Source organism: Coregonus lavaretus, assembly GCF_964263955.1.
Source record: "Coregonus lavaretus genome assembly, chromosome: 7".
Lineage (NCBI taxonomy): Eukaryota > Metazoa > Chordata > Actinopteri > Salmoniformes > Salmonidae > Coregonus > Coregonus lavaretus.
This window is the reverse complement of record NC_139994.1, coordinates 46,612,297-46,756,475: the sequence shown is the minus strand read 5'-3', so window position 1 is coordinate 46,756,475 and position 144,179 is coordinate 46,612,297. Positions and strand designations below refer to the sequence as shown.

The window sequence follows — 144,179 nt, the reverse complement described above, 5'->3', positions numbered from 1 at the left end:
GGAGACTTTAAACGGCCATCTTTACGTGGCAGGAGGAGTCACTGTTGATGAAAACGTCATGTCTATCGACCAGCTGGCCTGTGAGGTTTATGACTCGGTTAGTGACTCTTGGAGCGCCCTCACACCCCTGGCCGTCCCCCATGTCGGAGCAGCCTCTGTGGTTCTAGAGGGGATGCTCTATGTGCTAGGAGGATACTGCCAAGAGGACTACAGGGATACCAGATTGGTTCATCGTTATGATCCCACCAACCAACTTTGGGAGAATATGGGCGAGATGCCAGGACCCAACACTGACATACGAGCCTGTTTGCTCCACCTGCCCAACCACTTAAGACAATGAAACATCACTATATATCCCATAAGACTACACTACATTTTTCAGGGAACAGAAACGGAACCGGGAATGAAAGTGATCCATACTGTTCTGGAACATAACTGTTATTTTAAAAGCATGGGACCGGTTAATAACATTTGTTTATTTTCCAGGCATTTTTTTGTAGTCCCACAAAAATACGCAACAAAGTGTGTTTTTAATTCTGGTGCCGCTGTGCACACACAAGCTTGTTAGCTAGTTAGCTCAAAGGACATTCAAAGTTCCTTCATAGAAGCCGCTCCTCCTAGGTATAATTATGTGGACCTAATTAAGATAATGTATGTCATAACAAGATTTCCAGCACTTCAAGCCTCCTCCTCAACCATCTCTCGCTCCACCCGCAAAATTTCAGTCGCATCTTGCACCATAGGTTCCACTTGTCTGTCCATCACGCATGTAAACAACTAGCTTGCCTGCTCTATCATCGCTGATTGCTGAAGTAATTTAATGAGCTAAAACTGTTGATTTCACTGGTTGAAAAAGGAACAGAAAGGAAATATATCAACCGTTACTTTTTTTGGGTTCGAACCAGTTCAGAACTTTCTTTTGCTGGTCGGAACAGTGGAAACGAACAAACAAAAATGGTGGTTCTGTTCAAAACGATATGATAGGAAAATAATTTCAGTTCCAACCCCATTTGTAAGTATAATACCCATCTAGCTAACACCAAGCTATATTTACATAGATTAAGTTTATATTTTCAGTTTTGCAAACCATTTATGTTGTATATATTTTGCTCACACCATTTCAAAATGAATAAAAAGTATATATATATGTTCTCTACTGGCTTACAGCTCACTGAACTAGCTGTCGGAATTGATAATTTTCAAAAGGGAATTTCAATGTAGATGTAGTGTACAGTTAGCCACAGTGAGTTTGCTGTTTCCTAGTTGTGATGTCGGAAATACGACTTTGTTTCATTCATGTGCTTTATGGTCGGAATAATTCTTCAACCAACAAGATTTTAGCTAACTAGCTTAAAGGCCCCCACCAGAGGGAAATGCCGCCCCTATTTCAACATAATTCTGATCCTTGAGTGGAAATGCTCGTTTAGGTTCCACCTCCAAGTGTGTGCATTGTGGGAGGTTCTATTGTCAACAAATCTTTTTTTTTTTTTTTTTACCCATGCAAACGTTATCAAAGACATGACCGAAACAGGAAAAAACTTGTATACAGTGGGGCCCAATCCCAAATGGACCCCTAAGCCCTACACACTTGTGGAGAATGGAGAGGATTTGACAGGTGTAAGCAATATGGTAATAGCTCCATCTTGCCCTCTGAAAGACTATGTGGAATTTTCATCGTGTTGCTTATACCATTCAAATCATCTCAGATCTCCATGTGCATAGGGAGTCCATTTGGGATTGGGCCTGATATATACAAATAAATGTGATATTTGAGCCTCTCTCTCTCAGTAATTCAATGTACACACATATTATTTCAAATCAAATCAAATCAAATTTTATTGGTCACATGCGCCGAATACAACAGGTGCAGACATTACAGTGAAATGCTTACTTACAGCCCTTAACCAACAGTGCATTTATTTTTAACAAAAAATGTAAAAATAAAACAACAACAAAAAAAGTGTTGAGAAAAAAAAGAGCAGAAGTAAAATAAAGTGACAGTAGGGAGGCTATATATACAGGGGGGTACCGTTGCAGAGTCAATGTGCGGGGGCACCGGCTAGTTGAGGTAGTTGAGGTAATATGTACATGTGGGTAGAGTTAAAGTGACTATGCATAAATAATTAACAGAGTAGCAGCAGCGTAAAAAGGATGGGGTGGGGGGGCAGTGCAAATAGTTCGGGTAGCCATGATTAGCTGTTCAGGAGTCTTATGGCTTGGGGGTAGAAGCTGTTGAGAAGTCTTTTGGACCTAGACTTGGCACTCCGGTACCGCTTGCCGTGCGGTAGCAGAGAGAACAGTCTATGACTAGGGTGGCTGGAGTCTTTGACAATTTTGAGGGCCTTCCTCTGACACCGCCTGGTATAGAGGTCCTGGATGGCAGGAAGCTTGGCCCCAGTGATGTACTGGGCCGTACGCACTACCCTCTGTAGTGCCTTGCGGTCAGAGGCCAAGCAGTTGCCATACCAGGCGGTGATGCAACCAGTTAGGATGCTCTCGATGGTGCAGCTGTAGAATTTTTTGAGGATCTGAGGACCCATGCCAAATCTTTTCAGTCTCCTGAGGGGGAATAGGCTTTGTCGTGCCCTCTTCACGACTGTCTTGGTGTGTTTGGACCATGATAGTTCGTTGGTGATGTGGACACCAAGGAACTTGAAGCTCTCAACCTGTTCCACTACAGCCCCGTCGATGAGAATGGGGGCGTGCTCAGTCCTCTTTTTTTTCCTGTAGTCCACAATAATCTCCTTTGTCTTGGTCACGTTGAGGGAGAGGTTGTTGTCCTGGCACCACACGGCCAGGTCTCTGACCTCCTCCCTATAGGCTGTCTCATCGTTGTCGGTGATCAGGCCTACCACTGTTGTGTCGTCGGCAAACTTAATGATTGTGTTGGAGTCGTGCCTGGCCATGCAGTCATGGGTGAACAGAGAGTACAGGAGGGGACTGAGCACGCACCCCTGAGGTGCCCCTGTGTTGAGGATCAGTGTGGCAGATGTGTTGTTACCTACCCTTACCACCTGGGGGCGGCCCGTCAGGAAGTCCAGGATCCAGTTGCAGAGGGAGGTGTTTAGTCCCAGGATCCTTAGCTTAGTGATGAGCTTAGAGGGCACTATGGTGTTGAATGCTGAGCTGTAGTCAATGAATAGCATTCTCACGTAGGTGTTCCTCTTGTCCAGGTGGGAAAGGGCAGTGTGGAGTGCAATAGAGATTGCATCATCTGTGGATCTGTTGGGGCGGTATGCAAATTGGAGTGGGTCTAGGGTTTCTGGGATAATGCTGTTGATGTGAGCCATGACCAGCCTTTCAAAGCACATCATGGCTACAGACGTCAGTGCTACGGGTCGGTAGTCATTTAGGCAGGTTATCTTAGAGTCCTTGGGCACGGGGACTATGGTGGTCTGCTTGAAACATGTTGGTATTACAGACTCAGTCAGGGACATTTTGAAAATGTCAGTGAAGACACTTACCAGTTGGTCAGCACATGCTCGGAGTACACGTCCTGGTAATCCGTCTGGCCCTGCGGCCTTGTGAATGTTGACCTGCTTAAAAGTCTTACTCACATCGGCTACGGAGAGCGTGATCACATAGTCATCCGGAACAGCTGGTGCTCTCATGCATGCTTCAGTGTTGCTTGCCTCGAAGCAAGCATAGAAGTGGTTTAGCTCATCTGGTAGGCTTGTGTCACTGGGCAGCTCGCGGCTGTGCTTCCCTTTGTAGTCTGTAATAGTTTTCAAGCCCTGCCACATCCGACGAGCGTCAGAGCCAGTGTAGTACGATTCAATCTTAGTCCTGTATTGACTCTTTGCCTGTTTGATGGTTCGTCGGAGGTCATAGCGGGATTTCTTATAAGCGTCCGGGTTAGAGTCCCGTTCCTTGAAAGCGGCAGCTCTACCCTTTAGCTCAGTGCGGATGTTTCCTGTAATCCATGGCTTCTGGTTGGGGTATGTACGTACGGTCACTGTGGGGACGACATCATCGATGCACTTATTGATGAAGCCAGTGACTGATGTGGTGTACTCCTCAATATTTCAGTTTGAGAGTGGGATATGGGGGTTGCAGACATAGAAAGAAAACTTTGATAAACAATGGCAATATTGCCATGTTGAGTTGAACCTTGCTGCTGGAAAACTACATTAGCGTACCGACTTTTGGCTGTCACAGTTGCACCTCCCCCGACTTCATTCCTCGAATTTTGTCTACAGTTGGTTGCTTGAGCCTTTACCACTCAAACGCACCCAGTCTGACCCGCCAAACCTCACTAGAGAAAAAAGCTTGAAAACCCCATTCTATTTTTGCCCAAAATTAAGAGAAAAATAACTCAAACTGAACATAATTCATGATGGCTTTTATTTTATTTTATTTCGATTTTTTTGAGTCAAAGATAATAGTTTCAGTATAGTTTTAGTTTTTCAAACAGGTTTGTTAATACTTTTATTTCAGTTTACTAAAATGTTTTTTCATGATTAGTTTTAGTTTTCTATAATAACCTTAGTGTGAACGTTGTGGTGAATAATACGAAATAAAAGTAACAAATAATTAAAGAGCAGCAGTAAAATTAACAATAGCGAGGCTAAATACAGGGGGTACTGGTACCGAGTCAATGTGCGGGGGCACCGGTTTGTCGAGGTAATTGAGGTAATATGTACATGTAGGTAGAGTTATTAAAGAGACTATGCATAGATAATAAATAGAGAGTAGCAGCAGCGTAAAAAAATAGGGGGGGGGGGGGGGGGGGCAAATGGACTGGGTAGCCATTTGATTAGATGTCTTATGGTTTGGGGGTAGAAGCTGTTTAGAAGCCTCTTGGACCTAGACTTGGGCATTCCGCCTCGGAGGCGGATCCGGCTCCGGGCGTGACCACCACCTATTTTCCGCCTCCCTGTTGCGCCCTTGGTCTGGTCTGGACCTTCCTCCCACGAAGTACCAAGCCCTGTCTGGACCCTGGTGTGGGAGACCCTGAACCTGGAGAGGGGCTGACGTCTGGGTCTGGACTGGAACCGCTGACTGGAGCTGGACCCGACGACGGTGGAGCGAACTGCTCTGACTCCAGAGTGGAGCCGCTGACCGGAGCTGGATCAGGCACCGGTGGAGCGGACTGCTCTGGCTCCGGAGTGGAGCCGCTGACCGGAGCTGGACTGGACCCCGGTGGAGCGGATTGCTCTGGCTCCGGAGTGAAGCAGCTGACCGGAGCTGAACTAGGCACCGGTGGAGCGGACTGCTCTGGCTCCGGAGTGGATCCGCTGACCGGATCTGGACTGGACCCCGGTGGAGCGGACTGCTCTGGCTCCGGAGTGGAGCAGGCATGGGCCGTGACGGACTGGACACCCGCACCACTGGTCTGGTGCGAGGAGCAGGCACGGGCCGGACCGGACTAGGAACACGCACCACTGGCTTGGTGCGAGGGAGCAGGAACAGGCCAGGCCGGGCTGGCAACGCGCACCACTGGCTTGGTGCGAGAGACAGGAACAGGCCGGACCGGGCTGGCGACGCGCACCACTGGCTTGGTGCGAGGGGCAGGAACAGGCCGATGCCGGGCTGGCGACGCGCACCACTGGCTTGATGCGAGGAGCAGGAATGGGCCGGACCGTACTGGGAACACGCACCACTGGCTTAGTGCGGGGAGCAGGAACGGGTCGGGCCGTACTGGGAACACGCACCACTGGCTTAGTGCGGGGAGCATGAACGGGCCGGGCCGGTGCTGGGAACACGCACCGCTGGTTTGGTGCGAGGAGCAGGAACGGGCCGGACCAGATTGCGAAGGCGGACTGGAGGTCTGGAGCGGAGAGCTGGCACAACCCGTCCTGGCTGGCTGCCCACTTTCGCATTACACATGCGGAGCGCTGGCACAGGACGCACTGGGCTGTGCACGCGCACTGGCGATGCAGCTCGTAGAACAGGCACAGGATATGCGGGACCAAGGAGGCGTACTGGAGACCAGGAGCGTTGAGCCGGCACACCCCGTCCTGGCTGAATGCCCATCTTCGCACGAGACGTGCGTGGTGCTAGCACAGGACGTACAGGACTGTGCCGACACACTGGCGACACAGTACGTATCTCCGCATAACACGGAGCCTGCCCAGTCACACGCTTCCTCGCGTGAGTACGGGGAGTTGGCTCTGCTCTAACACTAGGCTCCGCCAACCACCCTTTTAGCCCCCCCCAACATTTTTCTTGGGGCTGTCTCTCGGGCTTCTTCCTCGGCCGGCACCTTCTGCGTTGCCGCTGCTCCTCTCTATACCGCGCCTCCACTGTCTCCTCCCAAGGACGGCGATCCATCCCGGCCTGAATCTCCTCCCAAGTCCAGGATCCCTTACCGTCCAGGATCTCCTCCCAGGTCCAGGCTGTCTGCTCCTGGACACGCTGCTTGGTCCTCGTTTGGTGAGATCTTCTGTCACGGTCGTTTAAAGACGGGACAGACCAAGGCGCAGCGTGATATGCATACATGTTTATTTAACGAATAAACAACCGACAAAACAACAAACGAAACGAAACGTGAAGTCCTAGGTAGACAAACAACATACCTCACACGGAACAAGATCCCACAACCCACTAGTGCCAATAGGCTGCCTAAGTATGGTCCCCAATCAGAGACAACGAGCGACAGCTGTCTCTGATTGGGAACCACACCGGCCAACATAGATCTAGACATCCTAGATCTAAACATAGAAAATACAACATAGAACATCACAACAATGAATATATACACCCTGACTCAACATATAAGCGTCCTCTGAGTCAGGGCTTGACAGGAATGCATTTCAATTAACAGGTGTGCCTTCTTAAAAGTTAATTTGTGGAATTTCTTTCCTTCTTAATGCGTATGTTGGGATCTATTTTCTTATGGCTGGATGTGATGCCTAGCTTAGAAGGAATGCATTAATGATTAAACATAATGGGTTTGTACTGTACTGATATAAATTGTTTCACATAACAAGCTGTGATTCATGTGAGGAACGTTATGGAGTAGGGGGAGATAAGAATTTGTGTCTCACATACACGAACACTGCCTCTTTGTTAGAACGCTCAAGGACATGTGTATTGCAAAAGTGCCGACTCTCTGGACAGATTGTGATGATAACAAACTTATGCCTGGCAACAGTGTGCAACAGTGGAGCGCCAAGGGACTGGGACCAGCCTGTGCGCCAACGGATAGGCTGAGTAAGTCTAAACCATGCTCAGTCTCTACTCTGATTGGCCAGCAGGGAGCGGGAACTATCTCTGTCAGAGTATTTGAAGAAGAACTTAGAACAATGGATCAGTTCTCTGAGTGCCCTGCGTGGTATTTCAGTGGACCCGTATATACGAACATCATATTTACCATTGAAGTGGTTTGCATTAATTAAAATACTAGTCTATTTTAGAAGACGTGTATTGACCTCTTTTGTTCCTAATACCAGATTTGAATTGACGCAACTTAACACGTACAGTGGGGGAAAAAAGCATTTAGTCAGCCACCAATTGTGCAAGTTCTCCCACTTAAAAAGATGAGAGAGGCCTGTAATTTCCATCATAGGTACACGTCAACTATGACAGACAAATTGAGAAGATTTTTCTCCAGAAAATCACATTGTAGGATTTTTTATGAATTTATTTGCAAATTATGGTGGAAAATAAGTATTTGGTCACCTACAAACAAGCAAGATTTCTGGCTCTCACAGACCTGTAACTTCTTATTTAAGAGGCTCCTCTGTCCTCCACTCGTTACCTTTATTAATGGCACCTGTTTGAACTTGTTATCAGTATAAAAGACACCTGTCCACAACCTCAAACAGTCACACTCCAAACTCCACTATGGCCAAGACCAAAGAGCTGTCAAAGGACACCAGAAACAAAATTGTAGACCTGCACCAGGCTGGGAAGACTGAATCTGCAATAGGTAAGCAGCTTGGTTTGAGGAAATCAACTGTGGGAGCAATTATTAGGAAATGGAAGACATACAAGACCACTGATAATCTCCCTCGATCTGGGGCTCCACGCAAGATCTCACCCCGTGGGGTCAAAATGATCACAAGAACGGTGAGCAAAAATCCCAGAACCACATGGTGGGGACCTAGTGAATGACCTGCAGAGAGCTGGGACCAAAGTAACAAAGCCTACCATCAGAAACACACTACGCTGCCAGGGACTCAAATCCTGCAGTGCCAGACGTGTCCTCCTGCTTAAGCCAGTACATGTCCAGTGTCAATGGGGCTGATGTGGATGCGGAGTCGGAGTCAGGCGCAGGACACAGAAGCTCAGTCAAACAGACTTTACTAGTCAAATATACAATACAAAAATAAACGGGCCTCAAACACTGGAGGCGAGAGATTACGCAAGCAGTGCGTAAAACACTAACTAAATGAGCACACAACTCTGACATCAACGGACAGGCGGACAACAACACACAAACTCACATACACAAAGCAGAAAACTAGACATAAACGGACACAGGTGCAACAGACAGACCAAACCAAACAAACATCGAATCATCCAACGGTGGTAGCTAGTACTCCGGGGACGACGAACGCCGAAGCCTGCCCGAGCAAGGAGGAGGAGCTGCCTCGGCAGAATCCGTGACAGTACCCCCCCCTTGACGCGCGGCTCCAGCCGTGCGCCGACCCCGGCCTCGGGGACGACCAGGAGGACGCGGAGCAGGGCGCGTGGGATGACCACGGTGGAACTCAGTCAGGAGGGATGGATCTAGAATATCCCTCCTAGGCACCCAGCACCATTCCTCCTGGCCGTACCCCTCCCACTCCACGAGATACTGGAGACCCCCCATCCGACGTCTCGAATCCAAGATGGTCCGGACCGTGTACGCCGGAGCTCCCTCGATGTCCAGTGGGGGCAGGGGGGGGTCTCTCCTATCTCACCTTCCTGGAGTGGACCAGCTACCACCGGCCTGAGAAGAGACACATGGAACGAGGGGTTAATATTCTTATAATCAATAGGCAGTTGTAACCTGTAACACACCTCGTTCAATCTCCTCAGGACTTTAAAAGGCCCCACAAACCGCCGACCCAGCTTCCGGCAGGGCAGGCGGAGGGGCAGGTTTCGAGTCGAGAGCCAGACTCGATCTCCCGGTGCGTACACCGGGCCCTCACTGCGGTGGAGATCAGCGCTCGCCTTCTGTCGACGGATGGCCCGCTGCAGGTGGACGTGTGCAGCGTTCCACGTCTCCTCCGAGCGCCGAACCCACTCATCCACCGCAGGAGCCTCGATCTGGCTCTGGTGCCATGGTGCCAGAACCAGCTGATACCCTAACACACACTGGAAAGGGGTTAGATTGGTGGAGGAGTGGAGAAGAGAGTTCTGTGCCATCTCTGCCCAGGGGATATACCTTGACCACTCCTCCGGCCGGCCCTGGCAATAGGACCTCAGAAACCTACCCACATCCTGGTTAACTCGTTCTACCTGCCCATTGCTCTCTGGGTGGTAACCCGAGGTAAGGCTCACCGAGACCCCCAAGCGTTCCATGAACGCCCTCCAGACTCTGGAGGTGAACTGGGGACCTCGGTCAGACACTATATCCTCGGGAACCCCGTAGTGCCGGAAGACGTGGGTAAATAGTGCCTCAGCGGTCTGTAGGGCAGTAGGAAGACCCGGCATTGGGAGGAGACGACAGGCCTTAGAAAACCGATCCACAACGACCAAAATGGTGGTATTCCCCTGGGAGGGAGGAAGGTCGGTCACAAAGTCCACCGAGAGGTGAGACCATGGTTGTTGTGGAACGGGCAGGGGATGTAACTTCCCCCTGGCCAGGTGTCTAGGTGCCTTACACTGGGCGCACACCGAGCAGGAGGAGACATAAACCCTCACATCCCTAGCTAACGTTGGCCACCAGTATTTCACGCTAAGGCAGTGCACTGTCCGGCCAATACCTGGATGTCCAGAGGAGGGTGACATATGAGCCCAATAAATAAGCCGATCACGAACCTCGAGCGGAACGTACGTCCGCCCCACAGGACACTCTGGGGGAGTAGGGTTGGTACGTAATGCCCGCTCGATCTCCGCATCGACCTCCCACACCACCGGAGCCACCAGACAAGACTCCGGCAGTATGGGAGTGGGCTCAATGGACCTCTCCTCTGTGTCATACCGCCGGGACAGGGCGTCTGCCTTACCGTTCTGGGACCCTGGGATGTACGTTATTTTAAAAATGAACCGGGTTAGAAACATATTCCACCTAGCCTGACGAGGGTTTAATCTCCTAGCTGCCCGGATGTACTCCAGGTTACGGTGGTCAGTCAGAATGAGGAAAGGGTGTTGAGCCCCCTCAAGTCAATGCCTCCACACCTTTAGGGCCTGAACCACGGCTAACAGCTCCCTGTCCCCTACGTCATAATTTCGCTCCGCCGGGCTGAGCTTCTTAGAATAGAACGCACAGGGGCGGAGTTTAGGTGGCGTGCCGGACCGTTGCGACAGTACTGCCCCAATACCGGCCTCTGACGCGTCCACCTCTACTTGGAATGGTAAAGTGGGGTCCGGATGCGCCAGCACCGGAGCCGAAGTGAACAGGTTCTTCAGTTTAACAAATGCCCTGTCCGCTTCAGCTGACCACTGCAAACGCACCGGACCCCCCTTCAGCAGGGACGTAATGGGAGCTGCCACCTGTCCAAAGCCCCGGATAAACCTCCGGTAGTAATTAGCAAAACCCAAAAACTGCTGCACCTCTTTAACAGTGGTTGGAGTTTGCCAATTACGCACGGCAGACACACGGTCAACCTCAATCTTCACCCCTGACGCGGAAAACAGATAACCCAAAAAGGAGATGGACTCCTGGAAAAACAAACATTTCTCTGCCTTGACATACAAGTCATGCTCCAACAGCCTCCCCAACACTCGGCGCACCAGGGCTACATGCTCGGCTCGTGTAGAAGAGTACACTAGAATGTCGTCGATGTACACCACAACACCCTGCCCATGCATGTCCCGGAAGATCTCGTCCACAAAGGATTGGAAGACTGAAGGAGCATTCATTAACCCGTATGGCATGACGAGATACTCGTAATGACCCGAGGTGGTGCTAAATGCTGTTTTCCATTCATCTCCCTCCCTAATGCGCACCAGGTTGTACGCGCTCCTGAGATCCAACTTTGTGAAGAACCGCGCTCCGCGTAATGATTCAGTCATACTCGCAATCAGAGGAAGAGGATAACTGTATTTAACCGTGATCTGATTGAGACTACGGTAATCAATACACGGGCGCAAACCCCCATCCTTCTTCTTCACAAAGAAGAAACTCGAGGACACCGGGGAAGTGGAGGTCCGTATGTATCCCTGTCTCAAGGACTCGGCTATGTAAGTCTCCATAGCCGCTGTCTCCTCTTGAGACAGAGGATACACATGGCTCCGCGGGAGTGCTGCTCCTGTTTGGAGGTCTATCGCACAATCCCCCTGTCTATGAGGTGGCAACCGTGTCGCCCTTGTTTTGCTGAACACGAGTGCTAAATCCTCATACTCAGGGGGAATGTGCATTGCAGGCACTTGGTTCGGACTCTCCACCGAGGTCGCCCCCACGGAAACACCTAGACATCTCCCTACACACTGGGCAGACCACTCCATGAGAGCCCTCTGTTGCCACGAAATGGTAGGATCATGGGCGATTAACCAGGGAAGCCCCAGCACCACGGGATACGCAGGAGAGTCGATCAGATATAACTGAATGGTCTCCTCATGACCCCCCTGCGTATTCATCTTAAGTGGTGCTGTGACTTCTCTAAGCAACCCCGATCCCAGCGGCTGGCTATCTAGGGCATGGACAGGGAAGGGAGCATCAACAGGCAGGAGGGGAATCCCTAACCTTAAACAAAATGTACGATCAACAAAATTCCCAGCTGCGCCTGAATCGACTAGCGCCTTATGCTGGGAATGAGGTGCCACCTGTGGAAATCTTACAGGTATACACATGTGAACAACAGAGAGCTCTGGGTAAGTGGGGCGCCTACTCACCTGAAATGACTCCCCAGTGCGTGACCTGTTGTTCCCTCTCCCTGGAGACCCTCCCCAGCACCTAGCCGCAGTGTGCCCTCCACGGCCACAGTTGGTGCAGGGGACGGCCCCCCTCGGGTTCTCTCTCCTCCTCTCTCTAGCGCCAGCACCCCCGAGCTCCATAGGGATCGGTTCGGAGGTGCTGGAGGATGGAATGGACGACCCCCATTCGGGACGTCCGCGGGTAGCCAGCAGGGTATCGAGACGGATGGACATGTCCACCAACTGGTCGAAAGATAGGTTGGTGTCCCTGCAGGCCAGCTCACGACCTCACTAAGACTGCATCGATAGTGGTCGATGAGGGCCCTCTCATTCCACCCTGCATCCGCCGCTAGAGTCCGGAACTCCAGGGCGAACTCCTGTGCGCTCCTCTTCCCCTGTCGGAGGTGGAACAGACGCTCCCCCGCCGCTTTCCCCTCAGGTGGATGGTCAAAAACTGCCCTGAAGCGGCGGGAGAACTCCGCGTAGGTGATGGTGGCGGTGTCTATTCCCCTCCATTCGGCGTTGGCCCACTCCAACGCCTTGCCGGAGAGACAGGAGATGAGGGCGGAGACGCTCTCGTATCCCGAGGGCGCCGGGTGTATGGTGGCCAGGTAGAGTTCCACCTGCAGGAGGAACCCCTGACACCCGGCTGCGGTGCCATCATACGCCCTCGGGAGCGAGAGCCTAATTCCACTGGGTTCCGGTGCTGGGATGGGAGGACTGGCCGATGGTGATGGTAAGGTGGGCGGAGGTGTGGGCACCTCTCTAGTTACCAATCGGCGCAGAGTGTTCGTCACCTCATTCATGGCGGACCCGAGTTGCCGGATCATGGCGTCTTGCTCGCTGATCCGATCCTCCGGCGACTTGGGTGCAGCCGCTGCTCCTGCTGACTCCATGAATGGTGTGTTGTTCTGTCAATGGGGCTGATGTGGATGTGGAGTCGGAGTCAGGCGCAGGACACAGAAGCTCAGTCAAACAGACTTTACTAGTCAAATATACAATACAAAAATAAACGGGCCTCAAACACTGGAGGCGAGAGATTACGCAAGCAGTGCGTAAAACACTAACTAAATGAGCACACAACACTGACATCAACGGACAGGCGGACAACAACACACAAACTCACATACACAAAGCAGAAAAGTTATAGGACACATAATTAGACACAAACGGACACATGTGCAACAGACAGACCAAACCAAACAAACATCGAAACATCCAACGGTGGTAGCTAGTACTCCGGGGACGACAAACGCCGAAGCCTGCCCGAGCAAGGAGGAGGAGCAGCCTCGGCAAAATCCGTGACATGAATGAGTAGGTGTGTCCAAACTTTTGACTGGTACTGTAGGTTATTGCCAACAAAGGAGGAAGTGGTGGATTGTTAGAGCACAGACATGGTTCTAATTACAGTGGTGTTCATGAGGACTCCCATAACGGGTCCACTTTGAAAGCAAGCTAGTGTGTGACCTTTATTGTGATAATATAATGTGAGGGACTCTTATTTTTAAAGGGTATTCTGGCTCTGGGGAGAAAAACAGAGGGTCATGGGTAATATACCTCAGTCTAGCGCAGGACTGCCCAACCCTGTTCCTTGAGAGCCACCCCTGTTCCTGGTTTTTGCTTGGATCGAAAACCTACAGCAGGGTAGCTCTCCAGGAACAGGGTTGAGCAACCCTGGTCTAGAGTTTGGAGTAGCACAAGCAGCCACGCTCTTGGCTGACGTTATTATTTTGTCCCTGTTAAGTTGTTTACCACTCTGACATTAAAGGGACAGTGCAGTTAAAAACGTGCTTTCCCAGTTTCTTTGATGATACATCCACGTTATGAGGTCGAAATAACACCCTGAAATTGTGAAAATTATGATAATGCCCTTTTTGTGTAAGAGTTGCTTGAAGAAAATGTCTGGAATTTCAGCCTGTTCTGGTAGGATGGAGTTTTTGGCCCAGATTATGACATCACAATCTGTTATGATTATTCTGACCAATGACCAGTCATCTTTTATTTGCCTCCTACTTTGAAGAGGTAAGTGGGGTAGGCTCCAGGGTCTACGATCCTATCCGCCAATTAGGGCTGTGTATGTAAATATATACAAATGTGTATCGCCACACCCACACGATCAGACTGAGCATTTCAATGGCAAAAGGATACTCAGGGAAAGAAATGTTTAAAAAATATATATTTTTTCATTTATTTTAATGAAATAAACACACACAGTGATTTATTAGACATATAGTGATGATTTTAAAAAAATACAATTAAAAAGAGTGTATGGGGGCTTTAAACATTGAGTCTGAAATCACAGAGTCCTTTTTCATCGGCCTTACACTAGCTTATTATAACATAACCCTCAAAAAGATTCTAACATTGGGATATTCATTGTAATAATTTATTTTCCATTTCATTGTTTGCTCAGATTGTAATTGAAGTTGGTTGTGTAAACATTATCAGAACAGGCATCGAATGATAAACAGAACAAAACATGAACCCATTTTGGGATCATTTTTTTACAATGTCATCCACATCGCACTTTATGTCAATATAACAATATCGCTGCTGGCTCAGCCTGTCCATGGTCTGCATCACTCAGCCTGGGGAATCCTCGGTCCTGTAAGACACATGAAACACATAGGTAGGTTGTTGAATTTATCATTATGTCTGTCACGCATTCAGTCCATTCATTACAATGTTATTGTTCTAAGTTTAGCCCAGAGAATATCAAATCAAATTGTATTTGCCACATGCGCCGAATACAACAGGTGTAGACCTTACAGTGAAATGCTTACTTACAAGCCCTTAACCAACAATGCAGTTTTAAGAAAAATAAGTGTTAAGTAAAAAATAAAAATAATTAAAGAGCAGCAGTAAAATAAAATAACACTAGGGAGGCTATATACAGGGGGTACCGGTACAGAGTCAATGTGAGGGGGCACAGGTTAGTCGAGGTAATTGAGGTAATATGTACATGTGGGTAGAGTTAAAGTGACTATGCATAAATAATAAAGAGAGAGTTGCAGCAGCGTAAAAGAGGGGGTGGGGTGGGGGACAATGCAAATAGTCCAGGTAGCCATGATTAGCTGTTCAGGAGTCTTATGGCTTGGGGGTAGAAGCTGTTAAGAAGCCTTTTGGACCTAGACTTGGCGCTCCGGTACCGCTTGCCGTGCGGTCCAGCCTTGTAGTCCTGACATCCTTTACTCTACTTCACCTAGGTGGGGGAGGGATTTTAGGCGGATGGACAAACAATCATGGATGGATGAAACTGGGGTCCATTTCGGATCTGACTAGCAGTTTTTTGAGAGAGAAAAAAAAACATATCTGTTTCTCGGCTTGTGTGAGTTATGTGATTTACAGTGACATACCTTTACAGGCTACTCAAATGAATGTGTACTATGCATTTTTCTGGACAAACTTCAGTCAGGCTGAATTGCTGTTGTCTGTTGACTCCTGAAACACATAGGGTGTTTCTCAAAATGCATTCTACCGTGCTCCGAGCACGCAAATTGGAGCACGGGAGGGTCGGAGTATGAGTCCAAATCAAAGTAACGAAACGGAGCAGGGAGGGAACTTCTCGAATGCGTACTCCGTTTGTACATAATCCTGAGACCCAGCCCATTGACTTATGTCCACTGTAGTGGACATTTGAGTTTCATCCCTCTTCTTGGAATCTTTTGTGCAAGTCTCTTAATTCCTGATGTACTGTACAGAGGACATCCTGGGCTTTTCAGTGATATGTCATTTGATTGGCTGGGAGGCCGGGAACCGCCTCTATCTTTCCTTTCAAAATGGACGGCATAGGAACAAGCACATTTTATGGAAAGATGAGAGGTAAGTCAAATATTGTTTGTCTATGGTTTTGTTACTATGATAATCATATATTTTCTTGTTCATGAAGGTGTTAGGAATCATATATTTAGTTCTGATAGCAACTAAATTATGTATCTTTTGAAAGATTTGCCATTTTATGAATGTCAATTATAGTGGACATCAGGACTATCTTCATGTAAATAATGACTCCACATTGTCGTAGGAAACAGAACTGAAGCAGACCGAATAGTTGAGGGAGATTCAGATTTGGAGTTGTCAGATGATGAGAGAGATGAGGATAAGTTTCAACCAGTGATACAAAACGGTGATGAAGAAGAGGAAGACAATGCAGAAGGCTCAGTTGAAGGGACAGATGCAGACACAGACACAGATACAGACAGGGATGAACAGGAAACTCGTCGCCCTCTGTGGGCCAGGAGTAACATGTATGTTTGATGCAGTTCCACAATTTTAAATTCAGCTGCATTGAGTATTTAAACTGTTATTACTTATCATTTATTATTCTTTTTTCCTTCATATCAGATTTGCACCTGTGTTACCTGGGCTTCCTGTGTGTCAAGATGACCCTACAACACGTGCAGACTGGAGTCCAATTGAATACTTTTCACAGTACATTGACAACAAGGTCTTTGAAGATTTGGCAACATACACAAATCAAAGAGAGCTGCAAATCAAAGGAGTGTGCATGAACACCACGCCACAAGAAATAAACATCTTCTTGGGCATTTCAGTCCACATGGCCTGCCTTGGCTATCCCAGAATTAAAATGTTTTGGGCCAACAAAACTAAAGTGCCAGTCATAAGTAGCAAAATGACTAGGGATAGATTCTTCAGGATAAGAAATTCCCTCAAGATTGTCAATGACCTGGCTGTAACAGAGGAAACAAAGAAGGCAGATATTCTTTGGAAAGTCAGGCCAATACTCGATCGTGTGCGCCAAGGCTGTCTCAGCCTTGCAAAGCCAGAAAGGGTCTGCATTGATGAGCAAATCATCCCATTCACAGGCCGTTGTCCAGTCAGGCAATATGTTCCCGGCAAGCCAAGCCCTACTGGCCTAAAGGTCTTTGTCCTTGCATCCCCAAATGGTCTGATGCTTGATTTTGAAGTCTACCAAGGGAAGAATACCTTTACAGTCCAAAGGTTAGGAGTTGGAGCTGCAGCAGTTCTACGCATGGTTGAATCTGTTCCAACAGGAAGCCACATATTCTTTGACAGGTACTTCACAACCATAGATCTATTGGATGCATTGCTGGCAAAGGGCCTTCCTGCAACTGGAACTATAATGAAGAACCGTGTCCCAAAGCTGTGCCAGCTGCCAGTAGACAAACAGTTGAAAAAAGAGGGGAGAGGAACATCAGTGTCAGTGGCCAGAAAGAGTCCTGAGCTGGCCATCACAAAATGGTTCGACAACAAACCAGTGCTCATGGCATCCACTGTACATGGGAAAGACCCAGAAGACATCTGTACCAGATGGTCCCAGAAAGAAAAGCACCTGGTCCAGGTTAAAAGACCAGCAGTAATTAAGCAGTATAATGATAACATGGGTGGCGTAGATCTTTGTGATCGCATGCTTAGCTTCTATCGTATGTCAAGCAGGACCAAGAAGTGGACATCGCGCGTGATCAGTCACTTCTTTGATGTTGCCATCACCAACTCCTGGATACAATACCAGTCTGACAGCAAAGCTCTGCACAGACCATCAAAGAACACACATCAGTACCTGGACTTCAAACTACTCCTAGCTGAGGAGCTGTTGGAGAGTCCGGAACTGGAAAACAGCTGTGAAGAGAGTGAGGATGAGTATGAGCCACCATCTAAAATGAGGATCCCACAACCAGAGCCATCTGTGCGCAGACTAGGAGCCATGCACATGCCTGAGATGATGGATACCAAGCATGCAGAAAGATGCAGAAATAAGGGCTGCAAGAGCAAGACGTACATGAGATGTACCAAATGCAAGATGTTCCTCTGCATTACCAAAAAGAGAAATTGCTTCCAGGACTTTCACCACTAACAAAGAAAATACTAAGAACAAAATGAAGAGTGAAGGAAAAAGCTAGATTGGATTCAGTTTGACAGAAGGAAAAAATCCAAAATAAATCTGTTACACATTAGTTATATGTTCATTGTTCAAATAACACTGAAAGGATTCAAGGGGACCAATCAAAGGATATGGACATAACAAAGTGTTAAGCTTTAATAGTAAAGCTATCCTTGCGAAATGTAAGGAAAAGGATTCAAGAATGATTCATGTGTATTGTATAATCAAAATGTCTGTATTCTTGGATAATAATCAATCTACAGCCCAAAATGTATGTATTCTTAGTTCATAAAAACTCTGTAATCTGTAAGAACTCTGTAAGAATTTGTATCTACCAAATGTGTCTCTTTTCGTACTCAAATGATCCTGTTGTCCACTACAGTGGACATGCTGTAAAATAAAAAATTAAAATTAAAATTAAAATGTGGAAATTGTAGGATGCTTTTTTTTAACCCTAAACAGTTATTGAATCACAAAAAATATGATTAGGAAAAACAATATTTTCCTTGGTTCTCAGGAGGATATTTTGAAACATGCATCGATGCAAGCTTCAATGGAAAGTATGCACAGAAATTTGACGCAACCACGTAAAAAATTACGCTAAATGTATTTGAGCTGAAGCTACTACTGTTAGCTAGCTAGCTACCCACAAAGCATATACATCTACCTTGCATAACATTACTTTTAGTTCATTTTTGCCTGTTAAACTATCTGGTTAGCTACATTATTACGATTCACATATAGTTAGCTGATAATTATGAAGTAAAACGTTGGCTTTGTGTATATCTTGTTTCGTCTCTATCGTTGCCGTTGTCCTGGCTGGAAGAAGGTTCAGTGAATGGGGAGGTGCAGCGTGAGGTAATACAGTAGGGGGGAGTGCTTCTCAATTGTAATGTTTTATGCGTTCTCCACACTCTCGTCCTCACAAGAACGTACTCAAGAGAACGTCCTCGGAGATTGCACTTGGAGCATGAGAGCGTGGAGCACTTTAGCATGCATATTGAGAAAACACCCATAGACACAGAGTTGGTGTTAGTGAATAGTCAGTCACCTTGGATCAATGTATAGCTTAATTTCTATGAACTTGACAATGACATACAATGACATACCCAAGCATTCTCCATGGAGAGGAAAGCATCTGACTGAACATGGTTTTACTTCTGTGGTCAGAGCAGAGGTGGGCTGGGATTGGTAGCCTAAGAAAAAAGGCAACTACAATATTACTTCTCACATTTGATGCCTGTTGGATAGGACAAATGTTACTCTGCTAAACACAGAAGTGCTAAATTGAGGGATTAACTAATTTCACTAGCTATTGTACATACATTACAAACTGACACCCTTCTCTCAATTTTGAAAGCAAGCAAGCTAGCTAATTATAACATAATTATGTCCTTACAACTTTACCTGAACTGTAGATTGCACGTTTTGATATTACTTTTGCAGCATTTTGTGTCACATTGGCCAGCAAGCGCATTCCCTTTGACAGCTCAGCCTGGTATCGGCAGAAAAGCATCAATCTGGTAAGTTTTTGCAAAAAGATTTGATCAAGAAACATGATGCCTAATGTAATACATTGGATTCAATGGGGGGAAGATTAGTGTCACAGTATTGATGTCTAGAGATAAGCGTCAGAGTCTTGATGCCTAAGTGAATACATTGCATTCAATGAGATTGATCCATATCCTTATTTCGACGCCAAACCCACCACTGGGTGTGTGTGGCCAAAGCTCTCTATTTCATTCATGTCATCTGACCATAGCACCGGTTCCAATCCAAGTGACAATGCCATTTAATAAACTCCAGGGGGCCAGTCCTATCAAACATTAGATTTTTTAGGTTAAGTTTAAGCATCAGCCAATTAAAATTATTGACGTAGTTGCAAGTGATCATTTTAGCGGTTCCCATTACATAAGATTGCACATTTAGCCATATACTAACCTCAGTAGCTGGCCATTAATATTTCCTGTAACAAATTCTGTATCAGCCAAGTAAAATTGTAGAAGTCGTTGTACGTGTTCCAACACTTTTACATGGAAGATTCCTTAACATTAGATTAGATTAGAGAGTTTAATAGTCACATGTACAGTGTTACAGGTGTAATTACAGGGTACAATGAAATGCAGGACAAATTGAAATAAAACCATATAAATAGATAATAAAACAAATTGAAATAATAATATATACATATTAACAACTGTGGCAATGATAAATGTCCATTGGGGTGGGTTCAGGGTAAATGTCCGTGGGGGTGGGGGACTGCAGGAGCAGGTAACTGACTAGTGGTGGCTATTCAGAAGCCTGATGGTCTGGGGGTAGAAGCTATTGGCCAGTCTTACAGTTTTTGTCATGATGCTTCTATACTGCCCACGTCTGAGTGATGGAAACGGGGAGAACAGGCCATGGATCGGGTGGCTGGGATCGCTGATGATCTTCTTCGCTTTCCTGCGACACCTGGTGTTGTAGGTGTCCTGGAGGGCAGGCAGTGTGCACCCAATGGTGCATTCAACTGAGCGTACCACCCTCTGTAGCGCCTTGCAGTCCACAGTGGTGGAGTTGCCGTACCAGGCTGTGGTAAAGCCCGACAGTATGTTCTCGATGGTGCTCACTTTGAGGGCCCTCGGCAACAGGCCAGATTTCTTCAGCATCCTGAGGTTGAAGAGTCGCTGTTGTGCCTTCTTCACCACGGTGTCCGTGTGGTTTGACCATTTCAGCTCCTCAGAGATGTGTACGCCGAGGAACTTGAAGTGTTTGACTTTCTCCACGGAAGCCCCGTTGATGAGGATGGGGAAGCCCAGCCTGGTTCCTCCTGAAGTCCACAATCAGCTCCTTTGTTTTGCCGATATTGAGGAAGAGGTTGTTTACCTGGCACCACGCCGTCAGAGTGCCTACCTTCTCCCTGTAGGCCGTCTCGTTGTTATTGGTAATCAGGCCTACTACTGTCGTGTCATCAGCGAACTTGATGATGGAGTTGGAACTGTGTGAGGCCACGCAGTCGTGGGTATACAGGGAGTACAGGAGGGAACTGAGGACGGACCCTTGTGGGGCCCCCGTGTTGAGAATCAGTGTTGAGGTGGTAATGTTGCCTACTTTCACCACGTTGGGGCGGCCTTTCAGGAAGTCTAGGACCCAGTTGCATAGGGAGTTCAGTCCCAGGGCCGTGAGCTTTGTGGTGAGCTTAGAGGGCACTATGGTATAGAAGGCCGAGCTGTAGTCAATGAACAGCATCCTCACATATGCATTCCTTTTGTCCAGGTGGGTGAGGGCAGTGTGCAGTGTAATGGCGATTGCGTCGTCCGTGGATCTGTCAGGGCGGTAGGTGAATTTTGTGGCCCCCCCTCTTGATGGCAGAGAGAGAAATTGAAGTTCTAAAATTAATTTCCTGAAATTCTACACATTTTTCCATTTGGCGTAGAGAAAATATTACAGTTTTAAAGCAAGTTTTCAGCAATTCTACAAATTTTGCCATGGGTCGGAGATAGAATTTTGTGATTTAAAACATATTTTCTGCAAAATAATAATAGCATTTTTCCAGCTAATTTCCTGCAGTTTTAAAGCAAAAATCCTGCAATTGTACACATTTTGCCTTGACTTATGCCATGTTAATATAATATCTTGAGTGAGAGTGACTAACAAAATCAATGGGGGACCCCTGGAGTTCAGGGCCCCTAGGCACATGCCCCGCGAGCCCAGTCGGTATTCGGCCATGATTATTTGAAGTATAGATTGCTTGCTAGACTAATTTACCTTTGTTAGTTGACATGGCTAATTGAGTGACTGTCAGTGAATGATAACAAGAGAAAAACTGCTGAGTCACAACCAAATAAAAAATTGCACCTTGTGCATTCTACTATTCTAACTCGCAACAACAGTAAATTGAGAGCCAGACTGAGTTCCTAAAACTATTTACACTGAACCAAAATATAAACGCAACGTGTAAAGTGTTGGTCCCATGTTTCATGAGCTGAAATAAAACATCCCAGAAATGTTCCAAAATGTTTTCAAATTTTGTCCACAAATTTGTTTACATCCTTGTTTCTCCTTTGCCAAGATAATCCATCCACCTGACAGGTGTGGCATATGAAGAAGCTGATTAAACAGCATGATCATTACACAGGTGCACCTTGTGCTGGGGACAATAAAAGGCCACTCTAAAATGTGCAGTTTTGTCACACAACACAATGCCACAGATGTCTCAAGTATTGAGGGAGCATGCAATTGGCATGCTGACTGCAGGAATGTCCACCAGAGCTTTTGCCAGAGAATTGAATGGTTCATTTCTCTACTATACTGTAAGCCTCCTCCAACGTCGTTTTAGAGAATTTGGCAGTACGTCCAACCGGCCTCATAACCGCAGACCACGTGTATGGCCCATGGTGGTATTGGGGTTATGGTATGGGCAGGCATAAGCGACGGACAACGAACACAATTGCATTTTATCAATGGCAATTTGGATGCACAGAAATACCGTGACGAGATCCTGAGGCCCATTGTGAGGCCCATTTCTTTTAAGGTATCTGCGACCAACAGATGCATATCTGTATTCCCAGTCATGTGAAATCCATAGATTAGCGCCTAATGAATGTATTTCAATTTACTGATTTCCTCATATGAACTGTAACTCAGTCAAATCTTAGAAATTGTTGCAAGTTGCATTTATATTTTTGTTCAGTATATTTTGTTATAATTTTTTTTACCCTGACATGTCTTGACCCACCATTAACAATACATGGATGTATGTGAAACGGAGAAGCAAAAACGTAATATACGTGAAAACGTAACGTTAGTAAGTATCCTATGCAAAGATAGTCATGCAACATTGGCACTCTACACTTGAGACAGACCAAGTGGAGGGGAACAAAAGTAAACCTTGAATTTGGAGGTTTGAATGTATCCCTCTGGTGGCCAAGTTGACCTATTTTCTGAAATGCTATTGGTTTGTCGAGAAAAAGTTAGGGGGGAGGGGCAATTTGTTACAGGAAATAATCATGGCCACCTGCTGAGGACTAAATGTGCAAGGTTATGTAATGGCAACAGCTATCATGTAGCTTTTGATCACGTGCAACTAAGTCAACTATTTTAATTGGCTGATGCTGAAACTTAACCCTGAACTTTTTCTAATGTTTGCAAGTATGGCCCCCAGGTGCTTATAATTGTTGGATGACATGAAAATAGTTTGTAGCTCAGACTTTACAGAAGTTTTTGTGAGAAGACCTGTTCGGAGATGGGACGTCAGCAGCATCAAATTGAGACGAGTCCTGTGAAGCTTGTAGACGTCGTAGAGCAGAAGAGCTGACATGTCCGTGTGAGAGTCTCGGCTTCCGATAGTGGGGTCCAAATAGCTGTTCAGACTTTACAGACGTTTTTGTGAAAAGTAACTTTCAGCATCCTCTCATGTCTTACAAACACCGTTTTTGGGAAGCGGATGTCTACCACATAGGCGAATGGCCAACACCGGCGGATTCATTGAAATGAGATGCAGCCCATGCAAAAAAATGGACATCTCTAAACACACAGGGTGTTATTTAATAAAATGTGATGGTGTCACCGATAACCATGCGGGTGCGTACATCGACCTCAAGGGGTTTGTGATTTGTTTTTATCTTGTGATGGCAAAGCAGTAGACTAGATACAACTCACTGGCATTAAGATAGAGAGCTGGGGAAATCCTGGAAATGTTTGCATATGCTACTATCCCTTTTCGTGAGAGTTTCCTGTGCTAGCAGAAAAGGGGGGGGGGACAAGGAACACTTTTGGATTGACTCTTAGCGGTTAAGTGCCTTATCATGCCAATATAACAGCATTTGTTGTTTTAAATACAGAGAGGAAAGCACCGCACCGTCGCGTAACAAGTGAGGAGGTAACCAGGAACAAGGAAGCCATTTTTTACATTTTTAACATGCTGTGCTGGTGCCAGTCCTTGCTCATGTTTGCTAGGTAGCTGCCCCTGCCCTTCCCACACTGTGGTAGTATGGAAACTGGATCTAACATTCAAGAGAGCATACTAATAAATAAATATGCAATTCTATAACCTTTTATTAAAACAATACATCCATTAAGAGATTCTTATGTACAGTTTACAAGAATATAATATCAAAAGAGCTTGAAAATCAAGTAAAAACTACTCTCAAACTTCTCCAATAACAGTTAAAGTAAGGTATTAACCCAAATGTTCATAATATCCGTAGACTACTGTATAAAGAGATAAGATACTAAGGGAGATCATAAATGTTCTCTAAAATAGCGGGGAACACTTTATAATACTTTTTTTAACAGTGTTGACAACACTATTGATATGCAGTGTATAATGTGGAGGTTGTTCACACTAATTACATCACATCCTGATTCCAGCATCACTTCCTGTTTATTACAGGGAGAAGTTGCCCCTAGATGCTGATCTTAGGTCAGTTTTCCATTTTCCACACTAATGGTTAAGGGTAGTATTGGGAGAGGGGAAGCTGATCCTGGATCTGTACCTAGGGGAAATTTCACGCTGAAGCATCTATTACAAAGGGAAGAGCAGGAAGCCACTGAAGGTGGTGTGTCCATTCAGGCTATCAAACACTCTGGAGTGTTCCCACAGTTCTACGTGGACCTGTTCCCCAGCGACCAGTTGTAGGACGACAGCGTTGCTGGTGCTGTCACTGTCACTGGAATTAGAACACTCTCCATCCTTAATCAAGATGGCCCCGTAAGGTGGGAGTTGGAGCCGAACGTACTGAAGGTGAAGTAATAGAGCAGTAAAGACAGAATGCCAAAAGTGTGTAAAGCTGTCATCAAGGCAAAGGGTGGCTACTTTGAATAATCTCAAATATAAAATATATTTTGATTTGTTTAACACTTTTTTGGTTACTACATTTTGGTTATTTCATAGTTTTGATGTCTTCACTATTATTCTACAATGTAGAAAATAGCAAAAATAAATAACAACCCTTGAATGAGTAGGTGTGTCCAAACTTTTGACTGGTACTGTATATATTTAAAAGAAAAACAAACAACACAAAAGTAATGCATTGGGCCTTAACTAGTATTAGCAGACCAATATAGACATCTGTAGCGCAGGAATTTTTTCAGCATCTCTGCTTTGGCAAAGAAGGTAGTTATATAATTAAGAACAGTATCTTGCTGGATTCAATAGTTGGAATTGTAAAAGTTGTTGCCCTGTCCCTTTCTCTGCGATTGTCATTCTAATGGAAACCATAAAGAACAAAACCCTGTTCTCAAACATTTACATCAAAAGGTGCAAACTAAATATTTTTCTTGATCAAATAACATGGAAAACAACCACTTTTTGTGCAGTATTAATTTACCATCCTTAAAAACCACTTAATGTAAATGTGCATTACTGTATTGTACATAGGCTGTTCATCTAGGTTTGTGCCTGTAGACTTTCCATCACCATGAAGAAAAACAATGCACAATACAGTAATTGAGTACATTGAGACATCAAGTGTTTTGTGATGATGTAGCTCAGTTGGTAAAAAATGGCGCTTGCAATACTATGGCTGTGGGTTCAATTCCAATGGGGGACCAGTACGAAAAAGTAAATGTATGCAGTCACTACTGTAAATTGCTCTGGATGAAAGTGTCTACTGAAAAGGAATGTTTTCCATAGAAATGAATAGACCATTTCAGTTTTCAGATAGAAATAAGTTGCATTTGCAAGTATTTCAAGAAACTGGAAAACATATACCAAGCAAGTATATTTATATTCCACAAGTATTATCAGATTAACTGTTTTGTACAGATAATTATGGGACTCAAGTTACAAATGCTGGTAAATACTCAAATACATGTAGTAAAAACTAAATCACAAAAGTAGTGCACTGGGCCTTTACTAGTCCTGTATTAGTGGACCAATATAAACATCTTCAAAACAGGCTATTTATTATATATTTTCCTGCATCAGGGTTTTATCTCATGACAGAGGAAAATGTGACATTGTGCTGTATGCTTCACATAGGAAAGAGCAGGAAGCCACTGAAGGAGCAGTAGTCATATCGCTCGTCGATGAAGACCCATGTGTTGATCCAGAGACGCATGTAGACCACTCCTCCCTTCTCCAACTGCAGTGTGACTCCATTGGACGCATGGTCATTCTGTTCTCCACTGGAATGGTATTCATACACAGACATCATTCTTTCGCTATCCTTGAATATGCTCAGACCCATGTCATGGCCTGCAAAGCCGTTTCCAGAAAACCTGAAGTAGTAGACCCCTCTCACTGGCGCTGTGAAGACACCTGAGACATGGAAGGAGTTGATAAATAGTGGTTGCATCTAGCATTTAGCCATTGCTACTAGAGGCTTATATCAGATGGACCAGTCGTATGCACAAAGGAACGCTATTGGTGCAGGCTTTTGTTCTAGCCAAGCAGTATTGCTATTGAAAATAGTTGATTAGTTGAATGGGATGTGTTACTGACTGGCTGGGAAACAATCCTGCACCTCACTGGCCGTTTTCGACCATCCCTGCTATAAATAATGATGTAGATACAGCATGTTCAGTGCGAGACCTGTGATTGGGTTGTATGCACTGCCAATGTTGGTCAGGACTTTTCCGAAAATGAGGTTAGTCTCTGCGTCGATGGGCCCATGGTGTTTACTTTCAGACGACAGCAAGGCTGCTGAGAAGGCTACCTTGGGTTGCTCTGCCAGCAAAGATAGTAGCAACAACAACAACAACAACATCAATCAACAACAACACAGCAATGAGAGCATCATCATCCCTAACAACGGGCGAGTTCGTTTTGCATGGCCTGGTGCGCCAGGTGGGTGGAGATTTCACTTTAGGACCAATGGAATGGTCTAAAATGAGCAAACTCCGCCCACCCGATGCAAAACAAATTTGCCCATTGGTAGAAAAAAAGGACCAAAGGGAGGAGCAAGAAGAGGACTTTCATTTGTGAGCATTATTGACCTGTAAAGCATTGGGTAACACTTTATATACATTTTCATGATAATAAACTGAATACATGTTTATAAATGCTTCATAAATGTCTGCTTATAAATACTAATGAATTTATATTTACTGTACCTTCTCTCTCTTTCTTCAGCTCCTCCACCATAGCTCTCTGCTCTTTCAGGTCTGCTTCTGCTGTATGGAGCTTAGTACTCAGCTCTCCCACCAAAGACCTAAGCTCCTTCAGTTCAGTGTAGACGTTCACCACAGAACCCAAGACCTCCTCTTCCTGAGCCAGACACATGTAGCCCAGCCAGGCCAGCCAGACAGTAGCCGTCCTCTTCATCATCGTCTTGGGAGAGACAGGGTGGAGTAGCTCTCAACGTTCCCTTAGTAATCTTATTCACTATGATCTAAGAGGGAAAAACGACCCTTGTTCAGCACTCCTACTCTGAGAAGCTTTGTAAATACTGAGTGAATAGGGCTACAGTTGATCATTAATGCTAGACACACAGATATTGGTGCTCATTGGCTGGCTGGCTGGCTTGCACGTGCGTTTTTGCTCTCACTGTCTCTCTCTCCTGTTGGAGTTTCATTTGTTTCCAAATTCAGGCTTTTCCCAATTTTGTTCATGATCTCGTCGCTGTAAGAAAGAGTATAAGACCTAATAAATGCATAAGATTAAATAAGCAGAATAATATTACAATGTATTTAATTCTTAAAGCAAATCATGTTCTTTGTAAGGGCATAAGGTATTTAATAATATCAACACATATGCATTCATTTTTCTGTCAAAACATTCTATCAATGACAAAGAATTAGATTATAATTTCTGGCATACAATACATTTTTACTCACCTGTAGATTAATGGCAGCCTAGCTTTTTCTCTTTGTTGTACAGTCATAAAAAGGTTTGGGGTCAATTCCACAAATTTCAATTCCATTCCAATGATGGTTTTCTTCTTCAATTGTCAAGGGCTGATGTGGATGTGGTGTTGGAGTCAGGCGCAGGACACAGAAGCTTAGTCGATCCGACTTTTAATAGTCACAGGAGCAAAGAACAATCCATACAGGCCTCATAAACAGGAGGCGAGCGAATACGCAAAACAGTGCGTAAAGTGCGAACAGCACTAACAATAAGCAAACAAACAACCTACACCAAACGACAGGCGTACAACGACACACAACTACAAACAAAACCAAAGGAAACTTATAGGTGACATAATCAAGACGTGATAAGGAACAGGTGCACTAAACAGACAAAACCAAACAAACATAGATAACATCAAACAGTGGTAGCTAGTACTCCGGGGACGACGAACGCCGAAGCCTGCCCGAACAAGGAGGAGGAGCAGCCTCGGCGGAATTCGTGACATCAATTCCAATTCAATTCCAATTCAGACAGCCTAAATTCCAATTCAATTCCAATTACGTTTTTTTGAAGATTGCTGCAATTCCAATTAAATTCCAAGTAAATTCTCCACTTCCTGCTTGAATTCCAGAATTTAATTTGGAATGATAAATTAAATTGGACCCCAACCTCTTTCTCACACTCTAAAGTTCCCTTTCTCATTGTCTTAAGTGGTTGGGCAGGCGGAGCAGACAGGCTCGTATGTCCATGCTGGGTCCGGGCATCTTGCCCGTATTCTCTCAACATTGGGTAATGGGTTCATAACGGTTAACCAGTCTGGTCTCCCTGTCATCCTCTTGGCAGTATCCTCCCAGCACATAGAGCTTCCCCTCCAGAACCACAGAGGCTGCTCCAACATGGGGGATGGCCAGGGGCGTGAAAGCACTCAAGGATGTCCATAACGGGTTCACAGGCCAACTAATTGGTGTAGACGGTATGTAGGTTACACACCCCTCTTACAAAGCAGAGACTACCACCACCATGCAGGACCTCCATACAGTGTTGGGCCCGATCCTGGCTCATCTCTGCCAGGTAGGTGGTTCCTCTCTCAGGGTGGTACAGGAACAAGGAGGTCAGACACTGGTACCTGCAGTCGAACCCCCCTGAGATGAAGATATTATATCTCCCTCCTACTGTGGCAGCGTCGCCACTCAGGGCCTGGTCCAGAGGCTTGGCAAAGCTGGAGATTGGCAATGGTTGGCAAGAGGTTGGCAATGTTACAGATTAAGAACATACAGTGCCTTGCAAAAGTATCATCCCCCTTGGCATTTTCCTATATTGTTGGATTACAACCTGAAATTTAAATTGATTTTTATTTTGATTTCATGTAATGGACATACACAAAATAGTCCAAATTGGTGAAGTGAAATTTAAAAAATAACTTGTTTCAAAAAATTCTAAAAAATAAATAACGGAAAAGTGGTGCGTGCATATGTATTCACACCCTTTGCTATGAAGCCCCTAAATAAGATCTGGTGCAACCAATTACTTTCAGAAGTCACATAATTAGTTAAATAAAGTCCACCTGTGTGTAATCTAAGTGTCACATGATCTGTCACATGATCTCAGTATATATACACCTGTTCTGAAAGGCCCCAGAGTCTGCAACACCACTAAGCATGGGGAACCACCAAGCAAGCGGCACCATGAAGGCCAAGGAGCTCTCCAAACAGGTCAAGGACAAAGTTGTGGAGAAGTACAGATCAGCCAACAAACCTGCCAAAAGAGGGCCGCCCAACAAAACTCACGGACCAGGCAAGAAGGGCATTAATCAGAGAGGCAACAAAGAGACCAAAGATAACCCTGAAGGAGCTGCAAAGCTCCACAGCAGAGAGAGTATCTGTCCATAGGACCACTTTAAGCTGTACACTCCACAGAGCTGGGCTTTACAGAAGAGTGGCCAGAATGTTTGGTGTTAGCCAAAAGGAATGGGAAAGACTCCAAAAACATATGGAAGAAGGTACTCTGGTCAGATGAGACTAAAATTGAGCTTTTTGGCCATCAAGGAAAACGCTATGTCAGGCACAAACCCAACACCTCTCATCACCCCAAGAACACCATCCCCACAGTGAAGCATGGTGGTGGCAGCATCATGCTGTGGGGATGTTTTTCATCGGCAGGAACTGGGAAACTGGTCAGAATTGAAGGAATGATTGATGGCGCTAAATACAGGGAAATTCTTGAGGGAAACCTGTTTGAGACTTGGACAGAGGTTCACCTTCCAGCAGGACAATGACCCTAAGCATACTGCTAAAGCAACACTCAAGTGGTTTAAGGGGAAACATTTAAATGTCTTGTAATGGCCTAGTCAAAGCCCAGACCTCAATCCAATTGAGAATCTGTGGTATGACTTAAAGATTGTTGTACACCAGCGGAACCCATCCAACTTGAAGGAGCTGGAGCAGTTTTACCTTGAAGAATGGGCAAAAATCCCAGTGGCTAGATGTGCCAAGCTTATAGAGACATACCCCAAGAGAGTTGCAGCTTTAATTGCTGCAAAAGGTGGCTCTACAGAGTATTGATTTGGGGGGGGGGGGGGGGGGCTTATTTGTTGTTTGTTGTTTGTTTCACCCCAAACATATTTTGCATCTTCAAAGTGGCATGTTGTGTAAATCAAATGATACAAACCTCCCAAAAAATCATTTTTAAATTCCAGGTTGTAAGGCAACAAAATAGGAAAAATGCCAAGAGGGGATGAATACTTTCGCAAGCCACTGTATATGAATGGATCAAATTGAGAGTAGTATGGTTGAATTGAGTCAGAATTATATGCTGCGCTTAAATGCTTCTGCATGTGTCCAAAATCTGCTCTCTTGTTCGTTCTTATGTAAACCAACTCAAACATAGCGCTATACTCTTAAATACCACTAGATGTCACCGTGATGATCTTTGTTCAGTTCACCTTGCACTATAGACTAATCTTTCAACTATAGTAAGGGTAAACCAGAGATTCACACTAGATTCTTCTTATAGCTCTGCAGGTGCTTTCTTCACCTCACAAATCACTTCGCCTCAAGTCAAAATAAAAGTCCTGCATGTGCACCATATGAGCATGAGCAAACAATGTCAAATAGCCTTCTATGGGACTTTTATTTTGAAATGAGTTACAATTATTTGTGAGGTGAGGAAAGCACCTTTAGCAGACCCACGTTTTGAAAGTCTGTTTAATAATACTTTCATGGAGTCTCTGTCTTCTACCTTACCGCCAGGTGTCAGAGACAGGGCTTTAGACCTCAACACTGTCCAGGTTGGTGTTGATGTCCATGTCTCCTCTGATGGCGTAGAGACGATCACCTCGTACCACCACCGTGAAGTTACTCCTGTACTCCTGCATGCCAACCTCTCTGCCAGCTGTCGTGTGTGTGTGTGTGTGTGTGTGTGTGTGTGTGTGTGTGTGTGTGTGTGTGTGTGTGTGTGTGTGCGTGCGTGTGTGTGTGTGTGTGTGTGTGTGTGTGTGTGTGTGTGTGTGTGTGTGTGTGCGAGCGAGCGAGTGTGGGGGGGAGAGAGAGTGAGAGAGAGAGAGAGAACATTTTCAGAAAATCGAGCACATAGAACAGATCTACTGCTTCTTAGACTTGCATTCAAGTAGAATGATATATCTATAACTCACATTTCTATGTGAATTTGGTCAGGTCGCCCAAAAAGTTATACAGTGGGGAAAAAAAGTATTTAGTCAGCCACCAATTTTGCAAGTTCTCCCACTTAAAAAGATGAGAGAGGCCTGTGATTTTCATCATAGGTACACGTCAACTATGACAGACAAAATGAGAAAAAATATTCCAGAAAATCACATTGTAGGATTTGTAATGAATTTATTTGCAAATGATGGTGGAAAATAAGTATTTGGTCAACAACAAAAGTTTCTCAATACTTTGTTATATACCCTTTGTTGGCAATGACACAGGTCAAATGTTTTCTGTAAGTCTTCACAAGGTTTTCACACACTGTTGCTGGTATTTTGGCCCATTCCTCCATGCAGATCTCCTCTAGAGCAGTGATGTTTTGGGGCTGTCGCTGGGCAACACGGACTTTCAACTCCCTCCAAAGATTTTCTATGGGGTTGAGATCTGGAGACTGGCTAGGCCACTCCAGGACCTTGAAATGCTTCTTACGAAGCCACTCCTTCGTTGCCCGGGCGGTGTGTTTGGGATGATTGTCATGCTGAAAGACCCAGCCACGTTTCATCTTCAATGCCCTTGCTGATGGAAGGAGGTTTTCACTCAAAATCTCACGATACATGGCCCCATTCATTCTTTCCTTTACACGGATCAGTCGTCCTGGTCCCTTTGCAGAAAAACAGCCCCAAAGCATGATGTTTCCACCCCCATGCTTCACAGTAGGTATGGTGTTCTTTGGATGCAACTCAGCATTCTTTGTCCTCCAAACACGACGAGTTGAGTTTTTACCAAAAAGTCATATTTTGGTTTCATCTGACCATATGACATTCTCCCAATCCTCTTCTGGATCATCCAAATGCACTCTAGCAAACTTCAGACGGGCCTAGACATGTACTGGCTTAAGCAGGGGGACACGTCTCGCACTGCAGGATTTGAGTCCCTGGCGCCGTAGTGTGTTACTGATGGTAGGCTTTGTTACTTTGGTCCCAGCTCTCTGCAGGTCATTCACTAGGTCCCCCCGTGTGGTTCTGGGATTTTTGCTCACCGTTCTTGTGATCATTTTGACCCCACGGGGTGAGATCTTGCATGGAGCCCCAGATCGAGGGAGATTATCAGTGGTCTTGTATGTCTTCCATTTCCTAATAATTGCTCCCACAGTTGATTTCTTCAAACCAAGCTGCTTACCTATTGCAGATTCAGTCTTCCCAGCCTGGTGCAGGTCTACAATTTTGTTTCTGGTGTCCTTTGACAGCTCTTTGGTCTTGGCCATAGTGGAGTTTGGAGTGTGACTGTTTGAGGTTGTGAACAGGTGTATTTTATACTGATAACAAGTTCAAACAGGTGCCATTAATATAGGTAACGAGTGGAGGACAGAGGAGCCTCTTAAAGAAGAAGTTACAGGTCTGTGAGAGCCAGAAATCTTGCTTGTTTGTAGGTGACCAAATACATATTTTCCACCATAATTTGCAAATAAATTCATTAAAAATCCTACAATGTGATTTTCTGGAGAAAAAAAATCTCAATTTGTCTGTCGTAGTTGACGTGTCCCTATGATGAAAATTACAGGCTTCTCTCATCTTTTTAAGTGGGAGAACTTGCACAATTGGTGGCTGACTAAATACTTTTTTCCCCCACTGTATATTGCCACTTTAAAAATGATCAACAAGCAACTTGATAGAGCTTGAATAATTTTTTAAAGAATAACGGGCAAATATTGTTCAATCCAGGTGTGCAAAGCTCTTAGAGATTTATCCAGAAAGACTCAAAGCTGTAATCGCTGCCAAAGGTGATTCTAATATGTATTGACTCAGGGGGTTGAATACTTATCTAATCAAGATATATTTGTGTTTTGTGTAGATCGTTGACAAGAAATGACAATTAAATCCATTTTAATCTCACTTTCTAACACAACAAAATGTGGAAAAAGTCTATATATATATATATATATATATATATATATATATATATATATACAGTGGGGGAAAAAAGTATTTAGTCAGCCACCAATTGTGCAAGTTCTCCCACTTAAAAAGATGAGAGAGGCCTGTCATTTTCATCATAGGTACACGTCAACTATGACAGACAAAATGAGAAAAAAATATCCAGAAAATCACATTGTAGGATTTTTAATGAATTTATTTGCAAATTATGGTGGAAAATAAGTATTTGGTCAATAACAAAAGTTTTTCAATACTTTGTTATATACCTGTTGTTGGCAATGACACAGGTCAAACGTTTTCTGTAAGTCTTCACAAGGTTTTCACACACTGTTGCTGGTATTTTGGCCCATTCCTCCATGCAGATCTCCCCTAGAGCAGTGATGTTTTGGGGCTGTCACTGGGCAACACGGACTTTCAACTCCCTCCAAAGATTTTCTATGGGGTTGAGATCTGGAGACTGGCTAGGCCACTCCAGGACCTTGAAATGCTTCTTACGAAGCCACTCCTTCGTTGCCCAGGCGGTGTGTTTGGGATCATTGTCATGCTGAAAGACCCAGCCACGTTTCATCTTCAATGCCCTTGCTGATGGAAGGAGGTTTTCACTCAAAATCTCACGATACATGGCCCCATTCATTCTTTCCTTTACACGGATCAGTCGTCCTGGTCCCTTTGCAGAAAAACAGCCCCAAAGCATGATGTTTCCACCCCCATGCTTCACAGTAGGTATGGTGTTCTTTGGATGCAACTCAGCATTCTTTGTCCTCCAAACACGACGAGTTGAGTTATATTTTGGTTTCATCTGACCATATGACATTCTCCCAATCCTCTTCTGGATCATCCAAATGCACTCTATCAAACTTCAGACGGGCCTGGACATGTACTGCCTTAAGCAGGGGGACACGTCTGGCACTGCAGGATTTGAGTCCCTGGCGGCGTAGTGTGTTACTGATGGTAGGCTTTGTTACTTTGGTCCCAGCTATCAGCAGGTCATTCACTAGGTCCCCCTGTGTGGTTCTGGGATTTTTGCTCACCGTTCTTGTGATCATTTTGACCCCACGGGGTGAGATCTTGCGTGGAGCCCCAGATCGAGGGAGATTATCAGTGGTCTTGTATGTCTTCCATTTCCTAATAATTGCTCCCACAGTTGATTTCTTCAAACCAAGCTGCTTACCTATTGCAGATTCAGTCTTCCCAGCCTGGTGCAGGTCTACAATTTTGTTTCTGGTGTCCTTTGACAGCTCTTTGGTCTTGGCCATAGTGGAGTTTGGAGTGTGACTGTTTGAGGTTGTGGACAGGTGTATTTTATACTGATAACAAGTTCAAACAGGTGCCATTAATACAGGTAACGAGTGGAGGACAGAGGAGCCTCTTAAAGAAGAAGTTACAGGTCTGTGAGAGCCAGAAATCTTGCTTGTTTGTAGGTGACCAAATACTTATTTTCCACCATAATTTGCAAATAAATTCATTAAAAATCCTACAATGTGATTTTCTGGATTTTCTTTTCTCAATTTGTCTGTCATAGTTGACGTGTATCTATGATGAAAATTACAGGCCTCTCTCATCTTTTTAAGTGGGAGAACTTGCACAATTGGTGGTTGACTAAATACCTTTTTTCCCCATTGTAAGAGAGTCCAAAGAGCAATGTGCAGTTCTGGGATGTATGTGCAGGGTGCATAGTCTGTGGCTACAGAGTGCAAAGTCCATGGATGAGCGGATCATCGTGGATGGTTGGTGAGGGCCACGGGAGGTTTTGGTCGTGATTGACCTGAACCGTTTGCCAGAGGGGAGTCTTTGGAAGAGGGGGCAATGATAATTCCTGCACGCTTCCTTGCACTGGAGTCGTGCAGGACCTCGATGGAGGGCAGGTGGCAGCCAATGATCCTCTCAGTAGACCGGACAATCCGTTGCAGTGATGGAGGAGGTGAGGATGGACTCGATGATGGTAATTTAGAACTGAATCTGTACACAAAGGAGGACTGAGGACAAAACAACACCATGCATTCACCAAACATTCCACATGCATTCACCAAACATTGCACTGAGGAAAACATATATTTTTATAGTCAATGTCTGATTGGGAACTACCATCATCTATCAATTACAGAATCCCAAATTATTTATATTTGACATTGGAAGTTTTATTGAATAGAGTCAGTAATAGAGGTGTCAATTTGCATAGGGAGTCTCTTCAGATCAGATGTTATCAGCAACCCAGAGCCATCTGTGGAAAGAGGAGTCTCATCAGATCAGATGTTATCAGCAAGCCAGAGCCATCTGTGGAAAGACCACAGATAGAACAAAGATATAAGTGCAAACAGAATAAATGATTCAATATAAGACTCCACCTAAAACAATGACATGAGCTCTTTCCCAATGAATCTCTGCTCAACTCCTCACTTCCTCTCTACTCGCATCCTTCTCAAAACCCTGAGGAACCTTGGGTTGTCTCCAATGGGGTTTTAGGAGGCACGATGGTTAGTCCTTGCATCCATAGCTTTGTCTATGAATTTGAGAGTGGTTACATTTCTCCATCCCCATCCCTCAGCTTTTTACGAAACAGGGGCGAGGAGAACGCTTTGTTGTTGTTTCAACTGCTGATTACCGATTGAAGAAATAAATAAATGAGCATACAAGTATGTTTAAGCATACATGACTATTAGGAGTGCGGTGCTATTCCTTTAGCTCCCAGGTGCAGCAGAGCTGACACACTAAAGATGAAGTTGCCGCAGATGTCTTGACCACCCGCTGGGTGTTCTCTAGACTAGTGGTTACCGATCTCTGCTCTCAAATTAATTTACTGCGTGCGGAAATGCAGTTCTGCTCGCTCAAAGTCACACTCGCAACTCTCAAGTTTAATTTGCGCGCACCACGCTAGCCTGCATTTGCTGCACCCGTGCTCTGCTCGCTCGACCACAGTTGTTCTCTCTCAACTCAAGTGTTTGTTTGCGCAATGATTTTTCATCTTGCTCGTGCACCATCTCGCGCCAGTTTGACTTTTGAATCGTAATTGACACCATAGACAGCGTGTATGGCGTTGTGTGGGCGAGCGGTTTGCTGATGTCAACATTGTGAACAGAGTGCCCCATGGCGGTGACGCTACGGACAACAAACACAAATGCATTTTATCGATGGCAATTTGAATGCACAGAGATACCATGACAAGATCCTGAGGCCCATTGTCGTGCAATTAATCCGCCGCCATCACCTCATGTTTCAGCATCCACATGACGCAAGGATCTGTACACAATTCCTGGAAGCTGAAAATGTTCCAGTTCTTCCATCGCCTGCATACTCACCAGACATGTTACCCATTAAGCATGTTTGGGATGCTCTGTACGATAGCGTGTTCCAGTTGCCGCAAATATCCAGGAACTTTGAACAGCCATTGAAGAGAAGTAGGACAACATTCCACAGGCCACAATCAACAGCCGGATCAACTCTATGCTGCATGAGGTAAAAATGGTGGTCACACAAGATACTGACTGATTTTCTGATCCATGCCGGTACCTTTTTTTTAAGGTACCTGTGACCAACAGATGCATATAGTATCTGTATTCCCAGTGGTGAAATCCATAGATTAGGGCCTAATGAATTTATTTCAATTGACTGATACAGTATAGTTTATATTTTTGTTCAGTGTAGTTCACATCAGTAAAATATTATCTTTCATCTCTGTTTCTTTTGGAGAACAAAGACATTTAGGGACCGGGGAGAACATGCAATAACTACAACAACAACAAAAAAGATTTTCTGTGCAAAATTTCCTAATGACATCAGTTTGACCAATTGTAAGGAAATAGAAAACTGTGAAAACGACCCAACATGTTTCTCATAAGATTTCAGTTTGGCTTGGATGTACAGTACACTACCTGTCAAAGTTTTAGAACACCTACTCATTCAAGGGTTTTTCTTTATTTTTACTATTTTGAATAATAGTGAAGCCATCAAAACTATGAAATGACACATATGGAATCATGTAGTAACCAAAAAAGTGTTAAACAAATCAAAATATATTTTATATTTGAGATTCTTCAAATAGCCACCCTTTGCCTTGATGACAGCTTTGCACACTCTTGGCATTCTCTCAACCAGCTTCAACTGGAATGCTTTTGAAGGAGTTCCCACATATGCTGAGCACTTGTTGGCTGCTTTTCCTTCACTCTGCGGTCCGACTCATCCCAAACCATCTCAATTTGGTTGAGGTCGGGGGATTGTGGAGGCCAGGTCATCTGATGCAGCACTCCATAACTCTCCTTCTTGGTAAAATAGCCCTTACACAGCCTGGAGGTGTGTTTTGGGTCATTGTCCTGTTGAAAAACAAATGATAGTCCCACTAAGCCCAAACCAGATGGGATGGCATATCGCTGCAGAATGCTGTGGTAGCCGTGCTGGTTAAGTGTGCCTTGAATTCTAAATAAATCACAGACAGTGTCACCAGCAAAGCACCTCCACACCATCACACCTCCTCCTCCATGCTTTACGGTGGGAAATACACATGTGGAGATCATCCATTCACCCACACCGCATCTCACAAAGACACGGCGGTTGGAACCAAAAATCTCAAATTTGGACTGGATTGTCTCCACCTGATGTCCGGGAGGGCTCTCGCCTGGGCTACGGCAGTGTGGGAACAACAGTCGGCCGTATGCATCAGTCTGGAGGAGTTCATGCAGGAGGTAAAAAAAGGTTTTCAATGCTCCATTGTCCAGGAGAGAGGCTGCCCGGAAGTTACTCCAGCTTCTGCAAGAATCCCGCAGTGTGGCAGACTATGCAGTGGATTTCCACACGTTGGCAGCTGAGTGTGTCTGGAACCCGGAAGCGCTGTTCGACACATTCCTGCACGGAGTATCGGAGGAAGTAAGGGACGAGTTTGCAGCCCGGGAACTACCGACGGATCTCGACACGCTCATCGCCTTGACCATTTGGATCGATGGGCGACTATGGGAACGTAGGAAGGAGAGGAATTCCACCTCGCCTCCGAGGCATGCCGGAAGTCCCAGACGGCTCTGTTGCCGAGAGAACCAGAGGCTACTCGAGTTCCCCAGAGAGTCTCCGAAGTCTGCCGATCCACCTCTTCCCGAGCCGATGCAACTAGGCAGAGCTAGGCTGTCTCCAGCTGAACGGCAATACAGGCTTCAAACAAAGAGTTGCCTGTATTGCGGGACTACTGGTCATTTTGTGTCCACCTGTCCACTAAAAGACCAGGCTCACCGGTAGGAGCGAATACTCTGGGTTATCAGCCCCCGCTCTTCCCGGCGCAAGAGGAAGAGGTCGGCATACACTCGGCCAAGATGTTTGTCCGCCACTGTCGTCGTACTTGGAGGAGAGCCCGGTCGGCTCTTCTCAAGACCACCTCCGGGTATCGACGGCAAGCGGACCGCCACCGAACCTCGGCTCCCCAGAAGGTATGGCTGTCCACCTGAGATCTGCCCCTCCAGGTGGTGTCCCGCAAACTTTCCCCCCGGTTTATCGGCCTTGATCTCCAAGATAATTTGCCTCTCTGCTGTTCGTCTTCTGTTGCCCTGTACCCTCCGTATACATCACACTTTTCATGTGTCTAGGATCAAACCCATGTCACATAGCCCTTTGTCTCCTGTATCCTCACCCTGAGCCTGCCTGCCGTTCTGTAATTTGTCACCCACCCTGGATTATTGACCTCTGCCTGCCCTGACCCTGAGACTGCCTGCCGTTCTGTACCTTTTTGGACTCTGATCTGGATTACTGACCCCTGCCTGCCCTTGACATGTTGTTTGCCTGCCCCCTGTTTTTGTAATTAACTTTTGTTACTTCGACACTGTCTGCATCTGGGTCTTCTCCTGAAACGTGTTAGACTCCAGACCAGAGGACAAATTTCCACCGGTCTAATGTCCATTGTTCGTGTTTCTTGGCCCAAGCAAGTCTCTTCTTATTATTGGTGTCCTTTAGTAGTGGTTCTTTGCAGCATTTCGACCATGAAGGCCTGATTCACACGGTCTCCTCTGAACAGTTGATGTTGAGATGTGTCTGTTACTTGAACTCTGTGAAGCATTTATTTGGGCTGCAATTTCTGAGGCTGGTAACAGAATGTGGCTAATGAACTTATCCTCTGCAGCAGAGGTAACTCTGGGTCTTCCATTCCTGTGGCGGTCCTCATGAGAGCCAGTTTCATCATAGCGCCTGATGGTTTTTGCGACTGCACTTGAAGAAACTTTCAAAGTTCTTGAAATGTTCTGTATTGACTGACCTTCATGTCTTAAAGTAATGATGGACTGTCGTTTCTCTTTGCTTATTTGAGCTTTTCTTGCTATAATATGGACTTGGTCTTTTACCAAATTTTACCAAATAGGGCTATCTTCTACATGAACTTTTAAGAAGGCACACCTGTTAATTGAAATGCATTCCAGGTGGCTACATCATTAAGCTGGTTGAGAGAATGCCAAGCGTGTGCAAAGCTGTCATCAAGGCAAAGGGTGGCTATTTGAAGAATCTCAATATAAAATATATTTTGATTCGTTTAACACTTTTTTGGTTACTACATGATTCAATATGTGTTATTTCATAGTTTTGATGTCTTCACTATTATTCTACAATGTAGAAAATAGTAAAAATAAAGAAAACCCTTGAATGAGTAGGTGTTCTAAAACTTTTGACCGGTAGTGTATACAGTATTTTATGTGGTTGAAATACTATCAGCTTTTATAATGCTGATAAAGATAGCACGTCTACAGAAGGTATCTGACTGCGCATTCACATTCTGTCAACATGCTGAAAGAAAGAACTCATATTTCTCCACTCCTGTTTCCAAGTCAAAATGTAGCGTATTTTTGGTGTATAATTTTACTGCAAGAAATGCTTAATTCTGCAGGGGTTAATATTAAGGCTATTTTAGAGGTTATAGACCTACAGTCAGTGTCCGGGTTTCAGTTTCCATTTAACCCATTTGAACAGTAGGCTACTTTTTTTTTTTTACACGTCATAGGCCTATTTGAAGTCCCCATCTTGTGACTGTCGAATTTGTATAGCTCCTCACAATCATCACACATAACATAGCTATCAACCTCTTTTACCACTTCACCAAATCTTTCCTAAACATTACTTTTCTGGCCCTCCTTTCTCTTTATTTTCAGCTCTCCATTTCGCAGCTTTTCTCTTATTGAATTAAACTCAGACAATGTCATTTTTGCCTCCGTAGATCAACATAAACTTTTTCTGCCCGTTCCCAAAAGCATTTGGTTATTGGTGTGTAGGCTATTTGGCGCATGTACAGTTAGCTCCTAAAGCACTGTATTTCTGAATGTAGGCATACATTTAATATATATAATACCCCACACCCCCATTCCATGAATTAAACTTTGACCTACCAGCACCATCACCCACTTTCCCTTAGGCATCTTAACTTACCCTGTCCCTACGCTCAATTTACCCCGTAAGTTGTGGCAGAGACCACTTTTTTTGGAAAAGGTATGTTTTCAAAACTGGTATGTTGACATGAATTCTGATTATTTCCAAGGATACAAAACATCCTGAAATATATGTAAATATCTTTGTTAGAAATAATACTATATTTCCCTTGATGTAGTGAAGCTGAATGTAAAGACTTGCTCAATTACCCCACTCACCCTTACTATTGACACCTAAAATACCAAGTTATCTAATGCATCCCCTTTTTGTTTGTTACAGTGTGCTATGTTTGGTCAAGTTGGAGTCACTGTATGTGATGTTTTGCATCTGTGTATTGAAAGCATTTGAATAATGTTGCATCAATAGCTGGACACTGTTCCACACTGCTTCGCCTGCGCAGAACATTTTGTAATAATTAACCACAATTATAATAATGAGATCATCATGCAAATGTAAGTTTCCAAATACAGCTCCAGTCATTGAGGTAATTTGGCTAGGGGAGAGTGGGGTAAGTTGAGCCATTTTTTACATTCAGCATCACTCCTTCAAGGTAAATATAATATTCTTTCTAACAAAGATATCACAATATATTTCAGGATGTTGTATATCCCTGGAAATAATCAGAATCCATGTCAATATTATAGTTTTGAAAACATAGCTTGTCCAAAAAAAGTGGTCTCTGGCACAACTTACCCTGGGTATGTATGGGGTAAGTTGAACCGCTGGAAGTGGTAAGTTACAAAATTCTGTACTGAATAAAATAAAACCATGTCTATCTTTATTTCACAAACACATATCAACACAATTACAATCACTTTTTTCTCTTTTAATCATTTAAGCATCTTTTAACACAGGCTAAACGCCTAACAAACACTTTTGTACTTTTTAAAACACTTTTAACATAGGCCAGGCCCTGTTGTTACATCATATGCTAGCGATAATGCCTTGCATTACGCATGAGAAGAAAACACTTTAATTTGCTCAACTTTCCATTGGCTCAACTTACCCCAAGGCAAACATTTGGACTATCTTAGCCCACACAGCAACAAGGATGCACTTTCATGCTAGGTTTAAGACCTTATATTAAAGCTTATAGAGACCATAACTGATGTATAGAACAATCTTAAAATTCTCTACTTTGGTTTAGATACAAGCATCATGAAACCTCTAACACAATAAATTAATTTGACTTGGTGAAAATCTGTGTTTTGGACCTAAATTGCATACCACTTTTTCCATGTGGTTTCTTCCTCTTTCTAAATATTGGGTCAAATTATTAATTTTGTGTATGGTTTCCTAGAAACAAGGGTGGATAAATGTCCCCCTTTCGCTCAACTTACCCCACTCTCCTCTATAGGTTGCATGTAAGTCTCTAGAACAATTCCTTCCCCTTCCTTTAAGAAATCGCTATACTACTCGATTTGTCAACAGGTTAAAACTTTATTAAGGACATTTTATAATATTTTTATTCCGAAATTGCATGGAGGCAACCACAAACACTCGCTATAAACCACAAATTGTAGCAAAGATCTGTGAAATACATTAAATACGGTTAACCTATGACTAGTACACTAGGCCACAAAAAGTAACACTACTCCAACTGATCACTGGAGGTCAAAGTCTTGAGCTCCGGCTTGGACTTGGCCTTGACCTCAACTCCCCGCAGCTCCGTCACACTATTCCCACCCCTCTCCTTCTCCTTCCCCGACCACCCCAGCTTGAGTGACAGTGGGGCTGAGGAACCACTCCGGCTGGACTTTGAACTGCGGGTAAAGGAGGCAGAGGTCCCTCCCTCAGAGTTGGTGCCCTCAAAGAGCTTGGCCATGAAGCTGAGGCCGGCCTGGCGGATGTGGGAGCTGCCGGCGAACACATACAGCACAGGGTTCACACTGCTGCTCAGGAAAGCAAACGCTGTGACGTTGGGACGGACCGCCTTGGCCACTTTCAACAGAGTGTCGTTACCACCCAGCAGACCAATCACCTGAGAGAGAGAGGGAAAGAGAGAGAGAGAGAGAGAGAGAGAGGGAAAGAGGAGAGAGAGAAAAAGGAAGAGGCGAAGAGTTGAGAGGAGACAGATAGATACAAGAGAGACAGATATAGGGCTTATACCTGTTATTAAACCTGTACGACACACAACAAATTAACTGCTAAATAATGTGCAGTACCTTGAAATACATTGGCCAACTCCCATACCTGTAAAATGTTGACCAGGTGGTAGGGCAGCCAGAACAGAGCGAAAGCACCGATGATGAGGAGGATGAGACGGTTTCCCCGTCCCTTGTGCTGGAACATGGCCCTGCGTAGTCCGCAGATGACAAAGGTGTAGCAGACAATGATGAAGATGAAGGGGAGGAAGAAGCCCAGGACGGTCTCAAACAGGTACTGGAACACCTGGTGACCCACACTGCCCCAATGATACGATATGCAGACGGTCACGGAGCTGTTCATGTGCAGCTTCAGGTTACTAAATTATATATATATAGAGAGAGAGAGAGAGAGAGAGAGAGAGAGAGACAGAGAGAGAGAGAGAGAGAGAGAGAGACAGAGACAAAGACAGAGAGACAGAGAGAGAGAGATTGTTTGATTGAGACAATGAGTGTTCCAGGTTCTTTATTGCAGTCATACTTCACAGATTATTAGAGAAGTGTTTAACAGCTTAGGAACTACAAATAGGCGGCCTGTAATGCAAACCAAAATCTTCAGATCAGTATTGAAGAATGATAACCGCCTTTTTGTTAGTGTAAGTGTATTTGAATATGTCCTCTCTCTCATGCCTCTCTCTCTCTCTCTCTCTCTCTCTCTCTCTCTCTCTCTCTCTCTCTCTCTCTCACACACACACACACAAACACATACACACACACAGCCCCACCTGCGGTAGAAGGCCATGGGCAGTGCCAAGACGAACGCCAGCACCCAGATCCCCAGTAGAACAGCCATCAGGGTTTTCTTGGTCCTCATCCTCTGAGCCAGGAAGGGCCTTGCCACGGCCAGCCAGCGATCCATGCTCATCAGGCAGATCAGGTAGATGGACACGTTCATGTTAACACAGCACAGGTAGTGCACCGTCTTACAAGCCGCCGCCCCAAACTCCCAGCCTCGCCTGCCTGCTAGGAAGCGCAGGAAAAGCGGGGCGCTTAGCAACACCAATGCGTCGGCCACAGCGAGGTTTAAGACCAGCAGGCAGGTAACCGACCGATGCCTCACACGGCACAGCACCGACCACACAACAAACAGGTTGCCGGGGAAACCGAAGACGAATGCTAGGACCAGGATAGAGATGCCGATCTGGTGTGATATAGAGAGAGGAGAGGAAGAGGAGGCGAGAGGAGACATGGAGGGGAGCTGGGGGGAGGCAGTGGAGATGGAGAGGTCTGACGCCATTTTGAGAGGGAACTGAAGAATCGGTGGTTTCTGGAACTTTGGGATTAGCAGTCCTCACTACTGTTGGATAGAATGACCAGAGAATTACACTGTAAAAAATTACCCACGGGTTTAGTAAATATTGCAAAAGAAATGTAATGATTTTTACTTACATTTTTGAATATAGTACTTAATTTATATGTGTTGAAAAATACTGACATTTGCAAATAAAAATCCAAAGTAATATGCTGTTAAATCTGAACAACCAACAACTTAAAAATATGATATTCAAATTATCCTTATTATGTTGGACTGACATGCTAGAATAACTAGATCTAGTTCTGAACGTAAATTGTGCTTGGAACAGTTCAACTGACGTAGTCTTGATCTTTCTTCTCTGGAATGGACATGCGGCAGGTAAGGACCAAATTATAACTTGGAATGTAGTTTGGATCTCTCTACTCATATTTTCAATGAAATGTCAAAAAAAATTGTGGAAAACTTTAACTCTTCGGAGTCTGGAGCTTTTTTGGCCGTTTTTGGGTACCTTCAATTTTGCCCTGATATACTACATAAAGAAATGTTTACCAGACCAATGTTGGGTATCTTTTTTTTCAGCACAACCTCACCTATATGATCTGTTAGTAAGTTTTTCACTTTGACATACTATTTCAACACACTGGACCCAAACACACACAGAAAACACAAAGTCCGTTTAGAAAAAAGATGGTTTTTTTATTGTAAAACCCTCAAACATGGTGAACCAAGCATTTAAAAAGCTTCAAATTGAACCACAAGGTGCAAATATGAACATATAAAAGTATTTTGGTGATATATACAAGCAATAAATAACTATTTACAATAAAAAGTAGGTATAACCACTGGCGTTTTTCTTCTATTCTAACCCTAAACCTTTTTGTGCCACTCCTCAAAACAGTTTCTGTCCAAAATGAAAAAAAAAGCTTCAAATTGAACCACAAAGTGCAAATATGAACATATAAAAGTATTCTTGAGATATATACAAGCAATACACAACTATTTACAAAAAAAGTAGGTATAGCCACTGGCCTTTACCCTATTTGTGCCACTCTTCAAAACAGTTCCTGTCCACAATGACACAGAGAGCCACATCACAGGCCTTGCACTTCCATGGTGTGACAAACCTCTTCTTGTCAACTTGTTTACAGCGTTGACAAACCCTGCGGCCTGCTGTGGCTTTGTCTTTGGCCTCTGCAACATTGGCAATGGCCACAGAAACATGGCTGGTGCTTTTTTGAAGTGGAACCCCTGTCTGGGTCACTCCGCACAGCTGGGCCACAAGTTCTGCCACAAAGTTCTTGTGCGTCATGGGTGTGACCTGTTGGGTCGCACTGATGTCACAGTGCAGGATGTATGCATTTGTTGTTCCCATGTCCAAAAAATGCAGGAAGAGGGTACGGTACCAGCGAGCAGTTCTGCGATGGGTTGAGTAATACTGGAGAAGCTGGTCTGACAGGTCAACCCCTCCCATGTACTTATTGTAGGCCATGATGGGGGTAGGGCAGGGAATGTCTTTTGCTACCCAGCGTCCAGGTCCTTCCTTCACCTTCCTCTTGATTGTCTCGCCCGAAAACGCTGGGTGGATTGTGGAGCACACCGACACCTCCCGCGTATCCATCCACTTCACAAAGACCAGGCGATCCTCTCTGATCCATCTCACAGACCCCCTCTTCGATTTGCTGGTGAGGGCATTTTCTCTGCCACTAGGACACCCTTTTCTGTTGCTTCTGTAGGTCCCACAGGCTCCAAACTTCATACTTCCCAAACTCAGGAACAGTTTTGGGCTGGTGTAGAAATTGTCCATATAAATATGGTATCCTGTACCAAGATGTGATGGCTGAATGAGGTCCATAACAGCATCATATGAAAGTCCATGCACGCTGGGTGTGTGTGCTTTCCCAACATACACGTTGAAGTTTAGAGTGTAGCCATTGTTAGACTCTGCCAACACAAAGAGCTTGATCCCCCATTTGTTAGGCTTGTCCTTCATGTACTGGGTCATGCCAGTTTTGGCTTTTGTAGCCACCATCCTCTCGTCGACTGACAGTTCCTTCTTAGGATGGTAATGAGCCTGGCAGGCAGTGCGAATGTCGTCCATCAGAGGTTTGACCCTGAACAGTTTGTCATGCTGGGGTGTACCTTTGCGCTGGTCATTTATGACATCCTCCTCTGGATCACTTAGGTGGATGTTCCATGAGATGGACCGGAATCTGTCTCTTGGCATGACCTTCGCTGGCAATGAAACAGACAATATGTGGCTTTGTTTCCAGTAGTCCTGGATACTAGGCAGAGTCACCAATGAGGTGTAGATGAGGAGACCCAGAAATCTGTGCAGTTCCTCCACATCAACGTCAGTCCACTGATATTTGCTCCCCTTCTGCTGATTTCTTGCTGCCTGTTTGTTGGTGTTTCTGCAGATTGTCCTCATTGTATCTGCGGCGAAGTAGAGCAGGAAGAGGTCCTTTGGTGTGTGCCCTGAATGCAAATCCACCTGGGCTCCTGGTGGTCTGCGGGGCATGAACCTACTGGCTTGTGGGGCAGTGTCAGGATCAGTCTCTGTTTTCCATGGCTCAGAGCTCTGTTCTGGCTGTGCTGCTGACTGGGCTGGAGATCTTGACCTGGTCTTGGCCTGATCCTTCCTTCCACACCCCCTCTGTGATGGCCTCCGTCGGCTTGTTGTGGGGGTGGGGGCTGTTGATGGCCCAGGCTGCTCGTCGTCGTCGTCGTCACTATACAAAACAGGTAAACGGATTCAAGATTATTCAAAGTTCAAGATGTTCATTGGCATTTGCACTACAGTGAAGTAGAATAGAATACTATAGTAAGATAAACGAAAGCAATAAAACAAATTCATTTTAGAAAAATGTTTGTCTTCTTACCTCACGTTTTCAGCAACAAAATCAGGGTCCTCGAAGTCATCCTGGCCACTCTCATTGTCTGACGACGAACTTTCCAAAGTTTCTTCATCGCTCATTTGGAATAACAAGTCGACGGCTTGTTCAACGTGAAGTGTGCGCCTCATATTGCTTCACAAAAACGATACTGCTGACAATAAAACTCTTGAAATACTAACAATTGAAATACTAACTCGTGAAAAACTCTCCAAAACTACTCATGAACTGAACTAATTCCTCTCGTTCGTTCTTTCGCAATGGCTAGTTGTCATGGGAATGAATGTTTATATACTCGTGTGCATCCTGAAGAACCGGGTTAGCACAAGCACACGTTTTTTTCCGTTCCTTTTTATCACAAAAGACGACAAAGTTATTATAATAAATGCAAAGCGCTCATAAAAGAGCGCATATTTTGACGCACTTTTTTCATGGAATTGAAATTATCATAACTTTGGTTTTAGTTGGTGTATTTACATGAAACAAACACTCAAAACGTAGCTTCGGGTCTCCATTTCTGCATGAAATCGACGGCAGCCCTCTGCGTCACTTGGTTTGGATGCTGCGCGGTCCTAAAGCCGGCCCGCGATTTGAACGCGCCGAAGCGTTCGCCGACTCGGAAGAGTTAAATAATATTGTTCAAGTACAGTACCAGTCAAAGGTTTGGACACACCTACTCATTCAAGGGTTTTACTTTATTTTTTACTATTTTCTACATTGTAGAATAATAGTATAGACATCAAAACTATGAAATAACACATATGGAATCATGTAGTAACCAAAAAAGTGTTAGACAAATCGAAATGTATTTTAGATTTTAGATTCTTCAAATAGCCACCCTTTGCCTTGATGACAGCTTTGCACACGCTTGGCATTCTCTCAACCAGCTTCATGATGTAGTCACCTGGAATGCATTTCAATTAACAGGTGTGCCTTCATAAAAGTTAATTTGTGGAATTTCTTTCCTTCTTAATGCGTTTGAGCCTTTCAGTTGTGTTGTGACAAGGTGGGGGGGGGGGGGGGGGGGGCTATACAGAAGATATACCTATTTGGTTAAAGACCAAGTCCATATTATGGCAAGAACAGCTCAAATAAGCAAAGAGAAACGACAGTCCATCATTATTTCAATAACTTTTTAAAGTTTTTTCAAGTGCAGTTGCAAAAACCATCAAGCCCTATGATGAAACTGGCTCTCATGAGGACCGCCACAGGAAGAATCTCAAATATAAAATGTATTTTGATTTGTTTAACACTTTTTTGGTTACTACAGTTGAAGTCGGAAGTTTACATACACCTTAGCCAAATACATTTAAACTCAGTTTTTCACAATTCCTGACATTTAATCCTAGTAAAAATTCCCTGTTTTAGGTCAGTTAGGATCACCACTTTATTTTAAGAATGTAAAATGTCAGAATAATAGTAGAGAGAATGATTTATTTCAGCTTTTATTTCTTTCATCACATTCCCAGTGGGTCAGAAATGTACATACACTCAATTAGTATTTGGTAGCATTGCCTTTAAATTGTTTAACTTGGGTCAAACGTTTTGGGTAGCCTTCCACAAGCTTCCCACAATAAGTTGGGTGAATTTTTGACCATTCCTCCTGACAGAGCTGGTGTAACTGAGTCAGGTTTGTAGGCCTCCTTGCTCGCACACGCTTTTTCAGTTCTGCCCACACATTTTCTATAGGCTTGAGGTCAGGGCTTTGTGATGGCCACTCCAATAACTTGACTTTGTTGTCCTTAAGTCATTTTGCCACAACTTTGGAAGTATGCTTGGGGTCACTGTCCATTTGGAAGACCCATTTGCGACCAAGCTTTAACTTCCTGACTGATGTCTTGAGATATTGCTTCAATATATCCACATAATTTTCCTTCCTCATGATGCCATCTATTTTGTGAAGTACACCAGTCCCTCCTGCAGCAAAGCACCCCCACAGCATGATGCTGCCACCCCCGTGCTTCACGGTTGGGATGGTGTTCTACGGCTTGCAAGCAACACCCTTTTTCCTCCAAACATAACAATGGTCATTATCGCCAAACAGTTCTATTTTTGTTTCATCAGACCAGAGGACATTTCTCCAAAAAGTACGATCTTTGTCCCCATGTGTAGTTGCAAACCGTAGTCTGGCTTTTTTATGGCGGTTTTGGAGCAGTGGCTTCTTCCTTGCTGAGTGGCCTTTCAGGTTATGTCGATATAGGACTTGTTTTACTGTGGATATAGATACTTTTGTACCTGTTTCCTCCAGCATCTTCACAAGGTCCTTTGCTGTTGTTCTAGGAGACAGAACGCGTCTCCTTCCTGAGCGGTATGATGGCTGCGTGGTCCCATGGTGTTTATACTTGCGTACTATTGTTTGTACAGATGAACGTGGTACCTTCAGGCGTTTGGAAATTGCTCCCAAGGATGAACCAGACTTGTGGAGGTCTACACTGTTTTTTCTGAGGTCTTGGCTGATTTCTTTTAATTATCCCATGATGTCAAGCAAAGAGGCACTGAGTTTGAAGGTAGGCCTTGAAATACATCCACAGGTACACCTCCAATTGACTCAAATGATGTCAATTAGCCTATCAGAAGCTTCTAAAGCCATTACATAATTTTCTGGAATTTTCCAAGCTGTTTAAAGGCACAGTCAACTTAGTGTATGTAAACTTCTGACCCACTTGAATTGTGATACAGTGAATTATAAGTGAAATAATCTGTCTGTAAACAATTGTTGGAAAAACTACTTGTGTCATGCACAAAGTAGATGTCCTAACCGACTTGCCAAAACTATAGTTTGTTAACAAGAAATTTGTGGAGTGGTTGAAAAACGAGTTTTAATGACTCCAACCTAAGTGTATGTAAACTTCCGACTTCAACTGTACTATATACATTTTACGGACACAATATATTTTACAATAGTCATCTTTTGTTTGTTTTTAGTCCCATCCTTCAACCCCTCCCATCTATCTCTGAACACCATCCAGTTTTAATTTCTATTTGCCATATATTTTTCAACTGTGCTGTGATATTTATAAAAAGTACTGAACCTTTAAATTCTCATAGATTCTACATATTGTAAATTAAAAATAAACATTTTTGCTAAGAGTATTATTATATTATTGATCGATTGACTATGACTTTTTAAATCATCCAGCAGTGCTATTTGCAGAGGGGGACATAACTTGGCAGGGGGTCTGGGGGTCCTCCCATTTTTTGAGGGCATCTGAAGCACATTTCCTGCATTTCTACACAATCTAATATGACCCATGGCCTTTCTAGCCGTCTCTATTTAGAACAACAGAAAGTAAGCAAAAATGCCCACAGTCATCAAGCTAGATAAGAGATTATTACATATGTTTAAGTGATTGATAAGACTGAACTAGATGATAATTCAATAATCAATATTGTGTTGCACCTTTAACCAATAGCCTAACAAATGAACAACTCTTACAAATAATGTACAAAGACAACTTTTCAGCCAGACCGCCCATCCAACCCGAGCCGCCTACACGCCCGACCACCACCGGTCTAGTCAATAACTCAACTCTCTCCCCAACACAACTTCCTTCCCATTTTTTTTTTATGTCTCAAGGGAAAGGTTTGGAAAACAAAAGTTGCATGAAAACACACATACACATATACATTAACACACATAAACAGTACACCCTCCATATAATTCATATCATAGGCCTAATAGTACTGTAGAGCTCTTTTTACTTGCAAACAACATAGCTGGGTCACCCCGTCCTGCCCCTACGGGTCCACAGCCCTGTAGCGCCCCTACCCAACACACCCCACTCAGCTTTAGGATCTTAGTGAAACATTCATTATTGTGTGTTAGGCCGAGGCCAGCGTGACAACTGTACAGCAGACCCCCAGGGCCAGGACTGAGCGGCCCAGCAACTAGAGATTGCCTAAATCTCCCCTGACGTGGGCATGTTTTCAATACAGACTCCTTTGGTCATACAGCATTCCATATAAGGCATCCAGACCTTATGAAAGTTGCCCAGTATACCCTTAATCTTAAAACAAATCTAGTGATACTGTACATAACTTGAAATGTATTCCATACACTGTGGAAGGATAACCAACCTTACAATTAATGGCAATGCATTTATTAGCCACTATAGATGCTAGGTTACACAGTTTCTTCTGATAACAGTCTCCAGTATCAACATTTCCAAGCGAACAAAAACAGTGGGAAGGGAGAATCTGTAGACATGCTGAGATAAAATAATATACTCTTCGCCAGAATTTAGCCAACCTTCACAAGACCACAACATAAGCAAATATGACCCCTTTTGTGCTTTACACCTCCAGCAGAATAATACAATTTCTGAGTGCATGATATTCAGTTTCACTGGCATATAGTACGTTGTATGGATGGTTTTAAAATGCAGAAATGTATGTCTGAGATTATATGAACATGACTGGGCATTCCAACATATCTGTATCCATTCATCATCATAGCGTCTCCCAGTTCTTCCTCACATTTTTGTTTGACATGTTTTGTGTCATCGGGAAAAGCCTCTATCAACCCTTGATACAGTTTGGAAATCAACTTTGGAGGTTTGTCAGACTGCCTTAAAATAGCATCTGGCTTGTCCAGTGTTTGCTGGACAGAGAGAATAAAGTGTTGTATCTGCAACAATTCACCTCACCTCTGTCACAAACTGGTCTTCCCTGGCTGCCTGACTGCTGAGACTGCTTTCACCATCTGATCCTCCTAAAATGAGGCATGACAAATAATTACCTTGGTGTACATTTATACATTATATTATCCAAGATTCAATAATTGAAATGACCATTATTCCCAGATCCCAGACTGTAGCTTTAAGCTTAAGCTGCTGTCCTGTAGCTACTGTAGGTTTACCCATCAATTCAAGATGGAACTTTGTATCATTCACTGAATATACTGCAAAATTCACCTGCGCTCTGTAGACTGGTCTTCCCTGGCTGTCTGACCCTGATGGGACCCCTGTCACCATCTGATACTGCTAAGACATGATGAGCATAGTGTTGTGTACTGACTGCACTAGAGGGCTACATTCCTGTGGGATGCCTGCGGGTCCCGACAGAGATCATTGCGGCACGGTCTGCATTCTTCATGCTGCAGGCGGGAGCGGGCGGTCAGACAGACGACTTTGGATGAAAATATTGTAGTTGTCCCACAGATTATTTTGAAACGGTCATCTTTCTGCTCTGTATGCGTTAGCCTACCTATTGTATTAAAAACACATATTTTTTGTATTATTCACACACTCAGAATTTGCTGCTTCGACTTCAGTAGCCTACCTCTCCTAGTTGGGCGTGAGAGTTCAAGTGCGCCTAGATTGTGTGGTCTCACTGAAATAGAGTAGGCTGTCTACATGGGCGGAGAATCACGTGGCAGTTAACTTGAATATGAAATTAACTTAAATATGATTAGACTGTAGCTTACTTCAGTGTCTGTAAATAAATATAAAGAAGTGGAGGGTGCTCAACCAACGTGAGTCAAAGTGCAATAAAAAAAATGTAATCATCATTGAAAAGGAAAGACACAACGCGCACATAGGTTAGGCTACTATGGTGAGCGAGCGTTGCGCCTTTTAATTTTCATTAAGTATAGATTACCCATTTATTTGTCTCTACCTTAAATCATCCTCCTTAAAGGTAGGCTATATCCTATAGGACTATGCAAAACATAGCAAGTGTTGCTGTCATCATTCTTGCTACCTCCAGTTCTGAAAATCTTCCCACTCCTAAAAGGTAGGCTATAAAAATAGCTCAAGAGACAGTGCAAGTCTCTCCAACTCTGCAAACTACATTTAGCATATTGGCTGATATAGCCCAGTAATACAATGTAAGGGAATCTCTGTTAATTTAACCTATTTCTTAAGTTATTTTTGCCCATGAGAGATCTTTGCAAATGGGTACCGGAATGAAACAGTCCCAAATTGAGAGGTGCCGGATCCTGTTCCGGCAGGATCCTGCTCAAATTAAGAACTGGACAAAGGCCAGAGTGACTTGTTTACAGCTGGGTCCCTGTGGCTGTATTTCCATTAAGCACTGATAAGCATGCATAGATTTACATTTACATTTTAGTCATTTAGCAGACGCTCTTATCCAGAGCGACTTACAGGAGCAATTAGGGTTAAGTGCCTTGCTCAAGGGCACATCGACAGATTTTTCACCTAGTCGGCTCGGGGATTAGAACCAGCGACCTTTCGGTTACTGGCACAACGCTCTTAACCACTAAGCTACCTGCCGCCCATAGATCATGTACTTATCTTCAACACATCATCACATACAGTCATACATGCACATAGACATCATCACTTACAAGACATCTTGTTTACAAACAAGGGAAAATAAAACACACCTCCCCTCCGAAACTTTTCATTCTGGACACTATACACAATGTTTGTATCAACAAATATCAAAAAATTTATATCGGCTGAAGGAGCTTTACATTTCATAACGCTGACCTTTATGAGCTGGTTCACTTGTGGAGTTATCCTCGTTTTACCATTGATCTTCTCAGAGGCTAATCCACAGGAAGTGCATTTGTTAGCTATTTTGTAAATGTTTTGTCTGTCCGTCGTCTGTCTGTCTGTCTATCTGACCGTCCGTCCATTCATGTCTCCACGTCTGTCTTCCTTCTCTCCTCTTTCCTTCCTCACTCTTGTACTCATGCCAACTGTGATTATTGCTTCATGTTTTTGAACACAAGAGAGGGGAAGCACAGGGGACATGATATCGTCACAAATCAGGAAGGAAGTCTGTGCTAATCGAATTTGACGCTGTTCAAACTGTTTCAACCTGATCATTTATGATGACTCATCCTATTGCATTACGCATTACGCAATAAGTTGTCACATATCCATCATACTGCAACATTTCCATCATACTTTATATGACTGTTTTATCTCAATGAGAAAAACCTGTATAAATAAAGGTTAAATAAAATAAAATAAAATGACTGCATGCACTGTCTTTCTAGTCTGTTTGTCTGCCTTACTCACCTGCTTGCTCTCATTATTTACCATCACCATCCCACCGGGCACACACTGGTGAATCAACGTTTTTTTCCACGTCATTTCAATTAAATTACATTGAACCAACATGAAATAGACGTTGAATTGATGTCTGTGGAGGGAACTTAGAAGAATTTGGGGTTCCCTGTGTGGTGGGAGAGAGGGGGACCTGCTTTCACATTTGTAGATACTGCTATGCAATGATATGTTTTACTTTGTTGGCATTTGGAATTTGGCTATGTATAGTAAATAGCTAAATGGTGACAAAAAAGGTTTTTTAAAATCATATCTCTCCATCATCATGTAATCTTTCTGACAGTCTTCTCCATTTCCCCTTTGAGCTGATTCATGATGAGTCACACACACATTAAAGTTTTAGGGAGGAAATAGCGTGTTGTGTTGTGATCCGGCATCAGATTTTATACAATCACAGTTTATTATTGAAATCTGTGTGCTGTCTATTTGGTTGAACTAGAACTGAAGTAGAGTTAAATATTCACAGGATGTTGATGATATGTGAATTTGTAAATGTAGCCAATATATGACAACTCTGTCTATTTCTCAAATGACGACATATCATCCATAGCACACTACGTTTGAGGCACCTGATCATTTAGGATCAAGACACTGTTTTGTCCCACATCTTCCCCTTTTTCTCTGACCACCATGGATCTGTGACAGCATGCGAAAGAGAGAGAGAGAGAGAGAGAGAGAGAAGAGAGAGAGAGAGAGAGAGAGAGAGAGAGAGAGAGAGAGAGAGAGAGAGAGAGAGAGAGAGAGAGAGAAAAGAGAGAGGCACGAGAGAGAGAAAGAGAAAGAGAGAGCAAGAGAGAGAGAGAGAGAGAGAGAGAGAGAGAGGAAGGAGGGAGGGAGCGAGAGAGAGAGAGAAAAGAGTGTCGAGAGAGAGACACTAGAAGACACAGAGTATTGTGTATATTTATGTTGTGTGTATATACATATATATATATATATATATATATATATATATATATATATATATATATATACACACTGCTCAAAAATATAAAGGGAACACTTAAACAACACAATGTAACTCCAAGTCAATCACACTTCTGTGAAATCAAACTGTCCACTTAGGAAGCAACACTGATTGACAATACATTTCACATGCTGTTGTGCAAATGGAATAGACAACAGGTGGAAATTATAGGCAATTGGCAAGACACCCCCAATAAAGGACTGGTTTTGCAGGTGGTGACCACAGACCACTTCTCAGTTCCTATGCTTCCTGGCTGATGTTTTGGTCACTTTTGAATGCTGGCGGTGCTTTCACTCTAGTGGTAGCATGAGACGGAGTCTACAACCCACACAAGTGGCTCAGGTAGTGCAGCTCATCCAGGATGGCACATCAATGCGAGCTGTGGCAAGAAGGTTTGCTGTGTCTATCAGCGTAGTGTCCAGAGCATGGAGGCGCTACCAGGAGAAAGGCCAGTACATCAGGAGACGTGGAGGAGGCCGTAGGAGGGCAACAACCCAGCAGCAGGACTGCTACCTCTGCCTTTGTGCAAGGAGGAGCAGGAGGAGCACTGCCAGAGCCCTGCAAAATGACCTCCAGCAGGCCACAAATGTGCATGTGTCTGCTCAAACGGTCAGAAACAGACTCCATGAGGGTGGTATGAGGGCCCCACGTCCACAGGTGGGGGTTGTGCTTACAGCCCAACACCGTGCAGGACGTTTGGCATTTGCCAGAGAACACCAAGATTGGCAAATTCGCCACTGGCGCCCTGTGCTCTTCACAGATGAAAGCAGGTTCACACTGAGCACATGTGACAGACGTGACAGAGTCTGGAGACGCCGTGGAGAACGTTCTGCTGCCTGCAACATCCTCCAGCATGACCGGTTTGGCGGTGGGTCAGTCATGGTGTGGGGTGGCATTTCTTTGGCGGGCCGCACAGCCCTCCATGTGCTCGCCAGAGGTAGCCTGACTGCCATTAGGTACCGAGATGAGATCCTCAGACCCCTTGTGAGACCATATGCTGGTGCGGTTGGCCCTGGGTTCCTCCTAATGCAAGACAATGCTAGACCTCATGTGGCTGGAGTGTGTCAGCAGTTCCTGCAAGAGGAAGGCATTGATGCTATGGACTGGCCCGCCCGTTCCCCAGACCTGAATCCAATTGAGCACATCTGGGACATCATGTCTCGCTCCATCCACCAACGCCACGTTGCACCACAGACTGTCCAGGAGTTGGCGGATGCTTTATTCCAGGTCTGGGAGGAGATCCCTCAGGAGACCATCCGCCACCTCATCAGGAGCATGCCCAGGCGTTGTAGGGAGGTCATACAGGCACGTGGAGGCCACACACACTACTGAGCCTCATTTTGACTTGTTTTAAGGACATTACATCAAAGTTGGATCAGCCTGTAGTGTGGTTTTCCACTTTAATTTTGAGGGTGACTCCAAATCCAGCAATCCATGGGTTGATAAATTTGATTTCCATTGATAATTTTTGTGTGATTTTGTTGTCAGCACATTCAACTATGTAAAGAAAAAAGTATTTAATGAGATTATTTCATTCATTCAGATCTAGGATGTGTTATTTTAGTGTTCCCTTTATTTTTTTGAGCAGTGTATATATACACTACCGTTCAAAAGTTTGGGGTCACTTAGACATTTCCTTGTTTTCGAAAGAAAAGCAATCTTTTTGTCCATTAAAATAACATCAAAATGACTGCATGCACTGTCTTTCTAGTCTGTTTGTCTGCCTTACTCACCTGCTTGCTCTCCTTATTTCCCATCACCATCCCACCGGGCACACACTGGTGAATCAAAAAAAAATTCCACGTCATTTCAATTAAATTACATTGAACCAACGTGAAATTGACGTTGAATTGATGTCTGTGCCCAGTAGGATATTTACAGTTGGTGGGAATTTAGAATAATTTGGGGTTTCCTGTGTGGTGGGAGAGAGGGGGACCTGCTTTCACATTTGTAGATACTGCTATGCACTGAGATGTTTTACTTTGTTGGCATTTTGATTTTTTGCTATGTATAGCAAATAGCTAAGTGGTGACAAAGAAGTTTTCTAAAAATCAAATCTCTCCATCATCACGTAATCTTTCTGACAGTCTTCTCCTTTTCCCCTATGAGCTGATTCTTAATGCGTCACACACACATTAAAGGTTTAGGGAGGAAATAGCGTGTTGTGTTGTGATCCGACATCAGATTTTATACAAACACAGTTTATTATTGAAATCTGTGTGCTGTCTATTTGGTTGAACTAGAACTGAAGTAGAGTTAAATCTTTATAGGATGTTGATGCTATGTAAATTTGTAAATGTAGCCAATATATGACAACTCTGTCTATTTCTCAAATGACGACATATCGTCCATAGCACACTACGTTTGAGTCACCTGATCATTTAGGATCAAGACACTGTTTTGTCCCACATCTTCCCCTTTTTCTCTGACCACCATGGATCTGTGACAGCATGCGAAAGAGAGAGAGAGAGAGAGAGAGAGAGAGAGAGAGAGAGAGAGAGAGAAAAAGAGAGAGGAAGGAGAGGCACGCGAGAGAGCGAGAGGGAGAGAGAGAAAGAGAGAAGTCACAAGAGAAAGGCATGAAAGAGAGAGAGAGAGAGAGAGAGAGCAAGAGAGAGAGAGAGAGCGAGGAGAAGGTGGGAGGGAGACAGAGAGAGAGAGAGAGAGAGAGAGAGAGAGCAAGAGAGAGAGAGAGAGCGAGGGGAAGGAGGGAGGGAGGGAGCGAGAGAGAGAGAGAGAGAGAGAGAGAGAGAGAGAGAGAGAGAGAGAGAGAGAGAGACACTAGAAGACACAGAGTATTGTGTATATTTATGTTGTGTATATATACACTACCGTTCAAAAGTTTGGGGTCACTTAGACATTTCCTTGTTTTCGAAAGAAAAGCAATTTTTTTGTCCATTAAAATAACATCAAATTGATCAGAAATACAGTATAGACATTGTTAATGTTGTAAATGGCTATTGTAGCTGGAAACAGCTGATTTTTTATGGAATATCTACATAGGCATACAGAGGCCCATTATCAGCAACCATCAATCCTGTGTTCCAATGGCACGTTGTGTTTGCTAATCCAAGTTTATCATTTTAAAATGCTAATTGATCATTCGAAAACCCTTTTGCAATTATGTTAGCACAGCTGAAAACTGTTGTGCTGATTAAAGAAGCAATACAACTGGCCTTCTTGAGACTAGTTGAGTATCTGGAGCATCAGCAATTGTGGGTTTGATTACAGGCTACAAATGGCCAGAAACAAAGAACTTTCTTCTGAAACTCATCAGTCTATTCTTGTTCTGAGAAATGAAGGCTATTCCATGCGAGAAATTGCCAAGAAACTGATGATATCGTACAACGCTGTGTACTACTCCCTTCACAGAACAGTGCAAACTGGCTCTAACCAGAATAGAAAGAGGAGGGGGAGGCCCCGGTGCACAACTGAGCAAGAGGACAAATACATTAGAGTGTCTAGTTTGAGAAACAGACGCCTCACAGGTCCTCAATTGGAAGCTTCAATAAATAGTACCCGCAAAACACCAGTCTCAACGTCAACAGTAAAGAGGCAACTCCCGGATGCTGACCTTCTAGGCAGAGTTGCAAAGAAAATGCCATATCTCAGGCTGGCCAATAAAAATAAAATAAACTTTATATCACTGTTTTATCTCAATGAGAAAAACCTGTATAAATAAAGGTTAAAAAATATAATAATAATAATAAATGACTGCATGCACTGTCTTTCTAGTCTGTTTGTCTGCCTTACTCACCTGCTTGCTCTCATTATTTCCCATCACCATCCCACCGGGCACACACTGGTGAAGAAAAAAAAAAATCCACGTCATTTCAATTAAATTACATTGAACCAACGTGAAATAGACGTTGAATTGATGTCTGTGCCCAGTAGGATATTTACAGTTGGTGGGAATTTAGAATAATTTGGGGTTTCCTGTGTGGTGGGAGAGAGGGGGACCTGCTTTCACATTTGTACAGTGGGGAAAAAATGTATTTAGTCAGCCACCAATTGTGCAAGTTATCCCACTTAAAAAGATGAGAGAGGCCTGTAATTTTCAGAAAATCACATTGTAGGATTTTTAATGAATTTATTTGCAAATTATGGTGGAAAATAAGTATTTGGTCAATAACAAAAGTTTCTCAATACTTTGTTATATACCCTTTGTTGGCAATGACACAGGTCAAACGTTTTCTGTAAGTCTTCACAAGGTTTTCACACACTGTTGCTGGTATTTTGGCCCATTCCTCCATGCAGATCTCCTCTAGAGCAGTGATGTTTTGGGGCTGTCGCTGGGCAACACAGACTTTCAACTCCCTCCAAAGATTTTCTATGGGGTTGAGATCTGGAGACTGGCTAGGCCACTCCAGGACCTTGAAATGCTTCTTACGAAGCCACTCCTTCGTTGCCCGGGCGGTGTGTTTGGGATCATTGTCATGCTGAAAGACCCAGCCACGTTTCATCTTCAATGCCCTTGCTGATGGAAGGAGGTTTTCACTCAAAATCTCACGATACATGGCCCCATTCATTCTTTCCTTTACACAGATCAGTCGTCCTGGTCCTTTTGCAGAAAAACAGCCCCAAAGCATGATGTTTCCACCCCCATGCTTCACAGTAGGTATGGTGTTCTTTGGATGCAACTCAGCATTCTTTGTCCTCCAAACACGACGAGTTTTTACCAAAACGTTCTATTTTGGTTTCATCTGACCATATGACATTCTCCCAATCCTCTTCTGGATCATCCAAATGCACTCTAGCAAACTTCAGACGGGCCTGGACATGTACTGGCTTAAGCACGGGGATACGTCTGGCACTGCAGGATTTGAGTCCCTGGCGGCGTAGTGTGTTACTGATGGTAGGCTTTGTTACTTTGGTCCCAGCTCTCTGCAGGTCATTCACTAGGTCCCCCGTGTGGTTCTGGGATTTTTGCTCACTGTTCTTGTGATCATTTTGACCCCACGGGGTGAGATCTTGCGTGGAGCCCCAGATCGAGGGAGATTATCAGTGGTCTTGTATGTCTTCCATTTCCTAATAATTGCTCCCACAGTTGATTTCTTCAAACCAAGCTGCTTACCTATTGCAGATTCAGTCTTCCCAGCCTGGTGCAGGTCTACAATTTTGTTTCTGGTGTCCTTTGACAGCTCTTTGGTCTTGGCCATAGTGGAGTTTGGAGTGTGACTGTTTGAGGTTGTGGACAGGTGTCTTTTATATTGATAACAAGTTCAAACAGGTGCCATTAATACAGGTAACGAGTGGAGGACAGAGGAGCCTCTTAAAGAAGAAGTTATAGGTCTGTGAGAGCCAGAAATCTTGCTTGTTTGTAGGTGACCAAATACTTATTTTCCACCATAATTTGCAAATAAATTCATAAAAAATCCTACAATGTGATTTTCTGGATTTTTTTCCTCTATTTGTCTGTCATAGTTGACGTGTACCTATGATGAAAATTACAGGCCTCTCTCATCTTTTTAAGTGGGAGAACATGCACAATTGGTATTAGTGAACAGCGCCGGAGAAGATGGCTGCCGTTTTACAGCCCTCTAACCAATTGTACTATTATGTGTGTTTTTCCGCGTTATTTGTAATTTATTTTGTACATAATGTTTCTGCCATCGTCTCTTATAACCAAAAAGAGCTTCTGGATATCAGGACAGCGATTACTCACCTCGTATTGGACGAAGATTTTTTCTTCAACGAGGCGGCCGCGAAGGATATCATACAGACACCCGACAAGGCCCAAATCCCCGTCATTCGCGTGAAGAAGAGACAGAGATATCGTGGACGCAGATCGGGGTGCCTTGTAAGGATCCGACGGCGAGCGAGTAAACTGCCTCTTCCATCAATCCTATTAGCCAACGTTCAATCTTTTGAAAATAAAGTGGACGACTTAAGATTACGGTTATCCTACCAACGGGTCATTAAAAACTGTAATATATTATGTTTCACCGAGTCGTGGCTGAACGACGACAATGATAACATTCAGCTAGCAGGCTATACGCTACATCGGCAGGACAGAACGGCTGACTCCGGTAAGACAAGGGGTGGCGGTCTGTGTATATTTGTAAACAACAGCTGGTGCACAAAACCAAATACTAAGGAAGTCTCGAGGTTTTGCTCGCCTGAGGTAGAACATCTTATGATAAGCTGTAGACCACACTATTTACCAAGAGAGTTTTCATCTATATTTTTCATAGCTGTCTATTTACCACCACAAACCAATGCTGGCATTAAGATTGCACTGAATGAGTTGTACAAGGCCATTAATCAACAGGAAAACGCTCATCCAGATGCAGCGCTCCTAGTGGCCGGAGACTTTAATGCAGGGAAACTTAAATCCGTTCTACCTAATTTCTACCAGCATGTTAAATGTGCAACCAGAGGGAAAAAAACTCTAGACCACCTTTACTCCACACACAGAGACGCATACAAAGCTCTCCCTCGCCCTCCATTTGGCATATCTGACCATAACTCTATCCTCCTGATTCCTGCTTATAAGCAAAAACTAAAGCAGGAAGCACCAGTGACTCGGTTAATAAAAAAGTGGTCAGATGACGCAGATGCTAAGCTACAGGACTGTTTTGCTAGCACAGACTGGAACATGTTCCGGGATTCTTCAGACAGCATTGAGGAGTACACCACATCAGTCACTGGCTTCATCAATAAGTGCATCGATGATGTCGTCCCCACAGTGACCGTACGTACATACCCCAACCAGAAGCCATGGATTACAGGAAACATCCGCACTGAGCTAAAGGGTAGAGCTGCCGCATTCAAGGAACGGGACTCTAACCCGGACGCTTATAAGAAATCCCGCTATGACCGACGAACCATCAAACAGGCAAAGAGTCAATACAGGTCTAAGATTGAATCGTACTACACTGGCTCTGACGCTCGTCAGATGTGGCAGGGCTTGAAAACTATTACAGACTACAAAGGGAAGCACAGCCGCGAGCTGCCCAGTGACACAAGCCTACCAGACGAGCTAAACCACTTCTATGCTCGCTTCGAGGCAAGCAACACTGAAGCATGCATGAGAGCACCAGCTGTTCCGGATGACTATGTGATCACGCTCTCCGTAGCCGATGTGAGTAAGACTTTTAAGCAGGTCAACATTCACAAGGCCGCAGGGCCAGACGGATTACCAGGACGTGTACTCCGAGCATGTGCTGACCAACTGGCAAGTGTCTTCACTGACATTTTCAACATGTCCCTGACTGAGTCTGTAATACCAACATGTTTCAAGCAGACCACCATAGTCCCCGTGCCCAAGGACTCTAAGATAACCTGCCTAAATGACTACCGACCCGTAGCACTGATGTCTGTAGCCATGAAGTGCTTTGAAAGGCTGGTCATGGCTCACATCAACAGCATTATCCCAGAAACCCTAGACCCACTCCAATTTGCATACCGCCCCAACAGATCCACAGATGATGCAATCTCTATTGCACTCCACACTGCGCTTTCCCACCTGGACAAGAGGAACACCTACGTGAGAATGCTATTCATTGACTACAGCTCAGCATTCAACACCATAGTGCCCTCTAAGCTCATCACTAAGCTAAGGATCCTGGGACTAAACACCTCCCTCTGCAACTGGATCCTGGACTTCCTGACGGGCCGCCCCCAGGTGGTAAGGGTAGGTAACAACACATCTGCCACACTGATCCTCAACACGGGGGCCCTCAGGGGTGCGTGCTCAGTCCCCTCCTGTACTCTCTGTTCACCCATGACTGCATGGCCAGGCACGACTCCAACACCATCATTAAGTTTGCCGACGACACAACAGTGGTAGGCCTGATCACCGACAACGATGAGACAGCCTATAGGGAGGAGGTCAGAGATCTGGCCGTGTGGTGCCAGGACAACAACCTCTCCCTCAACGTGACCAAGACAAAGGAGATGATTGTGGACTACAGGAAAAAAAAGAGGACTGAGCACGCCCCCATTCTCATCGACGGGGCTGTAGTGGAACAGGTTGAGAGCTTCAAGTTCCTTGGTGTCCACATCACCAACGAACTATCATGGTCCAAACACACCAAGACAGTCGTGAAGAGGGCACGACAAAGCCTATTCCCCCTCAGGAGACTAAAAAGATTTGGCATGGGTCCTCAGATCCTCAAAGAATTATACAGCTGCACCATCGAGAGCATCCTGACTGGTTGCATCACCGCCTGGTATGGCAACTGCTTGGCCTCCGACCGCAAGGCACTACAGAGGGTAGTGCGTACGGCCCAGTACATCACTGGGGCAAAGCTTCCTGCCATCCAGGACCTCTATACCAGGCGGTGTCAGAGGAAGGCCCTCAAAATTGTCAAAGACTCCAGCCACCCTAGTCATAGACTGTTCTCTCTGCTACCGCACGGCAAGCGGTACCGGAGTGCCAAGTCTAGGTCCAAAAGACTTCTCAACAGCTTCTACCCCCAAGCCATAAGACTACTGAACAGCTAATCATGGCTACCCGGACTATTTGCACTGCCCTCCCACCCCATCCTTTTTACGCTGCTGCTACTCTGTTAAGTATTTATGCATAGTCACTTTAACTCTACCCACATGTACATATTACCTCAACTACCTCAACTAGCCGGTGCCCCCGCACATTGACTCTGCAACGGTACCCCCCTGTATATAGCCTCCCTACTGTCACTTTATTTTTCTTCTGCTCTTTTTTTTTCTCAACACTTTTTTTGTTGTTGGTTTATTTTTACTTTTTTTGTTTAAAATAAATGCACTGTTGGTTAAGGGCTGTAAGTAAGCATTTCACTGTAATGTCTGCACCTGTTGTATTCGGCGCATGTGACCAATAAAATTTGATTTGATTTGATTTGACTAAATACTTTTTTCCCCCACTGTAGATACTGCTATGCACTGAGATGTTTTACTTTGTTGGCATTTTGATTGTTTGCTATGTATAGCAAATAGCTAAATGGTGACAAAAAAGGTTTCTAAAAATCATATCTCTCCATCATCACGTAAACTTTCTGACAGTCTTCTCCTTTTCCCCTATGTGCTGATTCTTAATGTGTCACACACACATTAAAGGTTTAGGGAGTAAATAGCGTGTTGTGTTGTGATCCGACATCAGATTTTATACAAACACAGTTTATTATTGAAATCTGTGTGCTGTCTATTTGGTTGAACTAGAACTGAAGTAGAGTTAAATCTTTATAGGATGTTGATGCTATGTAAATTTGTAAATGTAGCCAATATATGACAACTCTGTCTATTTCTCAAATGACGACATATTGTCCATAGCACACTACGTTTGAGTCACCTGATCATTTAGGATCAAGACACTGTTTTGTCCCACATCTTCCCCTTTTTCTCTGACCACCATGGATCTGTGACAGCATGCGAAAGAGAGAGAGAGAGAGAGAGGAAGGAGGGAGGGAGAGAGAGAAAAGAGGCACGCGGGAGAGAGAGAGAGAGAGCAAGAGAGAGAGAGAGCGAGCGATGGGAAGGAGGGAGGGAGCGAGAGAGAGAAAATAGAGGCGAGAGAGAGACACTAGAAGACACAGAGTATTGTGTATATTTATTTACATTTACATTTTAGTCATTTAGCAGACGCTCTTATCCAGAGCGACTTACAGTTAGTGAGTGCATACATCATTTTTTAAAAATACTGGCCCCCCCATGGGAATCGAACCCACAACCCTGGCGTTGCAAACGCCATGCTCTACCAACTGAGCTACATCCCTGCCAACCATTCCCACCCTTACCCTGGACAACGCTGGGCCAATTGTGCGCCGCCCCATGCGTCTCCCGGTCGCGGTTGGCTACGACAGAGCCTGGATTCGAACCAGGATCTCTAGTGGCACAGCTAGCACTGAGACGCAGTGCCTTAGACCACTGCGCCACTCGGGAGAGTCATTTATGTTGTGTATATATACACACTACCGTTCAAAAGTTTGGGGTCACTTAGACATTTCCTTGTTTTCGAAAGAAAAGCAATTTTTTTGTCCATTAAAATAACATCAAATTGATCAGAAATACAGTATAGACATTGTTAATGTTGTAAATGGCTATTGTAGCTGGAAAGAGCTGATTTTTTATGGAATATCTACATAGGCGTACAGAGGCCCATTATGAGCAACCATCAATCCTGTGTTCCAATGGCACGTTGTGTTTGCTAATCCAAGTTTATCATTTTAAAATGCTAATTGATCATTCGAAAACCCTTTTGCAATTATGTTAGCACAGCTGAAAACTGTTGTGCTGATTAAAGAAGCAATACAACTGGCCTTCTTGAGACTAGTTGAGTATCTGGAGCATCAGCAATTGTGGGTTTGATTACAGGCTACAAATGGCCAGAAACAAAGAACTTTCTTCTGAAACTCATCAGTCTATTCTTGTTCTGAGAAATGAAGGCTATTCCATGCGAGAAATTGCCAAGAAACTGAAGATATCGTACAACGCTGTGTACTACTCCCTTCACAGAACAGTGCAAACTGGCTCTAACCAGAATAGAAAGAGGAGGGGGAGGCCCCGGTGCACAACTGAGCAAGAGGACAAATACATTAGAGTGTCTAGTTTGAGAAACAGACGCCTCACAGGTCCTCAACTGGAAGTTTCAATAAATAGTACCCGCAAAACACCAGTCTCAACATCAACAGTGAAGAGGCGACTCCAGGATGCTGACCTTCTAGGCAGAGTTGCAAAGAAAATGCCATATCTCAGACTGACCAATAAAAAGAAAAGATTAAGATGGGTAGTCTGAGATATGGCTTTTTCTTTGCAACTCTGCCTAGAAGGTCAGCATCCCGGAGTCGCCTCTTCACTGTTGACGTTGAGACTGGTGTTTTGCGGGTACTATTTAATGAAGCTGCCAATTAGCCTTTTAAAATGATAAACTTGGATTAGCAAACACAATGTGCCATTGGAACACAGGATTGATGGTTGCTGATAATGGGCCTCTGTACGCTTATGTAGATATTCCATTAAAAATCAGCTGTTTCCAGCTACAATAGCCATTTACAACATTAACAATGTCTACACTGTATTTCTGATCAATTTGATGTTATTTTAATGGACAAAACAATAGCTTTTCTTTCGAAAACAAGGACATTTCTAAGTGACCCCAAACTTTTGAAAAGTAGTGTGTATATATATATAATCTGGTTGCTGTTTGACTCATCAGATACTTTCATGCATGCAGTGGCCAGTTAGCTGTTAGTGTGTGATAGTTTGGAACTGTGAGAACACCAGTTACAACATGACAGGTTACAACATGACAGGTTACAACATGACAGGTTACAACATGACAGGTTACAACATGACAGGTTACAACATGACAGGTTACAACATGAGGCCAAATAGGCCCAATATTACACACAAATGGGACGCTGAAGAGATACATTATTCGAAGCATTTTTATGAATTATATCTTGTATTTTTTGAATGCTTAAAATGTTGTAGAATGGGACTTTGAAGTTTTAAGGTATTTAACAGCATGGATTGTGTGTCGCTGATGTTTCTTTATGCATATTGATTAATTTCAATGTTATTTTGCATAAGTGTATGCAAACACACTATCACAGCTTATTGTGGAACAGACACCAAATTACTTTTTCAAAATTCATGACAGGTACACAAAAATAAAAAGTCCACTTTTTCGTGTGTGTTACACAATTTTATTTTTTCATAACGCATGTGTTGTAGGTAATGTTAGCTAGGCTAGCTAGGTGGCTAACGTTAGCTAGGCTAGGTGTTAAGGTTAGGGTTAGGGTTAGGGGTTAAGGTTAGGGGTTGGGGTCAGGTAACATGATAGCTAAGTTGTTAAAGGGTTAAGGTTAGGGTTAAGGTTAAGTTAAAAGGTTCAGGTTAGGGTTAGGGGAAGGGTTAGCTAACACGCTAAGTAGTTGCAAAGTAGCTAAAAAGTAGTAAGTAGTTGCAAAGTTACAAAATTACCTAAAATTTAAAAGTTGTCTGTGATGAGATTCGATCACGTAACCTTTGGGTTGCTAGACGTTCACGTTATACTGTTGTGAAATGTATTCGTTGCAACCTACCGGGTTGCTAAACAACGTGTTTCAAGCAACTTCCTCTGTTTCGATGACAAAATCCTGTATTTCCACACCACTTTATTTACCTGTCTGTCTGTCTGTCTCGCTCTCTCTTTCTCGCTTCCAACTCTCAGGATGGAAACCACAGCATGGAATAACACCAGCTACTTCTCTACCAACTCATCTGCTCCAAACTCATCCATCACTTATTATGTTGAAATCTCCTTTCTCCTGGTTGCTATGGCCATGGGTCTCCCCGGAAACCTCCTTGTGGTTTGGACCATACTATTCCGCCTGAATCGCCATTCCATCACGTCCCTCCTCATCCTCCAGCTAGCGGCTGCTGACGCACTTGTGCTGCTCTCCGCTCCCTTCTTCATTCACCAGCTCTTCATGGGCAGAGTCTGGGAGTTCGGAGAGGGAGTGTGTAAGTTCCTGCACTACGTCTGCGGCATCAGCATGTACCTCAGCGTCCTGTTGATTACCTTGATGGGCGTCGACCGACACCTTGGCGTGGTATGTCCCTTCCTGTCCCAGCGCGTCCGGACGAAGTCGAGGCTGTTCCCTATCATGGGCGGGGTGTGGGCGCTGGCTATAGTGCTGCCCACTCCTCTGCTTGTGTACCGCCAGGTCCGAAAGGGGGAGTGTACCACGCATTACCCCGGGCCCGCCCACCAGGTAACTTTACTGACAGAATATTCTATTTTGTAATTTTAGTGTTGTACAGTATATTAGTATTGTACACCACATTATTTCATATTGTGTTATCCGTTTTCCATAAAACATGTTGCAGATTTTTTAAATTCTATATCCATATTTATTCTAAATAGATGTGGATATAGCTAAAACAATCGATCAATCTGTCAACATTGTTTTTGATGCATTTATTTGTAACAGACAAGTACTGAAATTTAAATAGATAAAATATGTAATTACACTCATTTAAAGACACTCTTACTAAAACGCATGAAATCAAATGAAATCAAATCGTTTCTGGTCCTATCCTCTCTACCAGGTGTTCCACTATTCCCTAGAGACAGTTACTGCGTTCCTGGTCCCCTTCAGCATCATGACGGTCTGCTACTTGCGTATCGCTCGTACCTTAGCATCCAGCTGCGCCCACTGGCACCACCGCTCCTACAGGAAGACCAACCGCTTCATCGCACTGATAGTCTTGGCTTTCGCCCTCTTGTGGGCTCCGTACCACCTGGTCAACATCCTGCAGGTGGGCATATATATACAAAGGGTCTGAATACTTATGTAAATAAGGTATCCGTTTTTTTAATTTGTAATAAATTAGCAAACATTTCTAAAAACCTGTTTTTGTTTTGTCATTATGGGGTATTGTGTGTAGATTGATGAGGAACATTTTTAATTTAACCCATTTTAGAATAAGGCTATAACGTAACAAAATGTGGAAAAAGTAAAGGGGTCTGATACTTTCCGAATGCACCGAATGTATACATTACATACAGTGCCTTCAGAAATTATCCATACCCCTTGACTTATTCCACAGTTTGTTGTTTTACAGCCTGAATTCAAAATGGATTAAAAAAATAAATAATCACCCATCTACGCACAATACCCAATAATGACAAAGTGAAAAAATGCTTTTAGAAATGTTTAGCAAATTTATTGAAAATTAAATACAGAAATATCTACGTAAGTATTCACACCGCTGAGTCAATACTTTGTAGAAGGACCGTTGGCAGCGATTACATCTGTGAGTCTTTCTGGGTAAGTCTTTAAGAGTTTTCCACACCTGGCTTCCAGTTGAAGCTCGCGTCAACTACAGAACCATGGTACTTGCCTACGTAGCAGCAAGATGAACTGCCCGTTCCTCCCTACCTTCAGGCTATGCTCAAATCCTACACCCCAACCCAGGCATTCCGTTCTACCACCTCTGGTCTATTGGCCCTCCCGCTTAGCCCCGGTCCCAGCTCTTATCTATTGTACAACATTTTCCCATTATTATTTTCTTTTTAAAATTCTTCAAGCTCTGTCAAATTGGTTGTTGATCATTGCTAGGCAACAATTTTCAGGTCGTCCCATTGATTTTCAAGTAGATTTAAGTCAAAACTGTAACTCGGTCATTCAGGAACATTCACTGTCTTCTTGGTAAGCAACTCCAGTGTGATTTAGACTTGTATTTTAGGTTATTGTCCTGCTGAAAGGTGAATTAATCTCCCAGTGTCTGGTAGAAAGCAGACTAAACCAGGTTTTCCTCTAGGATTTTGCCTGTGCTTAGTGCCATTCAGTTAATTTTTTATACTGAAAAACTCCCCAGTCCTTAACAATTACAAGGATACCCATAACATGATGCAGCCACCACTATGTTGAAATTATGGAGAGTGGTACTAAGTAATGTGTCGTATTGGATTTGTCCCAAACATAACACTTTGTATTCAGGACAAAAAGTGAATTGCTTTGCCACATTTTTTGCTGTATTACTTTAGTGCCTTCTTGCAAACAGGATGCATGTTTTGTACAGGCTTCCTTCTTTTCATTTCGTCAATTAGGTTAGTATTGTTGAGTAACTACAATGTTGTTGATCCATCCTCAGTTTTATTGTATTACAGCCATTAAACTCTGTAACTGTTCTAAAGTCACCATTGGCCTCATATGGTGAAATCCAGTTCAGGGTGGTAAAACATTGCATTAAAACACAAATCTCCTGAGTGGCGCAGTGGTCTAAGGCACTGCATCGCAGTGGTCTAAGGCACTGCATCGCAGTGCTAACTGTGCCACTAGAGATCCTGGTTCGAATCCAGGCTCTGTCGCCGCCGGCCGCGACCGGGAGACTCATGGGCGGCGCACAATTGGCCCAGCGTCGTCCAGGGTAGGGGAGGGAATGGCCGGCAGGGATGTAGCTCAGTTGATAGAGCATGGCGTTTGCAACGCCAGGGTTGTGGGTTCGATTCCCACGGGGGGCCAGTATAAAAAAATATGTATTCATTAACTGTAAGTCGCTCTGGATAAGAGCGTCTGCTAAATGACTAAAATGTAAATGTATTTCCCCAAAGTTTGTAAAAAAAAAAAAAAGATTGACATAGTTCGAGTTCATAATGAAACTTATGATTCCTTGTTTCAGGTGGGGGCCATTCTTTCCGGGTCCACGGATTTGCTGGGGTTCTGTCTGAGAGCCAGGACGGTGGTCATAGCCTTAGCTTACCTCAGCAGTGCTGTCAACCCTTTGCTCTATACCATGGCCAGCTCCTGCTCTGGCTCCTCCCTCACACGCTCTGGCTCCTCCCCCAATGGTGTGGGGGGCGTGGCACTGCTGCTTGAGGGGAAGGCCTCCAACATGGACACGCCCAGCATGAGAGCAAAGCATGATGGTAGCGGTAGAGAGAAAGAGAAGGAGGACTGGGGAGGTGGGAAACAAGAGGGAGAGGTAGAAGAGATGACAATGGTTCCAGGGAAAAGAGAGGTGGAGAAGGAGGACAAGGAGGCAAAGGACGAGGAGGAAGAACAAGAAAAAGAGAGGACAAGTTCCAGGAAAAAGGAGGAGGAGGGAAAAAATGTCCTGAAGGCAAAGAAATGACTGGAGGACCTGCATGCTACTGCTTGCCAGCCGGATATGACTCTTCTGATAGCTGTCTTGTTGTGAATGTTGATCTCACCTCTAAGAGTTTCCTAGTCAATCAACGGCAGCCATATCTTCTCTGAGAAAAGTGTTTTTAATTTTCATGCACTGGCACAAAAACATGACATGTCTTAATGCTTTTGATAAAATAAATGTGGTAAACAATTATACAAATATTGGTAACACTTTACATTATACAGTGCTCTTTTTACTCTAATAATTTGGTATTGCACTGTACTTACAGCATTAAATCACATGCACACACGCATGCACACACACAAATGGAGAGAGGGAGAGAAAGTCAGACAGACAAAACATACTGTAAAGATAATTGACTAAATTCAACCCACACCCACTGAGCTTGAATCACCACCTCTAAAAACAGAGATATGGTTCAGTCAGTCATTAAGTCAGTCATGAACCATTTGGAAACATGACTTCTACATCTAGTGGCCAACCTGCGAACTGCAGGAAACTACATTCCCTCCAAAACAGCTTCTGCAATAGTGTCCAACTCATTCATCTTCCAGTCACTATGGCCCAGATTCCGACTCGTGTTAAGCGCGTGTAAATATAACTTTATTCATTTTCATTCTGACCTTAAATTTAAGCATGAGAATAGTATGCTATTCATCCACTATTCGTTCGAGGTGGAGACCGAATAAATGAAGGTGTGGCGGATACGTCATATTCTGACCTTGACTTAATTCCCTAATAATTCCACCACCTTTACGCGAGGAAACCATGAATAAGGTCTAGCGAACCTACCAGTTCAAAGTGGAAAAAGCATCTACTTAATTTGTTCCAATAGAAATAACACCATTCTCCATGCACTGTAATTTACAACTTGATTAGATCTATTGATAAGAGCTAGGTAAATGAGTAATCCGTTTGGAGAAGGGGATTGTAAATACACATAGTAATTGTTTTAGATAATTTCCCTCTATGATCTCTGGAGACGAAGCAAACTGAAAATCATCTCAACATGACATGTACTGTATTGCACAGTAAAATAGGATATAAATAGCCATGCCGTTATTCAGAATTCTAATTGTGTGCCCTCATTATTTTCTGTTGATGAAAATCGGAGACCAGAGCTATAGGAAAACCCCATTGAATGAAAACTCCAAGAGAAAATCTGTTGTCCAGGATATGGGAGGGTTTTCAGCAGTTTAATTACATTTATTCGGAGTGCGCAAGGTAACCACACCTGCAGAGTGCTTTACACGACTAAATAAGTTTGAATGCCAAATACTGAAAGTGCATAGGAAAGGCATAAATTCCTAAGTCAGAATCGGAACCATAGTTAAGCATTTGTAAATTGAATGTAATTCCTTTTTTTATGCACTTTTCTCTCTATGCATAGTCTGACCTTGAACTTAATCATAAGAATAGCGTGCTATTCACCTACCATGAATAAGGTCTAGCGAACCTATCCGATCCAAGTGGAAAAAGCATCTACTTAATTTTGGTCAAATGTACAACTTGATAATAGCTATTAGGAAGAGCTAGGTAAATGAGTAATCCATTTGGATAAGGGAATTGTACATATAAATGATACTTGTTTTAGATATATTTTACCTTATAATCGCTGGAGGCAAATGTGAAACCAATCATATGGTAGAAAACTGAAGCATATCAACATATACATTTCCCACAGTGAAATGCTGTGCCATTAGGCAGAATTTAAATTGTATTGCCTTACCTTGCTGGGATGGGCACTCTCAAATGTCTTGATTATAGGCTACCCCGACTTTCTCTGTTTACTATTTCTATCATGTTAAATATTAACCACTATCAGTATCGACCGTCAGTAGGCCTAATAACAACACATATTCAACTGCCAATTTACTGTTAGTTAGTTCCCTTCAGTTGGTACAGCCTACATTATCATTCCATTTAAGTACATGATTTTGTTAACCTTCATTTGCTTCCTCTGTAAACGCAAACACGGCCATGTGGTTGTTGCTGAAGATCATTAGTAACAGTTGATCATATTTAATTAGACATAGTTAATTAAATCGTTATGGAGCGGGGGACACAGACCAAGCATAACAGTTTGAACCCGACGTATGGTGCAAAACTTGGCTGTGTCATCACACAGTTCTATGGTTAGTGCTGGCAATAGAGGAGGGTATAGCCTACTATTGTACACTATTCTCCCTATTATAATTCTATGTACACTAATCATCCAACATTACCATGAGTTAAAGAACTGAATGTGGCAATTTTCTGAATGAATCAAACCCACGTTTTCTTTCTTTTGTGCGTAAATGCTATCCAAACCAGTTTTTTATGATTCATAAATACTTTCCTAGCCCTAAACAATCTACAAGATTTTAAAATCTACCAATTGGTGCTGAAACCGAGATGAATATGCATATACACAGTACCAGTCAAAAGTTTGGACACACCTACTCATTTAAGGGTTTTTCTTTATTTTTACTATTTTCTACAAACTATGAAATAACACATATGGAATCATGTAGTAACCAAAAAAGTGTTAAACAAATCTATTTTATATTTTTAGATTTGAGATTCTTCAAATAGCCACCCTTTGCCTTGATGGCAGCTTTGCACACTCTTAGCATTATCTCAACCAGCTTCACCTGGAATGCTTTTCCAACAGTCTTGAAGGAGTTCCCACATATGCTGAGCACTTGTTGGCTGCTTTTCCTTCACTCTGCCGTCCGACTCATCCAAAACCATCTCAATTGGGTTGAGGTCGGGGGATTGTGGAGGCCAGGTCATCTGATGCAGCACTCCATCACTCTCCTTCTTGGTAAAATAGTCCCTACACAGCCTGCAGGTGTGTTGGGTCATTGTCCTGTTGAAAAACAAATGATTGTCCCACTAAGCCCAAACCAGATGGGATGGCGTATCGCTGCAGAATGCTGTGGTAGCCATTCTGGTTAAGTGAGTCTTGAATTCTAAATAAAACACAGACAGTGTCACCAGCAAAGCACCCCCACAACATAACACCTCCTCCTCCATGCTTTACGGTGGGAACTACACATGCTGAGATCATCCGTTCACCCACACCGCGTCTCACAAAGACACGGCGGTTGGAACCCAAAATCTCAAATTTGGACTCCAGACCAAAGGACACATTTCCACCGGTCTAATGTCCATTGCTCGTGTTTCTTGGCCCAAGCAGGTCTATTCTTATTATTGGTTTCCTTTAGTAGTGGTTTCTTTGCAGCAATTCGATCATGAAGGCCTGATTCACACAGTCCCCTCTGAACAGTTGATGTTGAGATGTGTCTGTGACTTGAACTCTGTGAAGCATTTATTTGGGCTGCAATTTCTGAGGCTGGTAACTCTAATGAACTTATCCTCTGCAGCAGAGGTAACTCTGGGTCTTCCATTCCTGTGGCGGTCCTCATGAGACCCAGTTTCATCATAGCGCTTGATGGTTTTTGCGACTGCACTTGAATAAACTTTCAAAGTTCTTGAAATGGTACGTATTGACTGACCTTCGTGTCTTAAAGTAATGATGGACTGTCGTTTCTCTTTGCTTATTTGAGCTGTCTTGCCATAATATGGACTTGGTCTTTTACCAAGTAGGGCTATCTTCTGTATACCACCCCTACCTTGTCACAACACAACTGATTGGCTCAAACGCATTAAGAAGGAAAGAAATTCCACAAATTAACTTTTAAGAAGGCACACCTGTTAGTTGAAATGCATTCCAAGTGACTACCTCATGAAGCTGGTTGAGAGAATGCCAAGAGTGTGAAAAGCTGTCATCAAGGCAAAGGGTGGCTATTTGAAGAATCTCATATATCTCAAATATATTTTGATTTGTTTAACACTTTTTTGGTTACTACATGATTCCATATGTGTTATTTCATAGTTTTGATGTCTTCACTATTATTCTACAATGTAAAAAATAAAGAAAAACCCTTGAATGAGTAGGTGTGTCCAAACTTTTTACTGGTAGTGTATATTTAGATGGCTTTCTTTAATTGACCCCTAATATTCTGAACCGATTCTCTCTATATATTCTATTGAGTCTGTTGACAAAATTCAAACTAAAAGGTACACCATATTTAAAGGATAGCTAAATAAATGTACTGAAAAGCCTACTGAATGAAAACTCCACGAGAAAATCTGTTGGCCAGCAAGTGAGAGGGTTTTCAGCAGATGAATGACATTTATTCCGTGCGCATAAGGGAACCACGCCTGCGAAGCCCGTTACACACCTTTATAAGGTAAGTCTGAATGCCAACTACTGAGAAATGTGTAGGAAATGTGAGCATGAGAAAGACATCCTTTCCTAAGTCGGAATCGGGCCCTGTTTGCCATTCTTCCCAGGTTTCACTTTGATGGGACTCGTGACATTGGTGCTGGTTGTCGACTCTAGATCTCCCTCCTTTTCCTTCAGTCCGACCTCCTCTGCATCCCTGTCTCTCTCTCGGCTATTCTGGCTGTTCTGTCGGCTCTTCCTGGTCCCAGAGTCCTGCGCCGTGCCCTCGAACAGGCGGGCCATGAAGGCAAAGCCGTCCCGCCGGATGTACGACATGCCAACGAAAGTGTAGAGGACAGGGTTGGCACAGCTGCTGATGAAGGCCAGGGCTGAGGTGACCGCACGGCTGGTCTGCCAAATAGTGTCAAGCCTGGGGGAGGGAGTGAGAGGAAGCAAGTACAATTATGTATTTTTTTAAAGTCAAATTTCATTCGTCACATGCTTCGTAAACAACAGGTGTAAACTAACAGTGAAATGCTTACTCACGGGCCCTTCCCAACAATGCAGAGTGAAAGAACATAGAGAAATAATAGAAAAAGTAAAACACATAATAATAAAAGTAATAATAGATACACAATGAGTAACGATAACCTGGCTTTATACACGGGGTACCAGTACCGAGTCAATGTGAAGGGGTACATGGTAATTGAGGTAGATAATGTATGTAGATATAACTAGGAAGAAAGATAGTAAACAGTAGCAGCAGCATACGTGGTGAGTCAAAAAGGTTAGTGCAGAAAGGGTAAATGCAGATAGTCTATGTAACTATTTAACTAACTATTTAGCAGTCTTATGGCTTGAGAGTAGAAGCTGTTGATTCCTGTTGGTTCCAGACTTGGTGCATCGCTACCGCTTGCCTTGCATTAGCAGAGACTACAGTATATTACAGTACACCTAGTGTAACATAAATGCGGTATCAAAGCAAGTATTGTGCAATGACACACAGTATAATACCGTAAAATGTACTGTAATATACTGTAAAAAAGTTAATGCTACCGTAATCAGAATGAATGGATGGATGAATTACATTTCTATTTCACAGTATTTTACTGTAATTACAAGGGATTGTTGCAAGAAGGTTGGATGCTATGTAAAGTGTTTACACATTACAGCATATTAATGAATATCTGGTGTTTTATATCACTTGCATTTCTAGAGGCCTTAACAAAGGCGTCCAAACTGGCAACTACTACAGGGCAAAACAGACCAAAAGGACATGGCAAAATGCTCAACCATTTAAGGCACGTGTCAAACTCATTCCACAGAGGGCCAAGTGTCTGCAGGTTTTCGCTCCTCCCTTGTACTTGATTGATGAATTAAGGTCACTAATTAGTAAAGAACACCCCTCACCTGGTTGTCTAGGTCTTAATTGAAAGGAAAAACCTGAAGACACTAGGCCCTCCATGGAATGAGTTTGACACCCCTGATTTAATGTTTAAGACTTTCTGCCACCCCAATCTGTCCCCTATACATTTCAAATTGATGGGGCACTATAACCACATAATAGTTAAATTGATACAGCATTCTCACTCACGGGTGGAACAAATATAGCCTCTTACAAGGCACGCCTCAAAATATGTTAATGAGCCAGAGACAACAATACCATGCAACCACTAGTGTTCAAAAGGTTTTTGGGACTCCAAAGATACGGTATGGTACTGTATTCTGTGGGGTGGAATTACAGTACCATTCGAAAAACAGCAATATCCCACAATGCACCATCATTTACAGTATGCTGCAGTTAAATGTTTCAGAGTTTTTTACTGTTGATAATACCTAAAATTACAGTAGAAATTACAGTTTTCCATTACAGTGAGGGAGGGAGAATAGGAAAACAGGGTTGTTCTTTTGGGGAGGGAGGGAAAACATGGTTGTTCTTTTTTTTAATGAGAATTTAGTTAGGGATTTGATAATAATTCAATTAAGTAAAGGTTATTATGACACTACAAATAAAAAAGGGGGTGAGGATCTTATGACACAGTCATTGAGAAAGCCTACCTTGCTTTTAGAGCTGAATCATTTGGAGAAAGTGCTGCAGCAACCTGTAAGGACATATTTAATCTATGAGAACAGATTTCATCATAATAGACATTCGTGTTACAGCAGCACCTATAGTTTTAGCCTCAATAGGGAGTTTGAGGCCCTGGCTATAACTCTCACACACACACAAACACACACACACACACACACACACACACACACACACACAAACAAACACAAACACACAGTACCTGCACAATGTTGATGACATGGTAGGGCAACCAGAAGACACCAAAGGTGACCACGATGGCCAGGATGAGCTTCTCACTGCGGATCCTCCTCCTGAATCTGGTCAAATCAAATCAAACATTATTTCTACAGCACATCTTATAAAAACACATCTCAAAGTGCTTAACAAAACAAAATAAAATAAAGTGAGAAAGATGAGGCAAAAGAATACATTCTAGACAAATATGAAATGAAGATAGAGAAAATTGTAATTAAGATGATCGATAAATGAAGATAGTAAAACAACAGTGGACCTGGTCTGCCTGATCCTCCGCAGGATGCAGATGTAGCTGCCTACAATCACTCCGTAAGGAACTACAAATCCCAGCACTGTCTCCAACGTGTACTGGAGCACCACCTGCACTGAGGGAACAGGGCGAGTAGCCTACTGTATCAGCATAGAGATCACCTTGATTGACAGCTTGATTGTTTAGTGACAGTGACACTATATACACAAAAGCAATGTAACATTTACACTCCATACCTAACAAAGTTTTTATGGATGATCTGACTACAGATAATAATAATAATAATAATAATATAATAATATGCCATTTAGCAGACGCTTTTATCCAAAGCGACTTACAGTCATGTGTGCATACATTTTTACGTATGGGTGGTCCCGGGGATCGAACCCACTACCCTGGCGTTACAAGCGCCATGCTCTACCAATTGAGCTACAGAGGACCACATAATAAGGTAAGACAGATAAGACATTGCTACGGTGATAGAAAGCCGTCATGAAAAGTAAGTACTTTCTTCTTCCCTCAACTGACATACAAGTCTTTAATTGTTGATTAAATGCTATTTTCCTTCTCCCATCACTCACATGCAAGCCCTATGGTCCTTAGTCCAACCCTTCAGCTCCACTCAACCCCTCCCATCTAGCCCTATGGTCCTTAGTCCAACCCTTCAGCTCCACTCAACCCCTCCCATCTAGCCCTATGGTCCTTAGTCCCACCCTTTAGCTCCACTTAACCCCTCCCATCTATCTCTATGGTTCTTAGTCTCACCCTTCAGCTCCACTCAACCCCTCCCATCTATCTCTTAACACCATCCATATTGGATTTATATTTGCCATATATTTTTCAACTGTGCTGTGATGTTTCACAAAAGTTCAGAACCTTTCTATTCTCATAGTTTCTACAGATTGTAAATTAAAGATGACAATTTTTCCTAAAAGTATTATTATGTTATTGACCGATTGACTATGACTTTTCAAATCACCCAGTAGTGCTATCTGCAGAGTTAGCTCCTGGTAAATGTTGCAATTCTTCAGCCATTCCTGGACCTGTGAGCAAAAACAAGCTACATATGGATAGTACCAAAATAAATGATCTAATGACTCTGTCTCTTTGTAGCAACATCTGCAGAGCTGGGAAGGTTGTATCCCCCATATATATATACATTATATTGGTTGCAAGAATTTTGTATAATAATTTAAATGGAAAAAGTTTTGAATCCGGCGACGTTTTGCGTATCAGTTCATAAACCATGTGCCATGGAATCGGTACATCGAAAATCTCTTCCCAACTATTTTGTGATCTATATGAAGGGTGGGACTAATAACAAGATATAACTATTGTAAAATAGATTGTGTCCGTAAAATGTATATAGTATGTATAAGATGGAAGTAGAAGCCTAAGTGTTGTTGTCCATTAGTTTACTCCAATTAGGGGAGGGGTGGTAGGGTTAGAATTAAAAAATTAAATTTTTTTAAAATATATTAATAATATTAATAATATTAATAATAATAATAATAAAGCCCTATGGTCCTCCAGGAATGTAGATTAGGATTAAGTCAGTCAGTCAGTAAATAATTAAGTGTCGCTCACATGACTTCGCTGCTTGTGGAACGACTCACACACTACGCGTCTCTTCCCGTTGGGGTGCTCTGTCTTCCGCTCGTCCCTGAACAGCAACGCAGGGATGGATGCGACCAGCACCAGGGTCCACAGTACCAGCACCCCACGCTGCACCGCCTTCCGTCCAGCGAGGGCAGCGACGCGCCGAGGCCACACCACGGCCACCAGCCTGTGCAGGCTCATCAGCATGATCAGTTGGATGGAGGCGTACATGTTGGCGAGGCACAGGTAGAAGAGTATCTGATGAAGACGAAAAGGGAGAGCATATTGTTAGCATTTCAAAAGGATAAGGATTCAATGAAAAAGTAAAGTACTCACTGCATGTTAAGTAACAAAGGTGTTTTCAAATATGTCCGTCTTTGGGCATAAAATGATGTCATTGGTCTATTGACATTGGTCACGTTCCAGGCCGACTACATTGCAGTCATTGCGTTGCATGGTTACTTGCCACGTCATCAACTGCACAGTCGGGCATCAGATTGCTATATCATATGATGAGGTTAGTGGATATGCTTAACACCTATCCAGGCGTTGTGATATCTAGCACTGGCTGCAATGTAGTCAGCCTGGAATGCAGCCATTATATCAACAATCAACAAGAGCCCCAACCTTGCACATGATGTTGCCAAAAACCCAGGTCTTCTTGACCAGGTAGATCACGAAGAAGGGCGTGAGCGCCATGAGCGAGCCGTCGGCCACCGCTAGATTGAGAATGAGGAGGGTGGTGACGGAGCGGCGACGGGCACGCGCCAGGATACTCCAGATGATGAAGAGGTTGCCAGGGAGGCCCAGCAGCAAGACCAGACACAGGATGAGAGCCCCTACTGTCGTGGAGGTGGTATTACCCACAATGCTTTGGTTCTCCCCGGAAACAGACGGGTTGGTGGTGTTCAGGATGTGGATGGAGGCGGACAGGAACAGGGAAGGGGGTGTAGAGGAGGAGAACGGAGAGAGGGATGAGGAGGGGTTTGTGAGGGATGGAGGGATGATTTGGGGAAGGGAGAAGTTGGACAGGAGACGAAGGGGAATGGTTTGGTTGTGGGCCATTGCGATGACCTGCAAGGGACAGAAAGGTCAAAGGTTATTGATTTCAAAACAGTGTGGCATGTTTTACTAACTTGTATAACCAGCAATGCTGAATAGCTGAGCCGACTAGGTGAAAAATCTGTCGATGTGCCCTTGAGCAAGGCACTTAACCCTAATTGCTCCTGTAAGTCGTCTGCTAAATGACAAAAATTTGATAATAGGATACAGACATTGGTTCAAATACTATTTGAAATTATTTCAAATACTTTATTGATTTACTAACCCAGCTTGCCTGATTTAGTAAACCAATAGAATAGTCAAATCCCACCCATATGGCACTCCAGGCAGGTTAGAACAAAAAAAGACTTCAAATTTGAACCCAGGTCTGATAGGATATGAAACAAGCTTAGATGTATGAGAGGCTATGAACGTATTACTTTACATGGTAAAGATACAGAGAACGTATTTGCATTGGAGAGTGTGCAGTGCCATAATTCATGCGAACACTGTGGTGGTTCTAATTGCAAGTCAAATGTATAGTTTAGGCCAGTGGTTCCCAACGTTTTTCAGTTACTGTACCACCAACTGAATTTTGCTCTGCCCGGAGTACCCCTGAAGTACCCCCTCATGTGCATTTTACCAATAGACCTATGGTCTCATCAGTCTTCTCAAGTACCCCCTCTAGATAGGCCAAGCAACCCCAGGGGTCATAATACCCCTGGTTGGGAACCACTGGCTTAGCCCACTGGAGTGCAGCCAGCAATTGACTAGGTTTATCACACTCACTATTAAACATAGCCAATGGACAGTGAGGCTGGTGTGTGTCTACCAGCCTAGTTTCCCACACAACGGTTGTATAAATATTTGTGTGCAGACAAATGTATTTGCATCACAACTATCAGGCTCTGGCACAGAACAATGATAGTGCAATGATCTTTGTATCACAACTGATATGTTGAATGCATTGCACACCAGGGTTGAACAAAGCCAGGCAGAGGAGAGAAGATCATGTAGAGGAGAAGTGTAAACACCAAAGGATTAATGTGGAATTGATTTGGGATTAACTGATAGCTGTGAGTGACTCGCTAATGGAGAATACATTCCATTGTTGTGTAGCAACTGGCTGGTGTGAACTGTAAAGGGGTCACTGTGAATTTGACAGTAGCTTACAGACAGCTCGGAGGCAAGTACAATTCTGTATTTTATATTACAGTACAATGCATTCTGAAAGTATTCAGACCCCTTGACTTTTTCCACATTTTATTACGTTACAGCCTTATTCTAAAATTGATTAAATTAATGTTTTTCCTCATCAATCTACACACAATACCCCATAATGACAAAGCGAAAACAGATATTTTGATTTTTTTAAACAAATTTATAAAAAAGAAAAAAAAAGAAATACCTTATTTACATAAGTATTCAGACCCTTTGCTGTGAGACTCGAAATTGAGCTCAGGTCAATCAATCAATCAAATTGTATTTATAAAGCCCTTTTTACATCAGCAGATGTCACAAAGTGCTATACAGAAACCCAGCCTAAAACCCCAAACAGCAAGCAATGCAGATGTAGAAGCACGGTGGCTAGGAAAAACTCCCTAGAAAGGCATAAACCTAGTAAGAAACCTAGAGAGGAAATAGGCTCTGAGGGGTGGCCAGTCACCTTCTGGCTGTGCCTGGTGGAGATTATAACAGTACATGGCCATTAAGGCCAGATTTTTCTCCAAGATGTTCAAACGTTCATAGATGACCAGCAGGGTCAAATAATAATCACAATGGTTGTAGAGGTTGCAACAAGTCAGTACATCAGGAGTAAATGTCACTTGGCTTTTCATAGCCGGGCATTTAGAGGTTGAAATAGCAGGTGCGGTAGAGAGAGAGAGTTGAAAACAGCAGGTCTGGGACAAGGTAGCACGTCCGGTGAACAGGTCAGGGTTCCACAGCCGCAGGCAGAAGAGTGGAAACTGGAGCAGCAGCACGACCAGGTGGACTGGGGACAACAAGGAGTCATCAGGCCAGGTATTCCTGAGGCATGGTCCTAGGGCTCAGGTCCTCCGGGATAGGAGGGAGAGGTGCATCCTGTTTCCATTGATCATCCTTGAGATGTTTCTGCAACTTGATTGGAGTCCACCTGTGGTAAATTCAATTGATTGGACATGATTTGAAAGGCACACACCTGTCTATAGAAGGTCCCATAGTTGACAGTGCATATCAGAGCAAAAACCAAGCCATGAGGTCGAAGGAATTGTCCGTAGAGCTCCGAGACAGGATTGTGTCGAGGCACAGATCTGGGGAAGGGCACCAACATCTCTGCAGCTTTAAAGGTCCCCAAGAACACAGTGGCCTCCATCATTCTTAAATGGAAGACGTTTGGAACCACCAAGACTCTTACTAGAGCTGGCCGCCCGGCCAAACTGAGCAATCGGGGGAGAAGGGCCTTGGTCAGGGAGGTGACCAAGAACCCGATGGTCACTCTGACAGAGCTCCAGAGTTCCTCTGTGGAGATGGGAGAACCTTCCAGAAGGACAACCATCTCTGCAGCACTCCACCAATCTGGCTTTTATGGTAGAGTGGCCAGACAGAAGCCACTCCTCAGTAAAAGGCACATGACAGCCCGCTTGGAGTTTGCCAAAAGGCACCTAAAGACTCTCAGACCATGAGAAACAATATTCTCTGGTCTGATGAAACCAAGATTGAACTCTTTGGCCTGAAGGCCAAGCATCACATCTGGAGGAAACCTGGCACCATCCCTACGGTGAAGCATGTTGGAGGAAGCGTCATGCTGTGGGGATGTTTTTCAGTGGCAGGGACTGGGAGAAAAGTCAGGATCGAGGGAATGATGAACGGAGCAAAGTACAGAGAGATACTTGATGAAAACCTGCTCCAGAGCTCTCAGGACCTCAAACTGGGGTGAAGGTTCTCCTTCAGAAGAAGGTAGAGTGACACCGAAACATTGTTTTTTTTTACCCAATAACTTACTGGAAGTTGTGCGACTCTCATTTGTTTTTATAGCTTGAAGGTTCAAGACAACGCAGGAATGGATTCGGGACAAGTCTCTGAATGTCCTTGAGTGGCCCAGCCAGAGCCCGGACTTGAACCCGATCGAACATCTCTGGAGAGACCTGAAAATAGCTGTGCAACGACGCTCCCCATCCAACCTGACAGAGCTTGAGAGGATCCGCAGAGAAGGGAGAAACTCCCCAAATACAGGTGTGCTAAGTTTGTAGCGTCATACCCAAGAAGACTCAAGGCTGTAATCGCTGCCAAAGGTCCTTCAACAAAGTACTGAGTAAAGGGTCTGAATACTTAGGTAAATGTGATATCCGTTTTCTATTTTTAATACATTTGCAAAAAATTCTCAAAACCTGTTTCCGCTTTGTCATTATGGGGTATTGTGTGTAGATTGGTGGAGGGGCTGTAACGTAACAAAATTGAAAAAGTCAAGGGGTCTGAATACTTTCCGAATGCACTGTACACATACTGTTATATAAATACGGTATCAAAGCAAGTACTGTGTAATGACACACAGTACAATAGCGTAAAATGTAAAAATCCTATATAGATACAGTACCAGTCAAAAGTTTGGACACACCTACTCATTCCAGGGTTTTTCTTTATTTTACAATGTTTTCCTGTAGGTCTTGACCAGGTTTGCACACACTGCTGCAGGGATTTTGGCCCACTCCTCCATACAGACCTTCTCCAGATCCTTCAGGTTTCGGGGCTGTCGCTGGGCAATACAGACTTTCAGCTCCCTCCAAAGATTTTCTATTGGGTTCAGGTCTGGAGACTGGCTAGGCCACTCCAGGACCTTGAGATGCTTCTTACGGAGTCACTCCTTAGTAGGCCTGGCTGTGTGTTTCGGGTCGTTGTCATGCTGGAAGACCCAGCCATGACCCATCTTCAATGCTCTTACTGAGGAAAGGAGGTTGTTGGCCAAGATCTCGCGATACATGGCCCCATCCATCCTCCCCTCAATACGGTGCAGTCGTCCTATCCCCTTTGCAGAAAAGCATCCCCAAAGAATGATGTTTCCACCTCCATGCTTCACGGTTGGGATGGTGTTCTTGGGGTTGTACTCATCCTTCTGCTTCCTCCAAACATGGGGAGTGGAGTTTAGACCAAAAAGCTCTATTTTTGTCTCATCAGACCACATGACCTTCTCCCATTCCTCCTATTGATCATCCAGATGGTAATTGGCAAACTTCAGACGGGACATGCGCTGGCTTGAGCAGGGGGACCTTGCGTGTGCTGCAGGATTTTAATCCATGACGGCGTAGTGTGTTACTAATGGTTTTCTTTGAGACTGTGGTCCCAGCTCTCTTCAGGTCATTGACCAGGTCCTGCCGTATAGTTCTGGGCTGATCCCTCACCTTCCTCATGATCATTGATGCCCCATGAGGTGAGATCTTGCACGGAGCCCCAGACCGAGGGGGATTGACCGTCATCTTGAACTTCTTCCATTTTCTAATAATTGCACCAACAGTTGTTGCCTTCTCACCAAGCTGCTTGCCTATTGTCCTGTAGCCCATCCCAGCCTTGTGCAGGTCTACAATTTTATCCCTGATGTCCTTACACAGCTCTCTGGTCTTGGCCTTTGTGCAGAGGTTGGAGTCTGTTTGATTGAGTGTGTGGACAGGTGTCTTTTATACAGGTAATGAGTTCAAACAGGTGCAGTTAATACAGGTAATGAGTGGAGAACAGGAGGGCTTCTTAAAGAAAAACTAACAGGTCTGTGAGAGCCGGAATTCTTACTGGTTGGTAGGTGATCAAATACTTATGTCATGCAATAAAATGCAAATTAATTACTTAAAAATCATACAATGTGATTTTCTGGATTTTTGTTTTAGATTCTGTCTCTCACATTTGAAGTGTACCTATGATAAAAATTACAGACCTCTACATGCTTTGTAAGTAGGAAAACCTGCAAAATTGGCAATGTATCAAATACTTGTTCTCCCCACTGTGTGTGTATATGTATATATATATACACACATTTGAAGTCGGAAGTTTACATACACCTTAGCCAAATACATTTAAACTCAGTTTTTCAAATTTCCTGACATTTATTTCTAATAAAAATGCCCTGTTTTAGGTCAGTTAGGATCACCACTTTATTTTAAGAATGTTAAATGTCAGAATAATAGTAGAGAGAATGATTTATTTCAGCTTTTATTTCTTTCATCGCATTCCCAGTGGGTCAGAAGTTTACATACACTCAATTAGTATTTGGTAGCATTGCCTTTAAATTGTTTAACTTGGGTCAAACGTTTCGGGTAGCCTTCCACAAGTTTCCCACAATAAGTTGGGTGAATTTTGGCCCATTCCTCCTGACAGAGCTGGTGTAACTGAGTCAGGTTTGTAGGCCTCCTTGCTTGCACACGCTTTTTCAGTTCTGCCCACAAATGTTCTATAGGATTGAGGTCAGAGCTTTGTGATGGCCACTCCAATACCTTGACTTTGTTGTCCTTAAGCCATTTTGCCACAACTTTGGAAGTATGCTTAAGGTCATTGTCCATTTGGAAGACCTATTTGCGACCAAGCTTTAACATCCTGACTGATGTCTTGAGATGTTGCTTCAATATATCCACATAATTTTCCTTCCTCATGATGCCATCTATTTTGTGAAGTGCACTAGGCCCTCCTGCAGCAAAGCACCCCCACAGCATGAAGCTGCCACCCCCGTGCTTCACGGTTGGGATGGTGTTCTTCAGCTTGCAAGCCATCCCCTTTTCCCTCCAAACATAACGATGGTCATTATGGCCAAACAGTTCTATTTTTTTTTCATCAGACCAGAGGACATTTCTCCAAAAAGTACGATCTTTGTCCCCATGTGTATTTGCAAACCGTAGTCTGGCTTTTTTATGGCGGTTTTGGAGCAGTGGCTTCTTCCCTGCTGAGCGGCCTTTCAGGTTATGTCGATATAGGACACGTTTTACTGTGGATATAGATACGTTTGTACCTGTTTCCTCCAGCATCTTCACAAGGTCCTTTGCTGTTGTTCTGGGATTGATTTGCACTTTTCGCACCAAAGTACGTTCATCTCTAGGAGACAGAACGCGTCACCTCCCTGAGAGGTATGACGGCTGCGTGGTCCCATGGTGTTTATACATGCGTACAATTGATTGTATAGATGAACGTGGTACCTTCAGGCGTTTGGACATTTTTCCCAAGGATGAACCAGACTTGTGGAGGTCTACAATTTTTTTTCTTAGGTCTTGGCTGATTTCTTTTGATTTTCCCATGATGTCAAGTAAAGAGGCACTGAGTTTGAAGGTAGGCCTTGAAATACATCCACAGGTACACCTCCAATTGACTCAAATTATGTCAATTAGCCTATCAGAAGATTCTAAAGCCATGACATCATTTTCTGGAATTTTCCAAGCTGTTTAAAGGCACAGTCAAGTTAGTGTATGTAAACTTCTGACCCACTGGAATTGTGATACAGTGAATTATAAGTGAAATAATCTGTCTGTAAACAATTGTTGGAAAAATTACTTGTGTCATGCACAGTGGTTGAAAGGGGTTGAAAAACGAGTTTTAATGACTCCAACCTAAGTGTATGTAAACTTCCGACTTCAACTGTATATATATATATATATATATATACAGTGGGGGAAAAAAGTATTTAGTCAGCCACCAATTGTGCAAGTTCTTCCACTTAAAAAGATGAGAGAGGCCTGAAATTTTCATCATAGGTACACGTCAACTATGACAGACAAATTGAGAAAAAAAAATCCAGAAAATCACATTGTAGGATTTTTAATGAATTTATTTGCAAATTATGGTGGAAAATAAGTATTTGGTCAATAACAAAAGTTTCTCAATACTTTGTTATATACCCTTTGTTGGCAATGACACAGGTCAAACGTTTTCTGTAAGCCTTCACAAGGTTTTCACACACTGTTGCTGGTATTTTGGCCAATTCCTCCATGCAGATCTCCTCTAGAGCAGTGACGTTTTGGGGCTGTCGCTGGGCAACACGGACTTTCAATTCCCTCCAAAGATTTTCTATGGGGTTGAGATCTGGAGACTGGCTAGGCCACTCCAGGACCTTGAAATGCTTCTTACGAAGCCACTCCTGGAAAATAAGTATTTGGTCACCTACAATCAAGCAAGATTTCTGGCTCTCACAGACCTGTAACTTCTTCTTTAAGAGGCTCCTCTGTCCTCCACTCGTTACCTATATTAATGGCACCTGTTTGAACTTGTTATCAGTATAAAAGACACCTGTCCACAACCTCTAACAGTCACACTCCAAACTCCACTATGGCCAAGACCAAAGAGCTGTCAAAGGACACCAGAAACAAAATTGTAGACCTGCACCAGGCTGGAAAGACTGAATCTGCAATAGGTAAGCAGCTTGGTTTGAAGAAATCAACTGTGGGAGCAATTATTAGAAAATGGAAGACATACAAGACCACTGATAATCTCCCTCGATCTGGGGCTCCACGCAAGATCTCACCCTGTGGGGTCAAAATGATCACAAGAATGGTGAGCAAAAATCCCAGAACCACACGGGGGGACCTAGTGAATGACCTGGAGAGAGCTGGGACCAAAGTAACAAAGCCTACCATCAGTAACACACTACACCGCCAGGGACTCAAATCCTGCAGTGCGAGACGTGTCCCCCTGCTTAAGCCAGTACATGTCCATGCCCGTCTGAAGTTTGCTAAAGTGCATTTGGATTATCCAGAAGAGGATTGGGAGAATGTCATATGGTGGCTGACTAAATACTTTTTTTCCCCACTGTATGTTTGTTGAAATAGTCACAGAATTCTTTATGAGACAATAGGGCTGTGTTAAATCTAAAAAATCTAAAAAAGTATTTAGTCAGCCACGAATTGTGCAAGTTCTCCCACTTAAAAAGATGAGAGGCCTGTAATTTTCATCATAGGTACACGTCAACTATGCCAGACAAAATGAGGAAAAAAAATCCAGAAAATCACATTGTAGGATTTTTTATGAATTTATTTGCAAATTATGGTGGAAAATAAGTATTTGGTCAAAAACAAAAGTTTCTCAATACTTTGTTATATACCCTTTGTTGGCAATGACACAGGTCAAACATTTTCTGTAAGTCTTCACAAGGTTTTCACACACTGTTGCTGGTATTTTGGCCCATTCCTCCATGCAGATCTCCTCTAGAGCAGTGATGTTTTGGGGCTGTCGCTGGGCAACACGGACTTTCAACTCCCTCCAAAGATTTTCTATGGGGTTGAGATCTGGAGACTGGCTAGGCCACTCCAGGACCTCGAAATGCTTCTTACGAAGCCACTCCTTCGTTCCCCGGGCGGTGTGTTTGGGATCACTGTCATGCTGAAAGACCCAGCCACGTTTCAGCTTCAATGCCCTTGCTGATGGAAGGAGGTTTTCACTCAAAATCTCACGATACATGGCCCCATTAATTCTTTCCTTTACACGGATCAGTCGTCCTGGTCCCTTTGCAGAAAAACAGCCCCAAAGCATGATGTTTCCACCCCCATGCTTCACAGTAGGTATGGTGTTCTTTGGATGCAACTCAGCATTCTTTGTCCTCCAAACACGACGAGATGAGTTTTTACCAAAAAATTCTATTTTGGTTTCATCTGACCATATGACATTCTCCCAATCCTCTTCTGTATCATCCAAATGCACTCTAGCAAACTTCAGACGGGCCTGGACATGTACTGGCTTAAGCAGGGGGACACGTCTCGCACTGCAGGATTTGAGTCCCTGGCGGCGTAGTGTGTTACTGATGGTGGACTTTGTTACTTTGGTCCCAGCTCTCTGCAGGTCATTCACTAGGTCCCCCCGTGTGGTTCTGGGATTTTTGCTCACCGTTCTTGTGATCATTTTGACCCCACGGGGTGAGATCTTGCATGGAGCCCCAGATCAAGGGAGATTATCAGTGGTCTTGTATGTCTTCCATTTCCTAATAATTGCTCCCACAGTTGATTTCTTCTTACCAAGCTGCTTACCTATTGCAGATTCAATCTTCCCAGCCTGGTGCAGGTCTACAATTTTGTTTCTGGTGTCCTTTGACAGCTCTTTGGTCTTGGCCATAGTAGAGTTTGGAGTGTGACTTTTTGAGGTTGTGGACAGGTGTCTTTTATACTGATAACAAGTTCAAACAGGTGCCATTAATACAGGTAACGAGTGGAGGACAGAGGAGCCTCTTAAAGAAGAAGTTACAGGTCTGTGAGAGCCAGAAATCTTGCTTGTTTGTAGGTGACCAAATACTTATTTTCCACCATAATTTGCAAATAAATTCATAAAAAATCCTACAATGTGATTTTCTGGAGAATTTTTTTTCTCAATTTGTCTGTCATAGTTGACGTGTACCTATGATGAAAATTACAGGCCTCTCTCATCTTTTTAAGTGGGAGAACTTGCACAATTGGTGGCTGACTAAATACTTTTTTCCCCCACTGTATATATATATATATATATTCTACTGTAATCGGAATTAATGAATGGATGAATAAAATTCATTGCTGAGAGGGGTTTGTATTTCACAGTATTTTACTGCAATTACAAGGGATTGGTATACGCAGGTTGGCTCCTACTACATACACATTACAACATATTAATGAATATTTGGTGTTTTATATCACTTGCACTTCTAGAAGCCTTAACAAAGGATTCCAAACTGGCAGTGACTACAGGGCAAAACAGATCAAAAGGAGATGGCAAAATGCTCAACCATTTAAAGTTTAAAGCCCTATTTGGACGGGATTAGTTTTACCAAAGCACCACATGTAATTTTAGTCCACTCCGAATATGCCATTGCAGTCATTTTTACATGGCAGGAGACATAGCAGCGGAAGTAGGGGTTCTGAAAAATCTGAATTTAATTTATTTATATTTGTTAAATATTGTTAACCACTACGGGATCAGTGTCCGGTATACGGGACGGTTGAGCTAAAGTGCGCTAATGTGATTAGCATGACTGTTGTAAGTAACAGCAAACTTTCCAGGACATAGACATGTCTTATATGGGCAGAGAGCTTAAATTCTTGTTAATCTAAATGCATATCCTTCTTCAGGTCCTGACCTACAGGCAGTTAGATTTGGGTATGTCATTTTAGGCGAAAATTTAAAAAAAAAAGGTTCCGATCCTTAAGAGGTACCCAAAAAATGTTTCACAAATGTTGTGCACTGGGCCTTTAATAGTCCTGTATTAGTGGATATATCAGTCTGCAGCGCCAGCGTAACGGACATTCTGGGTTAAAAATTACATAACCAACTTTCTCTAGTAATACTAGTCCTGTGCAAATAGGGTTTAAGACTTGCTGCCACTCCAATCTGTCCCCTATACAAATTGATTGGGCACTATAAACACAGGAGTTAAATTGGTACAACATGGCCTTCCGGTTGAGCGAAGTCGCGCGCGATTTCTCCTCCGACAACTTTTTGTAAATAATCCTCAATTTCAGCTACATTCATACTTCTCATGCCCTCAAAAGTTATTTTAATTACCCAGTAATAGAGTGTACCTAAATTAGCAAGAGCAAACCAGTCACACGCTTTGGAAAATTGACAGAAAAACACTCACATTCCACCAAATCAACATCAGCTAAAATGGCTACCATCCCACCTTCATTGAAGGCTTCAATAGCCACTCCGGGCGATACCGCTAACCCGATAACACTGGAGATCCTTGTCAGAGAGCTGGCGAAATCACGTAAAAGTTTGGCAGCAGAACTCACCGAATTGCTGAATAATTCACTGGCGGCTGCTCTGGCTCCAATTCAGTCAACCGATGGAACCCATCGATACAAAGAAAAGGAGCTCGTCCTTCGGTGGGCAAGGGAAAACGGCGACATCACTTTCCAAGGCCCACAAGATCAAGTTCTACCAGGATTTCAGTTTTAGCCTGGCAAAGAAATCGACGAAATCAAGTCCACTCTGTACAAGAAGGGAATCCGCTTTGGGCTGATTTATCCTGCCCGTCTCCATGTCACCTTTGACGGCGAGGTCAATTGTTTCGAAACTCCTGAAGAAGCTGAGTTCCTCTACCGACAGCGCATACATTGAATGCCTGGATTAGGATGATTTCTCACCTGCCTGTATTATGTGAGTAACGTTAGTCCTAGTGACTGTGTGGACAGTAGGCTACATACATCTATGGCTATCTATCGATCCGTTTCTCGTGAAATAATCCTATGCTAAAACTTGCTGGCTACAGTAGGAATGTTTGAGGCAGCACATTAATAGTTTGTTGACAATGACATACTATGCTGTCTCACTGCTCTTTAAACTTTCATTTGATCTTGTTTAGTTTCTTAATAAAAGACAATCGCTGTTAAGCGCAGCGTTTTTATTTATTTGTTTTTACTAAGGCTTTGAACTTGCTGCTCCACTTATGGCAATCTATAGCCCACATGGTAGTTTGGCCGCCTTTAGCCTGGTCATTTCGGATACGAATGTTACTCGCTAGTTAAACACCGATCCTGTCTACGGATATTTGTGTGTGTGTATTTATAGACATTTTTCATTGGGGGTCTGCTTGATGTATACCATTTTTTTAAATTGTATTTTTGTATTCTTTTTTTAAATGGACATTCTGAACTACCATGGTTTACGTTGTCCTTAATTGCTATTCTCTTCTTATTTTACTCATGTTTAATGGTTACACTAGCTGAAGAGTTTAGACCCATGGTTCGTTTGCTTAATTGTACATATCCAAATTGCTAGTTGTCCGTTCGTATACTGTTATTTAATTGTTTCCCCCTAAAGGATGTTTGTAACAATTTACCAAGACAGGGGCTGACCCTTTTTAATTTAAAATGTGTCTCATTACGAATGTTTCTCATTACTCTGCCCTGTGGCCACACCTAGTGGACTACATTCATATTATGGCCATTGAAATGCCACCGATCGCTGTAAACGTTTGTCAATAACTGAGGCTGAAGGTTATACTCTTTGTTTAAAGTGTGACCGAAACCGAAATTGTGCACTTGCCTACTGCCATATGACATTTTTTTTATTTCAAGGGCGTATGTAACTTCTTTCCTAGGTCGGTTTGACCTCACTGCACATGCTTAGGGTAATCAACGGATGCTGAGTAAGATAATTCCTACTGCTCCTCTCGTTCATAATGAAGAGATTAGATTTGTATTTTTTACCTATTTTTTTTATTTGAATGGTATTGTACTATCACATTTTATTTTTATGAATGTTGGGGTTATGTTGGCATTATCCAAAGATTATTGTGCTCTATTTCTGTTTCTTTAAATGATTTGTTTCATGCTGCTCCTCAATCTCTTTTCCTGTATTTTTCATTTGACTTCTCTTATAAGGGTTCATGTCTAGTTCAACAAGTCAGGATGGTATTTGGGGGCTTCCAGTCAGACTGGTGACATGGAACATTTGTGGTTGTGGGGGGCAAATTAAGCTCTCCAGAGTATTTTCACATCTGAAGAGCCTGAATACTTAATCGCATTTCTTCAAGAAACGCACCTACGCGTTAATGACCATACTAGATTGCGTAAAGCATGGGTTGGAAAAGGTTTTTCATTCTAATTTTAACGGCAATGCCAGGGGAACAGCAATAGTGATTCACAAATGAGTACAGTTTTCACCCTCACAGATCATTCCAGATCCTGGCCGACATTATACCTTAGTTAGTGGCACCCTCTTCCAGACCCCTGTAGTACTTGTGAATGTTTACATCCCTAACTGGGATGACACTAGATTTATGACATCTCGTTTAGCCTCTCTCCCTAATCTTGACATCCACCGCCTCATCTTCGGGGGGACCTTAAATGTGTTGAACCAAGACTCGACCGGTCTAATCCCAGAACACTTACTCCTTCCAGGATGGCAAAAGCTCTTTCTACATTCATGACCCAAATGGGTTGTGTTGATTCTTGGTGCTTCCTCCACCCGGTCACAAAGGACTTCTCCTACTTTTCTCATGTTCATCAAGCCTACTCGTGCATAGACTACCTTTTTTTAGATAGAGCGCTTCTCCCCTCAGTTAAAACGACAGAATATTCTGCTATAGTAATTTCGGACCATTCCCCCTACATTCTGGACTCTTACTCCGAACGCAAAAAAAACGGTCGAATTGGAGATTTAACACAGCCCTATTGTCTAATAAAGAATTCTGTGACTATTTCAACAAACATACAGTGGGGAAACAAAGTATTTAGTCAGCCACCAATTGTGCAAGTTCTCCAACTTAAAAAGATGAGAGAGGCCTGTAATTTTCATCATAGGTACACGTCAACTATGACCGACAAATTGAGGGAAAAAAATCCAGAAAATCACATTGTAGGATTTTTAATGAATTTATTTGCAAATTATGGTGGAAAATAAGTATTTGGTCACCTACAAACAAGCAAGATTTCTGGCTCTCACAGACCTGTAACTTCTTCTTTAAGAGGCTCCTCTGTCCTCCACTCGTTACCTGTATTAATGGCACCTGTTTGAACTTGTTATCAGTATAAAAGACACCTGTCCACAACCTCAAACAGTCACACTTCAAACTCCACTATGGCCAAGACCAAAGAGCTGTCAAAGGACACCAGAAACAAAATTGTAGACCTGCACCAGGCTGGGAAGACTGAATATGCAATAGTTAAGCAGCTTGGTTTGAAGAAATCAACTGTGGGAGCAATTATTAGGAAATGGAAGACATACAAGACCACTGATAATCTCCCTCGATCTGGGGCTGCACGCAAGATCTCACCCCGTGGGGTCAAAATGATCACAAGAACGGTGAGCAAAAATCCCAGAACCACACGGGGGGACCTAGTGAATGACTTGCAGAGAGCTGGGACCAAAGTAACAAAGCCTACCATCAGTAACACACTACGCCGCCAGGGACTCAAATCCTGCAGTGCCAGACGTGTCCCCCTGCTTAAGCCAGTACATGTCCAGGCCCGTCTGAAGTTTGCTAGAGTGCATTTGGATGATCCAGAAGAGGATTGGGAGAATGTCATATGGTCAGATGAAACCAAAATATAACTTTTTGGTAAAAACTCAACTTGTCGTGTTTGGAGGACAAAGAATGCTGAGTTGCATCCAAAGAACACCATACCTACTATGAAGCATGGGGGTGGAAACATCATGCTTTGGGGCTGTTTTTCTGCAAAGGGACCAGGACGACTGATCCGTGTAAAGGAAAGAATGAATGGGGCCATGTATCGTGAGATTTTGAGTGAAAACCTCCTTCCATCAGCAAGGGCATTGAAGATGAAACGTGGCTGGGTCTTTCAGCATGACAATGATCCCAAACACACCGCCCGGGCAACGAAGGAGTGGCTTCGTAAGAAGCATTTCAAGGTCCTGGAGTGGCCTAGTCAGTCTCCAGATCTCAACCCCATAGAACATCTTTGGAGGGAGTTGAAAGTCCGTGTTGCCCAGCGACAGCCCCAAAACATCACTGCTCTAGAGGAGATCTGCATGGAGGAATGGGCCAAAATACCAGCAACAGTGTGTGAAAACCTTGAAGACTTACAGAAAACGTTTGACCTGTGTCATTGCCAACAAAGGGTATATAACAAAGTATTGAGAAACGTTTGTTATTGACCAAATACTTATTTTCCACCATAATTTGCAAATAAATTCATAAAAAATCCTACAATGTGATTTTCTGGATTTATTTTTCTCATTTTGTCTGTCATAGTTGACGTGTACCTATGATGAAAATTACAGGCCTCTCTCATCTTTTTAAGTGGGAGAACTTGCACAATTGGTGGCTGACTAAATACTTTTTTCCCCACTGTAGATGTATTCATTCAAACAAATAAAAATGACAACACCTCCCCCTCTCTTCTTTGGGAGACTTTCAAAGCTGTATTACGGGGAAAGATCATTTCTTACAATGCTCATTATGTCAAACAAAAACTGAAATGTCAAGAACTGGTGGACTCAATCCTGGCAATAGACCGCCAATATTCAACTTCACCATCCCCTGAATTATACGCAGAGAGGCTTAAACTTCAAACTCAATTTAATCTGCTTTCCACTGATAAAGCAGAGTATCTGTTGCAACGAACAAAGGGGACGTACTACGAATATGGTGACAAGGCCAGCCGCCTTTTGGCACACCAACTTAAACGCCAGTCAGCATCTCATCTTATCTCTCAGGTATATGACTCTTCCTGTAATCTTACAAGTGATTCCTCTAATATTAATTTAACTTTTGTGACATTTTATTCTAACCTCTATAAATCCGAACCCCCATCAGATAATATGGCTATGGACAACTTTATAGATAACTTGGATATTCCATCCATTGATATGGACATGAGGAAAGTTCTGGATAACCCTCTGCATCTAGATGAAACAACAAAGGGTCTAAATTAATGCAAAGTGGCAAGGCCCCTGGCCCTGATGGCTTCCCCGTCGATTTTAATAAAACATTCTCAGATCAACTCGCCCCATTACTATTAGATATGTTCACTGAATCGTTATCACACGCTAACTCAAGCCTCCATCTCACTTATACTCAAGAAAGATAAAGATCCGGCGGAATGTGGTGGCTTTCGGCCCATTTAACTTTTGAACACTGATGTTAAACTATTAGCTAAGGTTCTAGCATGCCGGTTGGAACCCTGCCTTCAGGATGTCATATCTGATGATCAAACGGGTTTAATCAAAGGGCGATAACTGTTTTCCAATGTGCGGCGTCTTTTGAACATTATACTCTCTCCTTCGGTCTCTCCAGACCCCGAAATTGTTGTTTCTTGATGCAGAGAAGGTTTTCAACCGGGTGGAGAGGGATTATTTAACATTTTGGGAAGATTTGGTTTTGGGTCCAATTTCATCTCATGGATATGTCTGCTCTATTCTGCTCCTATGGCTAGCGTACACACCAACTCTTAACATTCAAAATACTTCGCCCTCTCCAGAGGGACCCGTCAAGGGTGTCCTATGTCCCCGCTCCTTTTTGCACTTGCGATAGAACCGCTTTCCTTGGCCTTAAAATGATCATCATCATTCACTGGAATCCGAGCTGGTGAACACAGTGTCACTGTATGCAGATGATCTACTGTTATATATCACTAACCCTGTGAACTCTGTTGATAACATGCTGCATATTTTAAACACATTTGGATCATTCTCAGGTTACAAATTGAACATTCAGAAAAGTGAATGTTTTCCGATCAACCCCGCTGCCAAGCAAATTCCCCCTGGAGCCCTGCTTTTCCATCTGTCGCCCTCTGGTTTTTCCTATTTAGGTCTGACTAACACATTCTCTGGCTACCCTCCATAAAACTAACTTTGCAAGTCTAGTCACACAAGTTAAAGCAGATTTACAACGCTGGGATAGCTTGCCTCTTTCCTTAGCTGGCAGAATCCAATCTGTTAAAATGAACATTTTACCTAGGTTTCTACATGTCTTCCGATCTTTCTGCCGAAATCATTTTTTACCAAGTTGGATAGGCTCATCAGTTACTTTATCTGGGCAGGCAAATCACCTAGGATACATAGAGCAATACTTCAACGGAGGAAACAAGATGGAGGATTGGCACGTCCAAATTTACTGCTTTACTTTTGGGCAGCCAATATTCAAAATGTTATGGTCTGGTGTAATACTCCAAGTACCAACTGGTGCTCATTAAAAGCACACTCCTGCCAATCATCCTCCCTTTTTGCAATACTTGTGCCCCACTATTCTTGTGTCCTTCAAAGTATACTGGAAACCCCATTGTGCTCTCTATTTTGAAGATCTGGAGACAATTTCGTAAACATTTAGACTTTCTGCCCCTTCTTTTCTAAGCCGTATTTGTAACAACCACCTATTTTTACTCTCCAAACTCCACCAGGCTTTGGTTGTGGCGAGAGAGAGGTTTGGTATGTTTCAAATATTTATTTTTAGATGGGAAGTTTGCCAGTTTTTAATGATCTCGTAGCTAAATGTAATCTGGTTTATTCTAATCTTTTCCTCTATTTTCAAGCCCGTACCTTTTTGTTTGCTCTCATTTTCCCACCTTTCCTTAACCACCTCCCAAGACTTTGCTAGAATAGATTTTGTCCCTGCCGTGGATTCGGCAGGGTCTGATTTCTAGATTATATGACATTATGCTTTCCTCTGAACCCTCTCCAAACAACAAAATCAAGACCGACTGGGGTAGTGAACTTGAACTTACAGATGACTGGTGGGAGGGAGGCCCTTCTTAGGGTTAACTCCACATCCTCATGTGCTCGTTTAAGATTAATTTAGTTCAAGGTCTTGCACAGAATTCACTACACCAAAGAAAAACGTTGTAAATTCCTCCCAGACACAAATGACACGTGATAGATGTTCAATCACTCCGGCAGACCACACCCATATGTTTTATTCATGTTCTAAGCTGTCTGAGTATTGGTCATCCTTTTTTAATACTCTCAAATTCTAGATATTGACCTGCAGCCTTGTGCTATAATAGCTGTATTTGGACTTCCATCTTTGTTACCTAGTCTCACTAAAAGTAAAGCAGACGTTGTAGCGTTTGCTTCCCTCATAGCCCGCCGGCAGATCTTGCTTAATTGGAAATCCTCCAAACCTCCCACTGTATCAGCCTGGTTGAAATATGTATTTTCTACACTTAGAATTGTTTTTATATACTTTGAGAGGTTGTACTGATAACTTTTTCTTGAGATGGCAGCCTTTAATTTCCTTTTTTGAACAGTTGCCTTCTATTGATCAGGAGTAAGAATTTGGGCCATCAAGGGATATGAGAGGGTGTGGGAGGGATAGTATGTTGTGATATTTTTTATTTATTTTTGTATGTATGTGTGCATACATATGTATATTTATAAATTATTTCCAATTGTATGTTTTAATTTTTGTATGTATGCTGCTTTCGTTAAGGGGAGGGAGGTGTTTCAATAAGTATAGGGGGATAAAAGGATGCATCTGTTAAATTTGCAATTTGTATTTATATGTCTAATAAAAACATAATTAAAAAATCAAATAATTGGTACAGCATTCTCACTCACGGGTGCAACAAATATAGCCTTGTACAAGGCACGCCTCAACATATGTTAATGCACCAGAAACAACAATACTATGCACCGGATGGACATCATGAAAATGATCGGAGAGGTTGAGAGTAGAAGAAGTTCAGGAGAAAAAACAAACAAAATATAATTATTGTAAAATTGACTGTCTATAAAATGTAGATAGTAAGTATAAGCTGGAAGTAGAGGCCTAAGCATTGTTGTTCACTAGTTTACTCCAAGTTGGGAAAGGGTGGCGGGGTTGGAAAGTAATAAAGGGGAATATATATATTTTTTTAAAGGATGTGTGTGTGTGTGTATATATATATATATTTATGTGTATATATTTTATATTTATATATAAAAAAACATGGGGGATTGGAAGTGATGCAGACATTGATGTGATGCAGTACATTGATGGAAGTTACAATCTGTCTGCAATATTAAGCTGATCTACCGAAAAAAGAAAAAAAAAGACAACACTATGCACCCACTAGTGGTCAAAAGGTATTTGGTGCTCCAAAGATACGGTACTGTATTCTGTGGGGTGGAATTACAGTACCATTTGAAATACAGCAATTGTTTGCCGCGCCCGCAACATTTTCCCACAATGCAGCAGCATTTACAGTATGCTGCAGTAAAACGTTTCAGTAATTTACAGGTGATAATACCCCAAATGACCATAACATTTACAGTTTTCCATTACAGTGCGTGTCCGTGCATGTGCGTACACACGCCTACTACTCTACATTACCTGACTTCAAATTCTTGAAGTAATAACTTATTTTGATGCCTACGTCTTTTATGCACCTCATTACATTTCAAAGCATCAGACAAAAATCCCCCGAAACGTATGTGTTCTTACTTCCAAAAGGTATTTGTCCGAGGCTTTCGCTGAAACAATGGGACGAGTTTCTACATGTTGAGGAATTGTAACAGGTTTCTCTGCTACACTAATTCCTAACCAGCAAGACCAGACTTGAGTTGTAAAGCAAACAGTAAGTATTGTAGCTACAGTGTTTGTTTGAGAAATCATTCTACCTCCCTCCGAGGCCTGTTTCAAATCAGTATATTTGCTTTCGAAATGGTGCACAAGTGGTAGTGCACAACTTTTGATAAGGTGCTATGGGAACAAGGTGCCATGTTGGATGAATCCTACATCTTAGTGTTTGGTCCAGAGAGGGCCATAGTCTGAGTATGTAGGTCTAATATAACATCAGTGTTGCGTTGAAAGAACAATACTTTGTTCTTTATAAATGGCTCAGGTATATAAGCTACAACTAACATCCTCAAGTTCTTGAGCTAGCATAACAACACTGTTTAGCCCAGGTACAGTGGCTCCCGTAGGACATCTAAGGTGAGTCAAAATGAACACACAATAACGCCAAGGGACTGGCAAAGCAAACATAACAATCAAATATATCCTATTTTTTCCTTGCAACTGTCTAGATTAGAACCGTGGGTAACACTTTTAATTTTAAGGTACACACATTATAGTGTATAAGTATGTAGATAAGTAGTTTAAGGCCTTTATAATGTCTTATTAGCCATATATTAGGCCTTAATTAAGTGTTTTCTAATTCAAACATAAGTCATGTATTACTGGCCAATCCTTAATATCCTAATTATTAGCTGTAATAAAGATGTATTCATAGATAATCAAAAGCAAATTACACAGATTCTTAGTAAGCTGTCTCAATGGGACTAGTAAGAGCATACTACCTCAATATTTGTACCCAATTGTAAAGTGTGACCATAATTTTACTTGCAGAAGAATTGCTGATTTTTTTAAATCCAGAAATTACCTAATTGGACAAAGGGGCACACCTCCAACCATATGCCACACAGCCAACATTCAAGTCCAAATTTGATCTAAACAATTAGCAACAAAACTTCCATTTATACTTCAATATATGAATGTCGGATATATAGCATATACAGTGAGGGAAAAAGGTATTTGATCCCCTGCTGATTTTGTACGTTTGCCCACTGACAAAGACATAATCAGTCTATAATTCTAATGGTAGGTTTATTTGAACAGTGAGAGACAGAATAACAACAACAAAATCCAGAAAAACGCATGTAAAAAATGTTATAAATTGATTTGCATTTTAATGAGGGAAATAAGTATTTGACCCTTGTGCAAAACATGACTTAGTACTTGGTGGCAAAACCCTTGTTGGCAATCACAGAGGTCAGACGTTTCTTGTAGTTGGCCACCAGGTTTGCACACATCTCAGGAGGGATTTTGTCCCACTCCTCTTTGCAGATCTTCTCCAAGTCATTAAGGTTTCGAGGCTGACGTTTGGCAACTCGAACCTTCAGCTCCCTCCACAGATTTTCTATGGGATTAAGGTCTGGAGACTGGCTAGGCCACTTAATCTTAATGTGCTTCTTCTTGAGCCACTCCTTTGTTGCCTTGGCCGTGTGTTTTGGGTCATTGTCATGCTGGAATAACCATCCACGACCAATTTTCAATGCCCTGGCTGAGGGAAGGAGGTTCTCACCCAAGATTTGACGGTACATGGCCCCGTCCATCGTCCCTTTGATGCGGTGAAGTTGTCCTGTCCCCTTAGAAGAAAAACACCCCCAAAGCATAATGTTTCCACCTCCATGTTTGACGGTGGGGATGGTGTTCTTGGGGTCATAGGCAGCATTCCTCCTCCTCCAAACACGGCGAGTTGAGTTGATGCCAAAGAGCTCAATTTTGGTCTCATCTGACCACAACACTTTCACCCAGTTCTCCTCTGAATCATTCAGATGTTCATTGGCAAACTTCAGACGGGCCTGTATACAGTTGAAGTCGGAAGTTTACATACACCTTAGCTAAATACATTTAAACTCAGTTTTTAACAATTCCTGACATTTAATTCTAGTAAAAATGCCCTGTTTTAGGTCAGTTAGGATCACCACTTTATTTTAAGAATGTGAAATGTCAGAATAATAGCAGAGAGAATGATTTATTTCAGCTTTTATTTCTTTCATCGCATTCCCAGTGGGTCAGAAGTTTACATACACTCAATTAGTATTTGGTAGCGTTGCCTTTAAATTGTTTAACTTAGGTCAAATGTTTCGGGTAGCCTTCCACAAGCTTCCTACAATAAGTTGGGTTAATTTTGGCCCATTCCTCCTGACAGAGCTGGTGTAACTGAGTCAGGTTTGTAGGCCTCCTTGCTCGCACACGCTTTTTCAGTTCTGCCCACACATTTTCTATAGGATTGAGGTCAGGGCTTTGTGATGGCCACTCCAATACCTTGACTTTGTTGTCCTTAAGCCATTTTGGCACAACTTTGGAAGTATGCTTGGGGTCATTGTCCATTTGGAAGACCCATTTGCGACCAAGCTTTAACTTCCTGACTGATGTCTTGAGATTTTGCTTCAATATATCCACATAATTTTCCTTCCTCATGATGCCATCTATTTTGTGAAGTGCACCAGTCCCTCCTGCAACAAAGCACCCCCACATCATGATGCTGCCACCCCCGTGCTTCACAGTTGGGATGGTGTTCTTCGGCTTGCAAGCCTTCCCCTTTTTCCTCCAAACATAACGATGGTCATTATGGCTAAACAGTTCTGTTTTTGATTCATCAGACCAGAGGACATTTCTCCAAAAAGTATGATCTTTGTCACCATGTGCAGTTGCAAACCATAGTCTTGCTTTTTTATGGCGGTTTTGAAGCAGGGGCTTCTTCCTTGCTTAGCGGCCTTTCAGGTTATGTCGATATAGGACTCGTTTTACTGTGGATATAGATACTTTTGTACCTGTTTCCTCCAGTATCTTCACAAGGTCCTTTGCTGTTGTTCTGGGATTGATTTGCACTTTTCGCACACAAAGTACTTTCATCTCTAGGAGACAGAACGCGTCCCTTCTTGAGCGGTATGACGGCTGCGTGGTCCCATGGTGTTTATACTTGCATACTATTGTTTGTACAGATGAACGTGGTACCTTCAGGAGTTTGTAAATTGCTCCCAAGGATGAACCAGACATGTGGAGGTCTACAATTCTTTTTCTGAGGTCTTGGCTGATTTCTTTTGATTTTCCCATGATGTCAAGCAAAGAGGCACTGAGTTTGAAGGTAGGCCTTGAAATACATCCACAGGTACACCTCCAATTGACTCAAATTATGTCACTTAGCCTATCAGAAGCTTCTAAAGCCATGACATCATTTTCTGAAAATGTCCAAGCTGTTTAAAGGCGCAATCAATTTAGTGTATGTAAACTTCAGACCCAATTGTGATCCAGTGAATTATAAGTGAAATAATCTGTCTGTAAACAATTGTTGGAAAAATGACTTGTGTCATGCACAAAGTAGATATCCTAACCAACTTGCCAAAACTATAGTTTGTTAACAAGAAATTTGTGGAGTGGTTGAAAAACGAGTTTTAATGACTCCAACCTAAGTGTATGTAAACTTCCGACTTCAACTGTATGTGCTTTCATGAGCAGGGGGACCTTGCGGGCGCTGCAGGATTTCAGTCCTTCATGGCATAGTGTGTTACCAATTGTTTTCTTGGTGACTATGGTCCCAGCTGCCGTGAGATAATTGACAAGATCCTCCCGTGTAGTTCTGGGCTGATTCGTCACCATTCTCATGATCATTGCAACGCCACGAGGTGAGAGCTTGCATGGAGCCCCAGGCCGAGGGAGATTGACAGTTCTTTTGTGTTTCTTCCATTTGCGAATAATCGCACCAACTGTTGTCACCTTCTCACCAAGCTGCTTGGCGATGGTCTTGTAGCCCATTCCAGCCTTGTGTAGGTCTACAATCTTGTCCTTGACATCCTTGGAGAGCTCTTTGGTCTTTGCCATGGTGGAGAGTTTGGAATCTGATTGATTGATTGCTTCTGTGGACAGGTGTCTTTTATACAGGTAATAAACTGAGACTAGGAGCACTCCCTTTAAGAGTGTGCTCCTAATCTCAGCTCGTTACCTGTATAAAAAGACACCTGGGAGCCAGACATTTTTCTGATTGAGAGGGGGTCAAATACTTATTTCCCTCATTAAAATGCAAATCAATTTATACAATTTTTGACATGCGTTTTTCTGGATTTTGTTGTTATTCTCTCACTGTTAAAATAAATCTACCATTAAAATTATAGACTAATCATTTCTTTGTCAGTGGGCAAACGTACAAAATCAGCAGGGGATCAAATACTTTTTTCCCTCACTAATTATATAATGTGAATCGAGCAAAACTAATGTTGGCTATTTGACACACTACCGGTCAAAAGTTTTAGAACACCTACTCATTCAAGGGTTTTTCTTTATTTTTACTATTTTCTACATTGTAGAATAATAGTGAAGACATCAAAACTATGAAATAAGACATATGGAATCATGTAGTAACCAAAAAAGTGTTAAACTAATCAAAATATATTTTATTTTTGAGATTCTTCAAATAGCCACCCTTTGTCTTGATGACAGCTTTGCACACTCTTGGCATTCTCTCAACCAGCTTCATGAGGTAGTCACCTGGAATGCATTTCAATTAACAGGTGTGCCTTCTTTAAAAGTACATTTGTGGAATTTCTTTCCATCTTAATGCGTTTGAGCCAATCAGTTGTGTTGTGACAAGGTAGGGGTGGTATACAGAAGATAGCCCTATTTGGTAAAAGACCAAGTCCATATTATGGCAAGAACAGCTCAAATAAGCAAAGAGAAATGACAGTCCATCATTACTTTAAAACATGGTCAGTCAATATGGAACATTTCAAGAACTTTTCAAGTTTATTCAAGTGCAGTCGCAAAAACCATCAAGTGCTATGATGAAACTGGCTCTCATGAGGACTGCCACGGGAATGGAAGACCCAGAGTTACCTCTGCTGCAGAGGATAAGTTCATTAGAGTTACCAGCCTCAGAAATTGCAGCCCAAATAAATGCTTCACAGAGTTCAAGTCACAGACACATCTCAACATCAACTGTTCAGAGGGGACTGTGTGAATCAGGCCTTCATGGTCGAATTGCTGCAAATAAACCACTACTAAAGGACACCAATGAAAATAATTGCTTGGGCCAAGTCTTTGTGAGACGCGGTGTGGGTGAACGTATGATCTCCGTATGTGTAGTTCCCACCGTGAAGCATGGAGGAGGTGGTGTTATGGTGTTGGGGTGCTCTGCTGGTGACACTGTCTGTGATTTATTTAGAATTCAAGGCACACTTAACCAGCATGGCTACCACAGCATTCTGCAGCAATATGCCATCCCATCTGGTTTGGGCTTAGTGGGACTATAATTTGTTTTTCAACAGGACAATAACCCGACACACCTCCAGGCTGTGTACGGGCTATTTTACCAAGAAGGAGAGTGATGGAGTGCTGCGTCATATGACCTGGCCTCCACAATCCCTCGACGTCAACCAAATTGAGATGGTTTGGGATGAGTTGCACCGAAGAGTGAAGGAAAAGCTCAGCATATGTGGGAACTCCTTCAAGACTGTTGGAAAAGCATTCCAGGTGAAGCTGGTTGAGAGAATGCCAAGAGTGTGCAAAGTTGTCATCAAGGTAAAGTGTGGCTATTTGAAGAATCTCAAAAATAAAATATATTTTGATTTGTTTAACACTATTTTGGTTACTACATGATTCCATGCATTATTTAATAGTTTTGATGTCTTCACTATTATTCTACAATGTAGAAAATAGTGAAAAATAAAGAAAAACCCTTGAATGAGTAGGTGTTCTAAAACTTTTGACCGGTAGTGTATATAAATCAATTTATTACGTAGTCAAACTACACAAATCCTCAGTTTCAGGCAGACGTGCCCTTTTGCGATTCATAATCTAATCTTATACAGTCAACATTCATATATATGGAATTATAAATGGAAATTTAGTTGTTTACATCATGGATGAATTGCATTTGAGGGGAGGTGTGTCCCTTTCTGTCCAAAGTGGTCATTTCTGGAAGAATGTTCTGCAAGTAAATACAGTATCTCACAAAAGTGAGTACACCCCTCACATTTTTGTAAATATTTGAGTATATCTTTTCATGACAACACTGAAGAAATGACACTTTGCTACAATGTAAAGTAGTGTGTACAGCTTGTATAACAGTGTAAATTTACTGTCCCCTCAAAATAACACAACAAACAGCCATTAATGTCTAAATCGCTGGCAACAAAAGTGAGTACACCCCTAAGTGAAAATGTCAAAATTGGGCAAAAGTGTCAATATTTTGTGTGGCCACCATCATTTTCCAGCACTGCCTTAACTCTCTTGGGCATGGAGTTCACCAGAGCTTCATAGGTTGCCACTGGAGTCCTCTTCCACTCCTCCATGACGACATCACAGAGCTGGTGGATGTTAGAGACCTTGCACTCCTCCACCTTCCGTTTGAGGATGCCCCACAGATGCTCAATAGGGTTTAGGTCTGGAGACATGCTTGGTCAGTCCATCACCTTTACCCTCAGCTTCTTTAGCAAGGCAGTGGTCGTCTTGGAGGTGTGTTTGGGGTCGTTATCATGTTGGAATACTGCCCTGCGGCCCAGTCTCCGAAGGGAGGGGATCATGCTCTGCTTCAGTATGTCACAGTACATGTTGGCATTCATGGTTCCCTCAATGAACTGTAGCTCCCCAGTGCCGGCAGCACTCATGCAGCCCCAGACCATGACACTCCCACCACCATGTTTGACTGTAGGCAAGACACACTTGTCTTTGTACTCCTCACCTGGTTGCCGCCACACACGCTTGACACCATCTGAACCAAATAAGTTTATCTTGGTCTCATCAGACCACAGGACATGGTTTCAGTAATCCATGTCCTTAGTCTGCTTGTCTTCAGCAAACTGTTTGCGGGCTTTCTTGTGCATCATCTTTAGAAGAGGCTTCCTTCTGGGACGACAGCCATGCAGACCAATTTGATGCAGTGTGCAGCATATGGTCTGAGCACTGACAGGCTGACCCCCCCAACCCCTTCAACCGCTGCAGCAATGCTGGCAGCACTCATACGTCTATTTCCCAAAGACAACCTCTGGATATGACGCTGAGCACGTTCACTCAACTTCTTTGGTCGACCATGGCGAGGCCTGTTCTGAGTGGAACTTGTCCTGTTAAACCGCTGTATGGTCTTGGCCACCGTGCTGCAGCTCAGTTTCAGGGTCTTGGCAATCTTCTTATAGCCCAGGCCATCTTTATGTAGAGCAACAATTATTTTTTTCAGATCCTCAGAGAGTTCTTTGCCATGTTGAACTTCCAGTGACCAGTATGAGGGAGTGTGAGAGCGATGACACCAAATTTAACACACCTGCTCCCCATTCACACGTGTGACCTTGTAACACTAACGAGTCACATGACACCGGGGAGGGAAAATGGCTAATTATTTTGAGGGGACAGCAAATGTACACTGTTATACAAGCTGTACATTCACTACTCTACATTGTAGCAAAGTGTCATTTTTTCAGTGTTGTCACATGAAAAGATATACTCAAATATTTACAAAAATGTGAGGGGTGTACTCACTTTTGTGAGATACTGTATATGGTCAAACTTTGGAATAGGGAACACAAATTGAGGTAGTATGCCCTTATTTGTCCCACATTGAGACGGCTTACTAAGAGTCTGTTTCTTGTCTAACTTGTTTTTTATCAACTATTAATTTGCAATTATTATACCAAACAATTAGGTTATTAGGCAGAATTACAAGGAAAAAGTACTGTGAAAGTTCAAGGAGGTTTGTTTGGTGTGTGTGTGTGTACTAGATAAGGTGTGTTCTTTTACTGAGTAATAGTGTAAATATGTTCGACATGTATTGACTTGCTGTGTGCAGCTTATTTATTAAGTTATTACTTTATAAGACAAGAACATTTGAACTTAGATTTACTTACACTGAGTGTACAAAACATTAGGAACACCTTCCTAATATTGAGTTGCACCCCCTTTTGCCTTCAGAACAGCCTCAATTCGTCTGGGCATCGACTCTACAAGGTGTAAAAAGCGTTCCACAGGTATGCTGGCCCACAGTTGTGTCAAGTTGGCTGGATGTCCTTTGGGTGGTGGACCATTCTTGATACACACGGGAAACTGTTGAGCGTGAAAAACCCAGCAGCATTGCAGTTTTTGACACAAACCGGTGTGCCTGGCACGTACTACAATACCCCGTTCAAAGGCACATAAATATTATTTATTGCCCAGTCACCCTCTGAATGGCCCACATACACAATCCATGTCTCATTTGTCTCACTGCTTAAAAATCCTTCTTTAACCTGTCTCCTCCCCTTCATCTACACTGATTTGAAGTGGAATTAACAAGTGACATCAATAAGGGAGCATAGCTTTCACCTGGATTCACCTGGTCAGTCTGTCATGGAAAGAGCAGGTTTTCTTAATGTTTTGTACACTCAGTGTAAAAGGCAAAACTGATCCTAAATCAGAACTTCTATTCTGAAACACTTGATAGGATACATAGGGCTCCAGGACTACCAATGTATTTGCATTCATATTTCTGATGTGTATATCTATATATTTTGTTATCCGAGGGTATGCTAATAGCTCCTGTTTTTGTTAACTTTACTGACTATTCCCATTGACTGACAGGACCAGAGTCAGGAGGGAGGTGTGGGGGAAAAAAGAGGGAAAACATACTCACCAAATAGTCCTTATCCTGGGAAAGAGATGGAGTAGAGGCTTCCTTTATTTCATTTCTTAGTCTTCTTCCTACTTTTCTCGATACTCCTCTTTCTCTCCTCCTTATCCCTTACTTTCTCTCTCACTTTCTCTGTGTTTTCACTGAGCTGTCATGCTTGCTGTAGCATGCTATAGCAGAGTAAAAGGAAAGGGATGTATTGTTGTATAATGTAGTGTGTATGACCCCTCCTGGCTGTAAAGATGAGAGTGAGAGACATGCACACACAGTAAAAAAAAAAGAAAGTGAATTAGTCACATGCCATGCCCACGTTTCACAATCTATCATCGAATCCTGAGATAGAGAGCGAGAAAGAATGAGTGAGAACTTTAAAAAATGACAAACATTCTAGGAGTAAATAAATAATGTAAGAGCCAATCACAGTGAGTTGTACGTATAATCAATAACAATTGATGATAACAATCAATTGAGAGGGTAAGAGAGAAATGCACAAGTGATTTAAACCATTTATTATTAACCCTCAACTGTCACATCAGTTCCCTTATCTATTTTCACTCTAGATAGTGACGTTTAACCTCTTAAATGTAAAGTCCCCATATTTGGGGACCCTATTAGATTTGTTTTATTCAATTCAGTCTGGTATGAGAACGGTAGCCGCTATCTGCAAAAGCAGGGTGTCTGCGGAAAGCTGAGTATCTTGGCTATTGATCTGTGCCTTAATCTCAGTGACTTACTACCATATATGGGCATATGAATGTATAAGGGCAGGCCGAGCCTATGACTTCATTTCAAGATGGCTGTTACCTACAGTGGGGAAAAAAAGTATTTAGTCAGCCACCAATTGTGCAAGTTCTCCCACTTAAAAAGATGAGAGAGGCCTGTAATTTTCATCATAGGTACACGTCAACTATGACAGACAAATTGAGATTTTTTTTCTCCAGAAAATCACATTGTAGGATTTTTAATGAATTTATTTGCAAATTATGGTGGAAAATAAGTATTTGGTCACCTACAAACAAGCAAGATCTCTGGCTCTCACAGACCTGTAACTTCTTCTTTAAGAGGCTCCTCTGTCCTCCACTCGTTACCTGTATTAATGGCACCTGTTTGAACTTGTTATCAGTATAAAAGACACCTGTCCACAACCTCAAACAGTCACACTCCAAACTCCACTATGGCCAAGACCAAAGAGCTGTCAAAGGACACCAGAAACAAAATGGTAGACCTGCACCAGGCTGGGAAGACTGAATCTGCAATAGGTAAGCAGCTTGGTTTTAAGAAATCAACTGTGGGAGCAATTATTAGGAAATGGAAGACATACAAGACCACTGATAATCTCCCTCGATCTGGGGCTCCACGCAAGATCTCACCCCGTGGGGTCAAAATGATCACAAGAACGGTGAGCAAAAATCCCAGAACCACACGGGGGGACCTAGTGAATGACCTGCAGAGAGCTGGTACCAAAGTAACAAAGCCTACCATCAGTAACACACTACGCCGCCAGGGACTCAAATCCTGCAGTGCCAGACGTGTCCTCCTGCTTAAGCCAGTACATGTCCAGGCCCGTCTGAAGTTTGCTAGAGTGCATTTGGATGATCCAGAAGAGGATTGGGAGAATGTCATATGGTCAGATGAAACCAAAATATAACTTTTTGGTCAAAACTCAACTCGTCGTGTTTGGAGGACAAAGAATGCTGAGTTGCATCCAAAGAACACCATACCTACTGTGAAGCATGGGGGTGGAAACATCATGCTTTGGGGCTGTTTTTCTGCAAAGGGACCAGGACGACTGATCCGTGTAAAGGAAAGAATGAATGGCGCTATGTATCGTGAGATTTTGAGTGAAAACCTCCTTCCATCAGCAAGGGTATTGAAGATGAAACGTGGCTGGGTCTTTCAGCATGACAATGATCCCAAACACACCGCCCGGGCAACGAAGGAGTGGCTTCGTAAGAAGCATTTCAAGGTCCTGGAGTGGCCTAGCCAGTCTCCAGATCTCAACCCCATAGAAAATCTTTGGAGGGAGTTGAAAGTCCGTGTTGCCCAGCGACAGCCCCAAAACATCACAGCTCTAGAGGAGATCTGCATGGAAGAATGGGCCAAAATACCAGCAACAGTGTGTGTAAACCTTGTGAAGACTTACAGAAAACGTTTGACCTGTGTTATTGCCAACAAAGGGTATATAACAAAGTATTGAGAAACTTTTGTTATTGACCAAATACTTATTTTCCACCAAATTTGCAAATAAATTCATAAAAAATCCTACAATGTGATTTTCTGGATTTTTTTTCTTATTTTGTCTGTCATAGTTGACGTGTACCTATGATGAAAATTACAGGCCTCTCTCATCTTTTTAAGTGGGAGAACTTGCACAATTGGTGGCTGACTAAATACTTTTTTTCCCCACTGTACATTCCGGTTAGCATTGTGAATCATAAATGAAATAAACACTGAATACGTCGATACACACCAAAAGCCGGGACTCCACAGATCATGAAGATGTCTTATTTGTCTGCCTGTGACCTACCGTTATTGATCACCAGCCCCGAGAGTCAAAATGTTTATTTTACACAACGTTTTCACCAAACATCTTACAAGATAAGCTTAGATTTGGTCTGTGTTTGAGCTATAGCTACATGGGGGGTATGAAATTAATCCTTAGGTTGGTAGGAACAAATCTAACATATTGCCAATGTTATTTGATGATGTATCACTTAATGGCAACATCGAATGTCCACCGAGTGACTATTTCTTTGCGCATCAAAAATATGACGTCGCCTGCTTACGCGCGGCACGCATCCATTACACAGGCAATTAGCTACTATGACACCTTGACAGTCTTGTAGCCAATGAGATAAGCTTTCCAGGGATATGCAGTTGACCTGGGTGGGACAAAGCAAGGCCTAGAACCTTTTATGCATAATGCAAACGATTGCTACCTGGCTCAGAGACTAGACGCTCGCTACATTACATTGTAAACAGATTTAATTGCTTTAGCATAAAAGCTCGCTTCTCAAGAAGAAAAAAAAAAAGAAGGGAAAAACGAAGAATATCGAACAGGCAGCTATGAATAAGTATACCGACATAGAAGATTTGAATAAAATACTGGTCGGACTCGGATCAGGGTAGCGATTTGGTATTTCTACTCTGCCAACGAAGATTGCTTTCTAGAAGGATTGGATCCACTTTTAGATCTGTAAGTAAATTATTTTCATTACTTTATATAGCTAATTTACTATGTATTTAGTTTTTTTTTTAAGTTTTCTGTGCTTTGAATTTTGTTTACATAGGCCTATGTAACAAGTCATTTCAATGTTGTACTCCTGAGTGTACTCCTGAATGTACTCCTGAGTGGCGCAGTGGTCTAAGGCACTGCATCGCAGTGCTAACTGTGTCACTAGAGATCCTGGTTCGAATCCAGGCTCTGTCGCCGCCGGCCGCGACCGGGAGACTCATGGGCGGCGCACAATTGGCCCAGCGTCGTCCAGGGTAGGGGAGGGAATGGCCGGCAGGGATGTAGCTCAGTTGATAGAGCATGGCGTTTGCAACGCCAGGGTTGTGGGTTCGTTTCCCACGGGGGGCAGTATAAAAAAAAATATGTATTCACTAACTGTAAGTCGCTCTGGATAAGAGCGTCTGCTAAATGACTAAAAAAAAAAAAAAAAAAAAAAAAAAAAATGTTACAGTGGGGAAAAAAAGTATTTAGTCAGCCACCAATTGTGCATGTTCTCCCACTTAAAAAGATGAGAGAGGCCTGTAATTTTCATCATAGGTACACGTCAACTATGACAGACAAATTGAGAAAAAAACCCCCAGAAAATCACATTGTAGGATTTTTAATGAATTTATTTGCAAATTATGGTGGAAAATAAGTATTTGGTCACCTACAAACAAGCAAGATTTCTGGCTCTCACAGACCTGTAACTTCTTTAAGAGGCTCCTCTGTCCTCCACTCGTTAATTGTATTAATGGCACCTGTTTGAACTTGTTATCAGTATAAAAGACACCTGTGCACAACCTCAAACAGTCACACTCCAAACTCCACTATGGCCAAGACCAAAGAGCTGTCAAAGGACACCAGAAACAAAATTGTAGACTGCTATGTCAGTCACCCCATCTGATGGTTCTACATCCACTTTTCATAGACCTCTTGAAGAATAAAATAGGGGCTTGTGGCACCATTCGTCCTAACAGAATCGGTTTCCCCAAGACCAAGGTAAACGACATGACAAAGACAGCGGAGAGGGGGCCCATACGTTGGATCAGGACTAAGAAGCTGCTTTTTGTGAAATGGAAGGACACTAGGGAAGTACAGTGGGGAACAAAAGTATTTAGTCAGCCACCAATTGTGCAAGTTCTCCCACTTAAAAAGATGAGAGAGGCCTGTAATTTTCATCATAGGTACACGTCAAGTATGACAGACAAATTGAGGAAAAAAAATCCAGAAAATCACATTGTAGGATTTTTAATTAAATTATTTGCAAATTATGGTGGAAAATAAGTATTTGGTCAATAACAAAAGTTTCTCAATACTTTGTTATATACCCTTTGTTGGCAATGACACAGGTCAAACGTTTTCTGTAAGTCTTCACAAGGTTTTCACACACTGTTGCTGGTATTTTGGCCCATTCCTCCATGCAGATCACCTCTAGAGCAGTGATGTTTTGGGGCTGTCACTGGGCAACACGGACTTTCAACTCCCTCCAAAGATTTTCTATGGGGTTGAGATCTGGAGACTGGCTAGGCCACTCCAGGATCTTGAAATGCTTCTTACGAAGCCACTCCTTCGTTGCCCGGGCGGTGTGTTTGGGATCATTGTCATGCTGAAAGACCCAGCCACGTTTCATCTTCAATGCCCTTGCTGATGGAAGGAGGTTTTCACTTAAAATCTCACGATACATGGCCCCATTCATTCTTTCCTTTACACGGATCAGTCGTCCTGGTCCCTTTGCAGAAAAACAGCCCCAAAGCATGATGTTTCCACCCCCATGCTTCACAGTAGGTATGGTGTTCTTTGGATGCAACTCAGCATTCTTTGTCCTCCAAACACGACGAGTTGAGTTTTTACCAAAAAGTTCTATTTTGGTTTCATCTGACCATATGACATTCTCCCAATCCTCTTCTGGATCATCCAAATGCACTCTAGCAAACTTCAGACGGGCCTGGACATGTACTGGCTTAAGCAGGGGGACACGTCTGGCACTGCAGGATTCGAGTCCCTGGCGGCATAGTGTGTTACTGATGGTAGGCTTTGTTACTTTGGTCCCAGCTCTCAGCAGGTCATTCACTAGGTCCCCCCGTGTGGTTCTGGGATTTTTGCTCACTGTTCTTGTGATCATTTTGACCCCACGGGGTGAGATCTTGCGTGGAGCCCCAGATCGAGGGAGATTATCAGTGGTCTTGTATGTCTTCCATTTCCTAATAATTGCTCCCACAGTTGATTTCTTCAAACCAAGCTGCTTACCTATTGCAGATTCAGTCTTCCCAGCCTGGTGCAGGTCTACAATTTTGTTTCTGGTGTCCTTTGACAGCTCTTTGGTCTTGGCCATGGTGGAGTTTGGAGTGTGACCGTTTGAGGTTGTGGACAGGTGTCTTTTATACTGATAACAAGTTCAAACAGGTGCCATTAATACAGGTAATGAGTGAAGGACAGAGGAGCCTCTTAAAGAAGAAGTTACAGGTCTGTGAGAGCCAGAAATCTTGCTTGTTTGTAGGTGACCAAATACTTATTTTCCACCATAATTTGCAAATAAATTCATTAAAAATCCTACAATGTGATTTTCTGGAAACATTTTTCTCAATTTGTCTGTCATAGTGACGTGTACCTATGATGAAAATTACAGGCCTCTCTCATCTTTTTAAGTGGGAGAACTTGCACCCTTGGTGGCTGACTAAATACTTTTTTTCCCCACTGTAACCATGCTCACCACACAGCATAAAGCATTCAATAACAACTATGTCGCAAGGAGGGTGAAAAAGGAAGAATGTCCCCATTCCTGTTTCTGTGAGTACTACAATGCCAGCATGGGGGTTGTCGACCTATCTGATGCTCTGATAGGCAACTACCAGGTCCTCCACAAGACCAGGAAGTGGTAACTTTTTTTTACCACTTTGTGGACATTGCTACAGTAAATGCTTTCATTCTCCACAAGCAGATGACCAAAGCAAAAGGTCAAACCCCTCTCTCCCAGTTGGCCTTCCGAGAGCAGCTGGTGTTGGAAATGGCTGAATTGGGGGCCCAAAGCAACCTCACAACCATCACAAGACCCCCCACTCAAGGTGAGCGTCACTATCCAACACACATGACAAAAGGAAGAACTGCAAGCATTGCACAAAACACAGGGAGGATAAAAGGGTGCAATGCCAGATTTTCTGTCCGAAATGCCAGTTCGCTTTTTGTTTCCTGGCAGAGAGGGACTGCTTCAAAGACATATCACGACATGCACAAGCTACGGTGAAAGTGAAATCTAATCATCTACACCTGGGATGTAAAACGAACACGAATGCCATTTGTAAATAGTTCCGCTTATTACTATTTTGAAACTTTTTTAGTGAAGGAAGTTTGTGTTTGATAACTTTTTTTTTTATGCATATCCGTTGCTTTTATAATGTTTTTGTAAACAGTTCATTTGTATGTGGGACCAATACATTGGATATGCCTAGGCTAAATGTTTAGGCACGTTGGAGAGGTTGAAAAAAATACTTGGATATCCCCTGTATGTCCCCTGACACCACCACAATGAGAGAGGTTGGTGTTGTAGAAATTTAGTTTTTATAGTGAACATTAACTTTTAGGCACATCCAGTGTGCATAAACAGTGCAATTACCACATTGGGACACTTTGGAGAGGTTGAAAGGACACTTGAATGTACCCTGGATACCCCATAACACCACCACAATGTTTGAGTGAGATTGATATGGTAGAAATTGTGTTTTTATGCTGAACAAATACCATTTAGGGATTGCATAATTTACAGACATATGCCACTTTGGAGAGGTTTAGGGACATTTTGAAACGTTCCGTGACCACACCTGACACCACTTACTAAAACATCTGCCCATTTGTAGTTGTTATGTCTATCTATCAATCCCTTTTTTTCTGATATTGTTCACATGTTGTGGAAGCCATCTGATGTGTTTCCATCTCTGGGCATCAATAATTCACTTATAGCTTGTCAATGAAAGATGACTTTCAAAATAAAATAAAACGTTATTTTGTGTGTGCTTGATCTTGTGTATTCTAAACTATGTAAATCCTATCATCTGATCATTTCCCCATAATCTCCCAGATGTCTTCTTTCCAAATATACCAAGTTTTTGCATGTCAGAATCATGTAATTACACATGAATAGCAGTTACTTTTGGGTATGTCTATTTAGGAGGAAATCGAAATTTTGCCATTACATTGAAGAGGTCAAAGAACATACTTCTCCAAAGATTGAATCATATGGCAGAATTTAGATTTCCTCTTAAATAGACATACTCAAATGAAATACTTTTTTGTGAGATGGCCATAAACATTAACTGGTAATGTTGCATAGTTTTAGAAAGGTCTGGAACTCACCTTTCTGGTACAAATAGTTATAAATTGCTGAGGTGTACTGACTTTTGAGGACACGAGTTCAAGTACATAGTACAAATATTATGAAAATATGTAAAATCATATGATCATATTATTTTTTTCCTATTCAACAAAAGTGAGGCAGTAGGGCTTGAAATGGGCAGAAATGCTTTCTAAATATAGTAGCAATCAAATTATAGAACAACTTACTATAAGATTTCACATAACTAAAATAAATCTGATCATACTTAGTGTCATGCAAATGTAGGGTCTGAAACCTGACACTTCAAGTCAGCCCCACTGAGAGGTTAGCTACTTAATTGAGCTGAAAAGATTGAGGCTGGCGCATGGGGCAAAGGAGCCGTTTTGACATCTTTTTCTTTATACACCGTATTTTTGTATCTGAAGTACTACAGTGAGGTTTTTTTTGACGGCGACAGTCGAATTTAGTAACAAGGCGTTAGGAGGACGAGTTTTGCCACGAAGGAGGAAAAACGCAAAGCACAAACATGCTTCTCCTGAATATAGGCCTACATCTCCCGATAGACCAGGGTTCAGACATCCATCACCTGAATTTAGAACTGAGGACCTTTATTCTCCTGTTAATAGTGACATGGAGAGAGCGAGGAAGAGGCAGTGTCTGTGAAGAATGGAAAGAAAGTCGGGAAATGGAGATCCACGACACGTTCATGCGGATCCTTTGCTGATTGGAGTACGATTCAAGGAAAAAGTCAATCATGGAGTTATGTCTGATCCATTTGAGGTATCAGGGTGGGTGTAGAGTAATCTAGGAAAGGTGCAGCCAGGTTCAAATGGGGGAACGGGAAGTAATGTGTTTCAGTCTACGGAGCAAAGCTCCTCTCAAGGGGGGTGATAAGTGTCAAGGTTGAGCAACTTAAAGAGCGACTGCCCCTAAAAACCAACTAATACCTTTGTAAACAGCCTATGTGGCATCTATGAGTCAGAAACATTTATTCTAGTGTCAAAATTGTAAATAAGGATAATTTTGTTCATAAAGTCAGTCATCTAAAACGGAGTAAATTAAGGTTTGGTTTGGATTACAATTATGTCAACAATTCATGCCCACTTTTGCCAAGCTCGAAGTGCAAATTGCCCGGCGCGTCCCTTCATTGAATCGGGCTACGTTGTTTCATCGCACGCAACACGTTCAAAGGATCACGGCCGTTTGAGACTGAAAAGCCCTAAACGGATTAACCATGCCTCCGGCTCGACAATGCATGCTTCGAGCAGGATGCACAGCTTACTAAGCTTTGCATGCCCTGCCGAAGGACCCTACCATGTTGAATAGGTGGTTGGAGTTCTGAATAGGAGTTTGTTGGTCCCCAATGGTGGTGAGTATACCGGTAGCTAGACGATAGACTGCTGGATATGTATCTGGTTATGTATATTTTAATCATTATCACTATCATCGCTAGCATAGCTGACATTAGCTAGCTAGCTACCTAACTAGATAGATAGATAGATAGATAGATAGATAGATAGATAGATAGCTAGCTAGCTAATGTTAGCCTCCATCAATAAAACTCGGATTTGGCTTGGAAACACGATAACATTTAAAAAGGTAAATAAGTAGTAGGGAAACCTTTTGTCATGATTGTGAAGTCACCAGATTGACTTTAGATGCAGTGTAACTTTAGCCAGCTAATTAAGATTGAGGGGACCACTGTATTTTAGCTAATTAACATTAGCATTACTAGCTATTTTTAACAAACATTGCCATCTTTCGAAAGTAAATTTGACGACATCATATGGCAAAGTTGTTTCCTACTAATTCTTTGCCTACTTTAGCAATGTCATCGTATTTCCATGCCACTATAAGTTAGTGTAATTTAGACAAAACAGTCACATTAGCCTCTGAGGGCAACCCATGTCTAGGGCACAAATAAATATTGTATGCAGCTATGGCGGTACTAGCTAACTCATGTCTGACTACAAAAGTGTACAACAAACCCAAACCAACCCAGGCCCATAGCAAAACATGTCACAGTTGCTTGCAAAGTGTAAAGGCGTAACTGGCCTGAATCTAATCTGGAGCCAGTCAATCTGTAAAGCGTAGAATTAGCTTCCAAACGAGATTACGTTATTTCTCAAGCTATGTTTATAATTGAAGCCTACAGAGGGGTATGAGAAGAGTGCCATCCTCCTACATCTCACATCTGCCTGTAGTTATTGAACTCTGCCTGCTGGACCCATGAGGCAAACTGTCATATCCAGGATGGAGTGTCATGCACTCCACCCCTCCTGCCACGTGACTGTACCTGTCCATAACCTGCAATACATTACATAGATGGAAGGGACTTCATCACCCACTTGTCACTTGAAGACAGAACCTCACCCAGAGAGCTGTGCATGTCAGTGTGTGGTTAGACAGCCAAATCAGTGCACTCAGTCTGAGGTCCTGAGTGCAAAAAGCTATGCTAGCTAGCTGCTGTCAGCTTGGCTAAACACAAGATCAGCGTAGCCTTTAGCCTACATATAGAACTGAATTAGCTGACCATCTTGAGATGGCGAGTCAGTCAGGAGGGGAGAAGTCCTCAACCTCAAAACTTTGTTCTCTCCATAGCAAAGCTATATTAGCTTACCTCGCTGTACTCACTACTGCCCTTGTTTGTTGTGATTGAACAGCAAAGACACACCCAAGAAACACCAACATCAAACCACACCCCCAAGACAACTCTCGTTTGCCCTCAGTCATGGCCGGTAAGATTTGTTAATGAGCATTGATGAAAAACTAGGCCTAAATCAGGAAGTGCAGTAAGAAGGTTCCTGGCATGTGTGGAGCCCGAAAAATAAACAGAAATCGAGGCAGGTGGAGGGAGGGGGGCCGTGATTTTGTGCTTTGAGTTGGAGGTGCTCCCTGATAGGGTGATTCTAGGATATTAGTTATCTGGTTAGAGCATGTGTGCCTAATGTTTTGTAATGTTTTCGCGGCCAGAAGTTGATGAGGCATCACTCTAGTATGGACTTCTACCACAGTCTACACAGCAGTACCAAGAAGTGGAAACCCATAATAGAGGGGCTGAGTGAATGTGGTCTGGACACGGTGGAGAAGGATCATTGTATCAGAAAAGACACGGTAAAAGGACAGATGACCTGCCTTGTGATCCAGGTACACTCCTACTCTAGAGGACTGAGGGCCTGAAACTTCAACTTCACAATTTTCTGTCTGAAACTATAACTACTCCAATAACTATCACTAGAGTACTCTAAACTCCAGAGTCTGCATCGCCTGCTGTTCTACTGATGTCTTTATATGAGACTTCCCTGACAACTCCACCTCCCAGTAACAGCATCCAGACAGACCCTCTCTACACAGCACCTGAGGCCACGTAGTGAACCTTTCTGGATGGTCAGTATATGGATGGGCTCGGGTTGTATAGGTCACCTTTCTGGATGAGTTTGTTGTGTGCTGTGTTTAGGTCCAGTGTGAGCTGGCAGGAGTCTAGGAGAAGAGCAAAGCAGAAAAAAATGAGGGGAGATAGAACAATAAGTTAAGTCAGATACTGTATCTACCCTGTCTGATTGTAGCAGAGTAGAGTTTATAGCAATATGAAAATCAGATAAGCGTCTCACTAGACTTTGACTATATTTACTATTGCTATGTGTTTCTATCTTAGGGTTTGTGAGGATTGTCAGTAAATATAGACTTAGTTACTTCAGGATAAAGAGCACATAATTAAATAGAACAATTGAATGTATCTCTGTGATAAAGAGACACATGGTAAGAACTCTTCTGTGGTCTTGGGTTCTGGAGGCAGTAAAACATCCACTGTTTTCACTACAGACACACACACATTTACAGAGAGGGATTTTTTAAAATCACCATACCATATTGCACATGTATAAAAGTATGGCTTTTTTAAGTAGGTAACTTTAATATTTAGCCATATTATTTCCAACCCACCTGTAGTTGATATCTTGGTCTATTCTCTTTTTATTTAAGGGGGCATTCTAGTTTCTCTCTCCGCCCACACAGATTTACTCATTTTTCCAGTACTGAAGATGACGAACAACGATACTGGGTAAGCCTGAAGACACACTGGGACTGGAGAGAGACTGATAAGTCTGGAGAAAAAGAAAGAGCGAGAGAGACAGAAGTTAGGCAGTCTATTCCCTCTCACTTGGAGCCCTGTTCCCCTCAGTGGGATTGGACAGTGGCCTGCGAAAGTGGCCTGCGATGGCACTATAGCTAAAAACACTTCTAAGGACTTGCCCTAGTTGTGTTTGAAATGTGGTGGCTTTATCACAAAGTCTTGCCGGTCTCTGCCTGTGTCTGCCTTTCTCTCAATCTCTCTCCCTTTCTCTCTGTCTATTTCTCTTTTGCTCTCTCTTTCTCTCTCTGCCTGCTATCTCTCTGACTGGAGGAGGGAAGTGAAATGGTGCCTCCTGGTCAATAATACTCATCTTGAGAGAGAGTCCAAGACCTGTTAGAGCCCCTTCAGCTCCTTCCCTTTCTCCTGGACTCTCCTGGACTCTGCTGACTCATCCCCTGCTGCCTCTGTGGAGAAACACTGAAATAAAATGACGTTGAACCAAAGTGGAATAGACGTTGAATTGACGTCTGTGCCCAGTGGGTAGTAATATTCTTACAAACATATAGCTAATGGTACAGGGCCCATAGAGGGTAGATATGAAAATATATTTGCAAAATTATACTATCTATATTGTTAGGTCAATGATTATAGTGTAACATCCCCATGTTTTTAACCATAAATGATATATATATATATATATATATATATATATGATTTAACCATAAATAACCTTTCCTGTAGCCAATATTGCAGCACCTTTTTTTATATGCAAGGGGATATAAATTCCCCATGTACCGAATTTAAATGGGTTTCCATCACATTTTCAACTCTACTCATGGTTTGTCAAAAAAATAAATGCTTTATAGCGAAGGTGCCAACTTGCAGATCCAGTGCGGGTAGGCTTGCCTACATGATGAAATTATAAATTATTTGTCAAACGGCAGCCAAGCATCGATCATCATGTCACCAGAATAAGACCCTTTATATTTATTGGAAAGGAGCATCAAGCTCATCACTGTGCACTTTCACCACCCTGTGAAGTTCATCATTTTTTTCATCTGTAGCCTAATAAACGATATGCTTTCCTGAGTAGTAGTGGGAGGACCGCACAACATCGCGTGACTCCAAGTTTACTTCAATATGATGATAATTATAATTGGTTTCCACTGCCATTTCTCCCACAAGTAATTTTACCAACACAAATAGATCCAACCTTGTCTAGCGTATTTTATTTTGTCGACATTTCGAAAGTTTACAGACAAAAAAATGTACTGTTTCCATCAGGCCTGTATTTTTTGTACTTTACTCGCATAAAAAGGTTAGATGGAGACCTGGTTACAGTCAAGGAACATGTGTTGTGGACACTCAGGAGGGCGGGCCTAGGAAGAGGAGGGCGGGCCCAGGGAGGAGTAGAGAGTGTTCAACTGGCATTCCGGCAATTTGCTATAAACACATTTACAATCCACAGATACAGTGCCTTGCAAAAGTATTCATCCCCCTTGGCGTTTTTCCTATTTTGTTGCATTACAACCTGGTAATTTTAATGGATTTTTATTTGGATTTCATGTAATGGACATACACAAAATAGTCCAAATTGGTGAAGTGAAATGAAAAAAAATAACTTGTTTCAAAAACATCTAAAAAATAAATAACGGAAAAGTGGTGCATGCATATGTATTGCTATGAAGCCCCTAAATAAGATCTGGTGCAACCAATTATCTTCAGAAGTCACATAATTAGTTAAATAAAGTCCACCTGTGTGGACTCTAAGTGTCACATGATCTCAGTATATATACACCTGTTCTGAAAGGCCCCAGAGTCTGCAACACCACTAAGCAAGGGGCACCACAAAGCAAGCGGCACCATGAAGACCAAGGAGCTCTCCAAATAGGTCAGGGACAAAGTTGTGGAGAAGTACAGATCAGGGTTGGGTTATAAAAAAATATCTGAAACTTTGAACATCCCACGGAGCACCATTAAATCCATTATTAAAAAATTGAAAGAATATGGCACCACAACAAACCTGCCAAGAGAGGGCCGCCCACCAAAACTCACGGACCAGGCAAGGAGGGCATTAATCAGAGAGGCAACCAAGAGACCAAAGATAACCCTGAAGGAGCTGCAAAGCTCCACAGCTGAGATTGGAGTATCTGTCCATAGGACCACTTTAAGCCATACACTCCACAGAGCTGGGCTTTACAGAAGAGTGGCCAGAAAAAAGCCATTGCTTAAAGAAAAAAATAAGCAAACATGTTTGATGTTCGCCAAAAGGCATGTGGGAGACTCCCCAAACATATGGAAGAAGGTACTCTGGTCAGATGAGACTAAAATTGAGCTTTTTGGCCATCAAGGAAAACGCTATGTCTGGCGCAAACCCAACACCTCTCATCACCCCGAGAACACCATCCCCACAGTGAAGCATGGTGGTGGCAGCATCATGCTGTGGGGATGTTTTCATCGGCAGGGACTGGGAAACTGGTCAGAATTGAAGGAATGATGGATGGCGCTAAATACAGAGAAATTATTGAGGGAAACCTGTTTCAGCCTTCCAGAGATTTAAGACTGGGACGGAGGTTCACCTTCCAGCAGGACAATGACCCTAAGCATACTGCTAAAGCAACACTCAAGTGGTTTAAGGGGAAACATTTAAATGTCTTGGAATGGCCTAGTCAAAGCCCAGACCTCAATCCAATTGAGAATCTGTGGTATGACTTAAAGATTGCTGTACACCAGCAGAACCCATCCAACTTGAAGGAGCTGGAGCAGTTTTGCCTTGAAGAATGGGAAAAAATCCCAGTGGCTAGATGTGCCAAGCTTATAGAGACATACCCCAAGAGACCTGCAGCTGTAATTGCTGCAAAGGGTGTCTCTACAAATTATTGACTTTGGGGGGGGTGAATAGTTATGCGCGCTCAAGTTTTCAGTTTTTTTGTCTTATTTTTTGTTTGTTTCACAGTATAACATATTTTGCATCTTCAAAGTGGTAGGCATGTTGTGTAAATCAAATGATACAAACCCCCAAAAATCAATTTTAATTCCAGGTTGTAAGGCAACAAAATAGGAAAAATGCCAAGGGGGGTGAATACTTTCGCTAGCCACTGTACACTTCTGAATTTGGACTACCCCAATGTTGCCGGTCCCGTCCTCCCTGTGCATGCCAGCCTTCTCATGGTAATAGAAATATCTTGAATGACAGGAAACAGCCAGGTTATATACTCAAGGCCACGCCCATATTTACAATCAATCTTACACACCAGCTCAACAGTTCCACCCTCTTACAATAGCTTTTACAGTACACTTATCAGCATGCTTAGACTTAGAGATTCACCGGTACTTTTGTATACTTTTTAGCCAGTAGTTCTGAAAGTAGCACTCACGAGCCAGAAGTGGTCCCTGAAAATTGCGTACTACGTCACATATGTGCAGATATGTGCACCACGTCATTGCTCCATCTCTCGCTTTGATGTGTGTGCATCTGGCTAGCGGTCACTCAATTGGCGAGGGGCTGGAGCTCATTGGCTAGAACTCGAATGGCTAGGGGACTGGCCCACATGGGGGAAAATGGCGCAGCAAATCTTCCAGAAAAACAGTCGCTATCAAACTAGGGAGTTCGTGGCTAATTGAGGTAAGACAGTAATTATGCATATATGAACTACACATTGACACATCCCACTCAAAGTGGGAGGTTTAAAAAATACTTAATAGTCACCAAAGTTCCAGAGCATGTCTTTAATTATGAGTTTTACCTCAGTCCTATATGCTGCAGCTGACACTGTATCATGGCCTTTATGTTCATCCATAACATTGTTGTGTAGTTGTAAGATGCAGGGCTCCATTGCAAAAGGACAATGGAAATCCCTGTTAAAATAAAATAACACACAGATAAAAAGATACATTGTTGATCAGTATAACAGTAAACCTCCAGCAGTTTGTCATGACTAGAGCAGATCTGCTCCTGCAGTTGTGTGGAGGCTTTGACCAGCTTGTGCTTCTTAAATCCTGGAATTTCATAGTGAGGTTGGAGGCGAGTCTCGCAGTAAGACACCAGACAGGACGAGGGCTTTCTGCTTTCTGGTCCCAGTGCAGAAATCACAGGCCACATCTCCAGGTCCAGCATGACACGGAGCAGGAGGAAGAGCAGCCTGGAGTCCTGTCTTCAGTTTCTGCACCACCTCAGCCAACATCTTATTTTTCCTCAGAGCAGGCCTCGGAGTGAACGTCTGTCTACACTGAGGGCAGCTGTAGACGGCCTTCTGTTCATCCTGATCCCAGCAGCCCTCAATGCAGACCCTACAGTAACTGGGTCATTCCACAAAATGAGTGCCTTTTGATATTCGAAGTCGAAATTGTGCACAAACATTGAATTTTAAAAGCCTGTTATGTTAAATGGATTGCCCTTTATTATGAATAAAGACATGCTAAAGTGCCAAAATTCCGCATATTGACATGTCCCTCTGTGCATCCTCTGTGACTTCCAGGAAGATTTTAACCCACTTAACCCCAACATTTCTCCACGTTTTCACCATCATTGTAAAGTTATTTTGTTGCTTTGACGAAGTCATTTATGAAGATAATTATGCATTTCATGTTTTTAGTTATTAAATTTAAGGTAAAAAACAAACCTGTCCCTCATTTTAAGGTCAACCCTGTTTTACGGTGAACTGAACTCTCATTTTAATATGGTAAAACTATTCCTTTTAAAATATAAATATTTTTAAAAGAGACATTGAATAGTCAAATCACAGTGTAAAAGCAAGTGAGCCATTTCCTGGTGTTTAGTGGTGGAAGACTGAGCGGTTAGAGTATAACACGTCAAACTTTTTTTTTGTGAAGCTTACATTCAATTGCCCCTCCCTGTTGCACACAACAAGATTCCATCCCCCAGTCACAAGGGGATTTATGGCTGATTTAAGATGAAGTCGTCAACCCTGTTACGGTCAACCCTGTTACTTTATTTGTCCCTTAAAGCTGCAATATTTAATTTCTTGGACGACCTGACCAAATTCACATAGAAATGTGTGTTATAGATCTGTCATGTTCATTGAAAGAGAGAGAGCAGATTAAAACCTTTATTAACCCCCTAAACAGTAGCATTTGTTTAATCTATTCTACACTCTAGATAGTGGATCTTAAACACTATACATCATTATCTAAAGATTTTATAGGAAAATTAAGCAAGTTACTGAGTAGATTAGCAATGCTGTTTGTTTGGCAAACAGTGTCATCAAGTGGACAGTTTTAAGATCAAATCATTGTGAAAAATAAATGCAGAGGAAAATGTTATAATAAAGCATCACATACACTACATGACCAAAAGTATGTGGACACCTGCTTGTCGAAGATCTCATTCCAAAATCATGGGCATTAATATGGAGTTGGTCCCCCCTTTCCTACTATAATAGCCTCCACTCTTCTGGGAAGGCTTTCCACTAGATGTTGGAACATTGCTGCGGGGACTTGCTTCCATTCAGCCATAAGAGCATTAGTGAGGTCAGGCAATGATGTTGGGCGATTAGGCCTGACTCGCAGTCTGCGTTCCAATTCATCCCAAAGGTGTTCGAAGTGGTTGAGGTCAGGTCTCTGTGCAGGCCAGTCAAGTTCTTCCACACAGATCTCGACAAACCATTTCTGTATGGACCTCACTTTGTGCACGGGGGCATTGTCATGCTGAAACAGGAAAGGGCCTTCCCCAAACTGATGCCACAAAGTTGGAAGGACAGAATCGTCTAGAATGTCATTGTATGCTGTAGGGTTAAGATTTCCCTTCCCTGGAACTAAGGGGCCTAGCCCGAACCATGAAAAACAGCCCCAGACCATTATTCCTCCTCCACCAAACTTTACAGTTGGCACTATGCATTGGGACAGGTAGCGTTCTTCTGGTACCCGCCAAACCCAGATTCGGCCGTCAGACTGCCAGATGGTGAAGCGTGATTCATCACTCCAGAGAACGCGTTTCCACTGCTCCAGAGTCTAATGGCGGCGAGCTTTACATCACTCCAGCCGACACTTGGTATTGCGCAAGGTGATCTTAAGCTTGTGTGTGGCTGTTCAGCCATGGAAACCCATTTCATGAAGCTCCCGACGAACAGTTATTGTGCTGATGTTGTTTCCAGAGGCAGTTTGGAACGCGGTAGTTAGTGTTGCAACTGAGGACTGACGATTTTTACACGCTATGCGCTTCAACACTCGGCGGTCCCGTTCTGTGAGATTGTGAGGCCTAACACTTCGTGGCTGAGCCGTTGTTGGTCCTAGATGTTTCTACTTCACAATAACAGCCCTTACAGTTGACCGGGGCAGCTCTGGCAGGGCAGAAATTTGACAAACTGACTTTTTGGAAAGGTGGCATCCTATGACGGTGCCCCGATGTAAGTCACTGAGCTCTACAGTAAGGCCATTCTACTGCCAATGTTTGTCTATGGAGATTGCATGGCTGTGTGCTCGATTTTATACACCTGTCAGCAACGGATGTGGCTGAAATAGCCGAATCCACTAATTTGAAGGGGTGTCCACATACTTTTGTATATATAGAGTATGTAGACCATCACCTCTACCACAGTTTACATATCTCTGCAGTACCGTACCAATACCGCCCAAACTCAGGATAGAGGGGCTGAGTGAATGTGGTCTGGACTCTGTGGAGGAGGGTCATAGTGTAAGAGAAGGATACATTTTGTAGAAGGACAGAGTACCTGCCTTGTGATCCAGGTAAACTCCTACTCTGGGGCACAGAGGGCCTGAAACATTAGTCCTAATATTATTATGCATTAAACAATAACCACTACCAGAGCTGGCATCACTAGGGCACCATAAAGTCCAGGACTTGTCACCGCGTCTGAATCCGGAGTCGTAATCTCTTCTGGTGATGTCTTTATATGAGACTGCTATAAAAACAGACTCACCACTCCACCTTCCACTAACAGCGTCCAGACAGTTGTTTTTGCTGATGACCACTGAAACACACTAGTCCAGTAGCCATCTTGTCCGACCCTTCACCTTTGGGCCTAGGGTCACAGGCTGTCGTCGTGCCCGGGGGTCCAGGTGAGGTGAGAGGGGAAGACCAGGCCCCTCTCCAGGGCGTGGCATCTCCAGCGGTCCTCGTCCCCCTCGTGGGTCAGGTACCTGCAGCCCATCCTCTTCTCAAACTCCCTCAGGTCACACCACAACTGGAAGTCCTGGGGAGTTAAGGTTAGGGTTATGGTTACGAGTTAGAAGGGTTTGGTTATGGCTGTTGGTGTTGAGCTGGAATGGAGCTAGGGTTAGAGGGAAGAGGGAGAGTAGAAAAGGACATAAAGGGAGAGAGAAAGAGGTGTGAAATGTAGAGATGGCCTGTCAATGACTGGCCATTCATAATGGGTTACAAACTGGCTACCCTTCTCACTTGTTATAGGCTATACCCATTGCCTTACAAACTGCTCTGAGCGGTTTTCAGTTTCTTGTCTAATATGTCAGACACACAGAGATTTTTTAAAAATGTGATTTATCAGGGGGTGTTGCAGCACCCCTACTTCCCGCGGCTATGCTTACCACAGTAGGAGGCCATTACTTCTCTTGCTAGAACAAAAGACATAGGCTACCTGCTGCATACTGGTGCCAAAGAATCTGTCATTTCTACTTGTAGAATCGCAATGCTCAGCAGTGTCCAACAACTTGACTTTAAGCCAATCAGAGAGCACAAACCTCCACGTGGCAGGGAGCCAACTGGTGACAAGAAAAACTAAAAAGAACCTAAGGGTATCCCATGTAATCCTCCACCTTTTCATTAGAATTGTTCTAAGACATTAAAGCTGCATAATACTTGTTTTTTTCTAGAGTAAGTGTTAACTTTTTTTATTTTTGACATCTAGCTAAGGAGTTTTGTGCTTGAAGTAGTGTTTTTTTTTTGTTAGGCTTGATAATGTGCACTAGCTCATTAGTTAGCTAGCTAACGTTAGCTTGCTAACTGACCAAGGCAGTCACAAACACTTCATATGAAACGAATGGGGTGGTAAGTGCAGCACAATGCACACAACACTAAATGCTCTACTAAGCTAGCTATCTAGCAAGATGAATAATACATCATTAAATCCACTCTCCACTATCCCACACAGCCAGTGCCAGTTCGCATTCTAGCTAACGTTAGCATCGCCATTATTTTCCAGTAGCACAACATAGCTAGCTAGCTAGCTAGCTTCTCCACTGACTTACAGGCAGCTGCTTCATTCAAAAACGAATCCATTGGGATTTAATTATAATTTTGCAAGTTATCTAGTTGTGGCCATCTGGCTCATATCAACAAGGGCTTACTACAAATTATAGCTAGCTAACAACATTATTAGTGCATCTTGCTAGTTGGCTAACATTAGCTATCTACAGTAGGCACAAGCCCAACAAGCTACTGCCACCTTGTGGTGTGGAGTATTTTGACAATCGGATCGGTGGCGTATTTGTGAACAACAAAAAGTTAACTGCCAACAAGAGGTGCTAAATACCTCTCAGCAGTCAATATCCTTGGTGTGTCTGAGCCTTAAAGTGTTTATGTTAGGAGAAGTTGAGGTCTCTTACCTGTAGCCAGGGGTGTCCCATTGCTTTTCCCACACTGAACCTACGTCTTACTGCAACCTGGAGCAGGTTGTTGATCAGACTCACCGCTAGAGAGAGAGAGATGAGAACGTCATGAGAGACTGATTCTACCCCCTCACAGATAAAATGTTAGCCCAGGGCTATGGAAAGAAAATGATGTTTGAATGCTGATTGGTTTCTGCTCCCCGCCTTAGACAAAACACTAGGGGGAAACCCTGCTCACCCTCTAGTGTGATGTTAGCCCAGAGCAGGCGAGAATATAATTATCCTCTAGTGATATGTTAGCCCAGGGCAGGTGGGGGTACATACTTATCCTCTAGTGATTTGTTAGCCCAGGGAAGGTGGGGGTAAATACCTACCCTCTATTGTGATGTTTAGCCCAGAGCAGGCGGGGGTACAGACTTACCCTAAATTGAGATGTAAGGCCAGAGCAGGCGGGGGTAAAGACTTACCCTCCAGTGAGATGTTAGCCCAAGGCAGGCGGGGGTACAGACCTACTTAATATTTCTGAGGGAAACACTTTTGTGAAACAACCTCCCTGGGCGAGCCACCATACCCATAGGAGAAGGGGGGTTGAGGGGTCATGAAGTAAAATTGATACATACAGTCACCTCCAAAATTATTGGCATCCTTGATAAAGATAAACGAAAAATTATCAAAATACTGAGCTATATTATACGCTCAGAACAATTTGAAAATGATATTATTTTATACTAATACAATTGCCCAGAGAAAGAGATTTTCTTTAACAAGTAATAATTGTTATATCTCAAAAAGATAGGTCTCAAAATGATTGGCACTTCTTAAGAATCTTATCAAAAATGAAATCTGCATTAACATTCAACTTTAAGTTCATATAAACTTAAGGAACTGTATTGTGGCCTTCCATGGCTTCCTGTTTCACTGGGGTATAAAAATGAGGTACTACGCATGTAAAATCCATTTGTCATCCACCACCATGGGGAAAGGCAAAGAACTCACAAACGAAAAGAGACAAATGGTTGTTGACCTTCATAAATCAGGTACAAACAGCTAAAAAACAAAATACAGTATACCACTTACCACTATTAGGGCAATAATTAAGATGTTTAAAACCGCTGGAACAGTGGTAAACTTGCCTGGTAGAGGACACGTGTATCTTGTCCCAACGCATACTGAGGAAGATGGTTTGGGAGGCAAAGAAAAGTCCAAGGGCCACAGTTGGAGAATTCTAGAACTTGGTGGCATCTTGGGGTCACCAAGATTCCAAAACTACAATTAGACGCCATCCCCATTCCAATAGGCTCTTTGGAAGGGTTGCCAGAAAAAACAGTAAAATATGGTGGTGGATCACTGATGATCATTATGGGGCTCTTTTGCTTGCATTGGTCCTTCCAGGGGAAGAAACTTACCCTCTAGTGAGATGTTAGACCAGGGCAGGCGAGGGTACATGAAGGCAGCGTTGGTGATCTGTTGTCTGATGTCCTCATCTTCGTTGAAGGGGAATGTTCCGCTCAGGCTGACGTACAGGACCACACCCACCGCCCACATGTCCAGCGAGCGGTTGTAACCATGACTACTGATGACCTCGGGTGCCAGGTAGGCCGGCGTGCCCACAACCGACCGGCGGAATGACTTCTCGCCGATGATGCGGGCAAAACCAAAGTCACACAGCTTTACCTGAGGGGAGAGGAGTTGCTGTGAAGCCTGATGGAAGGAGTAGACAGTCTTCACAGACAAACTGATGCACATGCACGCACACACAAACACACACTGACCTGAGGGAAGGGGTCTGGGGAGGCCAGCAGTACATTCTCAGGTTTCAGGTCACAGTGAGCGATGTGTTTGAAATGCAGGTATCGCAGGGCCTCTAGAATCTACACACACACACTAGTCTGTGAGTCAACAAGAAATTCAAAATCAACTGAATTTTACATATTGAGGTATGCATCAAATGTATTATAAAAGGCACTACTTTTCCCCCGTAGAGGCACTACTTGAATACCGCAGACTGTTGAAGAAATAGTCTATATCCTATCGCTATGTGGCCAGTACCTGTGTAACCAAGAAGCGTGTGGTGCGCTCTGGCAGTCGGCCCTTCTCATTGGACAGAATCATCTCCAGCATATCGCCATGTAGCTTCTCCATGACAATGAAGACGTGTTCCATGGTCTCAAACATGCCCTTCAGTAGAACTATACCGAGGTGGGACAGATTCTGGACACACGCGCACACACATATTGAAGGGGAAACAAATATGACAATGGGATGTTCATTTCGAATACTGTACCTCCCTGTAATACAAATGTAATACAAACACACAAATCCAGAACCTTCACCTGTAGAATTGCCTGCTCGTTCCTCAACTGTCTCTCCTGTTTGGTAGGGAAACGGGTTTTGTCGATGACCTTGATGGCCACTGGCCGACCAGACTGTCTGTGGGTGCCTGGGGACGTGAGCAGAATCTCAGCTAGCCAAGTAATACAATGATAATACCCTATATAATCTAGAAGAAACTCATTGCGCCTAACAGGTAATGGTAGAGAAAGTATTTATTCTAGTGTAACGTCAAACCCACCTCCATACACCACTCCGAACTGTCCTGAACCCAGCACCTCATCAGTGAAGATCTGATACACTGAGCTGACATCCTGAATGACACACACAAACATAAATACACACACACAAACATAAATACAAATCTGCGCAATACAAACAAATACAGTGTTAGTTACTCATCTATCCATTTCAGACAATGAGACTCAAGAGCTCATACTCAATATCCATCAGTCACCCACCCCACACACTTACCGGTATTTTTCCATTCTGGGGTCCATGGTCTATAACAGAAATAGTTTTTTCTTTATCAGTCACCAATTGTCAATCTCACCATTGTTAAAGAACATGACCATGGACATGAACTAAGTCTAACATGCATAAGGATGATGCCAACTTTACTTTAAAACCTTTATGCAAAACAATGTGAGAGACCATCCATTGGCATTTCACTCAGAGCCCTAGAGAGTTTGGCCAACTGACACAGGACACCATGGAGGTGAGTCGTGGGAGTGGGCCCACAGAACGTTCACAGAACCCGCAATGACCAAACTCTCTTATTACTTGGCTCTGATGTCAGTCATTGGCATATCTCTGAACAATACTATAGTACCTCAGTCCAAACATGCTACCTCTCTGACTCACCTTGTCCCTGTTTGCCCACCTGCCCGCTGTTCTGTAGGGGCATCAGAGCCTGGCGTAAGGCGGTCTCCCAGGCCTGTCCGTCGCTGCCCGCCAACACACAGTATACCAGCGTGCCCGTCACCACTTCGAAGGAGTGGGCACTGTTGCCTGGCAACAAGGGGACAGACAGCTGGGCGGGGCCTAGTACCTGCAGCACCTCAGAAAGAGGAAGCTCCTAGAGAGGGGGGGAGGAATGAAGATAGAGAAAGGGAAATAGGAGAGGGTGCGGAGAAGGGAAGAAAAGGGAGAGAAAGAGTGAGAGAGGAGGGAGGAAGAAGAAAACATTTTGTTGATGTTTTATTTGGCCACAAGAGGTCAGTACTGTAGAGTTGAGGTGACTGACTGGCCTTGGTTTGGTAAATGCTAGAATGATAGATGGATCTTTCTTCCCCATTGAACCTACCTTGTAGTACTTGGTGTTGCTCTCGTTCTGGTACAGAGTGATACTCTTCCAGTCCAATATCCAGTAATGACGTTTCCTCTGACAGAAACAACGGGAAAGTAAAGTGTAAGTGTTTTCTCTGTGTGTGTGTGTGTGTGTGTGTGTGTGTGTGTGTATGCATGCGTGCGTGTTCTCACCAGTGTGTCAGTGTTGGTGTGATGCAGTAGCCAGCCCTCTCTCAGTACTCCACTGGCCCGTCTTTTAGTGTGACGGACAGACTGGACTACCCGCATTAGAGGAATGTAACTACTGAAACACGGACTGAGAGGGAGGGAAGGAAGGAAGAAGAGATGGAGAAAGAGATAACTTTTGACAACTTCAGCTACAACTTCAATGACAGACACTCATGTACTACATACTCAAATTATTATTATCATCAAAACTCATAATGGAAACATACTGAACTTGACATCCTATCATAGCCATTAAAAAAATATATCTTACATGATTGGTGGCTTGTTCTCAGCAAATGGGTCCTCAGTAGATGGCTTGTTGTCATAGTCTTCTAGTGATGTTATACTCAAGCTCATATCCTCCTCATCGTCCTCTGTTTCGTTCTTGTAGCCGAGACTGGACACTGAGTCTGTGTGTCACAACACTTCCTACATCAATATTAAGCTACTGAGGCACTGTTTGAGTCAATGTGAAGAATGGCAGTTCTACTGTCTTGTCAAAGCATGTACATGGAATGTATAATTTAAAGGACAATTTCACTTTTTATCAACCAAATCTTTATTTTTGATGTAAATGTCATAGAAGTGTCCAGACACTTTTTTTGTGATTTATTTTACTCGGTTTTGAGAAACTTACCCAACCAGCGATAGACTTCCTCATGTTTGTTCCGCAGTTGTAGGGGCACAGAAAAACATGAACAAAAGCACTCAAATACGTCCTATTATAAACGGCAACGGAAATAATCGCTAAACAAGTGTCTGGACACTTCTATAGCATGCCATTTACTTCAAAAATAGAGTTTAGGTTAAAAAAAAGTAAACTTTTCCTTTAAGCATGTTCGACATGGACTCCATTGGTTAATAAGTTCAGTGGCCTGTCTTGCTCTGAGACCTTGTCTCTCACCTCCTTCCCCATTGGTGTTCATCCTCTCTCCAGGACAGTCAGAGAGGACCAGGGAGGACTCACAGCGACGATGGCAGTTCAGCTTACAGTCTGGAGAGAGAAAGCGAGAGAGAGCGAGAGGGAGAGGGAGAGGGAGTGTGAGAAAGAGAGAGGTCAACTTCAGTACATAAAGATTACTGACACAGAAATAACACAAAATGTGAAATCTGACCAAGTGATCGACATACCCGCTTCAGAAACGTACGATTAGAGAAAGCATCACCCCTAAATAAAACCTAAATATATCAGCTGCTCCCATAACCACACGCCCTATCTGAACTATGCCCCCTGACCCATCTCACCAGAGCACTGTAGGCCCTGGCGGAAGAGGCCTTTGAGGAGGTGGCGGCAGTGTTGGCACACGGTGGGCTTGGTGTAGCTGTGGATGTGGAAGGTGTGGGGCACCCTAGCCCTGCCCGCCTCACCACCCTTTCCCTGGCCCACCCCAAGCCACACCTGGTGATCTGTCCATGACGGGGGTCTGGACCTGGGCTTGGACATACTGATCTAGAGGGGGAGGGGAAGAGAGCAGAGAGGGAGGAGGGGGTGAGGGAGAAAAAAAAGAGAGGGAGATGAAAGGAAGGGAGGAAGGAAAAGATTGGGGCAGAAAGAAAGATAATAAGAGAGATAATAAGAGATTTCAGGTCTTTTTTGATTTGTTGCTGTTAGAATCACCCAATATTGCCCTGTAAAATAGTTGAATAGGTGCATCCATGATAAGTGTTGCTGACGTAGAATTAAATAGAATGTATGCAAGTCTATGACATCAACCACTCCAGTGTATGTTTCTAAACACTTCTACATTAATGTGGATGCTACTATGATTACGGATAATCCTGAATGAATCGTGAATTATGATGAGTGAGAAAGTTACAGAGGCATAAATATCATACCCCCCCAAAAAATGCTAACCTCTCCTGTTATTGTAATGGTGAGAGGTTAGCATGTCTTGGGGGTATGATATTTGTGCGTCTGTAACTTTCTCACTCATCATTATTCACAATTCATTCAGAACTATTCGTAACCATGGTAGCATCCACATTAATGTAGAAGTGTTTAGAAACATTTTCTATTTATTTACAATAAAAGTGACTCCAAAATGACACAATACATTATTTACCACTAATTTCTATTGGGTACAAAATAATCTGAAACACAACCAAAACAAACAGCAAATGCATCCAACAAGTTTGTAGAGACAAGATTGATGTAATCATTGCATGCTAGGAATATGGGACCAAATACTAAACTTGACTACTTTAATACACATGATGAAATTCGTCCCAATACTTTTGGTCCACTAAAATGGGGGGACAACGTACAAAAACTGCTGTAATTTCTAAACGGTTCACCTGATATGGATGAAGATTCCCTCAAATTAAAGCTGACAGTCAGCCCTTTAACCTCATAGTCATTGTATCCTTTCAAATCCAAAATGCTGGAGTACAGAGCCAAAACAACAAAACATTTGTGACTGTCTCGATACTTTTGGAGCTCACTGCATCTCTATGCATGCTGACCTCCTCTAGACTGCCACCTGCAGGTGTGGAGAGGGAGTGCGTCCGGGGCCTGCCAGGGGGGAACAGGGACAGGCTGGGGCCACACACACGACGCCGCGCACGGCTACAGTCATTAGGCAACTGCAGCGCACAGCGCTTATGGAAGTCTAACCCACAACCTACAGAGAGAGGAGGACGGAGAGAGAGAGAGAGAGAGAGAGAGAGAGAGAGAGAGAGAGAGAGAGAGAGAGAGAGAGAGATGTGAGACAGAATTGAGACAGAATCTGAGAATTGCAAAATAGATTGAGGTACAAAGATAGATACGATTAAGAATTCAATGCAATTCAACAAATACTGAAGTTGCACACTGTAATTAAAGATAGGATATATGGAAAAAGTTGTACTGTATCCACTTCCTTACCTTCACATTTTAACCCTTGACGTACCAGTCCCCACAGCATCTCCCCACAGTGGTGACAGAAGGTGGGGGTGCGATATGATTGGACAGCCAGGGAGTGTGGGCGGATCTTCATCTCTGTCACAGCAGCTGATCCTGAGTCAGATCAGAATAAGCAGATATTCTATCGCTATAGACTCAATAACCTAGGACGCTAATGCCTTGATCAGACCGACAGCATCATTGCATCAATGCTGTGTAATAATTTCTGCAGTCAAACTTTTTTCATTATGTAATCCAAAATGTTTGTGGATATGTGTGCAATAAATGTTCAACATTCACCTTTTACTACTATTTCTGTCAAGTCTACGCATACAATTTGATGCATACGTTGGATAAATCCAACGTATGCACCACATAGAACACGGAACACACTGCAATCGCCTCTGCAACACAATGCTGCAAGGCTCTGGTTAGAAAAAATATATATAATTACAAAAATGCAATGACGCTGTCGGTCTGATCGAGGCGTTAAACTAGTAAGTAAGTAGACTCACTATGCGGGCCTCGGTCAAAAGTAGTGCGCTATAAAATGAATAGAATGCTACTTAAGACACGACCCCAGTCTGACCTGAGAGGATGACCTCTATTTGGTCGCCATCCTGCAGTGCATCCTGGTCCGTGAGTCTGTGGAGGAGGTGTTCTGAGCCAGGCTGGTGTCTGAACAGGAGGACCTTCTCCCCTACACCTACCACACTGCATTCTGGAGCCTAAAATACACAGACATAATCAATCAATCAATCAATTAGGGTTGTTGTCTTGTTGGAAGGTGAACCTGGTTCTGTCTGGTTTTTCATCCTGATATGCATAATCAAAAGCTTGCAGACAGACAGGCACTAGACAGACAGAAAGTGGGCGTTGAGTGAGGAGGAGGCCATTATAGAGAGAGAATGGTCATGGAACAATGTGAGGGATGTCAACCGTCGATGTCGTTAGATATTCAAATGTGATGGAAACAAGTTTGAGTGTGGGTTCATTTTCAGGCTTTCTGACCGTTTGTTTGTATGTTTGCTACCAAAAACAGGCAATGTGCAATTACCTCTGGGGGGATTTCCAGATTATTCACACAGACCACATACAGGTTCACACACAGTGAAGTATTCAGACCCCTTGACCTTTTCCACATTTTGTTACATTACAGCCTTATTCTAAAATGGATTAAATAAAACTATTTCCTCAGCAATCTACACACTATACCCCATAATGACAAAGCGAAAAACAGGTTTTTAGACATTTTTGCAAATTTATTATAAATAAAAAACATAAATACTTTATTTACATAAGTATTCAGACCCTTTGCTATGAGACTCGAAATTGAGCTCAGGTGCACCCTGTTCCATTGGTCATCCTTGAGATGTTTCTACAACTTGATTGGAGTCCACCTGTGGTAAATTCAATTGATTGGACATGATTTGGAAAGGCACACACCTGTCTATATAAGGTCCCACAGTTGACAGTGCATGTCAGAGCAAAAACCAAGCCATGAGGTTGAAGGAATTGTCCGTAAAGCTCCGAGACAGGATTGTGTCGAGGCACAGATCTGGGGAAGGGTATCAAAAAATGTCTGCAGCATTGAAGGTCCCCAAGAACACAGTGGCCTCCATCATTCTTAAATGGAAGAAGTTTGGAACCACCCAGTCTCTTCCTAGAGCTGGCAGCCCGGCCAAACTAAGCAATCGGGGGAGAAGGGCCTTGGTCAGGGAGGTGACCAAGAACCCAATGGTCACTCTGACAGAGCTCTAGAGTTCCTCTGTGGAGATGGGAGAACCTTCCAGAAGGACAACCATCTCTGCAGCACTCCACCAATTAGGTATTTAGGGTAGAGTGGCCAGACGGAAGCCACTCCTCAGTAAAAGGCACATGACAGCCCGCTTGGAGTTTGCCAAAAGGCACCTAAAGACTCTCAGACCATGAGAAACAAGTTTCTCTGGTCTGATGAAACCAAGATTGAACTCTTTGGCCTGAATGCCAAGCGTCATGTCTGGAGGGAACCTGGCACCATCCCTACGGTGAAGTGTGGTGGTGGCAGCATCATGCTGTGGGGATGTTTTTCAGCGGCAGGGACTGGGAGACTAGTCAGGATCGAGGCAAAGATGAACGGAGCAAAGTACAGAGAGATCTTTGATGAAAACCTGCTCCAGAGCACTCAGGACCTCAGACTGGGGCAAAGGTTCACCTTCCAAAAAGACAACAACCCTAAGCACACAGCCAAGACAACGCAGGAGTGTCTTCGGGACAAGTCTCTGAATGCTCGAGTGGCCCAGCCAGAGCCCGGACTTGAACCCGATAGAACATCTCTGGAGAGACCTGAAAATAGCTGTGCACCAACGCTCCCAATCCAACCTGACAGAGCTTTAGAGGATCAGCAGAGAAGAATGGGAGAAACTCCCCAAATACAGGTGTGCCAAGCTTGTAGCATCTTACCCAAGAAGACTTGAGTCTGTAATCACTACCAAAGGTGCTTCAACAAAGTACTGAGTAAAGGGTCTGAATACTTTAGTAAATGTGATATTTCAGTTGTTTCTTTAGTATATAAATTAGCCAAAATAAAAAAATTAAAACGTTTTGCTTTGTCATTATGGGGTATTGTCTGTAGATTGATCAGGGAAAAACCCGATTTAATTAATTTTAGAATGAGGCTGTAAACTAACAAAATGTGAAAAAGTCAAGGGGTCTGAATACTTTCCAAAGGCACTGTACTCTTTGAAGAGGTAGGGGTTCAGATGTTTTCGGAAGATGGGCAGGGACTCTGCTGTCCTAGCTTCAAGGGGAAGCTGGTTCCACCATTGGGGTGCCAGGACAGAGAAGAGCTTGGATTGGGCTGAGTGGGAGCTGAGAGACCAGAGGTGACAGAACAGAGTGCTCGGGTTGAGGTGTAGGGTTTGAGCATAGCCTGAAGGTAGGGAGGGACAGTTCCTCTTTCTGCTCCGTAGGGAAGTACCATGGTCAAAGACACCTACACAGACACAGACACACACATACAGTACATTGCACGTATGCACACACACACACACACACACACACACACACACACACTTGTATAACTAACCTTGTGGGGACACACAATTCAGTCCCATTCAAAATCCTATTTTCCCAAACCCCTAACCTGTACCCTTACCATAACCCTAGCACTAACTTTAAACCTAACCTTAACTCTAAATCAAATCAAATTGTAATTGTCACATGCGCTGAATACAACAGGTGTAGTGTACCTTACAGTGAAATGCTTACTTACAAGCCCTTAACCAACAATGCCGTTTTAAGAAAAATAAGTGTTAAGTAAATAAAAGGTAAGTAAAATAATAAAGAAATAACAAATAATGAAAGAGCAGCAGTAAAATAACAGTAACGAGGCTATATACAGGGGGTACCAGTACAGAGTCAATGTGTGGGGGCACAGGTTAGTCGAGGTAATTGAGGTAATATGTACATGTAGGTAGAGTTAAAGTGACTATGCATAGATAATAAACAGAGAGTAGCAGCAGCGTAAAAGAGGGGGTGGGTGGGGGACAATGCAAATAGTCCGGGTAGACATTTGATTAGCTATTCAGGGGTCTTATGGCTTGGGGTAGAAGCTGATAAGAAGCCTTTTGGACCTAGACTTGGCGCTCCGGTACCACTTGCCGTGCGGTATCAGAAAAAAGTATATGACTAGGGTGGCTGGAGTCTTTGACAATTTTAGGGCCTTCCTCTGACACCGCCTGGTATATAGGTCCTGGATGGCAGGAAGCTTGGCCCCAGTGATATACTGGGCTGTACGCACTACCCTCGTGCCTTGCGGTCGGAGGCAGAGCAGTTGTCATACCAGGCAGTGAACCTAACCCTAGCTTGAGCAGGGAGAGGTGTGTGTGAACGTGCATGCATGTGTGTGTGTGATGCAGGAGGGGAGGCTGTGGTTGGAAAGTAAGCTGTAGACACAGCTAAACCACACAGCAGCCCCTCTGGCTGACACAGTAACAGGGCTATCTCTCACTGAGGTGTGGTAGGGACAGACAGACAGACAGAGAGAGAGAGAGCACGAAAGACAGAGGGAGCGAGAGAGATAGAGGCAGAGAAAGACAGATTTAGCCAGGGTTGTGGGTTTGATTCCCACGGGGGGCCAGTATAAAAAAAATAATGTATGCACTCACTAACTGTAAGTCGCTCTGGATAAGAGCGTCTGCTAAATGACTAAAATGTAAATGTTTAATTACTGTATTGCATCACACCAATAGTTAAATGAATTGGCTAAACTACTCTAGACTGGGGGGGGGCTGGCTGGGGATGTTTACCTTGCGTTCTATGATCTCTGCCGCCAGTCTCTTGGCGTGGCGAAAGCTGAGCTGTCCTCCATGCACCCATACCACCTCCCTGAAGAGGCCTAGCTGGAACTGGACCAAGACAGGGCCGAGAGGGGCCTGGAGGGGCGCGGGGGCGGCGGGGTGGGGAGGTCGACCAGAGGTACCTGGGCTAGATGGGGTCACTGACATGCTGGAGAGAGAACCTATAGGTGCAGATAGAGATATAGATAACGTTAGAGAGGTATGACAAATACAGCGGTGCACTTATAGGAGAGAATTAAAAGATATGTCACGAATAGAAGTACTGATGGCTCATGGATGCACAGGTACACTTCATATAAAAATAACATTTATTCATATAGCACATTTCCTACATACACAGCAATTGAATGTACTTCACAGGCACTGAGCTTGTCAATAAGTGAACAAAATAACAGAGCATATTGACATACTAGATTTTCTGTTCTAAGTTCAATCAGACTAACATGGCTACCGAGATACTGCACAGTACTTTTGGTGAGGGAAACCGCCTTACTTGATAATTCAGAGTCCATACAGTCTAGTTTACACCTTCCGGGCATTAAAAGATCCATCTTAGCAGCCCGATCGCCTGTCCTTGTTCAAAAGACACCTTAACAAATTAACAGTAGTTACTGTTCTTAACCATTTCTTCAGAAGCACACTGGTGGATTTGGTTTCCTCATGTGAGGCTGTAGGCTTATAAGTGACAGGAAACCACTGAGTAACACCCTCAGCCCAGAATGTGAGCACACACACAGACGTCAACCTGATACTTACCAGAAGCCTGGTCCACCATTATCATTTATCCAATAAATGTCAAACTCGTTTATTGGTTTATGTGGAGTACAACTTCATCTCGTGTTCCAGTATGCCCCTAGTTATACATGCAAGATGTGCTCAGTTGGTAGAGCATGGCGTTTGCAACGCCAGGGTTGTGGGTTCGATAAAATAATGTATGCACTAACTGTAAGTCGCTCTGGATAAGAGCGTCTGCTAAATGACTAAAATGTAAATGTAATGTAAATGTGCATTTCAAACTCATTTCAAACAAGCTGTTTCATTGTGTCAAAAGAATGACACCACACAAACAGATCAGGATCAGTTTGAAAAGTTTTTCTTTATTGAACCTTTAATAAAATATACAAGGTTGTTGGCCCCTTAACAATGAGATACGATATACTGAAGTCGAGTGCATCACATACCCCTATCCCTCCACCCCATGGCTATGTTCTACAGTTCCCATAGTAACACACTGACTCACAGATGGTGAGTGGTGTTTTTACTTCTACATGTGGTATATATTTGGAAGAGAAGCAATGCGTTTAGGTATATGTGTATTTTTCATTTAAACATTCGTTTGTGTATAAATACAGCATCTTTAGAGATCTATAAACTACAGTCCACTGACTTTTACATATCTAGACTGCGTGGGGATGGATGTAGGCGTGTGTTTGAAATAATGTGTTTGTACATGTTGAGAGTAAGTTTGAGTGTGTGTGACAGCGACAGAGGTCATACATTGGCAATTCTGTACATTATTTGCTGCATTGAAACAAAGCACTTTCCCCAATACTTCTCTCCAATGTACCATTTCTTTTTAGTCACTGATTCTCACTTGTCACCTAACAGCACTTCACATCTCTTTCCGCTTATCATTCTTCAGGCTTCTCTTCCTCAGCCCTGCTAGTCTGTATGTCACACACTTTAGGTTTTGTTCCATAATTTCTCTCCTCCCAGTAAAAATCAACATTACATCCCATCCCCATTCCCCACATCACAAAGCACTAGCAACACAATCAGGAGCTGCAAATCGTTAAGACCACTCTCCTTCTCAAAGACATACAGTAATATACATTCTGGGGCCAAGTCTCTTGGTATCAGTCTTACAAATAAAACAATTAAAGAGCCAACACAACACAGTGCACTGTCAACCCCCTCCTTCCAGTTCCTCCATCCCATCTCCCATGATAAAAGTAAAACCCAACATTTAAATCATCAACCATTCAGTGTACAACAATAATACCCTGCACATCTTCACTTGAGGTTGGAGCCAATCACAGACAAGAATAGACCTAATGATGACAACGTTTGGTGAGAGGACGGTCATTGATTAGCTCATCCTAAAGCGGTTTTCTGTAAACCAATCTGATTCATTCCAATCAACAGTAGTGATAATAAGGGATCATTGTTTTATATAAAGAGATGGACATATCATGCTCACATATTCAGTAAACGCCAACCAAGGAAAGAGAACAGAAGTTACAAGAACTAGAAGCATTGATAGTTACATACTGTTTGCCCAACGCTAACCTCTTAAAGAAACAGATACTGTAACTCTCTAAACTAATCAGAGAGCTGTACAACTATGTGGAGATCTAATTTGATTGGAGTAAAATTGTGCTGTGGTAGCGGTGTCCATGCATTCCATACTGTCTGGAGATTGTACTGCACAGTGCCTAAGGGCTACATGCACTGTTAATGTTTGTCCCATGTCAGCATTTCCCCCAGGACTGAGCTGAACTAAGTTAGCCTACACTCTAAAAATGAGGGGATTCAACAAAGCTTCTTCTAAGATCCTCAAAGTTCTTTGAAGAACCTTAGGGTTTTTGGGACTGACAATTGCCCCCAAAAGGTTCTTCCAAGAACCCCATAGGAGGTGGGGTTCATCGAGGAACCCCATTAGTTGGTGGGGGTTCTTGCAAGAACCTAACTGCCCAACTGAAACATTTGGATTTGAATTTGAAAGGACAGCAGGTGCAGGCACTTAACTGAAAAATTTAAAGATCTCCACAATTTAAGGTAAGGTTTGTCCCTTGTATGATCTAAATTGATATTGTTTTATGATGATACCATCTCTTTTCATATTTGTGCAAATCTTTCTAAAACATAAAATGGATACAATTCAATAGATATCAATCAACAGAGGTAAGAATATGTATGCAATTAGTATATGTTGAAGGCTAGCTGTATTGGGTGCAGATGACTGAACTGCTCACTTTTGTGTCTGTACGTTTACAGACGAGGAGGCATACAAATGTATGTCAATTGGTATTGGTATGTTATGCAGATCACATGTACAATCCTCTTCCCTTACCTCTTCAAGGAAAATCCCATAGGCCTCTACATTTTGGACAAGGTATGTGTATCAAAACCATTATCAAAATAGTTTTATTCATTCACATTTACCACAAAAGCCAAGGTATGAATACTGTCATGTGCATGTTTTGTTAATCATCTATATAATTACTATTGTTTGGATTCACAGACTTCACCCTCCCTACACCTCTGATGAATATAACAGGAAACCTGTTCGATCACCATGCACTGCAAAATCATTCTGGCTATGGATACAGAAAACATCAACATGCCAGAGGATATACCCATGGACTTGGGGCTCTGCTGGGAGTTTACCTTATATTTGGATTTTTTTATTCAGCTTTGCCACTAAAATCCTAATAAACACTGACAACTAAAATATTGTGTTATTGTTGCTATTGTTAAGCGTATTATTATTAATAATAATAATAATAATAATAATAATAATAATAATAATAATGGGGGGGGGGTCCTGAAACTGGTTCCCCCCAGTTTCAATTTGAAGAACCCCTAAAGGATCCTCCAGGTACATTTACTTTTTAGAGTGTAGTCTCATATTCATTTAGTGCACATCGTAGAAAAACTTTTTGGAGCGACAGAAAATGAGCATTTCTTATTGAAAAAGTCCAGGTTGTCCCTCCCTGTTTCAGTCCATTTTCTTCAGTTTGGTGCCTAATGAATACGAACCTGGTCTCAAATCTGTTTGTGCTTCTGCCACCTCTTAGGCTGCGTTCACACAGGCAGCCCAATTGATATTTTATTCACTAATTGTTCATTTGACCAATCAGATCAGCTCTGAAAAAGAGCTGATGTGAAAATATCTGATGTGATTGGTCAAAATACCAAATGGTGGAAGAAATATCAGAATTGGGCTGCCTATGTAAACACAGCCTTATTTATCACGTTCAGAATTGTCTGGCAAGACAACAAATGATAGTGTAGTTGGCTAGAGTACAAACAAATCTGGACAGATCAGGATATAGATTTAGGGGCAAATCCTAACTTCGGCTTAAGTAACATTTTCACTTGATGTCAATGAGACTAAGTAATACATTCGACTAGAAGTTATTTCCCCCCGTTTATCTCCTCTTCACTAGTCTATATTCCCTGTTTGACTTATCTTCACTATTTTACACTCACCGGCCAGTTTATTAGGTACACCACCCCGTTCACGAAAATGAATCGCTCCTACAGACAGTGAGTCACGTGGCTGTGGCTTGCTACATAAAGCAGGCAGACAGGCATCCAGTTACTGTTCGAATTAACGTTAGAATGGGCAAAACGAGTGACCTAAGCGACTGAGCGTGGAATGATCGTCAGTCAGCGGCGAAAAGAGCTCATTGATGAGACAGGAGAATGGCAAGAATCATGCAAGCTAACAGGCGGGCTACAAACAGACAAATAACAGCGCTGTACAACACTGGTGTGCAGAACGGCATCTCGGAACGCACAACTCTTCGATCCTTGTCACGGATAGGCTATTGCAGCAGATGACCACACAGGGTTCCACTCTTATCAGCTGGTCCAACGAATCCCAGTTCCTTTTGTGTGATGCTGATGGCTGGTCTGGTTTTGGCGTAAGCAGCATGAGTCCATGGACCCAAACCTGCCTGGTGTCAACAGTACAGGCTGGTGGTGTACTGGTGTGCAGCGGCTCCAGTGGGCCCGTGATCACCAACACTAGACAATTGAAGAGTGGAAAAACATTGCCTGGAACATGACAGTGAGTTCAGTTTACTTGAGTGGCCTACGCAGTCCCCAGACCTCAACCCAATAGAGCAGGCCTAGGCAACCCTGGTCCTGGAGTGCCGCAGGCACTTTATATTTTTGATTTAACTGACCTGGAAGACCAGGTCTGTTGAATTTGGGCAATCACTGAACTGATCAATTAGCTTGGTCAGGGGTGGTGCCTAGTTGAATAAAAATCCTGTAGTACCTCCAGGAACAGGGTTGCCTACCTCTGCAATAGAGCATCTTTGGGATGAGATGGAACGGGCCGCTCGCAGCATGAATGTACCCCCGTCCAATCTGCAGCAACTGCATGATGCCATCGTGTCAGCACGGACCAACATCCCTGTGGAACGTTTCCGACACCTTGTAGAATGCCCCGAAGAATTCAGGCTGTTCTGGAGGCAAAGGGGGGGTCCGACACGGTACTAGATGGGTAATCTAATAAACTGGCCAGTGAGTATATATTCTCCCTGTTTCTCTTCACTTGTCTGACTACATTCTTCCAGCGTCTGTCTCCCCAACGAAGGTCCTCCTATGCTCTAACCAGTGTAAACAAAAACTGTCTGTGTGCTATATACAAAGAAAGACATATTAAATAACTTAAGCCAGTATATACATAACAAAAATTCAGAAGGCAAAAAAGTGAGGTTGACCTGGTCAGTGCTGTTTTTCTCCCATTTGATGTTTAAACACAGACGTCCTCTGATTATTTACATCATCCCAAAAATATTGTGTACCGTCTTTGTCCTTGCTGAAGCTTCTTACAGCTGTAGTTCATACCTCTTGTAACTCGTCTTAAAAA

General features: G+C 43.1%; 7 protein-coding genes across 10 annotated transcripts in view; 2 read left to right on the top strand and 5 right to left on the bottom strand.

The window, feature by feature from the left end:
• LOC311132685 (kelch-like protein 33) overlaps positions 1 to 340 on the top strand; it is a gene marked incomplete at both ends in the record, with an annotated part of 3,272 nt that extends 2,932 nt beyond the window's left edge. Inside the window, one exon of the mRNA XM_084165954.1 lies at positions 1 to 340. This exon is cut by the window's left edge and continues 183 nt beyond it. Coding sequence (XP_084022080.1) covers positions 1 to 340 — 340 coding nt within the window.
• A 24,715-nt stretch (positions 341 to 25,055) lies between these two features.
• On the bottom strand, positions 25,056 to 27,974 carry cbln11 (cerebellin 11). Of its 2 annotated transcripts, XM_084166384.1 has the most exons (4): positions 27,572 to 27,971; positions 26,849 to 27,356; positions 26,328 to 26,462; positions 25,056 to 26,054 (listed from the first exon to the last, which is right to left on the bottom strand). In XM_084166384.1, the coding sequence occupies exons 2-4, from the start codon at positions 27,060 to 27,062 to the stop codon at positions 25,768 to 25,770; spliced, it is 636 nt and encodes a 211-aa protein (XP_084022510.1). In that variant the 5' UTR covers positions 27,063 to 27,356; positions 27,572 to 27,971; the 3' UTR covers positions 25,056 to 25,767. The 2 variants fall into 2 exon arrangements, with proteins under 2 accessions (XP_084022510.1, XP_084022511.1); XM_084166385.1 differs by lacking the exon at positions 26,328 to 26,462 and having other exon boundaries at positions 27,572 to 27,974.
• Positions 27,975 to 41,317: 13,343 nt separating this feature from the next.
• LOC311131737 (leukotriene B4 receptor 1-like) lies at positions 41,318 to 68,643 on the bottom strand. 3 transcript variants are annotated; one of them, XM_084164860.1, is made up of 6 exons: positions 68,527 to 68,643; positions 67,952 to 68,069; positions 58,609 to 58,653; positions 43,430 to 44,001; positions 42,754 to 43,024; positions 41,319 to 42,541 (listed from the first exon to the last, which is right to left on the bottom strand). In XM_084164860.1, exons 4-6 carry the CDS (start codon positions 43,939 to 43,941, stop codon positions 42,152 to 42,154), a joined length of 1,173 nt encoding a protein of 390 aa, XP_084020986.1. In that variant the 5' UTR covers positions 43,942 to 44,001; positions 58,609 to 58,653; positions 67,952 to 68,069; positions 68,527 to 68,643; the 3' UTR covers positions 41,319 to 42,151. The 3 variants fall into 3 exon arrangements, with proteins under 3 accessions (XP_084020985.1, XP_084020987.1, XP_084020986.1); XM_084164859.1 differs by lacking the exons at positions 58,609 to 58,653; positions 67,952 to 68,069; positions 68,527 to 68,643 and adding exons at positions 51,497 to 51,561; positions 53,303 to 53,538 and having other exon boundaries at positions 41,318 to 42,541; XM_084164861.1 differs by lacking the exons at positions 58,609 to 58,653; positions 67,952 to 68,069; positions 68,527 to 68,643 and adding an exon at positions 53,303 to 53,518 and having other exon boundaries at positions 41,318 to 42,541.
• On the top strand, positions 66,932 to 70,640 carry LOC311131736 (leukotriene B4 receptor 1-like). The gene is made up of 3 exons (XM_084164858.1): positions 66,932 to 67,528; positions 67,866 to 68,075; positions 69,942 to 70,640. The coding sequence occupies exons 1-3, from the start codon at positions 66,986 to 66,988 to the stop codon at positions 70,392 to 70,394; spliced, it is 1,206 nt and encodes a 401-aa protein (XP_084020984.1). The 5' UTR covers positions 66,932 to 66,985; the 3' UTR covers positions 70,395 to 70,640.
• Positions 70,641 to 72,701: 2,061 nt separating this feature from the next.
• On the bottom strand, positions 72,702 to 107,591 carry LOC311131735 (leukotriene B4 receptor 2-like). The gene is made up of 7 exons (XM_084164857.1): positions 107,345 to 107,591; positions 79,428 to 79,874; positions 78,789 to 79,058; positions 77,208 to 77,311; positions 76,917 to 77,013; positions 76,684 to 76,727; positions 72,702 to 75,055 (listed from the first exon to the last, which is right to left on the bottom strand). The coding sequence occupies exons 2-7, from the start codon at positions 79,863 to 79,865 to the stop codon at positions 74,716 to 74,718; spliced, it is 1,293 nt and encodes a 430-aa protein (XP_084020983.1). The 5' UTR covers positions 79,866 to 79,874; positions 107,345 to 107,591; the 3' UTR covers positions 72,702 to 74,715.
• A 16,363-nt stretch (positions 107,592 to 123,954) lies between these two features.
• LOC311132034 (serine/threonine-protein kinase D3-like) lies at positions 123,955 to 139,133 on the bottom strand. Its single transcript, XM_084165199.1, has 19 exons — positions 139,065 to 139,133; positions 138,521 to 138,732; positions 134,821 to 134,959; positions 134,214 to 134,345; positions 133,814 to 133,971; positions 132,596 to 132,800; positions 132,255 to 132,344; positions 131,622 to 131,760; positions 131,315 to 131,438; positions 131,139 to 131,216; positions 130,697 to 130,910; positions 130,307 to 130,335; positions 130,074 to 130,146; positions 129,835 to 129,941; positions 129,551 to 129,712; positions 129,274 to 129,372; positions 128,908 to 129,175; positions 127,499 to 127,584; positions 123,955 to 126,129 (listed from the first exon to the last, which is right to left on the bottom strand). Exons 1-19 carry the CDS (start codon positions 139,120 to 139,122, stop codon positions 125,965 to 125,967), a joined length of 2,538 nt encoding a protein of 845 aa, XP_084021325.1. The 5' UTR covers positions 139,123 to 139,133; the 3' UTR covers positions 123,955 to 125,964.
• Positions 139,134 to 142,100: 2,967 nt separating this feature from the next.
• The window catches only part of LOC311132657 (kinesin light chain 2-like), an 18,262-nt gene continuing 16,183 nt past the window's right edge, over positions 142,101 to 144,179 (bottom strand). The window contains exon 15 of the mRNA XM_084165922.1: positions 142,101 to 144,179. This exon is cut by the window's right edge and continues 602 nt beyond it. The gene's annotated coding sequence lies outside the window, so the exon portion shown is untranslated.

What these genes read in the sequence shown, in the direction of transcription:
- LOC311131736 (XM_084164858.1), top strand. Translation starts at nt 66,986, where the DNA reads ATGGAAACCACAGCATGGAATAACACCAGCTACTTCTCTACCAACTCA. An exon ending in ACCCCGGGCCCGCCCACCAG is followed by an intron (nt 67,529 to 67,865) that starts GTAACTTTACTG and finishes CCTCTCTACCAG; the next exon opens with GTGTTCCACTATTCCCTAGA. An exon ending in ACCTGGTCAACATCCTGCAG is followed by an intron (nt 68,076 to 69,941) that starts GTGGGCATATAT and finishes TCCTTGTTTCAG; the next exon opens with GTGGGGGCCATTCTTTCCGG.
- LOC311131735 (XM_084164857.1), bottom strand. Translation starts at nt 79,865, where the DNA reads ATGGCCCACAACCAAACCATTCCCCTTCGTCTCCTGTCCAACTTCTCC. An exon ending in TCCACAAGCAGCGAAGTCAT is followed by an intron (nt 77,312 to 78,788) that starts GTGAGCGACACT and finishes CCCTCAGTGCAG; the next exon opens with GTGGTGCTCCAGTACACGTT. An exon ending in ATGTCATCAACATTGTGCAG is followed by an intron (nt 76,728 to 76,916) that starts GTACTGTGTGTT and finishes ATGTCCTTACAG; the next exon opens with GTTGCTGCAGCACTTTCTCC.
- cbln11 (XM_084166384.1), bottom strand. Translation starts at nt 27,062, where the DNA reads ATGATGAAGAGGACGGCTACTGTCTGGCTGGCCTGGCTGGGCTACATG. An exon ending in GCTGAAGAAAGAGAGAGAAG is followed by an intron (nt 26,463 to 26,848) that starts GTACAGTAAATA and finishes CTTTGCTGGCAG; the next exon opens with AGCAACCCAAGGTAGCCTTC. An exon ending in TGCATACAACCCAATCACAG is followed by an intron (nt 26,055 to 26,327) that starts GTCTCGCACTGA and finishes TCCATGTCTCAG; the next exon opens with GTGTCTTCACAGCGCCAGTG.
- LOC311131737 (XM_084164860.1), bottom strand. Translation starts at nt 43,941, where the DNA reads ATGGCGTCAGACCTCTCCATCTCCACTGCCTCCCCCCAGCTCCCCTCC. An exon ending in CCCATGGCCTTCTACCGCAG is followed by an intron (nt 43,025 to 43,429) that starts GTGGGGCTGTGT and finishes TATATAATTTAG; the next exon opens with TAACCTGAAGCTGCACATGA. An exon ending in ACCTGGTCAACATTTTACAG is followed by an intron (nt 42,542 to 42,753) that starts GTATGGGAGTTG and finishes TCTCTCTCTCAG; the next exon opens with GTGATTGGTCTGCTGGGTGG.
- LOC311132034 (XM_084165199.1), bottom strand. Translation starts at nt 139,122, where the DNA reads ATGGATCTTTTAATGCCCGGAAGGTGTAAACTAGACTGTATGGACTCT. An exon ending in GCAACACCAAGTACTACAAG is followed by an intron (nt 130,911 to 131,138) that starts GTAGGTTCAATG and finishes CCCCCTCTCTAG; the next exon opens with GAGCTTCCTCTTTCTGAGGT. An exon ending in TGGGACACCCCTGGCTACAG is followed by an intron (nt 126,130 to 127,498) that starts GTAAGAGACCTC and finishes TTAACTCCCCAG; the next exon opens with GACTTCCAGTTGTGGTGTGA.